Source organism: Oreochromis aureus, linkage group 3 (genome assembly GCF_013358895.1).
Source record: "Oreochromis aureus strain Israel breed Guangdong linkage group 3, ZZ_aureus, whole genome shotgun sequence".
In the NCBI taxonomy this organism is placed as follows: Eukaryota; Metazoa; Chordata; class Actinopteri; order Cichliformes; family Cichlidae; genus Oreochromis; species Oreochromis aureus.
In genome coordinates, this window is record NC_052944.1 from 93180919 (window position 1) to 93313131 (window position 132213).

At 42.3% G+C, this 132213-nt stretch overlaps 2 protein-coding genes and 1 long non-coding RNA gene across 3 annotated transcripts; 1 reads left to right on the forward strand and 2 right to left on the reverse strand.

Annotated features, from left to right (window-relative positions):
• Positions 1-50804: 50804 nt before the first annotated feature.
• Positions 50805-56836, reverse strand: LOC120438476. Its single transcript, XM_039608877.1, has 7 exons — positions 56708-56836; positions 53699-53792; positions 53187-53323; positions 52603-52894; positions 52316-52486; positions 51847-52002; positions 50805-51750 (listed from the first exon to the last, which is right to left on the reverse strand). Exons 3-7 carry the CDS (start codon positions 53249-53251, stop codon positions 51574-51576), a joined length of 861 nt encoding a protein of 286 aa, XP_039464811.1. The 5' UTR covers positions 53252-53323; positions 53699-53792; positions 56708-56836; the 3' UTR covers positions 50805-51573.
• Positions 56837-73925: 17089 nt separating this feature from the next.
• Positions 73926-104206, reverse strand: LOC120434693 (butyrophilin subfamily 1 member A1-like). The gene is made up of 6 exons (XM_039602969.1): positions 104188-104206; positions 103500-103850; positions 102030-102359; positions 76823-76921; positions 75771-76096; positions 73926-74159 (listed from the first exon to the last, which is right to left on the reverse strand). Exons 1-5 carry the CDS (start codon positions 104204-104206, stop codon positions 75801-75803), a joined length of 1095 nt encoding a protein of 364 aa, XP_039458903.1. The 3' UTR covers positions 73926-74159; positions 75771-75800.
• A 20442-nt stretch (positions 104207-124648) lies between these two features.
• Positions 124649-126911, forward strand: LOC120438505. The gene is made up of 3 exons (XR_005611957.1): positions 124649-126175; positions 126257-126539; positions 126714-126911. It is a non-coding gene; the product is annotated as an uncharacterized LOC120438505 (long non-coding RNA).
• Positions 126912-132213: the final 5302 nt, after the last annotated feature.

Consider the following 132213-nt stretch of genomic DNA (forward strand, 5'->3'; position numbering starts at 1 on the left):
CATGTGACACTTTGATGCAGCCATGAATCTGACTGATTTCTTTCCATTTTCAAAGGTTGATGCATCAGTTAAAGTCCTTAAAAAGCTCAGAAATAAAGAGAAAGGTTGGTTAAAGCAAAGAGAGGCACTGGCAGCATTTAAGACACTAAACAAGAGAAACAGATCAGAGAACATCAGACTGAATAAGTGGAATAAAGTGAAACAGAGAACTAACGCTCCCTAAGAATGGAGCTGTCAGAGGAAGAGAGCAGCAAACTGAAAGTCTCTGTTAGCTGCAGAGCTCTGAAACTTCACACAGCTTTGGATGATAACATGGAGAAAGGATGTGGAGATTTTCACAGCTCTGCTAGAAATCATCTTCTAGTTATTGTGACTCAGATATGACTGATTATAGAGCGAGGACCAAAGAAGGTTTTACTGAGATTTGAACTGACTTAGCTTAGCCTGTGTTTTAGCCACATGCTAAACAAACACATGTTCAGAAACTAGAAGATGTTACCTTTCAGATGAAGTCTCACACATGAACTTTGCTCCTACAGTTCATCTGCTGAAGCTTTTACATTTGGCTGGAAATCAAATAAAAACCAAAACAGCCACAAACATCAGACATGCTAACACTGTAACATTATTGGATGGAGCCACTGAGACTGAACCACCATCATGAGTCTGACCTCTGACCTTTGACCTGTATCTACAGCACTGACCTCTGACTTTCAGCTCCACTTGTTTCTCCATCAGCATGTTTCCCTCCCTGCTGTAGGCGGTGCAGGTGTAGGTGGAGTTGTCTCCATCTGTGGGGTATTTCAGGGTCAGACTGAGGTCTCCAGGTTCCAGGACCTTCCTCTTCATCTTCGTTCGGTCTCTGTAATCCTCATGTTGTTCTTCAGGCTGGTCAGAGCCGTTCTCATACACGTGGACCTTCCTGTTGTTTGCATCCTTCCACTCCACTTTAGCATCTTTAGGCAGACAAACTGTGGTTTTGCAGATCAGCTGGACAGACTCCACCCCTGAATCCACCCCCACCCAGGGGACTGAGAGGACAACAAAGCACAACATGAGCTGTAGTGAAGGTTACTAATGTTCTCCTTATGACCTGTTACAGTGGACTTATTCCTGCGCTTGTCCTGTTAGACCTCAGTGTAGACACAACATTTTACTACAAAAACTAGAACACACCAGAGTTATTAAAGGAAATTCACTGTAGTGGTGTGAATCATATCTGATAGATTCCAGTTTGTTCATGTAAATGAGGAATTTCCTTCAGGCACAAAAATTATTTATAGATTTGTATCATTACCATGCAGATGATGCACATTTGATTTTTACCATTAACACCAGTTAAATCAGTTACAGGCGTGTCTTAAAGAAAAAAGGCCTGGATGACCTCTAATTTGCTGTTTTATAAATGGACGTAACCTTCTACAAATAAAAAAGGCCAAATCGGAGTTCTGGTTTAAACAAAAACACTCAAAATCCTAATGATCCTAAAAAATTGTGGAAAGGAATAAAATTTTATTACGGGGCTATAACCACCAAGATGCCAGATTTTGTTTTAAAAGCCTTGTGTACTTTACTGAAAAATGTAACATTTTAAACTGCTTTATACATTTTGTTTCTTCGTGGTCTTTATTTGAATGTTTACATCAGATCTCAAACAGCTTAATGCACAGGAGGCTCTCTGTAACCACTCAAACTCAGTCTGTGCTTCAGGCCTTCAGCTTTTCTCCTCTGAGTGTCCTGGAGGTCCACAGGACCTAAAATCTGTTGGATCCAAATAAATCTGCAGGACTAAATCAACTTGATCCTTATTTTCATAATAGCAGAACTGTTAACTTATATTTTTATTTCAGCATTTGAACAGTGAGATCTCTGAAATATGTAAATCTGTCCATGTTCTCCCTTTGAAAAGAGACGATCCTTCAGATGTTCATAACTACAGGCCTAAATCTAAATTGTGTGTTTAGTAAAAGTTTACAAAAATCTTATTAGTGAACAACTGAAAAATGTTCTGGACAAAAATTAAACTCTTTCCCAACATCAGTCAGGATTCAGAAAATTAAACAGTACAAAACTGGTGCTGTTAAAGTGGTGAACGACATCTTTGATTCAATGGACTGAAAAAATAATGAGCTGTTCTTTGTCTTGGCTTGTCGAAGGTTTTTCACACAGTTGTCATTTTAATAAACAGACTAAACAATATTGGTCTCTCTGTAAATACTGTAAGTCTCTTTTTAACTCATCAGTTAGAACACAGTACTTTATGTTATAAACACTGTTCTTTTCTCTATAAATAAATAAACTCCATCTTTATGCGGATTGTTTATCTCCTCCAGTCTTACAAACCTGTGAATTTCTGTAGTCTCTGATGTTGTTCAGTCCTATTTAACTGAAGTTGGTGTTAAATGCAGAGAAATCCAAGATCATGTTATTGTCACACGGCAAAGAGTTGTTATCTACGTTTCCTAAGGTCAAAACCATTCAAGGGATTGAAGATAATAAATGTTCACATCATATAAGTATCTAGGTATCATTATAGATCAGTATTTTTCATTTAAAGCTCACACTGTAAAGATTGTGTCCAAGCTGAAACCTAAAGTAAGTTTCTATTTTGGGAATTAATCTCTCCAAGTGTAGCAGTTGGTAAAATGTTAGTATTTGACCACTAGGCGGAGCTCTTGTAATGATAATGTAAATTAACACATTTTATTTTGTATGTTTTATTTTTGTGTTGAGCATGTTAACATTTTCCTTTTTTGCATACCAGATTGGTGTAAAGTTAATTTGATACATGGAAAATAACCCGTTAATTTTGTAAGTATAAGGTAAGGGCAGAGGTCACTTCCTGTTTTAGGAAGGTCAGAGAAGCTGCTTATGGTGACGGTCTAGCCGTGTAAAAGTCAAGCTAAGAAAGAAGAAATAAGTCCTAAGTTCCTATACACCGGTTTGTCTACTTGCAGGCCAAAGTGGTATGTTTGTTTATATTTTGTGAATTTTATACTGCAATATGTTTAATGCTGAAATATAATTTTCTTACATTTTCTTGTACATTTGTATTCACCAGTTCTACGGTGTACCTGTGTGCGTTAAAGAAGCACAGTAAACATCAGTAAAGAAGAAGAACTCTCGTGTCTCTCGTGTATGTGTACAAGCCGGCATAGTAGAACACTTCACTGCCCCGGAGAAGGCAACGAGATGGTTGGACCGAAGCTATTAGCAAGAGACGCTACTAGCAAGAGACGCTACTAGCAAGAGAAGTATCAAATGTTCCAGCAAATGCATTGAATAAGTAAAGAAGCAAGCTAACAAGTGAAAGATAATCAAGCAAGCACAAAAGTCCGTGTCTTGGAAGTAACAGAAGCACTTGTAAATTGTTATCAAGCCTCAGTTCCATTTGAAATTCAAAGTGAAAATACTATTAAGACAACATGGCAGATGAAAATGAAGATGCAATACAGCCCACTGAAGAAGAAAGTGCTGATGATAATTTTCAGAATGATGAAAGTAAAGAGCAGACAAATGGAGAAGAAACTCCACAGTCCTCAGTATTTACTGAAGGGACACAGTCAGAAAGCTTGCGCAGAAGCCAGCGCACACGCACTCTCACTGAAAAGGGACAATCTTTACAAGAAGCCAAGTTAAATGATTTGACAAACAATTTTGAGCGAGTTTACAAGAAGTGGAAATACCAGATAAACTTACTTAAAAGAATGGTGAAGAGTAAAGACATTGAGTTAATACCTGAAGCTGTGAGTGTTATAGACGCTAGTATGACTGACATCTGTAACATTCATGATGAGATCAGAAAAATACAAAGTCCTGATATTGAAATGCGCAGAAGATGTGATGTGTGCATGGCTATCAGTGAAACTGCCAGAGCAAAGGCTCGGTGCCTTTTAGAAGAAGATGGTGATCCAAATAGTATACCCTGGCCTGATTGAGAGTCCGTGTTTGACAGCAGTTCATCCAGCGCTTCTTCAAGGATCACATATAAGTCAAGGTCTATCTCTGGGATGTCAAAGCAATCATCTCTGGTCACACTACAACAAAGACAAGAAGCTGCAGCTGAAGTAGCAGCTACGGAAGAAGTCATTAAAATAATGAAAACACAGCATCAGTGTGAGGAGGAAATCAGAGAACTTGAAGTTGAGGATGCAAGGAAAAGAGCTCAATTTCTAACTGAGAGCACCTCAATAAAGACAAGGTTAGATGAAAAGAGAAAGGAAGTGGAACTGTTGAAAGAATTGCAAAAGCGTAATGCAGCACAAGCAAGACTGAAGGTGTATGCTGAAAGTGTGAACAGTGAGGATGAAGACAAATCTCCTGTTCATTCCCAAGTAAGACAAGATAGTTCCTTTAAGCAACCAAGCTTTCCAAATGTGAACTCGAAACCATTCATCCCCTCTCCAGTTAGAGTTCTGCAACAAACTGCACCTCTCCAAGCCTCTGTTCCTCAAACAGCAATTCGTAGTGCAAATGAAATGCCCTCCACTGATCTTGTAAGGATGCTTGCTGAAGCTATCACTGCAAACAGAATCCCAGTCCCAGAGCCTGCAGTCTTCACAGGTGATCCGCTGCAGTACAACGACTGGAAGTTGTCTTTTCAAACATTAGTTGACCGCAAGAATCTGCCAATTCAAGAAAAGCTCTTCTTCCTGAGAAAGTATGTTGGAGGTCCAGCGAAGAAGGCTATTGAAGGACATTTTCTGGTTGGAACAGACACCGCTTATCATGCTGCCTGGGAGATACTCAACGACAGGTTTGGAGATCCCTTTGTGATAGGCAAATCATATCGTGACAAGATTCAGTCATGGCCAAAAATTAACAACAAAGACACTAAAGATCTACGTGAGTTTGCAGATTTTCTAAGCAGTGTTGAGTCAGCTATACCTTATGTTCAAGGTTTACAAGTTTTGCATGACTGCGTGGAAAATCAGAGGATAGCTGCAAAGCTGCCTGATTGGCTAAGTGCACGATGGAACAGAGGGGTGACAGAGTTTCAAGATGAACACAAAATGTTCCCAGATTTTAGTCATTTTGTCAAATTCCTGAATAAAGAAGCAAGAATTGCATGTAATCCTATCACTTCTCTGCCTGCAATAAAGCCAAGTGAACAAGACAAGCATGCATTCAAAGACAAGTCCAAAAGAACCTACATGCTGAATGCTAAGGCGCTTAGTACAAGCTCTAGTGAAAGGACAAATGTCACATGTCTCTTTTGTAAGAAATCTGGTCACACGCTTCAGAAATGTCGCAAGATAATGGACAAGTCAGTTGAAGAGAGAGTAAAGTTTGTGCAGTCTGAAAAACTGTGCTTTGGTTGTCTCAAGACTGGTCACAACTCTAAGAACTGTACGTCCAGAAGTGTGTGTGACAAATGCCAAAAGCCTCACCCAACTTGTCTACATCAAGACAGAGAGAAAAGAGACAAGGAACAAAGAAAGAATAGCCAACAACAATCAAAGACTAACCAGGAAACAGAGGTTTCTGAAGTACAAGAGCAAGTATCTAACCAAGTTACATCCAACAGAGTTGTGCAACAAAAGTCAAAAGGTTGTACTTCCTCAGTTATCCCAGTTTATGTATCCACTGTGGATGAACCAGAGAATGAAAGGTTAGTGTATGCTTTGCTCGATACTCAAAGTGACACCACTTTCATCTTGAAAGACACAGCTCAGTCGCTCAACGCCATGTCAGAGCCAGTTAAACTCAAGATTTCCACTATAACGTCCAAAACAAAAATTGTTTCAAGCAGCAAGTTAAAGGACTTACAAGTAAGAGGCATTTACTCTGAAATGAGAATCAAACTACCAGCAAGCTATACCAGAGACTACATTCCTGCTAACAGATCACATATTCCCACAAACAAAACAGCAGAGAACTGGTCACATTTGAAACATTTATCAAAGGAGATGGCTCCCAAGCTTGACTGTGAAGTTGGACTACTGATCGGATATAACTGTCCTCAAGCATTGCTCCCTCTAGCGGTGGTCAGTGGTGATAGAGACCAGCCATTTGCACAAAAATCTCTGCTTGGCTGGAGCATCATTGGCTACAGCGACTCTGAAGGTGATTGTGAAGATGAAACAGGAGTAAGCCATCGTGTTATTGTTAGACAAGTCTTGCCAGCTGTAGAACCCGCTCACAAGCTCAAAACAGAAGTTCACTTTGTAAGCAGAAACAAAGTCAAAGAAATACTTACTCCAGCCGAGATACTTAATGTGCTAGAGATGGACTTTGTTGAAAAGAGTGTTGAAGAAGACTCAATGTCACAAGAAGATCTATTGTTTCTAGCCAAGGTAAAAGAAGGCATAAGACAAAAGCAAGATGGCCACTTTGAAATGCCACTACCCTTCAGACAAGAAAGACCTGACTTGCCAAACAACAAACTTTGTGCAGAACACAGACTGAAGTGTCTTGAAAGGCGTCTCAGAAAAGACGAACGCTACTACAAGGACTACGTGGCTTTCATGCAAGACATCATAAATAGAGGTGACGCAGAGAAAGTGCCAGAGGCTGAGCTAAATAATCAACCAGCATGGTACATTCCTCACCATGGCGTTTACCATCCGCAGAAGCCAAATAAGATCCGTGTTGTCTTTGATTGCTCTGCAAAGTTCCAGAATACATCGCTCAACGAGCATCTCCTGTCAGGACCTGACCTCACAAATACTCTTGTTGGAGTTCTGTGTCGTTTCAGGAAAGGACATGTAGCTGTCATGTGCGACGTGGAGCGCATGTTCCACCAGTTTCATGTTGCCCCAAAGGATCAAGATTACCTCCGATTCCTGTGGTGGGAGGATGGTAACATGGAAAAGTCCACATCAGTGTTTCGCATGAGAGTCCACTTGTTTGGTGCAGCATCTTCACCAGGATGTGCAAACTTTGGATTCAAGCATATCGCTGCGCAAGGTGAAAATAAGTTCAGTGAAGCCACGGTGAAGTTCATGCAACGCAACTTCTACGTGGACGACGGTTTGGTGAGTGTGGATTCAGTGCAAGAAGCTATTCAACTTGTAAAGGAAGCTAGAGAACTGTGTGCCACGGGTAAGCTGCACCTGCACAAGTTCATTAGCAACAGCAAGGAAGTGATTGCTGCGATCCCAAAGGAAGAATGTGTAGCAGGAGCAACTGATCTGGATCTGGCATTAGGAGAGCCAAAGATAGAAAGAGCCTTAGGGGTCCAATGGTGTGTAAGCTCAGACACCTTTCAATTCAGAGTGATTGTAAAGAATAACCCTTCACTAGAAGAGGAGCTCTCGACAGTGGCCTCAATATTCGACCCACTTGGATTCGTCGCTCTGTTCATTTTAGTTGGTAAGAAACTCCTCCAAAGAATGTGTCAGGAAAAGCTGGACTGGGACGAGCCGCTTCCAGAAGATCTCAAGCCTCAATGGGAAGCTTGGCTCAGAGACCTCCAGAACCTGTCCTCTATAAAGATATCACGTTGTTACGTCCCATCAACATTCGAACAAGTGAAGCAGTATGAGTTACACAGCTTTTCTGATGCCAGTGTAACCGGTTATGGTGTGTGCTCATACTTGAGAACAGTCGACCACTAACTGTAGAGTCTATCAACGACCCTGTAGGACTGGAGCCGTTGACACCCAACCACATTTTGACAATGAAATCAGCAGTGATCTCACCACCACCTGGAGAATTCGCTAAAGAAGATCTCTACCTCCAGAAAAGATGGAAATGAGTACAGTATTTGGCGAATGTATTTTGGACTAGGTGGAGAAAGGAATATCTGTTAAACCTGCAACAGAGAAGCAAATGGAATAAAAACAGAAGAAATGCAAAAATAAATGACATTGTGTTATTACAAGAAGACTGTCTTCCAAGAAATCAATGGAAACTCGCCAAAGTCGTGGAAGTCACTCCAGGAGCTGACGGCAGAGTCAGAAAAGTTAAGCTTCTCATCGGTGACTCTACTAGAGACAATAAGGGGAAGCACACAACTAAGACGATTTTAGAGAGACCCATACATAAGACTATACTTTTACTTGAAGCAGAGTAAAGACTAAACATAATGTTTATTGGTTAACCTTCACTAAGTTCATTGTTGGGTCAAATTCCTTTAGGATCACACATGCTGTTGCGATAGTGTGATGGTGGGAGTGTAGCAGTTGGTAAAATGTTAGTATTTGACCACTAGGCGGAGCTCTTGTAATGATAATGTAAATTAACACATTTTATTTTGTATGTTTTATTTTTGTGTTGAGCATGTTAACATTTTCCTTTTTTGCATACCAGATTGGTGTAAAGTTAATTTGATACATGGAAAATAACCCGTTAATTTTGTAAGTATAAGGTAAGGGCAGAGGTCACTTCCTGTTTTAGGAAGGTCAGAGAAGCTGCTTATGGTGACGGTCTAGCCGTGTAAAAGTCAAGCTAAGAAAGAAGAAATAAGTCCTAAGTTCCTATACACCGGTTTGTCTACTTGCAGGCCAAAGTGGTATGTTTGTTTATATTTTGTGAATTTTATACTGCAATATGTTTAATGCTGAAATATAATTTTCTTACATTTTCTTGTACATTTGTATTCACCAGTTCTACGGTGTACCTGTGTGCGTTAAAGAAGCACAGTAAACATCAGTAAAGAAGAAGAACTCTCGTGTCTCTCGTGTATGTGTACAAGCCGGCATACCAGGTGAGAAAAAACTTCATCTCTATAACCTTTTTTTTAATGTTTATTGGATTACAGTGATCTGCTTTTATGAATCCTGTCCCTAAAGAGGTTGGATACTGTCCATTATCGTGCTTTATGTGTTATTTCTGGATAGACCGTTCTCTGAATGCTGATGCTAAATGTCCATCTCTACAGATTTTCCTGTTTGTCCATCTTTGTATATCTGTAGATTTTCCTGTTTGTTTGTTTGGTTTTTATCTATAAATCCCTGTTTGGGCTGCTTTAAGTCATTTTTAAAGAAGTGAGAGAGCAGCTCTTTTAGTCAGCGTGATGCTCTTGTGTCATCTGTTATTTCACATCATTCACATTTTGTGTTCACTTGTCTGTGTGGAATATTGTATTTATCTCTTTACTTATATTGTCATGTGTTGTATTTGTTGTAATGTCTGCTGCCCTCTGCTGGTCTCTCTTGGACATAGATTTTAATCTCAGTGAGACTTTAATGTGGATAAATTGCAGATAATGAAAGACCAGCTTGTCCACATGCAGCCTCTGTGTCAGATCAATGCAGTGAAGCACACACACTGTTTAGTAAAGTCATGTTGTGGAGCTGTTTCACTGATCAATGACTGAGTCTGAAGGAGGTTTTCTGACTTCTGGAACAAACCTGGAAGTTTCTCTTCAGCTCTCTGTATCAGCTGTTTGTAACTCTCAACTCTTTCAGCTTCTGGAACAAGTTTGTGTGAGCCGCAGTCAAGGAGCCACCAGAGGACACCTGCTAACCATCGGCATTATGGGTAGTGTAGTAGGAGACATTCACCTGACATGAAATAGTGCCGGAAATAATATATGAGACCTCCAGAAACCACAAGAAGAACCAGGAGAACCAGGAGAGCTTTGGCCCAGGATGGAAACCGTTCTGTGGAGGAACACAAAGAACAACATGACCTTTGACCTCTGACTGAATGACTGTAATTAATTTAATGAATAAGCCATTACTTCAATCAAAGAGTCAACATGTTTATTCTGACAATGTTAAACTAATAAAGTTTTATCTGAGTGATGTCAGATGTGTCTACAGCAGGTGTTTATTGCTGGCCTTTGACCTGCAGCTGTACATCACTCCGACTCAGTTCACGCCCAAATTCTCTGACGGAGCAGGTGTAGGTGGCGCTGTCAGACAGTTGGAGGTTGGTCAGGTTCAGGCTGAGGTCTCCAGTTTCCAGAGCGTCAGTCTTCATGGATGTTCGGCCTCTGTAATGCTGGTTTTGATCTTTCAGTTCGTCTCCTTGAAGCTGACGCTGGTGGACGGTTGGAGGACTGAGGTCGGAGCGACTCCACACCACTGAGGGGTCAAACAGTTCCTCTGTGGGATACTCACAGGGCAGGATGAATGAGTCCCCCTCATACGACTCCACAGCTGAGGCATGCTGGGAACCTGAAGACACACAGACAGAGGCTCCATGAGTCACTTTGACGTAAAGATCAAGTTTAGACACATTTACAGAAGCCAGAGGAAGTGGAGGAACAAGCTGATGTGAGGCTTAAAAGTGATTAATACAAGATTAAAGTCAAGTCTGTATCTGAGGCTACGTTCACACTGCAGGCGAAAGCGCATCAAATCGGACTTTTTTGACCCTATGCGGCTCATATCCGATCACGGTATGACAGTGTGAACAGCACAAATCCGATATTTGTGCGATATTTTCAAATCCGATCTGGGTCACTTTCGTATGTGGTACTGAATCCGATACATATCTGATGTTTTAGAAAGCGACTGCTGTTTGAATGGTCATCTCGCATTAAATCCATCTTTTACGTCACTGACACAGCCTCACAAAGACACACAAAGCCAATTATCAGCGCCGGAGAAGACATCGTGAACGCTTCCTGGCCATCCCGTGTAGATGTTAGTGAAACTGTTGGGAAGACAACGTTGGAAAAACGTGAACATTTTATTTGTACTGTATAATCTGCAGATTCTGACAGAAATCTGCAACTATACTTTGAAGCACCGCTCCTCTAAAACAGCAATAAGGATAATTATTAGGCCATATGTAAATAACAAAATAACTTTATAACTTAAAGCAAAATTTGGAAATGTAAAGTCCGAAACAGTCAAACAGTATTGTTTGCTCTGGGTCTAAACAGAGCGCGTTGAGTGTGACGTCTTCTTTTGCACATGCGGGCCGCTTTGAGGGTTCACACAGGAGCGCGTTTGCTGTCAAATTTTATGTGTAGTGTGAACAAGCAGACAAAAAAAAATCGGATTTGATCCAAAAATCGGAATTGAGCATTAAGACCTGCAGTGTGAACGTAGCCTAATAGGCAACCAGTGGTGTAAGGAAGGAGCGATGAGGGCTCGTCTCTTTCGGTTAGTTAAAAATCTGTCAGCTGAGTTGTGGATGAGCTGGAGGAGGGACACTTGACTGAGAGCCGAGTAGAGAAAATTACAACAGTCCAAACATGATGAGATGATGGAGGACTGGAGGACTTTTTTAAGCCTGCTTCAGAAAAAAAATGTGTGATATACGTTTTATTTCTTAAAATGGACATGAAACACTAAACACATAAAGGCTAATTTACAGCACCGAGCCTTGAGGAACTCCACATGAGAGGGAGGATGAGGAGGATCCTCACATAACCACAGAAAAGGATCTGACTGATAACAAGGAGAGTAACCAGGAAGGATATCATGGTGGACCACATCAGATCCAGAACTGAGATCCAGAAGAATCAGCAGAGATCAGAGCTGTTTCTGTGCTGTGGGGAACAAACCTGAGAGATTTCTAGAAATATTTCTGCTGTTCATGTGAAGGATTGAAAGTCTGCTGCTTCTCAGTTAAAGTATAAGATAAAAATGAGCTCAGACAGGATCCAGGAGGTCTGATTACCTGGAATAAAACCCTGGGGTTGTTCATCTTTCTCTGCTGTGATCACTGAGCCATGGAGGACATTATATTTCTGATATTTCACCTTCAAAGGGGCGATGTCATCAAGGACAGATTTCCATGTACATATTGAAATGATCTAAGAGTTCCTGAGATCAGGGCTATGAGGGCAGAGACAGCTAAGAAGCTGCTGCTGACTTTGAGTTTAGACGCTGAGATGGATGCAGGTTTGTGAGCAGGAAACAGAAGCAGGGATGGAAGATAAGATCCTCGTGACCACAGACAAGAACATCAAGCATTTCAACATTATTCAGAGAGATGCCAGAGAACAGCACACACTCAGGTCCCTGCAGAGTTTCACCTGCAGATAAAAATGTTTGGTGTCCACCAAAGGAAAGTCAGCAGGACTGTGATTTTACAGCATTTTTATAAGTGCACTTTCATTTAAGCTTAAATACATTTGAGTTTGTCAAAGGGCCAAAATAACAGGAACACAAACAGACTGGTGTAAATTCAGCTCACACAGACTCTTTGTGTTCACTACATGCAGACCAGCTGTGCTCATATGTGCAGTTACAGCTCATTTAGAGGCAGGAATATCCTGCTATGTCCCTGTTAGGACCTGCTTCTTTGACTGCTCACCACTCAAACAGCTTCATGACATTAGCAGTAAGAGCAGATGTGGATCCACAGCAAACATGTATGTTGGTCACAATCAATGAAAGAAGCTCAGAAAGCTCTTCAGTAAAACCAGTGTTAGAAATGAAACACACAGCACAGATGGCTTCCGGTTTTGAAAACGCCACCATGATGGCAACGCTGTGAGTGAGCTCTTGAGGGAACCTACGAATATGAAAATCTAACCCCATCAAGACAACACATTTTTGCCCTGCGAGGTGAATAAAGAAGGAGGTGAGCAAAATACATCAAACCGATATTCTGAAGCAGCAAGAAAGTGGTGGGAAAACAAAGCCAGTTCCTAGGCTAATACGCTTCACTGCCTGCAGGGTGGTGACTAGGGATGGGTACCGGTGTCCGGTGCCATTCTGACATAAACGGTAGTAACCAGACCGAAAAGCAGCGCACATTTCGGTGCTTTATTTCGGTGCTTTTTTTTTTCCTGAGCCAATTCTAGCCAATCATTTTACGTTTCCAAGGATAGTAGGCGGGCCCAGGTACGTACGTTCTTTTAGAGCAGAGCTACAGATTAAAAATGCCCAAGGCGAAGCGATCGAAAGTCTGGCTGTACTTCACAGCAAAAGATGCAAACTCAGCAGCCTGCAACAAGTGCTTTAAGCTGATACTGTGATACTGTCAAAGGAGGTAACACCTCAAATCCGATGAAACACCTGGCAACGCATAGCGTTTTTTTTTAATGCCGAGAAATGTGCCGTGTTTGATAGCTTGCTGTGAGACCTCACACCGTGCACATCTACTGCGGGTGTGGTGCCTGTTATCGGACCCGGAGTTAGCAACATCCCCCAAAAACCCGAAGAGTAGAGTCCTGGCCCCTAGCCCTGTCAGTGTAGCAGAAATGATGACGGATGATGATGGCAGCAGCAGCCGTTCTCTGCGTGAGTAGCTTCATGTTGTTCGTGTGTAATTAACATTGAGTAGGCTAACCACGTTATTACATTAATGCATGTAAGGTGAACTAGCAAACACCGTCGTAGTTACATGCGGCTGTCTTCTTGTTTGATGGCAGATACTCCCTTCACCCTGGCCAAAAAGGCTCAAATGACCAAAGAAAAAGTGGAAAACAGCTAAACATGAGAGGTTTTTGGACAAAGTTTGTGTTTTTTCCATTGTTTAAGCACTGCTTCCAGCCAAGAGTGAGACCATATATGCCCTATAGCTGCAGAAAAGGCTAACATTGTTATCTTTTTACAAAAAAAAAAAAAAAAACAGCTGAACATGAGATGTTTTTGGACCAATTTTGTGTTCTCCATTCTTTAAGCACCGGTTTGAGCACCGTTTAAGCACCGGCACCGTTTCAAAAGTACCGGTTTGGCACCGGTATCGGATAAAACCTAAACGATACCCATCCCTAGTAGTGACACACTGAAGAACTGTTATTGTATAGTGGGATTTAATCACAGTGATTAATGGTTGAAATATGGCTGACTTGGCCACTGTTCTACAGGAAATAAAAATCTTTCGCCAAGAAATCAGTGGACAACTGGGGGAAATTAAGGAAGAAATCCTTAAGGTGAGCAACAGACTGCACGAGGCCGAGTAAAAAATTGAGAAAGCGGAAGAGAGGATTCAGAACACAGAGGATGCCACAATTGAAATAATAAAGCTGCAGATAAGGCTGGAGGATAAATTGATAGACCTAGAGAGCCGTACAAGAAGGGAGAACATACGTATTTATGGTGTTCCCGAGACAGCAGAACAGGACTTTACAACAAAGATTGAGTTTGTTGAGAAGTTGCTGCGGGATGGTGACACTTGTTGGAGATGTGGGGGAGATGGAGCTAACCATTTCCATATCTTTTGGGATTGCAAAGTTATTCGCCAGTATTGGTCTCTAATCCATGAACATCTACAAAATGTTTTTTCATTTGTTTTTCCTTTAACCGTTGAGACGATATTTTTGTGTAATGTACCAGTGGATAAATTGAATTCCAATGATAGAAGACTCTTGTATATCCAACTGGCTGCAAGTAAAAAGCCTCTTACGAGGAGATGGCTTAAGCCTGAACCACCAACGATGGAAGATTGGATACGTTCTATACAAGAGATCTATACGATGGAAAAATTGTCATTTTCTCTTAAACTTCAGAGGGATACCTTCTACAGAATATAGTCTACATGGACAGTGTTGGATTTGTATTGTTGGATTGTCATTTATGCTTAGAAATATCTACTCATATATGCTTAGAGTTGTGTAATCAATGTCATGTTGGTAGAGGTTCGATCCTTAGGAGTCTGCAAAGACTTTTGATCTTTTGACTTTTGTTTATTCCAGAGTGTTCTGGCATTCACACCCACATCCTGGGAGCATGGGAGAGGTTGTACCTTCACTTATTGTTTCATGGTAGGATAAACACATCTATTGGCGACTGTCAAGCCTTTGAGTCGCTGAGCAGCTGAATAGGGGAATAATGTTGACGCGCCCACTGTTCAAAACGTAAGTCAAAGTTAAAAACTCCTTTATTTGTTATCAAATCCTTAAAATCCGTAGAAAAACAGTGATCAAAAAACATTCTAAGCTTGAGCGGTCAGCAAAAGTCGACTTCCCCCATCACCCACTCATTCACAAAAAATTCCCTCGGGACGTGAACAGGTGATATATGTCTGTGAAGGTTCTCAGTCATCCAGGTCATCGTAGTCAAAGGAGTTTGCAAAGAAAAGCGTCTGGACTTCTTTAAGTTGCTTGAAGACGTTTCACCTCTCATCCGAGAAGCTTCTTCAGTTCTAAGGTCAAATGGTGGAGAGTCCCAGATTTAAACCCAGTGGGAGTATCCCCCCCCAAGGAGGGACAAAGGACCCCCTGGTGATCCTCTAATCACATGCGCCAAGGTGTGAAAGCGGGTGTGGGACCTAATCAGCCAGGGTTTCGGGTGAGCTCATTGTGAAACCTGGCCCCGCCTTGTCATGTGATTTCCTGAGGTCAGATGGCCCAGGATGTGAGTGGGCGTTAAGGCGTCTGGGGAGGGAACTCAAAACTGGATTATAGATGGCAGACAGTTGGTGTCGTAAACCACCGCCTCTGTTCAAAGATGGTCGCTCACAGTGGACATGGATGGCCTCTTTCACTCCTCTTTCAAACCATCTGTCCTCTCTGTCCAAAATGTGAACATTGGCATCCTCGAAAGAGTGACCTTTACCCTTAAGATGCAGATGGACTGCTGAGTCTTGTCCTGTGGAGGTGGCTCTTCTATGTTGTGCCATACGCTTGTGAAGTGGCTGTTTGGTCTCTCCAATGTAGAGGTCTGGGCATTCCTCGCTGCACTGTACAGCATACACCACATTGTTAAGTCTGTGTTTTGGAGTTTTGTCTTTCGGGTGAACCAGTTTGTGTCTGAGTGTGTTGCTGGGTCTGAAGTACACTGGGATGTCGTGCTTGGAGAAAACTCTCCTGAGTTTCTCTGATACACCGGCTACATAGGGGATGACAACATTGTTGCGTCTGTCTTTCTTATCCTCCCTCGCTGGTGTCTGATCTTCTATTCTGTGCCTCTTTGCTGACTTTATGAACGCCCAGTTAGGATAACCGCATGTATTAAGTGCTTCCTTTACATGTGTGTTAACACATGTAAAGGAAGCACAAAGAGCCATTTGGACCCGGTTTCCACGCAAAAGAAAACACTGGGAGCCGCAAATACTTTTTGACATCTAAAATGAAGATAACACTGTATATATTGTTTTTTACCTTTGTGCTTTGTGTGAACAACTAAGGTGTGCTGCTTATGAAATCCATGAAGCGCTACAGAGAAAATTACATTTTATTTATGTAATCAACACATTTTGAACTCTTAAAGAAATATAACAAAAGCAAAGACACCCAGCTGAACTAAAATGATCCATGTAGCAAACAAAAACTGTTGTCAGCCGCCTCCCTTATATCTCCTTTGGGCTTTTGGAGCCTTGACCTGACTTTTAAAAAATAATTGGTAAAAAAGCACTATGCTGCTGAAAAACTGAAAATAGATATTTGCAAAATTCTGCCTAAATATGTATTTTACCTGGTTAACGCGTGCGGCGGGGGCGTGGTCTGCAGCGCCGCTGCAGGGGAGGCAGACGCACCTGAGCGGCACCCACAATCACGTCTCGCCGCCTTAAAGTCTGTGCTCTCTCTGCTGTTGTTGTTGGTGGTGTGTGTCGGGCTGTGAGCTGCGAAGCTACAGCCGCCTGTATGCGTACAGCAACCGTGTTTTAAAAGTGGTCAATAAAGAGATGCTGAAAAGCGCGTTCATGCAAACATCGTCGAGTCTGCCGTGATTTGTTTACAATGAGACTTCTGCTCCTGAACCTCTGTGCACAGAGTCCGCAAATCGGTGCTCTACGAAGTCAGGTTACGCAGGACTGTAAGCTGTCATCTGTCAGGCGTGAACGGTGTTTGTCTTTAACATAGTTCACAGTGGAGAACAGCTGCTGACATAATGTGGATCCGAAGATCCATAATTGGCCTACTGGGGGTCGAAAGTCTCGATAAATGCACGGTGTTTCGCTTATATTGAGCGAGGAAAAAATAATAGAATATAAATTTTATATTTATCTTTCAATATCACAATAATCTTCCAATTTAGAACTACAAGTTTAAAAGAACTAACATAAATAAAATACACTTCAACTAAATACTTCTAATTTATTTTCCCAAACCACGCGGAGCCGCACTATAAGGACTAAAGAGCCGCATGCGGCTCCGGAGCCGCGGGTTGCCGACCCCTGGTTTAGATGAACTGCTGGACTTCCAGACCAGCAGCGGACGAGAGCAACTGGGGTCAAGCGAAGCAACGGCGTTTGTCCAGTTCTCTTCCGTGCACGAGAAACATGAAGAACTTTGCCTGCTTGGTGCTTTTTGCTGTGTAGTTGAATTGTCTTGAACGTTCCAGCGAATAGGTTAATGCTACAAACCTATCAGACAGAATATGTTAAGCCTGTGAGGTGTGATTTTTATGAACCACGCTTTTAATTTACATTGAAGCCCTGAGTATGATGCAAACTTACCTGCCCTGCTTCCTCCTTGCCCAAGTCTTATTTCTCTCCTTTCTTTTCTTTTTTCTCTCATATTTTTTTCTTTTTTTCTCTTTTTTCTTTTCAATTACAAGTTTAAAAATGTGAACGCAAAGACAGTGTAAAAATCCATACTACTGTTATGTTCAATTGCTTTCTCAATAAAGAGATAGTGATAAAAAAAAGATAAGAAACACACGCACAGCATGCTGGGTAATTACAAGGACTCCCATCAGGCACAGGGAGGCACGTCCCCCTAACTCAGGGGTGGGCAATCTCAGTCCACGAGGGCCGGTGTCCCTGCAGGTTTTAAATCTCACCTTGGGTCAACACACCTGAATCACATGATTAGTTCGTTACCAGGCCTCTGGAGAACTTCAAGACATGTTGAGGAGCTAATTTTGCCATTTAAATCAGCTGTGATGGTTCGAGGACACATCTAAAACCTGCAGGGACACCGGCCCTCGTGGACTGAGATTGCCCACCACTGCCCTAACTACTCATGCTGATTAACACAACGCACACATGTTACATGCACTTCTCTCCACGACCACTAGATGTCTCCACACTCTGTGCTGACTCCAATGAATGATCAGAGCTGCTGAGCCTGTTTGCAGACAGAGGAGGAGCTCCTGGTGATCCATGTGGGACTAAAAAGCTCTGATAACGTCCATCCAGCAGCTGATAACAGGGACATTTGGTGCCATGTCAGAGCTGCACAGTCAATCATCAGTTTGGCTCTTTAGTTTGAAGAGTTCAAAGCAGCAGCAGAGAATCTAAAGTGTGTCACACAGCACCAAGTTTCCTTTGGTCACATATGAAATGTGAGTCAGAGCTTCAGCTACACAACAACACACACACAGCAGCTGATTGTAACATGAGCTCATCTGAAAGCCACCAAGAAGAATCCAGTGATTTGAAAGTTGCTGCTTTGGATTGTTAGCTTGATCTGAATCAGAATCCAGTGTTTGATGGAAATCTCCTCCTGCTGCACTTCAACACATTAAAGAGAGAGATGATGATGAGAGCAGAGAGAGGAAGGTGTACTTACCGTGCAGGAGGATCACAAACACCACAAACATCTTCATGTTCCTGTCAAACTCAGAGACTCTTTAAAAGCCCTTCAGGACATCAGCTCACAGCAGCTCTCACTTTCCTCTGCTGATCATCTACTGACACTCTCACACTGCTCACACTGTCACAGAGTTCAGCTTCACACTTTGTTAAAGCACATCTGTGGAATGAAGTCCGGCCGGCCACAGATCACTTCTGAGGAAAGAGGAGGACGTCGGCTTTCCTCCTAGTTTCACACCCGAGCGCTCCGGTTGGAGGCAGCTGCTGCGGCCTCACCCTGACACGCACAAAGCTCCGCCTTCAGTCCTGACACTGAAACATCCACTGTAGCTACAATGATGCAGATGTGACCCTCAGCAGCTGGATTTCCTCTCCATAGATGTGTTTCCATGCAGATCATGGACATAAAGCAGCTCCAGGATGAAGAGTGTGAAAGAACTTCTTCCACTACAGGATTCATTACAGCACTGTGGCACTCCACAAACCCTCACACTGTCTCAATCCCTGTTTCCAGTTTGACTGAGAGAAGGCCTGAAGCTCAGCCAATCACAAGACAGGAAGTGATCAGCTGACACAGTGATTTGAAGCTGTCAGGGTGAGGCTGCTTCATGCAGGTGTGAAACTATGAGGAAGCTGAACGCCTCCTCTTTCCTCAGAAGTGATCTGTGGCAGTCTGCCATCATGTTTGGCTGCACACACTAAATGTGACTCACTGAAAGCAAAACTACACATACACAGGTGTGTGTCAGGTATTTTCTGTCAGGGACTGAAACTAATAAATATTTTCAGACACAGGAAGATTTTTGTGTTTTTAAATGATATCAAGTTTGGATTCAAACATTTGTAAAATACTTCATGTTATTTTTTATTTGTGTCTGGATTGAGGCACAAATGATTTCACACATTTGTAAATCTTAGTTTGTGCCTGATAAACACATAATACACAGCTGCAACCCAGAAAACACATTATATGCTGTGATAAATGCACTGCCCAAGTGTCCTCTCTCCCCACTGCCTTTCAGCAGCAAACAGGTCGTCAGAGGAGCCGATGTGATGATTAAGTTTAACATATATATAACAATATTGCCAAAGCACTTTCTCAGTAACTTATCTGTCTTTTACAACTGTGCTGCAAATAAAGAACTTTGTGTTCACAAGATTGGTAGTTAGTCATTTACAAATCAATATTGTCTGTATGGGCAGCAATTTAAAAAAAAAAAAAAAAGTGAACATATAAAACTGCGGTGTTAATCAATGTGACTGAAAACTCTCGGTGTGCCTAAGACAAAAAGGCGCACCAGTGCAACCATGACAAAAGTTAGTCTAGAGCCCTGTAATTAATTTACATAATGTGAGTAATAAAACTTCTCCTCTTCTCCAGAGTTGGGCAGTAAGTACTTAAGTACAATTTTAAGGTATCTGTACTTTACCTGAGTAGTTTTTTTCCTAACTACTTTTTACTCCCTACAAGTTTAAACACATATCTGAACTTTCTACTTCTTACATGTGTTGTGATTTTCCCAAGTGCATCATTACTGCTTTGGCTATAATGGTCATATTTTATTAGAAGTTTTTATTTTGAGTTATTACAATCAGAACAGAAAAGATCGTCTGAAGAAAAGAAAAAGAAAGAAATTGGTGAGGAAGTTTACAGAAGGAGAGGGAGAGAAAAAAAACACTGAGGATCTGTTCCAAACCTGCCCTGAAAAAAAAACCAAAACCCAAGCAGGGGCCTGACAGAGCCAGGGGGACCAGACCCCACCAAACAGCAATTAGCCAGTACACACCCAAGCACCAAGAACCACCATCTCACCAGAGGATGGGGGCACCAGCCACCAACAGAGAGTGTGGTGGGGAAATAGTGTCTATTTTGATAGTTTATTAGAGATTTCCATCATGAATTCATTGTGCAAACTGAGCACAAGTTAAAGACCAAACACAACTAAATGACATGTGTTTATCATACAAATATAAAAGGGTGTTATAATAATATGTGGCTTACACGCCTGTTAAAACCTGCCTGGTGACAGATGACACTGACAGTAATCTGTGCTTTGATTCAACCTGAGAGCTGATGATGATTGAACTGCAGATTTGATGCAGGAATATTTCCTGTTTGAACTCTTCAGGGACCCGTGTATTTCCTGAGCAAACACTCTTCTCCTCATGCTGCTGCTGTGCTGTCAGCTTTAAAATGCAACAATAAATATTTCTATTGATTTGCACAGGAAGCTTTTAAAAAGCAACAGAACAATGAAAGCAGCAGCAGCTCTGACTGTGTTCATACCAACTTAAATATGTCAAAGTCAGGTTTCTGTTTAAAACAGATCACTGAATATTTGAGTTACAAATACACAGATTTAACTACATTAACTTAACTGTGGTGTAAAAACTGGATTTATTGACTGCTATGTAGCAAACATAGAGCTCAGTTTAACAAACAGAGTAGAAAGGTCTGTATAAGAATGAAGCTGCTGATGCAGGACTGTACACATGTTCCTGTTTAGAGGCAAAGTCGCCCTCTACAATGTAGCAACAGGAAATAGAAATATAGTTTTATTTTCCTTCTTTTTCTTCTGGTTCAAGCTGAATATAATTAGAATAAAAAAGTTAGACTAAAGTTTGTACTCACATATACTGATATGATGTTATCATTATGTTAATACAGCACAAGGGTCAGTTAGCTTTGCACAAAAATACAAACATTGTTCAAATTTCCTGCTCTGACTTGGCCTCAGGATGTCTAGAAGCAAGAATCAAGCGCACCCAAAGGAAACAAGCGCACCAGTGGTCACGTGCTCAGCACACAGAGTGGGAATGACTGAAGGAGCTGCTGTAACGCAGCTATAATGCAGTTTTGTGTGACTGAGTGAGTTGATGAATCTGTAAGTGTTCTTACTTTGGCAGATTCATTAACATGATACTGATTATAATCTGGCTGTAATCTCCTGCAATGACTACAATCAGCGGGATGAGGAATAAAGGACTTTTCTATGGTTTCCTTTAACTGTTGCTAGCTCGCCATATTTATGCCTCACTATTAGCAACTTGTAAGACATGTGCTATTTAGCCAATTGTGGGTCTGCAGTGACCCCTTGTGGACATTGTGAGATATTGCTTGTGTTGAGTAGATGATGTGTTGTGATTGTTTTCCTAGTTATCTCTGACTCTACTAATTATAAAATTGCCCATTTCTGTTTCCAGAAAACCATGTTTATAGTCACACGTGCTGTTTACTATAAAACAAGAAGTTCAAGTTTGGCTGCACCGAATTCAGATTAAGCCTCACAAACATTTTCATGTAAACAATTCTTTTGTGGGACTTAATTAAAGACAATTAACAAACTCCTGGACTGCTGCAGTCTGTCTGACAGAAGACTGAGACCAGACTTGTGTCCCCAGTATAAATATATTTTACAAACATCCTTCAAAGAGCTACTTTTACTTTCTTATTTTAACTACATTTTAGAACCGGTACCTTTTTACTTTTACTTGAGTAAAGAAGTTGAATCAGTACTTTTACTTTTACTGGAGTATTTTTAATAGTAGTATTTGTAGTTGTACTTAAGTACTGAATGTCTGTACTTTGCCAACTCTCCTCATGTCCTGATGTGTTTACGTGTCCAAGCTGCACAGGTGAGTCTGACTCTGTGAGCTCAGCAGGATTCAGCCTGAAGCCTCTGCAGTGAGACAGCACCCTGACCCTCACACTCAGCTTTTTATTCTGCTTCTTATTACACTTAATGGTCTGTGTTTGATATGTGACTCACTTATATATTTCTTATTGTTTTAATCCACAGCTCAGACTGTTCTTTTAAATTAAACCAACTGTTTCCTCCTCTTGCTGTCAGTGTGGTTACTGAACATGAACTCTGATCTCTGAGTGAGAGCAGCACCGACTGAATACCAGGATAACAAACTGACATACTGTTTTATTTTTACATGTATTATTATTATTATTAGGGCTGTCAGCGTTAATGCATTAAAATGGGCTAATTTGCATCTGCATTAACTCATTAACATGAATTAGCCCATGTTAACGCACTACCCACTCGGAAAAGACCAAAGCAGACCCCTGGATGGGGCTCAGCCAGCAGGGGGGCTTCTGCACAAGCTTTAGACAAACTGCCCAAAATTCATTGACAGAGACATTTCAGGGATTTTGAGTCAGTCTGCGCTCAGATGGCTTAATTGTTAATTGCGTTAGTCATGATGATGGCGTTAACGCCTTAATGGGGCTTAAATGTGTTAACGCCGATTAACACTGACAGCCCTAATTATTATATTCTTTTTTTTTTTATTTTGAGATATTACTATCAGAACAGAAAAGACCGTCCGAAGAAAAGAAAAAGAAAGAAAGAAATTGGTGAGAAAGAAACACTGAGGCTCTGCTCCAAACCTGCTTATAACACACACTGAGCAGCACACAGGACTACATGATATGTTTAGAGGCAGCAGCCAACCAAGATAGTGTGTCTGTGAGTACGTGTGTGTGCACCTGTGTGTGTGAGCTTGTGTTCACAAGCTTTTATCATGTAACTGTCTAATAGTGGGTATGTGGAGCCATAGCCACCCCCCCCCTCCGGAGATGAAGCAGGCATGGAGGAGATGCAGGCCACAGACATCTAGATGCCCCCAGAGTACGAGAGTCCAAAGAGTCTCACCGCAGGTTCAATCGCACTACCTACTCAGAAAAGACCAAAGCAGACCCCTGGACGGGGGTCAGCCAGCAGACACTGTGCAGAAGCCCCAGACGACGTGCCCGCAGGCTCCACCGGCAGCTGGTTATGCCAGAGCAGACCACGCACCAGGCCCAGAGTCCTGAGACTCAAGGGTGCCTCACACACCCCAGCAGGGGCCCGACAGAGTAAAGGGGGCAAAGTCAAGGAGCCTGGGTGTTTAAAGCAAGAAGTCAAACACCTAGAATCCTGATCTCCATGAATGGAAAACAGAGAAATTTAATCAAGTGGAAGATCTTTCAGACTCATTGATCCAGCATATTTTTTGGATATAATCAGAACTATTAATCAGCATCATTTTGTATTTCTTTTGGAAAAGCAGACAAACACAAAAACATTATTATATTTTGAAAAATACTGACAGCCACCAGTGCTCCCCTCAGCCTCCCAGTAGATGCACCTGTGGTATAAATGTCTAAATCCTTCATCACCGTTGATCAGGTGCACCTGTGCTGTGTTTAGTGCGGAGAAACGGAGCTCAGAGGGCTGAATGAGCTCGGCTCAGACCGGAAACAGCGCAGACACGAGGCTACTTTAGCATGGTTAGCTAGCTCTGCCATACCGGAAGTGTCCAATCTGTGACTACAAAGTCCACAGTCTGTTAGTCTGGTCTGTTTCTAACCTTCCCTCATACTTTTACTATTAAAGCCTCATCATTAAATCTGTATTTCCAACACTGTGTGACTTTCCATGACGTCAGAGGCGCGAGCTGCACATGAGTGTAGCACTTCCGGTCACAGAGGACTGTCTGCGGAGCTGCTGCAGGTTAAACAGAGACTTTCTTACCGTTCATGAGGAGCAGGAACACCACCAGCGTCTTCATCCTCCTTTAAAAACAACTCAAACCGACACAAAGTCCCGTTAAATCCTCTGCTGACCCAACGAACCCACACCTGGACACACCTGCAGCTCCCAAACACGCCCACGCACAAAGTTTACTTTCTGTTTAACAGGAAGTCTCCGTGTGTGGCAGATATCAGATAATAAAATGTGTGTGAAGTAGATTTTAAATAAAACGTATAAATGTGCCACATGAACACAAACAGCTGGATCATTGTGGTCTGACAGGCCTGTTAAAGAAAGTCTGAGGCTCAGTGATGTTTGTGGGAATAGTTCATGGAGCTGTGATCACCTTCATGCAGGAAGTGAACTTTGTTATGGTCAAATTATAAAAGCGTTTCCATTTAAAATATGTTTTATAAAAATAAAACATTATTATAATTATTATGTTATTATAATTAAAGGCTTCAGCCTTCATAGTGGTGAGAGAGTTAAACTGAACACATCCTGTTAAAATATGATTCATGAGGCAGTAATAAGATCTGCCACAGATTAACCCTCAGCACCACCTCCAAGGTGACAGCCCCTCTAGGAGTGACATACCTGAGACTCTCCAGGTATCACATGAGAGCAGAAACATCTTCCAAGAACCAACAAAGATCCTTCTTTAAGGTTTTACTACGCTGTCACCGTCTTGAAGTCCAGGCTGGTGGAGCTTCTCTGGTTTTCCCAGCTGGAAATCTGACTTCCCACTTAAGCTGGAATGAAGCATGTGTGCTGCTGGTTCAATGACTGCTCATAGGCTCTGATACACAAACACAGGATCTACCACTAATCACATCTCACTCATAAAAAGCACATGACTACAATTTCATAGTTTTTATTATGTTTTTACTGATTAAACAGTAAAAGTAAATAAAAAATAATCAAAAAGCAGATGATGTCAACATCTCCCATTGTTACTACTTAAATGTTTATCAGAGTAAATTTTGAAGGATTCAACATAGACAATTAAAAAGAAATGTGAAAAAGTCACATTTGACTTCTTTTCTCATCAGTACATGAGCATTTATATCATAAATCACATTTATATTAGGTTATGTTTGATCCTGTATTACTGAAAACTATGACTTAAGTGAAAGTTAATGAAAATTGATGATATTACTCTTAATTTATTGAGGTTATTCCATAACTCACATAATGTTATTAATGACAGACTACTGATCATGTGACTCATCACATAACCAACATGTGAAACATGGCGTGGGTCATTACCATCACAGGTGTGACTTGCCTCAGCCTATCATGTGACCTGCTGAGGTCACCTGATTGTGAGTGGGTGTTGAGGCGTCTCGGAGGATCTCAGACTGCATTATAGATGGCAGACAGTTGGTGTTGTAAGCCCCGCCCTCTGTTCAAAGATGGTCGCTCACAGTCGACATAGATGCTTCTTTCACTCCTCTTTCAAACCATCTGTCTTCTCTATCCACAATGTGAACATCGGCATCCTCGAAAGAGTGACCTTTGACCTTTAGATGCAGATGGACCGTTGACTCTTGTCCCGTGGAGGTGGCTCTTCTATGTTGTGTGTTTATGACGTGGCTGTTTGGTCTCTCCTGTAATGTTTGCATGCCTCAAAAATTAATGACGACACCTTCAGTGTTTATCAGTTCCATTCTGTAATTCTCAGGCTTGCAGCAGCAACACAGTCTGCAGCGCTAACTTGTTCCTCTAACGTTTTTCGTTCTCTTTTTTTTAACTACTCCTTCCGCCTTACATTCGACCTTTCAAAATAAACATCACAATCACCTCCCTTTTTTTTTCTTAAACAAACTTAGGTACTCAGTGAGGTGAATTATTAATCTGAACCTATGACAAACAAGCCTGATAAAATTACTGAACGTTCTTATTACTTCAGTTTCTCCACACCTAAACATCAATTGAACAGCACTGCATTTGAGCAGATCTCTGACTAAACACTATAAACATTCAACACTAGAATACAGGTGTTAGATTCAGGCACATCAAACATGTTCACACTGCGTAACCTTCAACTGGTCACTCAGATGTTCAAGTCTTAGATCTGATGTAATCACACAGATGCATGGGTACGTTAGATCTGACTGGGTATCTGGGCTTGTCTGTTAAGGCGGGGTCGACATGCAGTCCAGGCGGGGCATCTTCAAGTCCATGTCATGTTTTCTTGAAGAATGATGCATCCCTGACAATCGAGTGTCCTTCCCTTGTAGCTGTAATTTCAGAACCCTTAACCTTGGTCACTTTGTAGGTTTTACATTGTATGGTGTGGATAATTTGCTGTGCTTGGGTTGGCGATGCAGCACTGTGTCACCCAGACTTAGTGAGTGTGGTTTAGCGTGACGGGTTGCATCTGCAGTCACCTTCATCTTGATCTTGGCACCGTCATCCTTTGCTCTCACTTCAGCATCTGAACACTTCCGTGGAGTGGTGTTAAAGAAGGGGAGTTTGGTGTATAGCTGGCGTTGAAACAATATTTCGGTTGGTGAGCTCGCCGTTGTGCTATGAGGTGTAGATCTGTACTCACAAAGAAAGATGTTTAGTTGCTGTTTCCATGGTGTGCCCTGTGTCTCGGCAACTCTCAGTGCTCTGGGTCCTCATAAATCTCTCAGCAATGGCATTCGCCTGAGGCCAACAAGGTGTGATTTTGCGATGATGAAATCCCAGGTAGTCTGCAAACTGTGAGAAAGCCTCACTGTTAAAAGGAGGACCATTATCAGTCTTTACTGTCCTTAGGATTCCAAACATGGAGAACACTTTGTCAATGACTGGAATAACAGAAGATGCTGATGTTGAGCGTACACTTTCAACAACTGGATAGCGAGAATACTCGTCTGTGATGACGAGCAGATATTCCCCCGTACGAAGCCGTCCATAAAAATCTGCACTGACACTGTGCCAGGGTGTTTCGGGTCATGGTGACATCTGCAGAGGGTCGGTGTGTGTGACAGGTGTGCTAGCTTGTGTTAGGAAATCAGTTTTACCCCGGTTCTTTTTTATTCCTCGGGCCTTTCAGAGATGGCACCGGACCCAGTAGTCATTTTTACAAAATCTTTATTCATCTCTTATTCATCTTCATTTAAGCATGCACTTCTAGAAGGGAAGACGAGGCCGGTGTCCCTCTGTAACAATCTTCACCCCTTTGTTAGTTCCAGCCAGCTTTATAGGAGCGACCCCATCATAAATCCCCCATGGTGTGCTGGAAACTCCGTATGTCTGTGTCTATGTGCACGAGCACATGAGTGCCTGTGTGTGCGCGTACCCGCGTGTCTATGTGAGTGCACGTGAGTGAGTGTGCATGTGGATGTGTGAGTGTATCAGTTAAAACACTGTGGGTGTGTGTCTCTTCCTAGGGGCCATAAATACCATCTCCCCTCCAGACCACAGTTACCAAGTTAAATGTTGAGACCCCCACACAGGTATCCTCTGGGGAATTTCCACTCAGCATTAACTCCTCTTTGTCTTACTTTCACAGTTCAACTGGGGAGGGTCTCCTAAGATCTACTCCTAAGTTCATGACACAGTCAGGCCTTTATTTATATCCAGGGCAGTGTCAGTGTCTCTACCATAATTCTACATTCTATCTTAACACATTTCTAAACTCTAAAATAAGCTAAACATTCCTACACTTGGCATGGCAGACAGTTTTGAACTGCAGATTCTGCTTTCTGATCGATCTCTGGGAACCAAACTTTGGTACGTAGCAGCGCTTTGGTCTTGACGATACCCTGGTGCCCATCGTGTGCCAGTTGTATTCTTGCTTGTAGGACAGTTGGAACAACTATCCTCGTGCCTCTGAGTATGAAGTCAGATGAGTCAGTTACTGTTAGTTCACTTTGAAATGTTTGGATGATTTCAAAACATCAGCATGCTGGGATTTATCTGTTAGATGCCCCGTGTTGTTCCTGATGTGACTGATGACTTCCTGCAGAACCTGGTCTTTCAGAGTTTCTGCTTTTATCTCTTGAAGTGTCATGGCTTTTGGGGTGGAGTGATAAGAGAAGAAATTGACATACTCTTCTGCAACCTTACATGCACGAGCACTTTCATTCTCCTGTGTTGGCGCTGGATGGCGTGACATAAAGTCAGCTGCATTATCAGCACCTTTCCTGTATTCCACTCTGAAGTTATATGGCTGAAGTCTCAGTCCCATCTTTCTATTCTGGCAGGTGGTTTCGATCTTGGGTTATTCCAGATGATTTCGAGTGCCTTGTGATTGGTCACCAGTGTGAATGAATGTCCATAAACATACAAATGGAAATGTTCACAGCTCCACACGATGGCGAGTGCTTCTTTCTCAGTTTGCAACTATCTCCTTTCCACATCACTCAGTGCTCTGCTTGCATATGCAATAATGTGCTTCATCCCTTTTTCATCTTCATCACGTTTTTCGTTCTCTTTTTTACTACTCCTTCCGCCTTACATTCGACCTTTCAAAATAAAATATCTGTAAACATCACATCTCCAATGTAGAGGTCTGAGCATTCCTGTACACTGTACAGCATACACTACATTGTTAAGTTTGTCTTTGGGATGAACCAGTTTGTGTCTGAGTGTGTTGCTGGGTCTGAAGTAAACTGGGATGTTGTGCTTGGAGACGACTCTCCTGAGTTTCTCTGATAAACCTGCTACATAAGGGATGATGTTGTTCTGTCTGTTGCTCCCTTCTCTGCTTGCTGTCTCAGACTCCTTCTGTTGTGTCTTCACTAGTTTCATAAAGGCCCAGTTTGGATAACCACATGTTTTAATGTTCCTTTTCTTTCTCTTCCACCTTAGAGGGAACGTTCCCTGTTGCCTTTAAGCTGTTATGACTGAAAACCTGCACAGACTTAGTAAAACTGTAAAACTTGTAATCTGTAGAGTAAATCATTTAAAGTGCCACCTTTTCACTGATTCTTTTATTTACAGACTATTTTAAAGGTAGCATTCTGCACGGCAGTGCAGTGGTTAGCACCGTTGCCTCCCAGCAAGAAGGTCTTGAGTTCAATTCCACCATCAGGCCGGAGCTTTTCTGTGTAGAGTTTGTGTGTTCTTCCAGTGTTTATGTGGGTTTAAAGCTTCAGACTCTAACGTGCAGCCATCACCTCAGAGATAAACAGCAGCACTAAGTTCGTTCAGCGTTAAATAATGATCAGATTAAAATGTTTGTTTACTGCTGTGTGCACTAAATCAGCAGATTGATGATTTTCTGCTTTAATCTCGTCTTATTTGTTACAGATTCTACATTTTAATTTCATCTTCTTCACAGATTTTAAATTATTTTATCATCATCATCTACTGACGTCTGATTGGAGCAGGCAGCAGGTACAGGGATCATTTCTGCAGGAGAAGAAGAGTCATGTAACCATCAGATCAGAGTCTGCCTTCATCCTCACACCTGCTGTGCTGCTGACACTGACAGCAGGCGCTCCTCCCTGTGAGTCTGAGAAGATGAAACTTTGAGGTTGTTCTTCAGAGCTCATGATGTTCAGTCTGTTTAATCAGCACTTTGAAGAGGTCCCTCCTCTTCCTCCTGTAGATGCAGCAGGTTCACTTCCTGTCTTGGGCTCTGGGATCACAGATTTATGGTTAAAGTAACAGGAAGTTAACGTGAGATAGTCACAGAAGATATAAACACTTCACTCTGAGACTCCAGATCATGTAATCTGATCCTAATGCTGGAGAAAAATGCCCACAGCACTGACCCACACCAACATCTGGGCTTCATGTTAAGCAGCTGTTACTTCTCAGTAATGTGACGAAATGTGTTATTCAATCAGTCATGAAATGTACAACAAAAATGACTTTGTCTTTTTTATGAATGGCTGAAATCAGAAATGCAGAGGCTAAAGGCTCCTCCTTTGGCTTCTATGTGATAAACTGTCTTCTCAGACAAAGCTGGAGGAACTTATTACAAACATGTGCAGCTAAGACGGCTGCACAAGGCCATATAACTTAAAGTCTGTTAACAACCGTCTCCATAGACCTCATTCTCCCCCATCAGTAAACACAGTGATATTCCAACCTGTTTATCAGAGGGTGGCATCTAACAATGTTTTGAAAAACGACAACAAAAGTAAAAAATTATAAATATTTTTTGTATAATTTTTCAGTTAACATCATAAAAACTTCCACTTACTCATCATGTAAAGACAGTAAGGAGACTTCTTAATTTGATTATCCTTTTTTTTTTTTTAACTTTCTAGCAGTAAAAATGAGGGGAGGAGTTTATGTTGATGGAAAAATACCTTCAGTCTTCTCTTCAAAGTCCTTCAGCAGAGAGGACGTTCTTGTTTCCTCTGATGTGAGTTTCAGAATGATACTGGCTTCCCATCTTCATAAAAACGATCCGTCTTTCCTCCTGTGAGCTTGACAAACTCCAAGTCCAGCTTACACAGAGGAGAAAAAAGTATTAACGTTTAAAATAAAGCATAAAATCCATGAAATGAGAAATAAAGCTGATTTGATTTTACATTCTGTCCACTCGGTAGCTGCATGGCTACAATCACACCTGACAGGATCACCTGGAAAGAAGGCTAAAACATTTCTGTTACCCACTTCCACACCAAAGTTGCCCACACAGTGAAACATTTCCATTTATTTGGAGAGATATTTACATACAAGTCCATGATTCCCTCATTTTAACTCTGATTTGGGTCCAATCAGACCCTGAGAAACATATTAGGTTTTTTAGCTGATGTTCAACTTTCCAAGAACCATTTTTCTTATTTTCTCTGTCTGCTGTTTGTTCTGTGTGTTCACATGTCTGCAGTTAGACTGTTTAAACGGGCCTATCAGAGCCTGTTGCCGGGCAGATTATTCATCCTGGAGCTGCAGCTGTGGAACAGCCACAGCAAAAGATGTTTGGTGTGACGGGCGCACCTGCAGACACACAACTATGAAGTGAGTGACCCCCGTGCAGCAACACTTTGATGCAGTATGAGTTGTGTTAGTTTCACACACACTGCACACACAAATATAATGACACACACTTCTTGTTCATATATCTCACTCATTCATTTGGACTTTGGTGAAATCCATTAGTTCTATTTGGAGCACATTTAGTGAGCTTTTGTACAACACAGTTAAATTCTGTCTTTGTCACATTTCTTTGTTTTCCTGCTGCTGAAGGCTCCATGTGACTGCTGAGGGCTGTTGGTAGTTCTATACAGGAAGTGCTGATTGGACCAAACCAAGCACAGCCCTCTCATTGGGGGCCAATGTTTGTGTTGTTGTTAGATGATTGTTGGTATTTGTGTTGCCCTCATGTCTCACACTGCTCTGATCAGCCAGTATTTAAGTCCTCTTTGTTTCTTGTGGGTCGGCTCACTTTGATTGTGTTGAGCAGTTAGTTTGGAGTGAAGTTGTTTGAGTTTAGTTCTGATCAGCTGACCTCTCTGAGGCCCCGTGTCACTTCCTGTTGGATATTTGTGCATTTCTGGCTAAATAAAAGCCACTTTTTCCCAAAATGGCCGCTGTGTTCTCACGTCTGAGCGGCTCGCTCCATCACACTCGCTCACGCCCCAAAACATGAATGTGATATAAGCGTGCCCTGAAAGCTGAATACAAACATATAGAAGGTCACAGCAGTGTGGAGAATATGAAAATGAGCTCAGACACAGTCAGAGATTCTTTTCTATGGATGTTTTTCAGGAGACGTTTGGTCCCTGCAGGAGTTTGAGGCTCAGACCTGAACAGTTCACCTCCTACCTGACGGACAGCGTGGGCTTCAGCTCACACACACCTGTACACAAAAAGATGGCGCCGGTGAGGTCGGCTGCCGTCACGACTGCTCCGACCACCTTTCTTTGTTTTTGTTTTTTTAAGTTAATTTTCAGCGTTCTTAAATCGTCAAATTCATCACCATTGGGTACATTAGGTATGACAGGGACACTCTTGTTTCTATTGGTATACAATGTACTCACAATTCGAAGTTTCTAACTCCGGATCCGAGCTGGCCGAGTGAGATCTTGAGGAGAACAAAGGGCGCCGAGCGCGGCGGCGGCCTCGAGGGAAACGAGCCGGCATCAGGAACAGGCTGAGAGCTCGTGCACACCGCACACCTCTGCCTAGCATCCTGCTCGCCAACGTCCAGTCACTGGAGAACAAGCTTGATGACCTCAGGGCCAGGATAAGGTTCCAGAGAGACATTCGGGACTGCAATCTCCTCTGCTTCACCGAGACATGGCTGAACCCAGCGGTGCCGGACCACGCCATCCAGCCGGCCGAGTTCTTCTCGGTTCACCGCATGGACAGGACGCGGGACTCGGGGAAGTCAAGGGGAGGCGGCGTGTGCTTAATGGTGAACAACAATTGGTGCAACAGTGCGAACGTTGTTCCTCTCACACGCTCCTGCACACCAAATCTGGAACTACTGTCCATCATGTGTCGTCCTTTTTATCTACCTCGAGAGTTTACATCGGTCATTATAAGTGCCGTTTATATTCCACCACAAGCGGACACGGACACTGCCTTATGCGAGCTGCATGAGGCTCTCACCCAGCACCAGACACAACACCGGGACGCCGCGCTTATTGTGATGGGGGACTTCAATAGTGCCAACCTCAAACGCGCAGCGCCGAACTTTCACCAACATATCACCTGCCCCACCAGAGGTGAAAGGACACTGGACCACTGCTACACTACGGTCAAGGACGGCTACAAGGCACAATCTCGCCCTCCGTTTGGCAAATCCGATCATGCCGCCATCTTCCTCATACCAAAATACAAACAAAGGCTGAAACAGGAAGTTCCGGTTCAGAGGAAGGTCGCGCGCTGGACGGACCAATCGGTGGCCGCGTTACAGGACGCACTCGACGACGCAGACTGGGACATGTTCAAACACAGTTCCGATGATGACGTCAACGTGTTTACGGAAGCGGTGGTGGGATTCATCGGGAAACTAGCGGATGATACCGTGGAGACAAAGACCATCACAACGTTTCCCAACCAGAAGCCGTGGGTGGATAAAACCATCCGCGACGCTCTGAGATCCCGCACCGCTGCCTACAACATGGGACTCACGACGGGGGACATGGACCCGTACAAAGCCGCGTCATATGACGTGCGGAAGGCGGTGAAAGAGGCGAAGCAGCGCTACGGGAGGAAACTGGAGTCACAACTCCAACAGAGTGACTCTAGGAGCCTGTGGCGGGGATTAAGGACAATAACGGACTATAAAGCTCCAACAACCGGTATGACGAACGCGGACGCGACTCTGGCAGACGAGCTGAACACTTTCTACGCTCGCTTCGAGGCTGCAGCTAAGGACTCCAACGATTCTAGCGCTAGCGGCGCTAACGGCTGCAGACAGGAAGATACTGCCAACACCGGAAACGTGCTCGTCATCTCCGAGCATGACGTGAGGAGAGCCTTCAAGAGAGTGAACACCAGGAAAGCAGCAGGACCAGACGGCATCCCAGGTCGTATCCTCAGAGACTGCGCAGACCAGCTAGCTCCTGTGTTCACTGAGATATTCAACATCTCTTTATCTCAGTCGGTGATCCCCACATGCTTCAAGGAGTGCATCATTGTTCCTGTCCCGAAGAAACCCCACCCTGCTTCTCTCAATGACTATCGCCCTGTAGCCCTAACCTCAGTAGTGATGAAGTGCTTTGAACGCCTGGTCAGAGACTTCATCATTTCTTCACTACCAGACACACTGGACCCACTACAGTTCGCTTACCGTCCAAATCGTTCCACAGACGATGCCATCTCTCATCTCCTCCACACATCACTCACTCACTTGGACACTAGAAGGGGGAATTATGTTAAAATGCTCTTCATTGACTACAGCTCTGCATTTAATACCATAATTCCCTCCACACTCACCACCAAACTGGAGCACCTGGGACTCAGCTCATCTATGTGTCAGTGGATCTACAACTTCCTAACTGGCAGACCACAGGCAGTAAGGATGGGCGGACATGTCTCAGCCTCCACCACTCTCAGCACTGGAGCCCCCCAGGGGTGTGTTCTGAGCCCTCTGCTGTACTCTTTGTACACATATGACTGTGTGGCCACTACCAGCTCCACCACCATCATTAAGTTTGCTGACGACACCGTCGTGGTGGGCCTGATCTCTGACAACAACGAGACGGCCTACTTGAAGGAGGTTAGGAATCTGGAGACCTGGTGCCAGAGAAACAACCTCCTTCTAAACGTCAGCAAAACAAAGGAGTTGATAGTGGACTTCAGCACTAAGCAGGTGAGGAACTACCAGACCCCTGTCATCAACAAGTGCCCAGTGGAGAGAGTGGACAGCTTCAAATACCTCGGAGTTCACATCACGCAGGACCTGTCATGGTCCTGTCACATCAGCACCGTGGTGAAAAAGGCCCGACAGCGTCTCTACCACCTCAGACGCTTGAGAGACTTCCGACTGCCCTCCAAGGTGCTCAGGAACTTTTACTCGTGCACCATAGAAAGCATCCTGACGGGAAACATCTTAACCTGGTTCGGGAACAGCACCATGCAGGACAGACGAGCTCTACAGAGGGTTGTGCGATCAGCTGAGCGCACCATCCGCTCCGAGCTCCCTGACCTGCACTCAATCTACAGCAGGCGGTGCTGGACCAAGGCCAGGAAGATCGTGAAGGACCTCAGCCATCCCAACAATGGACTGTTCTCTCTGTTGAGGTCAGGGAAGCGATTCCGCTCCCTGAGGACCAACACAGAGAGACTGAGGAGGAGCTTCTTCCCGCAGGCGATACGGTCTCTCAACCACACCACCACATAGTACTGACCCACACATATGATTCCTACACACACACTGGACAGTCTGGACTTTGTTTACACTTAATCACTTTAAGCATATTTGCACTGCACAAGACACTCACAATGTGGTTTGCACAACACTGGACATTATATTTCTTATATTTCTTCATTTCCATTTAATATTTGTACAGCTGCTGCTATTGTATATTGTATATATATTTATATTATATTTCCTCATACATTCTTATTATTTCCATACTGTTCATTTTGTTGCACAGTCACTTATTTTCAACTTTAATTCATATATATTTTATCTTATTCTTTCCCAGTTAAATTTACCCTTCATTCTAATTTGTATTGTATTGTGTATTTTGTTGTACAGATATTCTATTTTCAACTTTAATTCAGATATATGTTATCTTACTCTTTCCCAGTTAATTTTACCCTTCATTCTAATTTGTGGTGTACAGTTATTTTATTTTCAACTCTAATTCATATATATTCTATTTTATTCCTTCCTAGTTAAATTCACCCCTTTTAATTTTCATATTTATTTCCTATTTCATTCATAGCCTTTTCTTTTTTTTTCTTAGGTCACGAGCAGTTGTATAAGGCATTTCACTGCATATCGTACTGTGTATGACTGTGTATGTGACAAATAAAATTTGAATTTGAATTTGAATTTGAATTTACAGGTACACAGCACACAGCCTTAAAGACGGAGCTCACAGATCATCACTGGGATGAAGTGTGTGCTGACGTTCCTGATCAGGCATACAGTGTATCTGAAATCCATCCTGAGAATCACATCATAAACTCTGTCCTGTTAGGAAATGTTGCTTAAAGATGAGGAGAAAGAAAAGCTGTGGATGACTAAAGGTCTGCAGAGGACACGCAGGAAGAAAAATCCACTTTAGAAGCAGTTTTTACTGCAGAGAAGCAGAGACAGTGAAGGCAGCAGGATCCCTCCTTCATCAATGTTCACAAATATCAGAGAAATGATCTGTGAAACAATGTGATCTGTTTATTGATCAATAGAAATGATTGGATGAACAGCAGTGTGGTTGGAGGAGAAACAGAACTACAACTGATGCGGTGATGGAGATGGTTGGAGGAATAAGAGAAGCCGTTGAAAATGATGAGTGTTGTGTTGTTTTTCTATTGATCTACAGAAGCTTTGATCCCATCGATCACAGTCAGTTATTGACCACAGTGGAGAAGTGTGGGATCAGCTGTTTGGAAAACAGACAACAATGTGAGCAGATTAACGACACCGTGTCAGGATTTGGAGAGGTCACATGTGCCAGCCCAGGACCTCTGATTGGTCCACAGCTTCTACACTCACATGTGTGACTGTGTGGAGCTGTGGGGACGGACTTTAAAACTACAAAAAGATCAATACAGGTTATTAACGAGGCCGGGTTCTCTGATCACAGCGACCCTCTGTTTCTAAAGTCCCACATGATCACATTTATGATGTGGTTTCTTTTCAGATCATGCAAATAAAGTTTAAAGTCTGCGTGTCTCCAGACTGTGTCCACAGTGTTTCAGTGCAGCAGAGTAAATCTGATTCACTGACAGCTTTTTGTCCTTCACTGAACAAAAAGCTCCAACAGAGATGAAATGAAGATGTGTTTCTATTGTTGCTTCATGATGGAATAAAGCTGACAGCAATATAAAAATGGGACTTTTGGTTGTCAGTGATATTTGTGAGGGTCACATGTGTGAATGTTGTTGTTGTTTGGAGGCTCGGGCAGCTTTAATGAGAAGAATGGAGGCCAGGCATATATCAGCACTGCTGCTGCCTGAGCCTGTTCACTCCCTGCTTGGTGTCCACACTGTGGACTTTATATGTGCTGTTTATACTGTGTGTGTCAGAGCTGATGGCTTAATACACACAAATATACCACATAGTGGGAACCCACATTCTGTGCTGCACATTTCCAACAGTGCTGTTTGTGTGTCTGTGGAACAAAGTTTAGACAAAGGTTCAGTTTATGATGTGATTCCATATTAGATTCTTGATGAATGTGAGTTGTTGTTATTCAGCCTGGTTCTATGTGCCCATTTTTAACTTTGAACAGCTGCTCCTTGAAACATCTCTGCACGGCCCTGAGACAAAACAGCCACAGACACAGGGGCACGGTTTAGAAATCGACGTGTGTTTTTAACGTTTTAATGCAGAAGTGAATGGATAATATTGTGACTCTAGATTCAAACGTGCTCATGGCCATAAAACATAATAAAAAGGCTGATGAAGAAACTGTGCATCTGCTCTGTAACTACAGGTTAGTGCATCTGTACAGAGAACGAGTCAGACTGATCTTATTATTAAGTAGAAACAAATGTTAGTGCCATTAAAAACTGTCTCTAAGAGCTTCCACAGAGTTTTACGTCTTTGAGCTAAACTCACAAAACTCTTAATAATGTAGTCAGGTTGGTTCAACACATGCACGAAAATGCTGGAGATGCAGCTTCAAAGTGCAGAAAACAGTTTATTAAATGACAGCTTGGAGAAAGTGGAGAAGCTCAGACAAAACTAAGCAAAAAACAAATAAATAATAAATATAATAACAGAGCGCTGCTGGGGGGTTCAGCTGTAGACAAACAGAATCAGACCCTGTCACAGGCGGGGACACCGGGCTGTCGGGGTCCAAGCATTCGTGACCTTCCTGCTGGCAGCTTCAGCTACAGAAGCTCTGCAGGTTTCTGGTTACTACGTTTATCTGAGTCACTCTGACCGGACACTCTTCAACATCTCAAAGCTCTGCTCTGTGTCTCTTCCCAGGAGCCCATCGTGTACACTGTAAACCCAATTTGACCTTTGACCTATGAAGCATTACATACTGTGAGAACTATGACATATTGGACTGAATTTGTGCCTCAGTTATACCAAAGTATAGATTCAGCTATCCTTCAGCACACAAAGTAGATTAGATTAGGACAGGATGTTTTGAGCACAACACCCTGTTTGTTATCAGATGGATACTCAGTAGGTGAGGCCATAAATAAATGTCCTGTAGAGCTACTCTGTTGTAATCTTACAGCATTTATTAACTTTGAATACTCCGGTGTGAATTACTTTGTGGTCGGCTGTTCCAAAGTTTGTGAGTGGAGGATCTCTGAGTTTGGACTCGAGAGAAAGTCAGAAATAAAACATCCTTCAAATTTGTTTAGAGTGAGCTGCTCTTGTGTTCAGTTTTATTTAATAATGTTATGTGTGCAGAGCTCAGAATGAGCTGCAGTCTGCTGAAGCATGAATCTGAGGACAGTGAGAGGACTGAGCTCCATTCTTAGGTGTGAAACAAAGTCATCCTGCTCTGATTCTGCCATAAAGGTCTCACACAAGCTAAACTCTGCAAACACTGGTGTGAAAATGTTTGAGCCCTTTCTGATTTCCTGTTTAATGTATGTTTGCCACACTTCAGATCAAACACATTTAAATGTTAGACAAAGATGCAATTTATGTAATTACTATAGACTTCATGCATATATATTATTAAAATTTGGGATATAATGTTTGTATTGATGTACAACAACTTGAAATGCTCCCAAAAATGGCACTACAGCATGTATATATATAAAGATAAGCTCTGGCAGACTTGGTTCTATGGTAGGTCTTAAAGGGTTGAGCCATTCAGAGGTGGACTTGCTGCTGTGTTTGGATCATTGTCCTGCTGCAGAACCCAAGTGGTCTTCAGCTTGACGTCATGAACTGATGGCCGGACGTTCTCCTTCAGGATGTTTTGGTAGACGGCAGAATTCATGGTTCTGTTTACCACAGCGAGTCTTTGAGGTCCTGAGGCACCAAAACAGCCCCAGACCATCACTCTACCACCACCAAGTGTTACTGCTGGTCTGATGCTACTTTTCTGAAATGCTGTTACTTTTACACCAGATGTAATGGGACACACAGCTTCCACAAAGTTCAGCTTTTGTCTCCTCAGTCAAGATGTTTGTGGCAAATGTGAGACGAGCCTTTTTGTTCTTTTCTTTTTTTCTTTAATGTTGTTCTGGTTTTTTGTGACCTCCTGATGAGTCGTCAAAGAATCAAAGAATATAAGTTAAACCAGAATTACACAGACTGGGCCACAGACCCAGGACTGTGACAGCGGCATGATGTGTTGCTTTCTGAGATCTGTTACCGGTTTCAGTTTGTCAGTCAGCTTCTATTTAAGTGATTTCTTGATTCAGCAGGTCTGTCAGTAATCAGGCCGGAGTGTGTTTAGTGAAACTGAACTCAGCTTTCTAAAGAATGTGTTAATCAGTTAATTCATGATTTAACAAGATGGACAATTAGTTTTTTACACAGCACCAGGCTTGGATGACTTTTCTCTCTTAATCAATGAAATCATCATTTATTTATTTGACACCACTGTATCATCCATGGAGACACTCACCACCTTCTTTATCTTCTGCATCTTTAACCTCCAGTACAACAAACAGACAACACAGCATGGTCATCATCTTCCTGCTGGTCATGAAGCTACAGTGTCAGACTTTGTGGGTTAATGTCTGTGTTGATGGAAACAAAGGAGACACAAAGTTGTGCAGCGAGGTAGGAAACACTGGGGATGCTCTGATCATCCTGTAACTGCTCCTCTTTATTACATCATGAATTAACTGTAATTAAACACATATTTAGAAAGCTGAGTTCAGTCTCAGCAGCCACACTCAGGCCTGATCACTGCAGACCTGCTGAATCATGAGATCACTTAGACACAACCTGTGTGACAAAGTGAAGCAAGGCACTGTTTCAGCTTTGCTGTGGGGAGAGGGAGGTTAGCTGAAGGGTTGCCTGTTACACCAGGTCATAGTGCAGCTTTCTGTTCTGTTCTATTAAATGACCAGATAACACAAATTACTCAACAGGTGGGACAGACCATTAGGGATCAGTTAAAGGGGGAAGAAAGAAAGGGATGACAGGGGCACACAAGCTCAGAGCAGTGTGAACCTGCCACCCAGTGAGCCCACTGACCCCAACCTGACCCAGCAGAGTTTGTTGATAGGTTTATAGCATAAACCTATTCGCTGGAACGTTCAGGACAATTTGCTACACAGCAGAAACAAGACACAAGTAGGCAAAGTTCTTTGTAGTACTCATGCATGAGGGAGGCCTGCCTGGAGCCAAGTGTCGTTCCACCCACTTGACCTCCGTCAGACTCTCAGCCAGGTTCCCCATAGCACTCCTTTTATTGTGGTTACATGAATATGCATAGGTTCATTAACATATAACATCTTACATAGGTATACATGTGGACAAAGAATACCTTGTGTGTGTGTGTGTGTATGTGTGTGTGTGTGTGTGTGTGTGTGTGTATATGTGTGGGGTCAAGATATGACCCCGCGAAGACTCCCCAAAGCTGGTGCCAGGAGTCTAGCGGTACATCTGAACAAAAGGCCCTTACACTCAAACAGATATACGTGTGTTTGCTATACCATATATCAGAAAGAGAAGATACGACCTCTCCTAGGAGGTGTGCGATCTATGCCAGAACACTCTGAAGAGGAGTGAACACACTCCCCTCTTCATGCTACCCAGAGTTGTTACAGACCTCCTGGGATGAGACATTCTTTCAATATGCCATCAACTATATACTTCTAAACACAAATGATTACATATTTCTTAATACTAATGACCATAATAAAATATAAACCCAACATCACCACCCTGTATTGTTATTTTATAAGGCTATATGGCGTATATATATATCTTCAGCTCTACACCACTTGTCAACATTTTCAGTGCAGGCTTCATTCATACACACACATTAGCCTTAGCATCCATGTCACTCTGCTGCAACAGTATGTAGTTGGTAAAAGTGTTAGCAATCATTTTATTCACCATCGATCTTACACATGGCAAAATGCAACCTGTAAACAAGCAAAACAACGCCAACAATGTAAGAATGGGAGTCAAAAACTTTAAGAACATATTCCACCATGGTCGAGATGTCAACCAGGCTATCCAGCCTTGTGACGCGTCTCCTCCTGATATGTGGTCCGCCACATATTTCTGCAGAGCAGTTAAGTTCTGCAATGCTTCATAGATGTCTCCTCCAGTCGTGTATCCATCCGGGATAAACGTACAACATGTCTCTCCAATCAGCTTACACACTCCTCCTTGTGATGCTGTTATCAAGTCCAGGGTCAGCCTGTTCTGCAGAACCATCGTTCTGATGGCCTTTTGCTCCTCTGCTAAGGCTGTTCCCAGCTTCTTAGTGAGATTAATGTGTCGCAGTAGGGCATACTGGTTGATCTCCACGTGATCCCGCACCTCTGCAACTCCGATGTTTGGGATCAGACTTTGGAAGAACTTAGCTCCTCCACCCCAAATGCGGAATTCCTGCGGCACTCCAGTGTCTACTGTCACTCCAAAAGAGTTTGGTGAGGCTATATCCACCTCACGCTTCCGTCGGTTGCTAGGGTGATGTTCAACTCTGTCCATGAAGAAGACATGATCCGATAACTTCACCAAGGCACATACTCCTCCCCATCCCTCAGGGAGTGATAGATATGCTTTATGTCCACACAGCAAGTACCAATCAGCCAACACTCTTGTTCCTTTACTGCTCGGCACTGTCCTCGCACAGCCTGTCCACTTCTGGCTCTTTGCTTTTACTGGTATTCTGTAAGCCAGGTTGCCCTTGCATTCGGTCCTCCTCAATGTCAAGTTCTCAGCACACTTCGCACTGGTCAAACATTTCATACACCTGCTCTCATTCTCTGGAGGGCAGTAGGTGTATATGTATCCACATAAGTGAAGCGGCAGCTCCCCCACTGACAGTGTTCCATTGTTCATCACACACACCGGTAGTTGAGCTGTGTTCAGCTTGTTCAGCAATATTATGTCTGGCAGCGGGTCTGACACTTGAGGCCAGGCCAATAAGTCAGTTTGTCCAGAACAATTCACGTTCAGAAGTGGCGACTTACTCCAGGTGATGTTCAGAGGTGTACTGTAGTTGGCCTTGGACCAGAGGACTCTGTTGCCAGGATGAGTTGCTAAGCCTAACAGACACCAACTTCTGTCCTCTGGTATGCTGTACGGCCAGAGTCCAGATGTATATGCGGACAACGGCATATGAGCACACACATAGCAGTCCGTCCTATTGTTCAAGTGAGCAGTTGTATTCATAAACTGCCACCAAAAGTTTGGAGAATAGCCATGAGGGTATTGGGTGTGGTTTCCTCGGACATACAAGGTCTCCACTGCTGACCATGACGACATCAAAGCCATTACACCCAGCAGGGTAGACAACACTTTTCCAGCCATTCTGATGAGTACCTGTGGCTCAGTTGGTTTCTTCACCGGATTGAGACGAGGGGCCCTGGAGGCTTTCCCTCCCCTTTGTACCCGGTCTTCCTGCCACTTACTCCGAGCTGGCCTGGATGTGTGTCACCCTTTTGCAGTGGCTTTGGTGTATCCAGGTGGGTCGCTCTGCGATCTTCACAGCTGTTGGTGTTGTCAGCAGAGCCTGGTACGGTCCGTCCCACCGTGGCTTCGACCAGCACGTCCTCTTTATGACCTTTATCAGCACCCAGTCTCCTGGCTTCAGACGTTCGTCCTGTACAGAAACAGAATCATCTGGCAGATTATTTGCACTCATGACTTCTTTGCTTTTCAGCATTTTAATCATCCAGTCTGCTAGTGTGTTTTCTTCTTCTGCTTTATCATTATCATTACAAAACACTGGAACTCTAAATGGCCTGCCATATATTATTTCAAAAGGCGTTAGACCATTATCAGTCGGCGTAATTCTCATATACATTTTCACCAGCTCAATGCAGTCTACCCATGTTCTGCCTGTTTCCTCCATTGTTTTCCTGAGTCTCAGTTTTACTGTGCCATTAGTCCTTTCAACCAGCCCTGCACTTTGTGGGTGGTATGAGCAGTGGTTTTTCAATGTTATCCCCAGATGTTGTGACATTTTCTCAATTACTTCATTCACAAAATGAGGACCATTGTCACTGTAAATAGTCTGGGGGATCCCATGCTCTGGGATCACATTTTTGCATATTGCCTTAGCCACTGAAATAGCATCTGCTTTCTTAGTGGGGACAATTTCTACCCACTTTGAGAACGGGCACACAATTACCAGGCAGTACCTGTAGTTGTTACAGTTAGACAACTCAATGAAATCCATATGGATTACTTCAAATGGGTAGCTGGGTCTGGGAAACCTTCCTCTTCTAGGTCTGAGGTTCCCCTGAGCATTATGTTTACAACATATTAAACATGCTTTACAAAAATGTTTTGAATAAGCATTGAATCCCAGTGTGAAAAACTGCCGTTCGACTGCTGCCACCATCCCGGCTGTGGAGACATGGCAAAGCCCATGGCTCAAAATTGCAGCAGTCCTATATAAGTTCTTAGGCAATATAGGTTTATCACAAAGATAGTAGACATCACCTCTCAGGCTCGCTCCTTTAGTGAGCCATAGTTGCTTCTCAGCTGAAGGTGAGTGTGACTGCATGTCTGCTAACACATCATGTGTAATGGGCATAGTTTGCTCCTGAGACGCCAGAATATGAACCCCGTGTGTTCCAAGGGCCGCTTCCTTTGCGATTTTATCTGCAAAGGCATTGCCTAGTACAATGGGGTCAGTGCCACGTGTGTGTGCTGCACATTTACAAACCGCAACTTTACTGGGCAGTAAGACTGCTTTCAACAGGTCCTGTAAAAGTGTTGCATGCTCCACAGGTTTCCCTGTCGAGGTTGTCATGCCTCGCCTTGACCACTGAGCGGCAAAGAAATGAAGTGTGGCATAGGCATATTGACTGACTGTATATATAGTCACTGCCTGCCCCTCAGCTGCTTTGCAGGCTTTTGTCAGAGCCACTATCTCAGCTGCTTGGGCAGACATGGAATGTGATAACTGCCCAGCACGGATGACCTGCACATCATCCACAACAGCAAAGCCCGTTTTAGTCTTTCCCTCTGCCGTTTGAAAACTTGAACCATCAACAAACCAAACCTTGCCCTCAGTGAGTGGTATGTCCGTTAAATCACCTCTAGGTTTACACTGTGTTTCCACATGCTCATGACACACATGTGGTGTACCCTCTTCCTCTGTGGGTAACAGTGTAGAGGGATTCAAAGTTGTACACCGCTTAATAGTTACGTGTGGCTGAGAGAGCAACAGTGACATTAAAGATAAGTGTCTTGCAGGTGACAAGAATGTCATTTTAGTCTGCAGCAATAAAACATCCACCTCATGTGGAACTAGCAGGGTCAAAGGGTGAAACAAAACAATTTCACCTGAACACTTTATGGCTTCAGCAGCTGCACACACAGATCGCACACAGTGAGGTAAGGCACAAGCCACTGGATCCAGCCTCTTAGAATAATAAGCTACTGGCTTCATTCTACCTCCACACTTTTGTGCTAACATGGACGTCATAAAATGCCCTTTACAGTCAACAGTTTGAACAAAAGGCTTGTTATAATCTGGAAGTCCTAGAACTGATGCTCCTGTCAGCATCTGTTTCAGCATGCACAGAGCTTGCTCCCCCTCAGGGGTCCAACTCAGACTTTCTGACATAGCTAAAGGTTTACTGTACATCATATCTAATAATGGCTGCGCAACTTCAGCGTAATGGGGGATCCATGATCGACAGAAATTTAACAAACCTAGGAATTGCATCATGTGTTTCTTTGTCACTGGCCTAGGTGCTGCCAAAATAGCTGTTTTCCTCTCTGGGTGTATGCTCTTCCCTGCTGCACTAAGCAGATGTCCTAAAAATTTCACTTCTGTCTTTACCCACTGTAGCTTTGAAAGTGAGGCCTTGTTACCTGTTTCAGCTAAGTGAGTTAGCAATGCCAATGAGACGTCTCTACAATTCTTCTCTGAATTGGAGGCAATTAAAATGTCATCGACATACACCAACATCTGTGAATGTGATGGAATCACAAAATCAGACAGACAATTTGTAATATTCTGTGTGAAAATTGTAGGACTATCACAAAAACCTTGCGGCAATCTGGTGTATGTGTAATTTTTGCCTTGATACGTAAAACCAAACCAGCCTTGTGAATTCTCATGCACTGGTATGGAAAAGAAAGCATTACTTAAATCTACCACAGTGAAGTGTGTCTTGTCTGGTTTGAGCTGATTTAACAAGGTGTGGGGGTCAGGGACGCATGGAGCTATACTCTCCACTGCTTGATTTACAGCTCTTAAGTCTTGAATCATGCGCCACGACTGTGAATCAGCCTTTCTAACTGGGAAGATGGGTGTGTTACATACTGCCTGTGGAGCTTCAACTAGTATCCCTGCTTTAATCATATCCTCTATTACTGGTTTAATGCCTTCCACTGCATCAGGCTTCAAGGGATATTGCTTCACTCTTGGCCTAAAAGACGTTTTGGGCTTTATTACTACTGGACTCGCTGTAGTCATCAACCCCACATCAGTCTTCCCAGTAGACCAGAGCTTCTCTGGGACCTGTTTAAGCTAAACCTTTACATGCCTCTGCACATTCAGATTCAGTCCATGGCCTGTAAACACAAATAACACGGCTTCGGTCACCTTCAACACCAAAATGAGGATTCGCAACCTCCACCATAGGAAAGGTATCTGCTGCATGGACAGGGTAGACAGGCATACCAGCTGCACTCGCCTCATCCCTTTTGCTTTTCTTCCTCCTCTCTGGCCTCTCTCTCCCTCTCTAATACTGCTCTACGCTGTTGGTCCCTTAACGTCAGCACCACTGAAGTAGACTGCACCATCTCATCTTCAGGTTTCACAGCTAACGCCTGATAAGCTGCTCTCTTTGCGTTCACTGCCTCCTTTCTTTTCTGCGCCTGCTCTAACCACAGTTTAGTGGATGCCAGTTGTAACTCCCTCTCCTGTTTCAATTTCCCTTTTGCACAAGCTGCCTTTACTGTCAACTGGTCTACTAACATTTGACATTGTCCTACAACCAGTTTACCTTCAAAATCATATTTCTTGCGCCAATGTCCTAAATACTTCGCGCTGCCGGGAGCAAATTTCATCATAAACTTCTCGTCTCCCTCTAACGCACTCTTGGTTGCTTGGGAACCCATAATAACAACAACAGCTGATGTCACAGACCACGTGTCTGCTCACACCCACTCACACAAACACACTCACAACCACAACAACAACGACAATACAAAATAGGCCTACAATTTTCCCCAGCCTGCGTGAACCCGCACGGCTGTTGCGCTCCTGGACTCGCGTGTACCCGCGCAGTCACTGAGCTACACCTGCCCGCGTCAAACCGCGCGGCCATGCAATTAAGGAGCCGTCGCTCTTTTTTTATAAGCCTGCGACTAACCGCACGGCTCACGTCCGCGTGAAACCCGCGCGACCGTGCTCGCGTGAACCCGCGCAGCTACAGTAATCTCTTTCGCACGGTTATAGAGTCGTTCTCTTTGAACTTACTTGGTGTTGCTTATTGCGTGTAGCATCAGTCCCGTCAGATCCTGTCAATCGTCATCCATCGAGGAGAAAAACAGACGGCTAATCCACCGGCCCGATGACGAATTCTCACGCCTCGGGGCTTTGCTGCAGGACCTCTATAAGTCCTGGCTGACGTCAGTCTTTCGGCGTGTCCCTTTTCCCCTCGGTGAATGTCGATTCCAAGGATCCGGCTCTCGAAGGACCAATTAATGATAGGTTTATAGCATAAACCTATTCGCTGGAACATTCAGGACAATTTGCTACACAGCAGAAACAAGACACAAGTAGGCAAAGTTCTTTGTAGTACTCATGCATGAGGGAGGCCTGCCTGGAGCCAAGTGTCGTTCCACCCACTTGACCTCCGTCAGACTCTCAGCCAGGTTCCCCATAGCACTCCTTTTATTGTGGTTACATGAATATGCATAGGTTCATTAACATATAACATCTTACATAGGTATACATGTGGACAAAGAATACCTTGTCTGTGTGTGTGTGTGTGTGTGTGTGTGTGTGTGTGTGTGTGTGTGTGTATATGTGTGGGTCAAGATATGACCCCGCCAAGACTCCCAAAGCTGGTGCCAGGAGTCTAGCGGTACATCTGAACAAAAGGCCCTTACACTCAAACAGATATACATATGTTGGCTATACTATATATCAGCAAGAGAAGATACGACCTCTCCTAGGAGGTGTGTGATCTATGCCAGTACACTCTGAAGAGGAGTGAACACACTCCCCTCTTCATGCTACACAGAGTTGTTACAGACCTCCTGGGATGAGACATTCTTTCAATATGCCATCAACTATATACTTCTAAACACAAATGATTACATATTTCTTAATACTAATGACCATAATAACATATAAACCCAACATTAGTCCTGCAGTCAGATGTGAGCGAGCCTCCAGTCTTCAGAGGAGTCAGACAAACATGGAGTCTGTGAGTGAGAGGAGTTAATGAGAATGTACTTCAAGAAGTAAGCCACACCTCTTCTGGAACAGTACCCAGCAATAATGTCCAACTTAGAGGGTGTTAAGGTTCAGATATTGAGGAGGAATCCAAAAATAACAACTGACCCGGCCTGGTGCAATTAGACGACATTTTAATGACTTACACATGTGGAGTCCAACAGTCCAATCAGTGTTGAACTAACTTACAATAGTCAGACAAAGGCTTTATAGGGTTGGGGGTGATACTGCTCCCCCCCCCTCTCAGACACAATACAGCATACGTCACTCCAAAACCACAAATATTCTGTCAACCCTTGACACAGTCCAGAGAACATCGTCTTCGGCTCGGTGCTTCCCCTCAGCTCGTCTTCGCTGTCGCTTATCTCTGGGACATCTGGTGTACTTCCTGGAACAGACTAACACGTACGCACCCCAACTTTGCAGTTATAGCAAAACATGATTAAACTCTTACCTATATAAATGAGTCTATCTAATATGTGTGTATGTATGTGTCAGCTTCTGCTGCCCTTTGTTTCACCTCTCAGCTCCCCAGCTAGACCTTGTAACCTTTCCACTAGACAGAAGGCCAGCACGTACACAACTGAAACTATGTGTGTGTGTGTGTCTCATCCTTAAATGCTCTCTCCTCTCACCCTTTGCACTTCTAACCTTTCACCAGAACAGAGGCTCATCCTTGAACTATATATGTAATATGTTGAGTAAATGTTTTAATCAAGAGCCTCTACTAAATAACCTGCTCTTAACTTGCACTTAGACTCTGCTTTCAGTTGCACTTTTGCAAAGCCTGTAACTTCAAAAACATGTAACTTCCTGTCTTTACACAGAGTATATTTCCTGTCCCTGCAGTCTACACAGAAACATTTAAGATTATAGGAGCATTGAAAAGCATTTAAAATTATAGATTCAACTCAACAGTTTAAAGTGGTTCTTCTTGGACTTGTAATAAAAGCTTAATTGGGTGCCAATATGTTTAAACATCTAAATGCAGTATCAATATTAATAATTAATGGAATAATAATAATGATCATAAAAATAGCAGCAAATAATAGCAGCATAATATTTTACCACTCCGGACAAGGGCAAAGCTAAGGACATTGTAAGGATAACTCCGGTAACTCTGTTGCTGACCTTTGACCTGCGGCTGAACGTCTCTCAGTATCAGTTCTTCTCTTTCATCACTGATGGAGAAGCTGCCTTTGCTGCTGTCAGTCGGTTGTGGTTTTCTCAGAGTGAAGCTGAAGTCTTCAGAGCATCAGACCTCATAGATGTGCACCTCCTTCTCATTTTATGTGGACAGATTTGGGATGAATGTCATTACGAGTCAGCATCACTGTGGGATTGTAGAAAACTGACTCAGAGGTTTTTACATCTGAAGTCTTCATTAGGTCTGTAATTTTTTAAATGTTACAAACTTTTTGGCTTTTTAAAACACTGGTATATTATTGTTTGTTTTATTATAAATGTGTTGTGTTGGATTCAAACCAGTGGAAACAGCTTTAAGAGAAGTGGGATTTAAAAATAAAATATATACACATGTTTAACATGTTACTCTGACCTCTTCTAAATAAAACTGTGTTATGATCCAGGAGTGAGTGGAACCAAATTCAAACCTGACACAGTTAAAAACAAACAAACCAACAGTTTATTAGGTTTCATGCAGACGTCCAAAGAGCACAAACATCTCCAGTGGAACAAAGTGAAAATCAAAATCAGAGAAAACAGAAGAGAAGCTTCAGAGTCCAGGAGTCGAAGCAGACGACCAACAGACAGGAAGTTAAAGAAATAAAAACTCAGAGGGGAGCAGAAACAGTTCAGGAGGGCATCCACAAGGTGGAGCCAAGAAGAGGAGCACTTCAGGAGAATGGACAGGCTGGTGAGGAAGTAGGCAGCAGTGGAGGCGAAGACCCTCCAGAGGTGTAGCACACAGCCAGCAGTGGAGGCGACGACCCTCCAGAGGTGTAGCACGCAGACAGCAGTGGAGGCGACGACCCTCCAGAGGTGTAGCACACAGCCAGCAGTGGAGGCGACGACCCTCCAGAGGTGTAGCACACAGCCAGCAGTGGAGGCGACGACCCTCCAGAGGTGTAGCACGCAGACAGCAGTGGAGGCGACGACCCTCCAGAGGTGTAGCACGCAGACAGCAGTGGAGGTGGAGACCCTTAGGAGGCCGAGGAGGAGGTCAGTGGGAGCAAAGCAGTATTCCAGCATCACTGCAGAAAAAGATAAGGGTGCAGCTTGTGTCACTCAAGAATGCGAGTTTGATTGATGACCTTTGACCTGACCTTTTGACCTTACCGGAAGTACTCCGGAAATGAGAAGCGTGATGAATCGAATCCAGATGCGTGACGAATTGCGTGCGGTGGGAAAAAAAAAGTCATGTTTGTCCAGAGAGGAATGGAGGGGGTCGTACCTGGGGCGCACGGTTGAGGAAGGTTCAGGGGCAACACAGCAGATTTCTGATGAGTCAGTGGAGATCAGAGCGCATACGGCTGATGACAGAATGATCGCAGCAGTTTAAACCCGCCTGTTTGCTTTTGTATGGATAAGAGTTGAACTCATAGTTTGAATTCTGTTGAATACACAGTTTAAATGTTTTAGTCTCTATTATTAGTTTCTATATTATGACGAAGATGGTGAGCAGAGATCTCGATAACCATTTTCACCTACAAATGTAACCATTTTTTGGTAAAGACTGAGGGCTATTTTTTTCTTTTTACAATTGTGGATTTAGATTTATTTTACTTTCTTATAATAACCTTATTACAGACACAATAAAATGAGATTTGAACCTTTAAGATTATCTGTCTATCCTAAAGCTTGTAACCTAGCAAAGTATTGATGTCGGTGCAAAGAATTTCTATTTCATACACGCACAGGTCATCGACTCATCTCTTTGTACGTGTAAAATAATCTTGAGTAAAAAAAGCACTGCACACATATTCAGAACTCGGTGCTATTTAGCGTCCCAAATAAGTTTATTAAACAATTTCACCCTTGATGAGGTATTTTGGTTTTGTGCAGCCGCCTGTTAGACTGAGGTGAAGTGAGGGGAAAGAGTTTTTCTTCATTTTTTAGAGCTATTTTTACAACAAGGAAGTGGATTTTCTCATTAGCAGAAACGCTCAACAATAGACAGAAAAACACAACCCTAAAAGAAAATTAGCGTGAGATTAAGGGAAATGGCTTTTTTTACGCACACCGCGGGTCAAGAAGGAGTCAGACAACTGTCAATAGGATCATCCCGGTCAATTACCTCCGAGTCTCCTGACGCACAGCCCGCAAGGTTTGGGTGTGATAGGAGGGAGAGCTCGGAATGCTTCAACTTCCTCTGTCGGGTACCAGCGTATAAGAAAAAACCCACAGAAGTTATTATTTTTTAAAAGAGAGAGAGAGAGCGGATCAAACTTTTCTACAACACGTTATACAACTCCAGGTTGGGAGGGGCGATGTAGCATGGACCGGTTGAATGACTACATTGGATGGAAGCATGACTGGAAGCCTGGCTGGGATTTTCCCTTTGACCTCTTTCCTGCTCCATGATCAACCTCCAAACATTAAATGTTTCCTCAATATTGCTGTAATGTAACAACAAAGTTAGTTTAAGATGAGACACGGGTCCAATCCCAAAACATTCCTTACACATTCCCACAGACTTGAATTGTCACCGAATCAGCATCTGTGGGACAAATAAGCTTTAGGGACTGACTTGGTTTTAGAACCGGCCTTAAGAGGCCTTTAGAGGCATTACAGTTCTTTGACACTTGGATGTCGGCTTAATTTTGACCCAAAGAGAAATTTGATAACAGTTAAAAAAACAAAAACTGTTTAGTTGTGGTGAACAGTCACCACTTACCTCAACTTTGATGTTTTTTTCTCAGCCGTTTATTGTGAAAAGAAATAATTCATGTTACAAGGACAGATATGGACACTTTCAACATGATGCACAATGCAGAGTACATGAATGAGAAGCAGCGTCTCTCTATACACAGCAAAAAGACCAGTGTTTAATAAACTCCCACAGAGTCATTTTCAACACTTTTTCAGGGTTTATAGCTCCACACTCTTTACAGTGAAATCAACATTTTTGAAATAGTTAAAATATTTAACACTGTGCCAGAGTTCATATTCTCAAAACAGAGTTAAAATAACACTTTAGAGACTGGATAAGTGACTCTGCTGAGATACAATCTTTAACCTTCTGGTTAGTGTTGGCTTCACTCCCTATAGTGTCAGACTTTCTACACTGGAAAGTGTTCAAATTAAACTCTGAGAAAGAATTACATTGCACAAAAAACATTTTCCCAAAAGGACATTCATTTTGTCTTCAAAGATGTTTGAATGAAGGCACAATGTGCACTCTCTCATCTGAAACATCGTGTGACCTTTGCATATCAAAGGTTTATAAAACTTTAGATCTGACATTTTCACTATGCATCTCTCCTCAGTATGTACAACTCTGAATGCATATAGATGGTTATCAAAACACTCTGTAAACAACTTGTTGCCCATAAAAAAATGTCATCTTCAACCAAAAGTAAATCACTTATTTGGCAAAAGACAGGCAGGTCTTCTTCCACTGCACTGCAAATAACAAGTCCAGCTTTATATTATCTTGGGACAAATTAAACACAAAATGTGCTTTGAAAAGTTCATCAAATGCCCCGAGTGAGTGGCTGCCTGGCATGGAATGAGATGCTCATCCATGGTGATGTAGAAGGTGCCAGTCTTGCTCTTCTGATGCCCGACAGTGAGGAGGTTTGGTTGTCGACCTTGTTGATTGCAGAGATGCTCTTCCAGACTGCAGCATGACTGCGGTTGACATAAGGAAACTGAAAATCATTCACAGAAATCTAAATACAGAAAAATAAATGTAGAAGAGATTGTTCAAAGACTTTCATATTATTGAAATTTTGTGATATAATTACCTTATGAAAGACTACAAGTCTCTGTCTTGCATCACTTGCACTGATTTTTGGAGACCTTTGTCCTCCTGGTGGTGGAAGGAGATGTAACAACACCAACAGTGATGCCATTTCTTGTTCAAAGGCTGAAGATGAAAAGATTTCATCAAATGTACTGATCTGTTTTACGATGAAAACAGGGGAAAGTTAAGAGACTTATGAGTCTTCCATCTATTGTTGAAAGTTATCACAAAGTAGATCAATTTTTAGAGATACACAAGAAGAAAAATAATCTATAGGATTATTGGTTCAGGATCATCAAACAAAACAGACAATGCTTTGTTTGACTTTATATTACATTCTATGAGCAAAACTAGAAAAAGTTGACAAAGATTTAATTTGTATAAATTTAAATGTTAAAAAACACAGAAACAAATTATATTTGCCCCTGAATGCAGCTTTAACCTTTAATATATAAAAAAATACAACTCACTTGTAGAATCATCTTGATGATTTTCTGGATGACCTTCTGCTGACTGAAGTGAAGCAACTCTGGTGTTGATGTGAGCTTCTTAGCCTCTTTTATGACATTTGGCCTGAAGAACGTTTTCCATTTCTGAAGCAACCTGTCATCATTGAATAGGAGAGTGAAGTCTTGCTCCACCTTTAAGAAAGAAAATTGTATTTGAAACAACTGCTAGCTCCAAATTCCAAACCATTAAAAAATGAATTCTGTCCTTTTGGATCCAGGAATCTTGGAAAAGTGGACAGGATACCAACGCTTCTGCTTGGGTCATTAACAAGCCTCTGACGGTGCTGAAAGGTCTCCTTCATCTTCTGGAGAATCACACAGTTGTCTGTAGTATGGTTGAGCAAAGACATGGCCTCCTTGCAAGCATCCCCATCAAGCTGGTGTTTAACATTCACAGTCCTTTGGAGATTTGGGCCACCTGAAGAACTGTCTGTCAACCTATTAGGTGGTGTTGGAGATCCACGACGAATCTTTCTTTGGACAGTTTTCAGACGCCAAGAAATGTATCCTGCACCACTTGCTGCATCAAAGAAGTGCATCCTGGATAAGTGAAAACACAGAATATCTTGTCAGATTTAGTTCATAGCAAAATATCAAATAATTTTTATGTCCATCATTAAACAATTTTGTGTTGTATAAATAAATATTGACTATTATATAGCCTTTGTCTGCATATGGATACTTGAGCGAGGGGAACAGCATCACAAACTCCTCTCTGACTGCTTTTGGGGGAAGGTGGCTGAGAGAAGATGTTCAGTTTTTTAAATTTAGACAATTAGTATGCATTTATTTAACACAAGTATAAAGAACACAACATACACTGAATACATACCCATGACTATCAATCATGTGAGCCACAAGTATGTTAACCATTTGTCGCCTTGTGGCATCCTTCATGGTGTTTGTTGCTTGGTATTCCTGTATCACTTCATCACCACCAGACTTGCTTCTTAAGACACTTTCAATTAACTATTAAAAATGAAAACACAAACAAAAAGAGAAAAATGAACATTGAGAATAAAAATACTGGCAATAAGGAACCTTTCTATAAACTTGAGAGGAAACAACAAAGAACGAGAGTCATTCGATTGTTCGTCTCTTGCATGAGACCTCATCTAAGATTATAGTTGAAGCACGTGAGCTGAAGCTTGAGTTGGAGTCAGACAACTCAGAAGCAGAAGACAGGTCAGAAAACACTAAAGAAAAAGAAAACCTCAAATCATTCGTTCAATTGAAGTTCTTTATTATACAACACCACTGCTAAAAGATGTTCCTACAATATGTATTAAAATATTATTTTGAACATATTCTTTATCCAAGATAAAGTAGAAATAACCTGCACACCTTTTACATTAAATTGCAGAAAGTCGTACTGTCCTTCATCCTCATTCAGCTTCACATACTTCAGTTGTTGATTATAACCTGGACCAACATTTCTCTGAAAAATGCAAGATTACAATTTTAAGAGGACACAATAAAACCCACCCTCAGTCATTCATGTACTACAGTGGCTTGCAAAAGTATTCGGCCCCCTTGAACTTTTCCACATTTTGTCACATTACAGCCACAAACATGAATCAATTTTATTGGAATTCCACGTGAAAGACCAATACAAAGTGGTGTACACGTGAGAAGTGGAACGAAACTCATACATGATTCCAAACATTTTTTACAAATAAATAACTGAAAAGTGGGGTGTGAGTCATTATTCAGCCCCCTAAACTCTGCCAGTCAATTCACAACGTTGAAGCTTTTCCAGCTCTTTAACATGGCTGTAGGGAGCTCTGCCCGAAGTCTGAAGCCCAGGGTTTAGACATGACCCACACAGAGTAGAGACCAGTCAGGAATCAGATTATAATATCCACTCTAGAGCGAACAAAGGCAGCTGTCTACTAACCAAAGAAATCTACAGACGGAGGTTAAGTGTGCATCATTTCTATACAGTCAAAGTCAATAGAAAATGATGTTAAAATGATGATGAAGTGAGTGAACCAGGCCACACAGAAATCTGATCCCAAACACTGATTCAGGTAGATTATAATAAACTGATAATACAGATATATTTCTCCTTCTAATCCACAAATAGAAAGTACTTCATGTGTTGGTCTGTGGGGCATCTCTGATCTCTAGTGTCAAACAAAACCCTCCATTTGAATTTCATTTTGAAGAAGAACACAAAGCTGTAGAGACACAAATCTGCTGAGTCGGCGGGTAATAAGGGAAGATTTTCTCCGTGTGAGCCGACGGGTTTGAACCCACCGTCAGGCCTTTCTGTGAGAAGTCTGCATGTTCTCCCCACGTCTGCGTGGATTATTTGCTGAGTCTAAATGTGCCAATGCTCGTCTGTCTCCATGTGTTAGGCCACCTGTGGATCACTTCCTAGTTAAAGGAAGACTCTTCTTAAATCTCTTGTTGTGAGAAGCAGCCCAGACCCACTGATGCACATGGGCACTCAGTCATGTATCAGAGTGGGTAATAAGGTGGAATAAGAAACCAGCAGTAAAACCCTGCATGAACAGACATCTGCTCCAAGGACAGAGACACGTTTTCAACAATGTATTAGCTGTTATTGGTTTATGCATGCAGCTGCAACAGATGTTGTACAATGGTCATGATGGAACTGGAGCTGGACTTGACCCACTCAAGGTCACTGCAGAGAATCACTGGAGGAACTTCTTTCACAAACTTCTGCATTCAAGCAGATCCATCAAATATACAGGCTCCTTTTTACCAGCATGTTATAGAATAACTGTGGTCGGCCTGAAAAATAACTATGAACTCATTATTGATTTAAATGCAGACTCCCATTCTGCTTTTACAACATCTAATTATTGTCCACATGAACTGGACTGAATGTGATTGGTGTGAGTAGTTGGAACTGTGACATCAATGGTGTCTCTGCCTCCTCTCTTAAACACAGTTAGTCTCTTTAATTCTGACTGAAACTGAAGTCAAGTAAACACAACTACACATCTTTGTATAGAAAGCTCACACAGTCACTTTCACTTTAGAATGAAAGAGTAAACTGAATGAATGTGTCGGCTTTATAATGTGCATGTTTCTCACAGAGGGGACAAAAGCCACACAGGTCAGGTTTCACAGAGATACAGGATGGAGCTGAATCCCAAACTAGTTCAAAGCTCTGACATCAAGTTATGAAGAGCAACATGTTTCCTTGCTCCTCTGTCCCGGAGTGCAGTCTGTACCTCTATCCTGGAGGATCCTTGTGGCCTTTGGGACACACTCAGAATCCAGAATGACTCCACCTGAAATGAAGCTCAAAGGGAAAAAACCAAAACTGCAAATCCTTTCATGAGTCTGCAGTTGTTCATTTTGGATTTAATTCATGATTTGTTTTTATAAAATCAAATGTAAAGATGATGCCTGCTAATGGGCGAGGACGTGCTGTCTAGTGCAGCATTACTGTAGCTGCCTACATGCCTGGAAGCTCAGTTTACTGTCTGCCTTTAATCCACAGGAATCAAACGATTCCAGGGAGATGCTGATTTACAGATGAACACAAAGCTGCGTCCAATCTGCTGATGCTGATGTAAAACCACGTCAGGTGGAGTTTCATGTGTGAGTTCAGTGTGTGGGCTGATTATGGTCTGTGGGCTGGCACGGCTTGGATGAGGAGGGAGGACATAGAAGACAATTAGAGAAGAACATGGGGGGAGCGTCACGTTTAGTTCAAATAAACGGTTGAACATTGAGCAGCTGAACAATGAATCATTGATGTCACACATTTGTTACTGTGGTTGGAGCTGTTTTTTGCAGGCTAACAAATATTGCTGTAAATGCACTCGTGTCTTCAGCACTCGCAGAAAGAAGGTGTGCAGATTTAGCCGCAGGCAGCCATGACGTGATGTGCATCAGACAAACTGCAATGACAGCAAATCTTGAACTTCCACTAGAAAAGGTCTCTATAAGCTGCTGGGAGGAGTTTTACCAAATGAACTCAGCAGAATGTCTCATGACTGGAATCTGCTCCAAGGTTAATAAAGATCAACTCTTTGTTTTTGCTGTTTGTGTTTCTGTAAGTGGACGAGCTGTTTGGTTTGTGTTATGGTTTCTTTCAGTCCATGTCACAGATCCAGACACTGCACATCCCGCTGACTTCACTGAGCTACATGAGTTTGCTTATTTTACTTTTGTTATAGAACATTTTTGCTCAGCTATCATATCTGGCCTCCTCCCTTTGGTCCTTCCCATGAGCTGTCAGATATCAGGATGTTTCTATAAAACCAATTCCTGTAGAAATGACATCATTACTGTGGGAATATTGTCAAATATTCCAGCACGACTGGATTCACAGAGGAACACGAGGAGGAACTTTGTTTGCTGTGAACTCACCAGAACAGGAAACTGATGACATCCATGAGCTGCTGTAATCCTGAGAGCTGATTTCAAAAAGCGTGAAATGTCCCCGACGCTCAGACCTGACGGGTCTGTGGACTGTTTGAAGGAAGCATGGACTGTGATGTTCTCCTCACTGAAGCAGATTCCCAAACTCATATGGACACAGAACACAACCATGATGTCAGCGTGACCCAGGTCTCATTGCTGAGTGACATTTCCTACTGTTTAATGGTCAGTGAACACGCCACGGTGATGTTGATGTGGGCGTGGCAGCCACACACTGCAGCTGTGGATTTTCCTCTGTGTGCTGGAACTTTGTTTCAAAGTAGTTATGATGAGTTTATAAAATGTGTGTGAGTGAAACTGATGAGTGTAATGTGCTGTCAGAGTGAGGAGTCACTTTGAAGCTGTGTCCAGGAGTTATTGTGATCACACAAACTCCTCTGGTGAGTTGGTCTGATGCACATTCATGGTTAGTGCTGCCCTGTTATACCTCAGTAACACAACTGCTGTGATGTTCACTGTCAGCCATCCTGTAACGTATGAGTGAGATTATTAGTAGATTATTAGCTCTCTGCCAGCAGATTAGAGGCTAAGCAGGCCTGAGCACTACAGCTGGCTGTGAGTACAGATGTGTAACAGCTGCATGTGAACTTAAACATCATCAGATATTTGAAACCAACCGTTTCTGCCACAACAGAAAAATACATTTTCTTTGCTGGATTTGATTTGTTTCTAAATCTCTGTCAGCTCCAGATATCAGTGATCGGTCTCATTGATTACTGATAATCGTCCACATCAGTCCGTCTTTATTTTTTAAGGCTGCTGATATTATGATAAAGAAGCTCAAAGACTTACTGACACACAGAGGCAGCTGTCACAGCTGTTTGAAAACCTGAGTTTGTGGAAGAACTTTGCAGAAACAAAACACAGCTCAGTCTTGGATTCAGATTTTGACTTCAAAGCGACACTTTCATCGGGAAGTTGAAACGAGACGTGTTTAATAAACTGGCACATTTCTTTCTCCTGTTTTTACAAAGCTCTCATTTTGGTGACGCCATCAAAGAAAACACACCTTTCACTTCCACCCAGTTCTTTTGGGCTCTGACTATTTCCTGGATCCTTTTCATGGACTTAAAGTGGCCACGTTGTGTAACACGGATCCTTTCAGCTCCTTCTGGAGATGATTCCAGGAAAAAGATGGAGCTCATTGAAAAGACTCTGAGCACAAACATTAAAATCCTGTGAGAGCGAAGCCTGAACTGATTCTGCTTTTTCCCTCATGAATGTTCACAGATAAGAGGAGAGATTCAGAGAGGAACCAACCAATGTGAAAGTGAGAGACAGACGGAGACAGCAAGGAAGGAAAGTGAAAGGTTTCCAGGATCAGACGAGTTCAGGTGGATTCATAAAGAGAGATCAGCAATAAAAGGAATGAAGTGTTTCCTCAGCTGGAGGCAGAACCAGCAGCTGGACTGTTTCCCCACAGCTGGACTCACAGGTGAGACACCTGCAGCTTTACTGACACCCAGTGGACGCAGCAGGAAACTGCAGCAGCTCAGACAGTAATTCAAGTGTTTATTCAGGGCTGCTGTGGCTCATTAAAAACTCTGAAATTCAAATAAATGAAGGTCTTCAAATGTCTCATATTTCCACAGAATCATTAAATGGAAGATTTTTCAGACTGGAAGGAAAAATGAAGCCAAGAAGAATTTTTTCAGTCAGTTTTTAAAGTTTCACTCGCTCAGCGTCTCTCCTCTTATCACCGCTGATCAGACACATTTATTTATTTGAAGATGCAGTTAGCGGCTGACACGCTGATGATGCTCAGTAGATCTGATCTTTGTATCTGGATTTATTTGACAGGGACAGTGTTCATGTTCATGGACATCAGGATAAAAACAGAAGATGGAAACCTGCCAGATTTGAGCTAAACTGCTCATTTCCATGTGTAGTCCCTGGGCAGGTCACATGACTCTATCCAACATACAAAGACACACAGACACACAAGAAAAGCCAGAGAAACAAAGACAAATCCAAACAATCCATCATACTGAGTTAAAGTGATCACAGGTCTGCTTTGTTGGAGATGAGCCTTCAAAGTGGAACATGTGGACTGTTCCTTTATTACTACCACTGAAGGCCACGCCCCTCTGGTCATGTGATCATGTGGTTTGTAGGAACGCTCCTCTTCCTCAGAGGATCCAGCTGTGCTTCCTCTCCTCTCTCCTCCACCTGTTACAGTGAGGGAACGTCCTCCATGATGGAGGAGCTGCTGGAAAGTGCTGAGAGTTTCCTCCAGAGTGAGACCTCTGTCACAGTTCAGAGGATCTACGGCAGCAGAGACCTTCATGGACACTAAAAGTCTCAAACACACAACAACAACATCACACTGACTCCACTCTGACATCACTGATCAATAATCAAAGAACACACAGATCAAACTGATTGATCAGCCATCAGAGGAGTCGGATCAATGGAGCTGCTTCTGTTCCTGATGTCCCCTGTTTGATCCTGGACCTGAACTCTCCCTGCAGAGGAGACACAAGACAGTCAGACACACACACACACACACACACACACACACACACACACACACACACACATACACGCACGCACAATCAAACAAACCTTTGACGTTGAGCTGCACTGTTTTGAATCTAACCCGTCCGTTCCTCCTCACATCACATTCATATCTCCCACTGTCTCTCTCTGTGGGGTATTTCAGGGTCAGACTGAGGTCTCCAGTTTTCAGCAGGTCTTCATTCATCTTCGTTCGGTCTCTGTAAACCTGGTGCTGTTCTTCAGGCTGGTCAGAGCCGTTCTCATACACGTGGACCTTCCTGTATTCAGGTTCTTTATGTACCCACTCCACTCCAGCATCTTCAGGCAGGTTTTGTGTGGTTTTGAAGGGCAGCTGGACAGACTCCGCCCCTCCTCCACCTCCACCTGACAGACTGAGAGGACAACAAACACAACATGAGCTGTACAAAGTGTGATTGGTGTTGACAGAGCAGCATCATGTGACTCTTGTTCTGCACTAAATGAAGCGATGGAGTGGCGCCTCCTTCAGGCAGAGAAACAGCTCATGGAGAGAAATAATTATTAGAGCAAAAACAAGAGTGGAGCTGCAAATAAGGCCGAGAGGAACGCTGCAGAAAACTGTTCATGTGTGAATTCATCCCTTCATAGATTTATTTGAGCACTAAAATCAGAGCTGCTTCTATTTCTAATATGACAGCTGTACATTAGAGCTGGAACACTTTAAATGTGAGCCATAAAACATGATACTCTACAAGTGCATTCAGCTCTGACACTGTCACATCATGAAGGAGACGTGGAAATCACTTTGTTACACAAATCAAAGTCAAATCAATTCTATTGATGGAATATTGTGTGATCAATAGACTGATCAGTTTCTAATCTGTCATCTATCAGCTGGAAATCCAGCAGTGTCAAACAGACTTGGCAGCAGATTAGGACCAAACACAAACACATTGAGACTTTCTTCATCAGCAGTTGCAGGTAAATTGCAGCAACAATGCGACTCAGACAGTTTCTCTATAACTGCAGGGCTTCCTGCGCGCTGCTGTTAGTCAGATACGGATCAACAGGTTGTGGATAGAAAGCAGATTCCTTCAGCAGAGGATCCATATCACACTTGAAGCATGTCGTCGGAAACAATCAGTGAAAATGGGACACTTTGAGCCAATTTGAGCCTCAAACTCTGAACATAACCTGCTGCAGACCAGCTGATGTGTTCAGTTACCATGGTGAGGAATTTCACAATAAAGGAGGCGTGACGCTCTGTCTTTTCCCGCCCGACGCTCTGGGACATTTTAGACAAGTTTCCTGGCAGAATACGATCCCGTCCGGAGGCCGACACCATCCTTATCCACATGGGCACAAACCGGATTCCAACCAGCGCCCCACTTCCTCAAACTGGACTTTGTGTGTCTTTGTGAGGCTGTGAAACAAGCCCACCGTAGTGTTTAGATCTGCGGCCCCACTCCCACCTGTGGCCGTGGGCGTTTGGGCGGCTGCTCGGCCTCCACACCTGGCTCTCCTGTGTGTGACTCCCACAGCCTGGGCTTTAGAGACAACTTCAATGTTTTCTGGGACAGGAGGCATCTTTCTGCAGCAGATGGGCTCCACTTCAACCAATCAGGAGCCAGATCCTCTCTGCTAACATATCATATGGAGTCCAGCGTGCAGGAAACACTCCATCAAGTACCTGTCCACACCTGCCCACACCTGCTGACCGCTCCGTCACTGACTGACGTCCCCCAGGTCCTAGTCCCTATCATCTCAGTTCCACTCTAAACACTAATACATGTTAGTGTACACAATATCTGATCTTCTTTTCTGCCAGTCTCTGTGGAGGAGCTTTGAAGGACTGTGGCACAACTGAAACGCTCATCAAGCTGTGTAGATATGATTCCTCCAAAGTTCCTGAGTGAAGTTTGGGATGTCCCTGCCCCTCGGCTGCTTCCAATAATGAACACTTGTCTGTCCTCTGGCTGTGTCCCAGAATACTTAAAGACAGCCTGGAGATGAACTGGATTTTTTCATTTTTCTTAGTTTGTTTCATATATGGTACAGCAGTAATTCATTTCCTATACTTCCTTTCAATTATTTAAAAGTAACACTGTTTCTATGCATGAAAAGAAGCAGGAAGAAGAATAAATTCTTATTGACACCTGCCCCCTATCTGTGATAGTAGAAGTAGGCACTTACAACCGAAAATACACTCTGACACTATTCTGCACCAGAGATGGGCAGTAACACGTGACTGTAATCCGATTACTTCACTCATTACTTGAAAAAAGTAAAGGATTACCATTGCAAAAAAGGTAATTAGAGTACTATTACTTTCTTGTAAGCACGCTGCGTTACTGCATTACTAAAACTGTAATTTTTTTGCGAGAGTGTCTCATGACAATGACGTAAGCGAGTGCGAAGTTCGTGGCAACAGCTGTGTGCAGTTCAACAATGGATAATATATGAGTGCGGGAGAGAGTATGAGCGTGCAGCGTTTAAAGCGTAGAAGTACTGACCTTATTTTGAGTTTGATTCCATAAAAATGACAAAAACATTAGCGTCCGCTGTTCATTGCGTGGGAGGAAAACTTCTTTTTACAGCGACAAAACCCCTAAACTTCCGAGCAAGCACAGCTACCAGGGAATGGGAAATTCACAGAGAAACCCGCGGATTCTTCCACTCACCGCTGTGGCACACCTGCCACAGGGCAAACGTCCGCCTGCTATGCAGGTGAAAATAGAGCAACAGGGTTTGCTTACAGAAAGACTGTAGCACTTGAGGTGTGTGTGTGTCGGTGAGAGTGCGTGTGGGCCCACAATATTTTTTGACTATTTTGTTTCTGTTGAGGTAAATATTGTTTAACAAACTTTTTAAATTTTATTTATTTTCTTTTGTGTTGTTGTCTCAATCGGACAGCCAACACCTCCTCCCAGCCCCCCCGCCCCAATGGCCAGCAGAGAACGGGGGTGTGTGAAGACCCCATACTTCCCTCCTCCTGCTCATGTGTAGTGTTGCTGCGTGTTGTTCTAAAGTGCATTTAAAACAAGGGAGGGAGATGGTGCTGCTGCCAGAGAGCAGCAGGTGTTAGCACGGCCCCCTCCCGAGAACCCTCAATGTCTACATGGATTTAAAATTGAGAGGTGGGCACTGGCACCAGATGTACGGCCACCCTCAAGGCCCTATATGTGTATCTATCTATCTATCTATCTATCTATATAGATATGTATATATATATATATATATATATATGTATATATGTTATGAGAGTGTGAGTAATGTGGATGTCTAAGCACAGGTGGGGGCGCCAAGCCCCACAGGACCCGGGGAGCCCACCCTACCCCACCGCAGAGGAAACTGTACCCACCCCAACATTCAATCATCTCCAGACTACACAAGACAGTAGACACCCTGGTTAAGTTTATTCTACACCTCTCCTATGTCTCTCCCCCACCTGCAGAGTGGACTCCTGCAAGGATGGAACAACCTTCCTGCCAGTTGAAGAGCCCCCAGTTAGGCCGATGGACCAGAGGCCCCTGCGCCAGGGCTGAGCCCCGTGCACCCACCCGCCCACAACCTCGGCAACACACAGACGAGGACCCGAAGCCCCCAAGGCCCAGCCAGAGCCCTAGCACGGAGGCGGCACCCCCCAACCCCAAGTCACCACACCTGCCCCGGATCCACTCAGGGGCAGCCAGGCTACCAGGCCAGTAACCTACGTCTGCCAGCACAGAAACTCCCCCAGCCCTGCTGCACACAGCCACAGGGAGAACACCCTCTAAGATCAACCAGAGCCACTATCCAGGTTATGACCACAACCCCCGATATAGTGTTGCTATGCAGGGGAAGTTTTTTACTCACAAGAAACTCCACTACCTGGCGCGCTAATGTTTGTTGCTCCTCCACTGGGGTCTCATCTCTGCCAGACTTCACACCAATCCCAGTCTCAGTGACTCTCGCGAAGCTCCTGTGTTTGGTTTCCAAACCGGTAATAATCATGTCCTCCAGTCGTGCATGCTGTTCTAAATCATCAACTCTCCTTTCTAAGAGCTGGATTGTTTTATCCTTTTCCTTAATCAAGCTTTTTAATTCTTTCATTTGGTTCATTAAAGTCATTAAGATTCCTTGTTGCTTAACTAGTCTTTTAACGTCTGTTGACAGCGAGTTAAGTGACAACTTAACTTTGGCTGGAGCCAAGATGACACAGAGAGCCTTTGGTCCATGAGATCTATCTAGGAGACATCAGTAATATCAGGTTTGTGTAAGCCGTCCTGTAGAACGCTTACATACAGCTGCTTCTGTCTCTGATCTCTGAGTATCTCTCAGCTTCAGGTGGGACTCCACACAGGTGTTGGATGGTTGACATGTGACAACATCCAAATGACTGGATCAAAGTGTTTGAATGATCTCAGCAGCTTTTAAACTATTGATATTTATACATTTACACTGATTTGGACTAAACTCAAATCATGCCAGAGGCTTTTATTTTGAAGTGAGGATCATTTAAACTCCATTTTTAATCGTCTTAGTCTGTTCATTTAAACACACAGTTGCTCCGCCTGACATCTTTTGCTTTTAAATTAAAACGTTAACGAATTTAAATTATTTGAATGAACTGAAAATAGATTCAAACTAAATGCTTTTAGAGAATAAACCCTACATGACCGCTGACCTGTATCTACAGCACTGACCTCTGACTTTCAGCTCCACTTGTTCCTTCAGCAGGATGTTTCGCTCCCTGCTGTAGACGGTGCAGGTGTAGGTCCAGTTGTCCCAGTCTGTGGGGTATTTGAGGGTCAGACTGAGGTCTCCAGTTTTCAGCAGGTCTTCATTCATCTTCGTTCGGTCTCTGAAAACCTGGTGCTGTTTGTGACGCTGGTCAGAGCCGTTCTCATACACGTGGACCTTTGCATTGTTATCCTTCCACTCCACTTTAGCATCTTCAGGCAGGTGAAGTGTGGTTTTGAGGGGCAGTAGGACAGACTCCACCCCGAATCCACCTCCACCTGGGGACTGAGAGGACAACAAAACACAACATGAGCTTGGATGGAGACATTTGTGTTGACTCTAACAGGCTGAATGCTGCTGCTTCACCGGGAGCTCACTGTTAGATAGAAAGTGATTTCCACATCAAACTTAGTAACTTACACAGCTCAAATGTCACATATGTGCTAACACATTTAGCAGGCTTACATGCTAACCCTACTTTTTAACCATATTGGAACACTTCAAATTAATCACACACGAGTATTTCCTCCCTTTAAATGCCCTTTACTTGTCATTAACTCTAATGCTGCTAACGTTAGCAAAGAGAGCATGAGATAGTCTGAAGCTCTGTGGGGTTTGCTCGTGAACTATACATGCTGCTTTCAAGTGCAGAGCAACAAACTATTTGAACTGATCCAACTTTATTAACACAGACAAAGATTTGTGGATCAGCTGCTGTTTGCTGGTATAGATATAATCCAGCTGATGTGGGAGAACTACATGTGGGACTTTAATGCTTCTTCTTCTTCTTTTGTCCCTAGCTGGTGGTTGGCAGCGAATCGAAGCCAATACGTTGCTGTGTGTGCCATAGGGCTTCCATCTTGATCAACAATGCACTTCCAGGCCTTGTGGTCTCTTGCCTTCACCTTCGCTTGCTCGAGAGTAAGACATTGTTGTTTAAGATTTTCTTCAATTTGCTTGATCCAAGTCTTCTTGGGCGCATCACGCTTGATTCTCCAGTGGGCGGGTGCTCAAAGACACTCAAAGAATCTTACTCAAACAGTGGATTTGGAAGACCTCGAGGTCATTGAGGTTGTATTTGAGGATAACCCAGACCTCGGACCCATAGAGTAGAATGGAAAGGGCAACACCAGTGTACGGTACAGGTGGATTTTGGTAGTGAGGGTGACATTTGTCGCCTTCCAGACGCACCATCAGAGGGAGGTGAAAGCTGCCCGCGCTCGACCAATTGTTGAGTGTATTTCTGCTGTTGATGCCACTTTCCTTTCTTGGACCATAGAGCCGAGATATTTGAATTCTCGCACTTGTTTGATTTCCACGCCTTCGAGATGCACGGTGGCTGGCAACCCATTAGTACTAAGGAATTTGGTCTTCTCTGCACTGGTCTTGAGACCATATGGTTGAGCAAACTGGGCGACATCGTGTAGCATATCCATAACCTCTGCATCATTTTCGGCAAAGGTGGCACTGTCATCTGTGAACATCAAGTCGGTTGCAGATCATCAGTGTACTGGACAACATGGTGGCCATTGAAGGTCCTGTGCATGATTGCATCAATCACAATGTTGTCGAGCAGAGGGGATACTACATCACCTTGCCCGAAGCCAGTCTTTATTTTGAATTCTTCAAATAAGTCATTTTGTATGCACACAAAGCTGGTCGAGCCATGATAATGATATGTTCTGCTTCCAACATTCTCCACAGGGCAGTCAGATCGATGTAATTGAAAGCAGACTTGAAGTCAATAAAGGCAATCACTGTCTACATCAAGCCTTTCGCTCAATCAACTGGCGAACAACGAAGATCTGATAACAGCATCCACGCCCAGGTCGAAAGCTGGCTTGCTCTTCTCTGCTTGACTGCTCATGATGCTTTTGTAGGTGTGAATGAATGATTTTCATTAAGACCTTAGCAGTGATGGAAAGGAGTCTAAAACCATAATAGTCCTTGTACTCTCGGATGTTACCTTTCTTGTGAAGTGGGATGACAATGGCCTTCTTCCACCTTTTCAGTATCTCATCTGTTCTCCAGATCTGTTGAATTAGTCCAAGAAGTCGAGAAAGGACTATGTGTCCTCCAGTTTTAATTGCTTCCGCATTGACTTGGTCCAGCATCATTTCCGGCAAAGATGGCATGCATAGCAAAGATGGCATGCATAGTCATGGACTGCATGTTTAACTTCTTCAATTGCCGAGTCGGCATCTGACATTTGCGCAGGGGGGGGGGGGAGGTCGATTTTGGGAGGCACTGCAGTTGGGCCTTGCAGCGTGTCATGATTTCAGACATCCAAGAATTCCTTCCAGCGATGCAGGCGTTCAGTTGCAGAGCGCACGAAGGTATCTTCAACTTTCTTGATGTTGTCATTTGTGGACATCATTTTGCTGCTTAGATGACACAACGAGCAGTAAAGTGTGAGGTAGTCATGTCTCGACGATGCCACTTCCAGGTCTTCAGCCACTTTGGTCCCAGTGAGCTTTCCGGCCCTCAAGATCATCCTTTGTACTTCTCAATTGAGCAGGCAGTTACGCTCAAGGTCTACCAGTTTTGCTTGCTTGTGCTCTGCTACCAGATCGAGACATTCATCAGATATCCATAACTGGGTGTGGTGCCGAGTTGGGGGACAGAGTGGGCGGCACTTTCAAAGATAGCCTTGGCTCTTTTTGCTCTTCTTTATCCACATTGTCTGAATCAGCCAGCCCGGCACAACAATTCAGCAAAGCAAATTGGAATTCTTGGCGACATCCATCATCTGTGAGCTGTTTCCAGCTAAGGCAGGGCAGCTTGGATGGCGTCTGCTTCATGTGCCCGAGTTTCAGTTGTAGTCGAGCGTGAACGAGGTAATGATCGAAGCCACAGTCTCGCCCCTCATTGCACGAACATCTTAAATGGGTGGTCGGTATCTGGCATTTATTAGCACATAGTCTAGCATCGTTGAGTCCTTTCCACTAGGATTTCTCCAGGTGAGCTGGTGTTTAATGGGGTGCTTGAAGATGGTATTTCCCATGACCATTTTCTTGGTCGCAGCAAAGGACAAAAGACAGTCCATTGTCATTGATCTCTCCATGGCCTGAATGCCCCAAGGTAGCCTCCCAGCCAAGTCGTTCAGATCCAACATGGGTGTTCAGATCACCCGCAATAATGATGAGGTCGATCTTTGAAGTTGTGTCAAGGTCAAGGTCAAGTTTATTTATATAGCACATTTCAAACAGCCAATGCTGCACAAAGTGCTTAACAATATAAAATGGCATTAAAGAGCAACAATGTAATACAATAATAACAGTATAAAACATTAATAGGACAATAAAAGAATCAAAACAATAACTAAAACTATTTAAAATAGTTTTGCTTGGGTGTGTGAAAAGTCAGGGCATACAAATGTCTTTAATAATGATTTAAGTTGCTCAAGTGTTTGTGCAGATCTAATATTTAGGGGAAGACTATTCCAAAGTCTGGGACCTGCCATAGAGAAGGCTATCACCACAAGATTTGAGATAAGTCCGCGGGATGGACAGCATTAATTTTGAGGTAGACCTCGTGGTTTTTCCTGGAGCATAAGCAGAGAGGAGCTCAGACAGGTAAGGAGGCGCTTGGGCGTTAAGTGACTTAAAAACAAAAAGTAAAAGTTTAAATTGGATCATGTAGGAGACAGGAAGCCAATGTAAAGACGCTAAAACTGGGGTTATATGCTTTCTCAGTTTGGTACCAGTTAGCAGGCAAGCAGCTGCATTTTGGACCATCTGAAGACGATGGATGGTGGCCTGATCTGACCGTAATGCAATGAATTGCAGTAGTCCAATCTGCAAGTAAGGAAAATGTGAATAACACATTCAAAGACGTTAGCCGGCTTTACCTTGGCTAGCTGCCTTAACTAAACGAAGAAGGACTGGACTACTGCACTCAGGCTGTAGTGCAGTAGTCCAGAAGCGAGGCTGCCATATCGCAGCCTCGCTTCTGTCAGTCTGCCCCAGGGCAGCTGTGGCTACAACCGTAGCTTGCCTCCACCAGTGTATGAATGTGAGTGTGAATGAATAATGGCATTGTAAAGCGCTTTGGGTGCCTTGAAAAGCGCTATATAAATCCAATCCATTATCATTATTATTATTACCTGCTTATTCAATTTAAAAGAACCATCAATGAAGACAACAATGTTTTTTACATGTGTTTTACAATAGGAGGAAAGGGGGGCCCAGAGTGCTATCGATGTCATTAAAGTTGCCATAAATGACTTTTCATTTAGCTTTAAAAAAAAATGTAATGACAACCACTGTTTGACGCAGTCAAGGCAGCGTAATAAGAGCTGGGGATGGTCCAACCCAGCCTTTAAAGGTAGATAAATCTGCAATCATTAGCAAAACAGTGAAATGAAATGCTGTACTGTGAGAAGATGGAACCCAATGGCGACTAGAATGCGAACAGGGCAGGACCCAAAATGGAGCCTTGAGGTACACCGTATTTAAGAGGGGCTATTTTGGCGTTATGGGGGCCCATATTGACACGAAAAGACCTTTCTGACAAGTAGGACTGAAACCACTGTAGGGTAGATCCTTTTAGGCCAGCATGAAATTCTAGCCGTGATAACAGGATGTCATAGTCGACCGTATCAAAAGCTGCTGACAGATCCAACAATAAAAGGGCAGCAGGGCTGCCAGAGTCCAGAGTTTAAAAAAATATCGTTAAAAATCCTTAAAAGCACTGTCTCAGTGCTATGAAGAGATTTAAAACCAGATTGAAAGTTTTCAGAGATCATATTAAAATCAAGGTGGGCATGCAACTGTAAATAGACCACTTTCTCCAAAACTATAGACAGAAAAGGAAGCTTTGAGATTGGCCTGTAATTGGACAGAACAGATGGGTCGAGGTTAGTTTTTTTAAAGAAGAGGCTGAACTAAAGCTTGTTTAAAGCATGATGGGACGCAGCCTGTAGTAAGGTCCTCAACACTTTTACAGTTGGAGTTCATTATTCCAGAATCCATAAAGGCAGCAGAAAAAGCGAGTGCTTTTAGAGCATTAAGCGCTCGCATTTTGCGCGCTGGGGCGCACAGCTTATCTACCGAGCAGCACAGCGTTTGAGTAAACAACACAGGAAAATGATCGGAGATGTGCAACTCAGATATTTCCGTGATACACACATCCAGCCCATGGGAAAGCACCAAGTCCAGTGTGTGACCTTTTTCATGCGCGGTTAAAAGAGTCAATAATATTTAAAAAGTCCTTGACCAAAAGTTTAGAGTCACAGCATACATGGATGTTAAAATCACCAAGGATTAAAAAACAATTAAAATTAAGAACTATTCCAGCCATAAAACCTGAAAACTCTTTGATAAAATCCTTATTAAACTTGGGAGCAGAGGTGGGACCAAGTCATTGTTTTGCAAGTCTCAAGTAAGTCTCAAGTCTTTATCCTCAAGTCACAAGTCAAGTCTCAAGTAAAGTCAAGCAAGTCAGAGTCAAGTCGTAAGTCAAGACAGACAACTTTCAAGTCAAGTCCCAAGTCCGAAACTTTGAATTTCAAGTCCTTTCAAGTCTTTTTTTTAACCCTCTGGGGTCCTGGGTATAATTGGCCGTTCTTGACTACTTTTGATTTTACCTCTATATTTCACCTTTAAAATAAGTTTTTCTTGCCTTGTTTGGTATCATTATTTTCAGCACAACCTCAAATATCTGAAATTTGAGTTATTTTTTCATTTTGGTATACTATATTAGCACAGTTGATCTAAATTCAGACAAAAAATTCAGAATCCGAGTAGAAAAAAGTTATATTTTTTTACATGTTTAACGAATCATTTTCATAACTTGAAATGCAAATAGAAATTGTACATTTCTAAAAATTATGCACAAGTTTTGCAAACAACAAAGTTATCTGGTACTATTTACCTAAAAATGCAGCCAAGGCCTCAGGCGTTCTTTATATAACCATTTAAATCTATTTACAGAACAATCAGGTGTGCTGCATCAAATAAGAAGGCACACAAATTATTTGTGCCAGTCCAAAACATGTAGTTTGTGTTCAGTATAAGACAGAGGAGAACACCACAGGCCTAAACCCTGCAGGTCTGACAACTGGAGGTGCAACAGTCCAGTTTTCTATGTGGAGACAGCGTTTACCCTGGAATCTGCCTTTGACAGCTTTTTAGATCAAATATGAAATTCAGCAGTCTAACTGACACACAATACACAACAATAACTACACAACAAACTAACAACAAACACGCTAAACGTCACTAATGTCTCACATATGAAAACTCTCTCTCTGTCTTTCTTTCGCTCGCCCGCTTTCCGTCATGGTGTTGCTCCTAAAAACTTCCCTTCTCCTAAACAACCAAATGTCACATGTTGCCTTATCATTTTTTGATTGGCTGACATGGTAAACTCTAACACCAATAGGGAAGGGGTGTTTTCTTTTTTCTTTTCACTTTCACTGCAAGTGGAGCGCGTATGCTAGGCTGTCTGTAGAAAACGCCGTTTTGTCTAGCATCCCTGTTGAGAATAACCTTTGCAAATAAACAACAGCTAATAATATAAGATCAAAGTATTTTATTTGATGTATTGACATAAATGACAGAAGAAAAAGGCCATGTATAGCAGGACTACTCAATTACACACTAAGGTGGGCCAGATTTTCTAACCAAAAAAAAATTTCCCAGGCTCAGACATGCAAAAGTTAAACACGACCATACACTAATTGCAAATTAAACACAGTGATTTTGAATTGTGATGTGATGGTAAAATAAATATTTGTCAGTCTAAACTGGGTTAAATCTACGGGTTAATGATGGGAGGAGACGGAGAGAGACTGAGTACAGCTACAGAACCCACTTTCTGAAACGGACCCTGCTCACCATTCACCGACAATTCTGAGCTAACAAGTTGCATGTTATTCTTGGATGCGCTTGCAGGACCGGATTTAAAATAGCATGACAAACATATCATACCTGTTAAAGCCAAACAGTATCATCAACGTAGCCGAAGAACATTTGCTAATAAGATGAAGTTAGCTAAGTCAGCTATTTCATCGTAGCAAAAAAAAAAAAAAAAACCCACCTACCGTTCTTTATGCAACTTCAAATGTCGGACAAAGTTGGAAGTTGTTCCATCTCCGTCTGTGATTCTCTTCTTGCATGTTTTGCATATTGCATTTCGTTTTTTGTTGACTACTTCGTAGTTTATGTACCCGAAAGAAATTACTCTTGGGAGCATTTTTGGCTCGAGCGTTTTTGTTCTTGTTTTTTTCAAATCTGGTTAATTTGATTGGCTGTGCTACAGCCCACGCTCACATACATACGGAGTGTGGTAAGAATGAATGAATGAATAAAGTGAATTAATGGTCCGCAGTTTTTATATAATATGTATGTTAAATTTTAGATTTGGGTAAAAGATCAAGTCTTTTCAAGTAAACAGGTTCAAGTCCAATTCAAGTCCCAAGTCACTGGTGTAAAAGTCCAAGTCGAGTCACAAGTCTTACAACCTTTTTTAAAATCAAGTCTAAAGTCATAAAATTAATGACTCGAGTCTGACTCGAGTCCAAGTCATGTGACTCGAGTCCACACCTCTGCTTGGGAGGACAGTATATAAGGGTATACAACAAAGGCACAGGAACAAAGGCGCAGCAGAGTTTAGGTGTAACTCAAACAGCTGGAATTCAAAACTAGAAAATGAATTGTGCTGTAATGTTTGATGGCAATGAAATCGAGCATTGAACACGGTGGCTAAGCCTCCCCCTCTACCAGAGGACCGAGGGAGGCTGAAGAATGAGAAGTTAGGAGGAACCAGTTCCGAAAAAGCTACAAACTCACTGGGTTTGGCTCATTCACAGCCATGTTTCTGTCAAAAACAGAAAGTCCAGGTGTTGTGACTTCAGGAAGTCGTTTAATACAAATGTCTTGTTTGCTAAAGATCTTACATTTAGTAGAGCCATTTGAAGTGTGTAGATCCTAACATCAGATGTTCCAGCTCGGTTAAGTGTGCGAAGGTTTCTCTGGTCCACACTCCATCCACGGGTCCGAGGCCACTTAGGAATAGAATGCTGAGAGCGGCGGATCAATTGTCATGGGAGCTCCAGGGACAACAGGCAGGATCCATCTAAAGATGCACTCTGCTCTCTAGTAGTTCCACGGCATTTTGGGATAGAATAGAGAAGGATAAGGCTAGCAAAAGCCAAAGCAAAGCTAGCAGAGTTGACGGACGTGTGTCGCCGTGCATACTGCTGTCGCCATCATGTCCAAGATGAGCCACAGACTGTTATAGAAGTTGTCCTTGACCACATCCAAGCTGGTCTCTGTTGACCCATGGCAGAGATGGTGTGCGTCGTAATTGTTTTGTTAATGGTGAGGGTGGCAAGGCGTTCTGAGATGGGTTGGAAGGCGAGGACGCTGGTAGAAACTCTGTGGTAAACCATGAAGCAGACCCCTGCTTCTCACTATAATAGAGTGTCATCAGATCGTTGGTGAAAGAGGGCTTGAAGCTGGTAGCACCTGATCCCATTAGATGAAGTTCAGACAAAGCTGCAGTTTTACACCACTAGATCTCTTGGACGATGATCTCTTTCTGGTGGTGTCCCATGCGGACATTCCATACACCGATGTTGATCGCCACTTTTGGTGAAATTCGAATTGGCCTTGGCCAGTAGTCCACTTCTCACCAGCATCCTGGGTCCCCAATGCTGTCGCATCGGTTGCCCTGGATGTGGGATCTTGAACGTGCGACATTGATCGATTTGGATCCATACAGTTTCATGCCCCATTTCCCCAGACACCTGGTTCTGGTCCCTTCGGCAGGGCAACCACCCTCCTCCTTTTGCAGCCGGCTTGGGACCATCCTTGGCGGAGTTGACACTTTGATGCAGTTATGAATCGTTCTGATTCCTTTCCATTTTCAAAGGCTGATGCATCAGTTAAAATTCTTAAAAACCTTATAAATAGAGAAAGGTTGGTTAAAACAAAGAGAGGCACTGGCAGCATTTAAGACACTAAACAAGAGAAACAGATCAGAGAACATCAGACTGAATAAGTGGAATAAAGTGAAACAGAGAACTAACGCTCCCTAAGAATGGAGCTGTCAGAGGAAGAGAGCAGCAAACTGAAAGTCTCTGTTAGCTGCAGAGCTCTGAAACTTCACACAGCTTTGGATGATAACATGGAGAAAGGATGTGGAGATTTTCACAGTTCTGCTAGAAATCATCTTCTAGTTATTGTGACTCAGATATGACTGATTATAGATGAGGACCAATGTCAATGGGAAATTGTACTTAGTAGTCAGTATAATCTTTTAATAATATAAGTTTACTTATGGTAGAATACTGCATGTAGTCATTTGTGTTTAGAAGTATATAGTAGATGGCATATTGAAAGAATGTCTCATCCTAGGAGGTCTGTGTAGCATGAAGAGGGAGGTGCGTTCACTCCTCTTCAGAGTGCTCTGGCTTTCACACCCACACCCACATCCTGGGAGCATGGGAAAGGGTATACCTTCTTTTATTGTTTTATGACAGGATAGACGTATCTATGTCTGTTTTACTCTAAGTGCCTTTTGACAAACAAAGAAGGTTTTTACTCATATTTGAACTGACTTAGCTTAGCCTGTGTTTTAGCCACATGCTAAACAAACACATGTTCAGAAACTAGAAGATGTTACCTTTCAGATGAAGTCTCACACATGAACTTTGCTCCTACAGTTCATCTGCTGAAGCTTTTACATTTGGCTGGAAATCAAATAAAAACCAAAACAGCCACAAACATCAGACATGCTAACACTGTAACATTATTGGATGGAGCCCACTGAGACTGAACCACCATCATGAGTCTGACCTCTGACCTTTGACCTGTATCTACAGCACTGACCTCTGACAGTGAGCAGCACTTGTTTCTTCAGCAGGATGTTTCCCTCCCTGCTGTAGATGGTGCAGGTGTAGGTGCAGTTGTCTCCATCTGTGGGGTATTTCAGGGTCAGACTGAGGTCTCCAGTTTTCGGCAGGTCATCATTCATCTTCGTTCGGTCTCTGTAAGCCTGGTGCTGTTCTTCAGGCTGGTCAGAGCCGTTCTCATACACGTGGACCTTCCTGTTGTGTGGTATACTGAGGATCGTGTAATTGTCCATCCACTCCACTTTAGCGTCTTCAGGCAGGTGAAGTGTGGTGTTGAAGGGCAGCTGGACTCCACCCCTGAATCCACCTCCACCTGGGGGACTGAGAGGACAACAAAGCACAACGTGAGCTTGGATGGAGACATTTGTGTTGACTCTAACAGGCTGAATGCTGCTGCTTCACTGGGAGCTCACTGTTAGATAGAAAGTGGTCAGTGTGAAGAGGAGACGCAGCAGAAAGATGAAGACTGACAGGAAGAAAGCAGTGAACAGACTGTTGGAGCTGCTGTTAGTGGGACAGGACTTTATTCAGTCTCTGAGGACCAGATTTGACTTGATGAAGCAGAGAAACACAGTCTGAGTGTTTCTGTCACACTCACTTCATCACACAGCTCAGTTTGACAACATTTGGAAGAATTTGATAGAAGCCTTCCTTTAGTAAAAGCACCAATAAAACACCATGAAAACACCTCACTACACACAAAACTGCAGTACTGGCAAATTGTACATAAAGTCTGAAAAGTCAAAGTACTTATTGTGCAGAAAAATGTTCCCATCAGTGTCTATGGATCAATATTACTGCTGCACATGTTTAAGGCTGAGCTCATTTCAAATCCTTTCTATTGTGTTGAATCTGCAGTAATGCATCATATTCTATAAAATCATATGTTTGTAGTGGCTGTCCTGTGAGGACCACGTATCTCTAAATAAACAGCTGTTAATGAGCTCACAAACACAGGCCTACAGCTGGATTTGAAAAAAGTCCATTCAATAGAAAATCAACAATCACAGCTGGATTCAAAGGCTTGAGCTCTGTGTGACATGGTTACCTGTCAGTATCTACAGGGGATTCAAATATGAAGGAAACATGAAGGTGGTGCATTAGAAAAACTGCTGCTTTCAAGTGCAGAGCAACAAACTATTTGAACTGATCCAACTTTATTAACACAGACAAAGATTTGTGGATCAGCTGCTGTTTGCTGCTATAGATATAATCCAGCTGATGTGGGAGAACTACATGTGACACTTTGATGCAGCCATGAATCTGACTGATTTCTTTCCAGTTTCAAAGGTTGATGCATCAGTTAAAGTCCTTAAAAGCTCAGAAATAAAGAGAAAGGTTGGTTAAAGCAAAGAGAGGCACTGGCAGCATTTAAGACACTAAACAAGAGAAACAGATCAGAGAACATCAGACTGAATAAGTGGAATAAAGTGAAACAGAGAACTAACGCTCCCTAAGAATGGAGCTGTCAGAGGAAGAGAGCAGCAAACTGAAAGTCTCTGTTAGCTGCAGAGCTCTGAAACTTCACACAGCTTTGGATGATAACATGGAGAAAAGGATGTGGAGATTTTCACAGTTCTGCTAGAAATCATCTTCTAGTTATTGACTCAGATATGACTGATTATAGACGAGGACCAAAGAAGGTTTTTACTGAGATTTGAACTGACTTAGCTTAGCCTGTGTTTTAGCCACATGCTAAACAAACACATGTTCAGAAACTAGAAGATGTTACCTTTCAGATGAAGTCTCACACATGAACTTTGCTCCTACAGTTCATCTGCTGAAGCTTTTACATTTGGCTGGAAATCAAATAAAACCAAAACAGCCACAAACATCAGACATGCTAACACTGTAACATTATTGGATGGAGCCCACTGAGACTGAACCACCATCACTGACCTCTGACCTTTGACCTGTATCTACAGCACTGACCTCTGACTTTCAGCTCCACTTGTTTCTCCATCAGGACGTTTCCTCCCTGCTGTAGACGGTGCAGGTGTAGGTGGAGTTGTCTCCATCTGTGGGGTATTTCAGGGTCAGACTGAGGTCTCCAGGTTCCAGGACCTTCCTCTTCATCTTCGTTCGGGCTTTATAATCCTCATGTTGTTCTTCAGGCTGGTCAGAGCCGTTCTCATACACGTGGACCTTCCTGTTGTTTGCATCCTTCCACTCCACTTTAGCATCTCTAGGCAGACAAACTGTGGTTTTGCAGATCAGCTGGACAGACTCCACCCCTGAATCCAACCCCACCCAGGGGACTGACAGGACACAAAGCACAACATGAGCTATAGTGAAAGTTACTAATGTTCTCCTTATGACCTGTTACAGTGGACTTGTCCTTGTACTGTGTCCTTGTCCTGTTAGACCTCAGTGTAGACCACAACATTTTACTGCAAACACTAGAACACACCAGAGTTATTAAGGTGAATTCACTGCAGTGGGTTAAACCCCTACTGATAGATTCCAGTTTGTGAGGAGTTTTCTTCACATAGAAAACTTAGGCATGGACTTCCACAGAAATGTCACCATTACTGCTGACATTATACTTGGTTTTCTACAACGTAATGTAAAGTTATTATATATTATTCATGTTTCTGTTCAGTTGTATTGGTTGTTTTCATTGTAACTTCTGCTGCTCTCCGCTGGTCTCTCTTGTAAAAGAGACTTAAATCCCAGTGAGACTTTTACGTGCATAAATAAAGTACACCTGCAGCCTCTGTGTCAGATCAATGCAGTGAAGCACACACACTGTTTAGTAAAGTCATGTTGTGGAGCTGTTTCACTGATCAATGACTGAGTCTGAAGGAGGTTTTCTGACTTCTGGAACAAACCTGGAAGTTTCTCTTCAGCTCTCTGTATCAGCTGTTTGTAACTCTCAACTCTTTCAGCTTCTGGAACAAGTTTGTGTGAGCCGCAGTCAAGGAGCCACCAGAGGACACCTGCTAACCATCGGCATTATGGGTAGTGTAGTAGGAGACACTCACCTGACATGAAATAGTGCCGGAAATAATATAGAAGACCTCCAGAAATCACAAGAAGAACCAGGAGAACCAGGAGAGCTGTGGCCCAGGATGGAAATGGTTCTGTGGAGAAACATAAAACAATAACATGACTGCTGAACATTGACCTCATTTTCCTCCACTAACACCTGGTGTTTTTCTACATCTCTGACCTTTGACCTGCAGCACTACTTTCTGTCTCAGGATGTCTTTGTCCCTGTAGATGGTGCAGATGTATCCTCCACTGTCTCTCTTTTTGGGGTACTTCAGGGTCAGACTGAGGTCTCCAGTTCTCAGCAGGTCTTCATTCATCTTTGTTCGGTCTCTGTAAAAACTGTCCTGGTTACTTTTGTTTGGATACACATGAACCACCATCAGTTCAGGGTCAGAGTGAGTCCACTCCACTCTGGTGTCCTGAGGCAGGTCAGCTGTAGTTTTGCAGGGCAGAATGACAGACTCTGAGCCTTCCTCCACCTCCACCTCCACCTGGTGGTCTGAGAGGACAATAAACCACAGTATCAGGTGTAGAAGCAGCAGCAGTCACACTGATGGTAACTGAAGCACAGCTGAGTATCTACACAGCAAATCTCTGGAGTTAAATATCCTGGAGTTAGGCATGAAAGTGCGCAAGAGTTACATTCCGGGATGTATGCATAAGTAAAATATAAAGTTGACTAACTAGAACTACATGTGTTTTCTGTATGTTATGCTGATTTGGAGATAGCCGCTAGGTTAATGCTGATCAAAAGTTAGCTAACTAACTTATCTTACTGTATTTTAAGATACACATTTCACGTTGTCAATGAAAATGTTTATTTCTATTTCTTATTTTTAACACTAACGTTTAATTTAACGTTAGCTAACTACAGTAATATTCTGTTTAGACTCATGGTAATGGCCGTATTTAACCAAAGAGAGGTGCAGCCTGCATTGATGAGATGTTGAGGTACCATTAACATCAGTTAGTTAGTCCTGCTGCACACTGAGATATGCACACAACCCTGTCTCCAGAACTGAAAAGACAAGGACACAGCAAACATGCGGTCACATTGTCTGCTAAACCTAGCCTAGCTAAATAGATTTTAAGCAATATTTAGTGCGGGCAGGCTAACTCTATGTAAGAAAGTGTTTATTGATTAAGTTATACACAGTTCACATAAAGTTACCATAAACAACCTCTTCTTCTTGTGTTGTGTTTCATATTAGTAAAGGTATTTTTTTCCATGGGTGGCCAAGATGTTGATAAAAGTAAAACACAGAGAGACAAAGAAATATGTCAAATTGGAAGAAGTCAGGTTCACAGACTTTGTGAGAGCAGGTAAGTTATGGTTCTTACTAATGTTGTTATTAACTGAGTGATGATTTTACTTCAGTGCAGCAGAAGTTTCTCATACCAGAAAATGCCTCACTGAAAGTCACAGATGAGCAGGGTATAGAGGTGGATGAGGATGTCTTTCCTGAACTTGCAGCAGTCAAAGAGGTGTGTTTTGTCATACAGGTGAAGGTAAGTAAATATATGCTCTGATAGATTTTGAAGGATTTGATTTGTACAGTTACTCTTAAATAAATATTTTTAATTTGTCTAATATCCTGTGGTAACAATCAGAAAATGCTGCTTTCATGGCTCAACAGTAAGTTGGATTTATCACATGCATTTCAGACATCCTGGAAACAGAATCATCCAAGAAGCTGTGTGACTGCTCAGACCTAACACACTATGTGACACTCACACCTTGTGGTATGTAAATTGTATATTACCATAATAAAATACAAAATAACCATCTGTTCTCCTGGGAGAAAGTATAATTTAATCAAAGCGTGCAATTTACTGGCCCTATGTGCGTAAATGGTATCTTTGTTGTGTTGTGTTTTTGATTATATACCTTATATTCTAATATTTTTATTTGTCACCCTCAGATTTGACTGTCCTGAAGCAACATGTGGAAGAGCCCTCCTCTCCAAGTCTAACAGATACATTGTCTGTCTCAACCACCAGCAGTCAGAGCAGAAGTGATGCCGGACTTCAAACGGTTCAGCCTCTATTGGACAGCATACATGAAAGAAATGTAGATACAGTACTTAACTGACTCATACTTGACTCTTTAGTTGCCACTGAGCTATAGTCAAAATCTCTACTGTTGGCCAAATTCATATTGTTTCTATCTATAGCCCTATAAGTGTAAAAACTATAATCTCTATCAAAAAAGGAAAGTTTGGAGTCTAACCTTAGAAATAGAGAGGGTGTCTGGGATCTTTTGCTTTTACTCTTGAATGGTTTCATAAAATATTCACTGGATCTTTCTCTGGGACAGCCAGTCCACTGAAAAAGATGCTTTCTATTTAGTTTTTTTTTTTTTTTTTTTTTTACAAATGTCTCTCAAATGAGTAAATGCTTTGTTTGTGTATAATGAACTTACAGGAAAGTCTAGTCTATCGAAACTATTTCAAGTGTTTCTGTCAGGCAGCAGCTGTCTGAGATGATGGTTGATAAATGTAACAGATAAAAACTTAAGCAGAACAATATCAAAATATAAACATCAGTCCTACAGTTTTATGCCATTAACTCTGCAGTCCCCTCTCTGTTACCTGAACCCCGCTATGATTTACACTACATATCCTAACACAGCAGTTATTAACCTGAGAGTCTCAGTGACATCAGGACCAGCTGGATGAAACATGATGAACCATCTCTGCTCTGTCTGCGTTTCATAGCAGCTCCTCCAGTCTGAGTCTGTACAACATCAGGACACTTCCTGCTGCTCTGTGAGCTGCAGTTAGAGAGCTCATGTTCTCCACTGTGTGTAAATGTTGTGAGTGTAAACCTCCACATGCAGTAAAGACTCCAGCTGTTGTAGCAGTGAGATCCTGTTTCCACTGAGGTTAGCTCTGAGCTACATGTTGCTGCTGGTTTCTTCAGGTTAGTCACAACAATTTACAAAACGTTCCCTTCAGTTTGAACTCTTACTCTGATATGTCACATAGATAACAGGCTCATGTGGAGTCTCTAACCCACCCAGAGTTCTGACTGACCTTTGACCTGCAGCTGTACATCTCTCAGTCTCCATTTTCCTCTCCCATCACTGATGGAGCAGGTGTAGTTGCCACTGTCAGTCTTTGTTGGTTTTCTCAGAGTGAGGCTGAAGTCTGAAGTGTCCAGAGCATCAGACCTCATTGATGTGCGCCCGCTGTAATGCTGGTTTTGTCCTGTAAGATCATCTCTTCCTTCTTGTCGATGCGTGGACAGATTTGGGATGAAGATCAGAGCGAGTCCACATCACTGTGGGCTCTTCAGGTATGAAACCTGAGTGCAGACAGGGCAGCTGGACAGATCTTTCCCCCTCATTCACCTCCACAACCACAGCCAGGGCATGCTGGGAAACTATAAGAACAAACAAACAGAAACACAAATTCACTGCATGCTGTGTGTTTGTCTCATTTATCAGCAGGACACAGAGACCAGTTTTACAGTCAGACATTCAAATTTAATGTATTTATTTATTAAATCTGAACATTTAATCTGTGAAGACCTGGAAGATTACTTTTATCTCTCTCGCTCGCATCACCCTGTCTGGGTGGAGCTCATCATGGGCTCCAGCCTTTGGTCCATGCACCTGCAGATAATTACTAACCTGTGGTTCATCACTCTGTTTGCTGGCCACTTCATAAGGCAGTGGCTCTGAATTACTCGTTGCTGGACTATTGAGTAACACATGTTAGTGTAATCCCGGCTCTGCAAACTTCTGTGTGCCTTCGTGCATCTTCTTGCAGTGACTTCTCTTTTGTACATAGAATCCCTGGGCCCGTCTTTTAATACTGAATCTCGGAACCCTGAGCGTGAGTGTTTGCAGTTTGGCATGGCGTGTGCAAGTGTGAAGATCCTGTTTTCCCTAATCTCCCGTGGATCCCTGGAACCCTGGCCTTTCCCCACATGTGTATTGAGCACCTGGCGTTGTAAATAAAGAACTGTTTAACTGGGATTCTCTGTCTGCACTTGAGTCTGTCCCCCCCTGCCGTGACATAACCTCTCAAAACGTAGACATCTTCTTTGTCACTAATACTTGGCTCCAACTAGGCCACTCCCGCCTCTGTTCAAACAGAGGCTTTGAACAGAGGCGGTGGTTTACGACACCAACTGTCTGCCATCTATAATCCAGTTTTGAGATCCCTCCCCAGACGCCTTAACGCCCACTCACATCCTGGGCCATCTGACCTCAGGAAATCACATGATAGGGTGGGGCCAGGTTTCACAATGAGCTCACCTGAAACCCTGGCTGATTAGGACCCACACCCACTTTCACACCTTGGCTCATGTGATTAGAGGATCATCAGGGGTCCTTTGTCCCTCTTTGGGGGGATACTCCCACTGGGTTTAAATCTGGGACTCTCGGCCATTTGACCTTAGAACTGAAGAAGCTTCTCGGATGAGAGGTGAAACGTCTTCAAGCAACTTAAAGAAGTCCAGACGCTTTTCTTTCCAAGCTCCTTAGACTATGTGCATTGAAGGACATATCCTGGTCAAAAATCACTCCAAGGTTCCTCACAGTGTTACTGGAGGCCAAGGTAATGTCATTCAGAGTAAGAATCTGGTTAGATACCATATTTCTAAGATTTTTAGGATAGAGTACAAAAACCTCAGATTTCTCTGAATGTAGAATCAGAAAATTAGAAGCCATCCAGCTCTTCATGTCTATGGGCAGCCTCAGTCCAGCTCATCAGCCCAAAAGTGTGTTCGCACACTGGGGAAAATTCCCAGTGTGACATCCAGCATTTAACATTAGATCAACATAAGATCAGAATCAGCACAGATCAGAGCTGTTTCTGTGCTGTAGGGAACAAACCTGAGAGAGACTTCTAGAAATATTTCTGCTGTATATATGTGGGATTAACTGAGAAGCCGCAGACTTTTCAAAGTTTGAGATAAAAACAGGAGGTGTGAAGTTTGTCTAAGATTAACTCAGACAGGAGGATCCAGGAGGCTTTATCACCTGGAATAAAACTCTGGGGTTCTTCATCTTTCTCCTAGTTCCTCTCAGCTCTTCTGCTTTGTGTTTTTATATCTCTGCTGTGATCACTGAGCCATGGAGGGCATTATATTTCTGATGTTTCACCTTCAAAGGGGCGATGCCATCAAGAACAGATTTCTATGTACATATTGAAATGATCTAAGAGTCCCTGAGATCAGGGCTCTGAGGGCAGAGACAGCTAAGAAGCTGCTGCTGACTTTGAGTTTAGACGCTGAGATGGATGCAGGTTTGTGAGCAGGAAACAGAAGCAGGGATGGAAGAAAAGATCCTCGTGATCACAGACAAGAACATCAAGCATTTCAACATTATTCAGAGCCAGAGAACAGCACACGCTCAGGTCACTGCAGAGTTTCACCTGCAGATAAAAATGTTTGGTGTCCACCAAAGGAAAATCAGCAGGACTGTGATTTTACAGCATTTTTATAAGTGCACTTTTATTTAAGCTTAAATACATTTGAGTTTGTCAAACGGCCAAAATAACAGGAACACAAACAGACTGGTGTAAATTCAGCTCACACAGACTCTGTGTTCACTACATGCAGACCAGCTGTGCTCATATGTGCAGTTACAGCTCATTTAGAGGCAGGAATATCCTGCTATGTCCCTGTTAGGACCTGCTTCTTTGACTGCTCACCACTCAAACAGCTTCATGACATTAGCAGTAAGAGCAGATGTGGATCCACAGCAAACATGTATGTTGGTCACAATCAATGAAAGAAGCTCAGAAAGCTCTTCAGTAAAACCAGTGTTAGAAATGAAACACACAGCACAGCATGCTGGGTAATTACAAGGACTCCCATCAGGCACAGGGAGGCACGTCCCCCTAACTACTCATGCTGATTAACACAACACACACATGTTACATGCACTTCTCTCCACGACCACTAGATGTCTCCACACTCTGTGCTGACTCCAATGAATGATCAGAGCTGCTGAGCCTGTTTGCAGACAGAGGAGGAGCTCCTGGTGATCCGTGTGGGACTAAAAAGCTCTGATAACGTCCATCCAGCAGCTGATAACAGGGACATTTGGTGCCATGTCAGAGCTGCACAGTCAATCATCAGTTTGGCTCTTTAGTTTGAAGAGTTCAAAGCAGCAGCAGAGAATCTAAAGTGTGTCACACAGCACCAAGTTTCCTTTGGTCACATATGAAATGTGAGTCAGAGCTTCAGCTACACAACAACACACACACAGCAGCTGATTGTAACATGAGCTCATCTGAAAGCCACCAAGAAGAATCCAGTGATTTGAAAGTTGCTGCTTTGGATTGTTAGTTTGATCTGAATCAGAATCCAGTGTTTGATGGAAATCTGCTCCTGCTGCACTTCAACACATTAAAGAGAGAGAGATGATGATGAGAGCAGAGAGAGGAAGGTGTACTTACCGTGCAGGAGGATCACAAACACCACAAACATCTTCATGTTCCTGTCAAACTCAGAGACTCTTTAAAAGCCCTTCAGGACATCAGCTCACAGCAGCTCTCACTTTCCTCTGCTGATCATCTACTGACACTCTCACACTGCTCACACTGTCACAGCTCAGAGTTCAGCTTCACACTTTGTTAAAGCACATCTGTGGAATGAAGTCCGGCCGGCCACAGATCACTTCTGAGAAAAGAGGAGGACGTTCAGTCATTTGAAGGTGTATAAGTGCATACGTGGGATTCTTCTTCATGCTGACATAAAGTAGACCAACCAGGTGTGAAGCTATGAGGAAGCTGAACACCTCCTCTGTCCTCAGAAGTGATCTGTGGCAGTCTGCCATCATGTTTGGCTGAAAGCTGACAGAGACAAACTCTGATTGTGTTTGTGCTGCTCACACTTTACTGGAACACACTCAGCTGTGAGCTGTGCTTAGATTTAGTGTCAGGAACAGAAAATATTGGAGAAAATCAGTGAGTGAAACAACACGACTGACATGACAGCAGGAAGAAGTGAGGCCTTAAAGACGGAGCTAACAGATCATCACTGGGATGAAGTGTGTGCTGACGTTCCTGATCAGGCATACAGTGTATCTGAAATCCATCCTGAGAATCACATCATAAACTCTGTCCTGTTAGGAAATGTTGCTTAAAGATGAGGAGAAAGAAAAGCTGTGGATGACTAAAGGTCTGCAGAGGACACGCAGGAAGAAAAATCCACTTTAGAAGCAGTTTTTACTGCAGAGAAGCAGAGACAGTGAAGGCAGCAGGATCCCTCCTTCATCAATGTTCACAAATATCAGAGAAATGATCTGTGAAACAATGTGATCTGTTTATTGATCAATTGAAATGATTGGATGAGCAGCAGTGTGGTTGGAGGAGAAACAGAACTACGACTGATGCAGTGATGGAGACGGTTGGAGGAATATGAGAAGCTGTTGAAAATGATGAGTGTTGTGTTGTTTTTCTATTGATCTACAGAAAACTTTGATCCCATCGATCACAGTCAGTTATTGACCACAGTGGAGAAGTGTGGGATCAGCTGTGTGGAAAACAGACAACAATGTGAGCAGATTAACGACACTATGTCAGGATTTAGAGAGGTCACATGTGCTAGCCCGGGACCTCTGATTGGTCCACAGCTTTTTCTACTTTATATTCATGATGTTTGTGATGTTGCTGGTTTGTTCACATGTGTTATTTCTGCAGATGATCCAAACTGATTTAATTGTGTGATAAATTTACAGGATCTGTTGTTGCTGTTGCAGGAAGCTGGAAGTCCTTAAAATGTGTCTGATGTTAACAAACTGTCCCTTAATATGAAGAAAACCACATTTATGATTTTTATACATCAAAAAGAAACTGAAGGAAAAATGTGAAACATTCAAACTGAAAGAGTTTATTTATTTCAGCTGCTGTGATTGATCACAGGTTACCATGGAAACATTAAAGTGGTTATTGAGTGAGTATAAATCAGAGGATGTATTAAACTATAAGGCCTGCAGATCATTTACTGCTCACTTCTACTTCCTCACATGTGTGACTGTGTGGAGCTGTGGGGACTTTAAAACTACAAAAAGATCAATACAGGTTATTAACGAGGCCGGGTTCTCTGATCACAGCGATCCTCTGGTTCTAAAGTCCCACATGATCACATTTATGATGTGGTTTCTTTTCAAATCATGCAAAAAAAAGTTTAAAGTCTGCGTGTCTCCAGACTGTGTCCACAGTGTTTCAGTGCAGCAGAGTAAATCTGATTCACCGACAGCTTTTTGTCCTTTCACTGAACAAAAAGCTCCAACAGAGATGAAATGAAGACGTGTTTCTATTGTTGCTTCATGATGGAATAATGCTGACAGCAATATAAAAATGGGACTTTTGGTTGTCAGTGATATTTGTGAGGGTCACATGTGTGAATGTTGTTGTTGTTTGGAGGCTCGGGCAGCTTTCCAAGCTCCTCAGACTAATATGGGCTGTAGTTTTTCTTCCATTTCTTCATTCTCTGCTGTCATCGGATCAAACTCACCTAGCCTCTGCATCCCTCTGCCCTTTCACTGTCTCCCTTTTCTTGCTATCACAGGGCTGCCCGACACTCACGCAGATGCTTTGGGCATCTGTTCCTCATGTCAGCAGGCTGGCCTCTAGACCTGGTCGGGATCTTCCAGACCCTTCTTCAGTTTCTCACCCTTCTCTGTGCTCATGCTTGCTATGCTTACCTGTGCCATGCATCACCTTTAACGCTCATGTTCTTTTCCCTGTAGACCAGAACTCTGCTGTGGTGACATCACTTCCTTTCTTTGGGGTCCTGCTCTAATCCTCGTCACAGCTGGGTTCAGTTCTGCTGAGACGGGCCATCGGAGTCTGTCCGACCGGTGGCACTGATGTCACATCTTATGAAGACTCTTCCTCAACCTCCTCCGACCACAGGTACAACATGCCCAGGACCCACTACAGTTCGCATACAAGGGCGGGTGTCGGAGTGGAGGATGCCATCCTGTACCTCCTGCATAGAGCCCACTCACGCCTGGATGGGGAAAGACACGGTCAGGATCCTGTTTCTTGACTTTTCCAGTGCCTTTAATACCATCCGGCCCTGTATGCTCCAGGAAAAACTGAACAGGATGCAGGTGGACCCCTGCCTGGTGGCTTGGATCTCCGACTACCTCACTGACAGACCACAGTACGTCAGGCTGAAGGACATCACGTCTGACACTGTGGTCAGCAGCACAGGAGCACCACAGGGAACTGTGCTGTCCCCTCTTCTCTTCACCCTGTACACCTCTGACTTCTGTTACAACTCCGAATTATGCCATATTCAGAAGTTTGCAGATGATACAGCCATCATGGGGTGTATCTGGGATAATCAGGAAGAGGAGTACAGCAGTCTGGTGAGGAACTTTGTCACATGGAGTCACACAAACCACCTGCAACTCAACACCACAAAGACCAAGGAACTGGTTGTGGACTTGGGAGGTACAGAGCAGGTCCACTGCCGGTTCAGATAGAGGGGAGGAGGTGGAGGTGGTCAACAAGTACAAGTACCTCGGGCTGTGGGTGGACAACAAACTGGACTGGTCATGCAACACAGAGCACCTGTATAAAAAGCCCAAAGCCGACTGTACTTCCTCAGGAGGCTGAGGTCTTTAACATCTGCAGGAAGCTCCTGAGGATGTTTTACCAGTCAGTGGTTGGAGTACTTTTCTATGCTGTGGTGTGCTGGGGGCAGCAGCACAGCAAGAAGGACTCATCCAGGCTGGAAAAACTGATCAGGAAGGCTAGCTCTGTGGTCGGCATGAAGCTGGACACTCTGGTGACAGTGGCAGAGAAAAGGACACTAAAAAACTGCTGGACATTATGGACAATTCTGGGCATCCTCTGCACACGGCCATAAACAACCAGAAGAGTCTGTTCAGTGACAGGTTGCTTCTCCCAAAGACAAGAACCAACAGACTTAAAAACTCCTTTGTCCCACACGCCATCAGACTGTTTAACTCCTCTCTGGAGGGGAGAGGAGGAGAGAGACAGGAGGACAAAGGAGGGGGAACAACTAAGCTGTAGTGCCTTTTCATTTCACTGTGCAATACTTTTGTTAATACTCAACGGTGCAATAGACTTCAATACTTGAAATGTGCAATTCCCTTGTGTTCTTATTCCTATTTATTCTATTTATCCCCTTCGTATATTTTATTTAAATATGTCTCTGTATTTATATATGTGTGTATATATAATATTCTGCTCATGTTCTGTAACTTCTGTCGGTGCTGTGCTTTTGGAAACCGAATTTCCCAGAGGAACCCACCCGAGGGATTAATAAAGTTTTATCTTATCTTATCTCTTATCTTATCTTATATTCTGCTCATCAATAACTCATCTTCATTCTTTCTGTTGATCTGTCCTTCCTGAAACGACTCCACCCTGATGACTCCACCTGTGGCTCAGCAGGTAGAGCAGGTCGTCTGCTGACTCCTCCCACTGGCATGTCAGTCTCGTACCAGAAGAAGCTTTGAAACCAAAACTTAAAAATGTTGAGCAACAAGTGTCACAGCTTTTGAATTTATCAACTTCTTTAAAACATTTGGGCAACCGTCGAGCTTTAAGTTGCATTTAGTCGACACAAAGTTCCCACATTGACAAACATGAGGTCGATGACCCCCTATGAGCAAACACTTAACTTAATCATTCAGACGTTTAAGTTAGTTTAAGTGGTTTACTTCTCTTCATAATGTTTAATGAATCTTAATGTTTCTGTTTGAGCTCCAGTTGGCACAGCTCTCTCTCTTCTATTCACAATATGAGCTCAGATTGTTCCAGTAACTGTTCTCCTCTCACAGTGAGTTAACCTGACATAGTGTTACAGTGTGGACGCCCCACAAACTAAACACACACACACACACACACACACACACACACACACACACGTGATGGCAGTGAACATTTCTGAATCCCAACCATAAGACAACAAACAATAAAGTAAACACAGTGATGACATCAGCAGGTCCACACAGACTGACGTGTCCTGTACATGTTCCATATTTATACTGATCACTGATGTTTAATGACTCACGTGACGCTCTGACAGGAACAAAGAATGTAGAAATGTTAACCTTTAATGAACCCTGAGAAACAGTGAATCCACTGATGTTTGACACAGAGTGGGTGTGTTCAGTATGAGATGAGTCCGGCAGCACTGAGGGTCCACAGATGGGAGAGGCTGTCCTTTAAGGAGGTTTGACATGTGACAAATTTGTCTTTATGGTTTATACTAAAGAACAAACTGTACTAACTCATAGATTTGACCTGAGGAAGAGTCGACTTTAACCCCAAACTTTATTAAACTAACCTAAATCTAGCCGAGTAGTTCTGCTGCCTGAACCTTACCAAAGTGTAACTGAAACACATTAAAATAATAAACTGACTCTGACTTCTGTGAGTGTTTGAAGAAAACGTCTGTGTTTCACAAAGCTGAGAGGTCAGCGGTCCCCCACAGGCTCTCTGCGATGGTCTGATCAGCTTCAGTCCAACACTAAGAGTCTGTTACTGGAGCTCTGTGGTTCTCAGCACGTTTCTCCCAGTCCAACAAACCTTTGTGGACGGCCTTAAATGCATCCCTGTAGCAGGGCGAGGGCGCCCTCTGCTGGTGGACATCAGTGCTCACATAAAGACATTCAGCTGCTTCAGCAGCTTCAGTGAAGACTTATTTTTAAATGTGTGTGACATCACACACAACCTGGAACACTGCTGCTGCATTCAGAGACCGTGGGAAACATGGGACTTTCTTTTCAATGTAATGTTTCAGAACACTGTATTTTAGATTTGCTATGCTGAAAGTCCAGATTCCAAACAAGCTCACACACCAACGCAGGACGCTGAGAAAACTCCATTATATCTCATAAAAGGTATAAAAAATCAACTCACACAAGAAGGGCCACTTTGTCACGGTCCAGAGCAGGATGACTCCGTGTTTGTGTGTTTTTATAAGTTTGCTTCGTTTCAGGTAGTTTCTGGTTTATTTTGGTGCTTTCTAGTCTTTAGATTTTGTTTCTCTGCCTCTCTTCTGTCCCTTGTGTTACGTCTCGCTCTTGTCTTTGATGTTTGTGTATTTCCTGTTTTACTTTGACAATCCCGTGTCCTGTGTTAGTGCATCCTGTTTTGCTTCCTCTCGGTCTTGTCATGTGTGATTAGTCCCAGCTGTGTGCTGTGCAGTTCAACATCACACTAATCCAGAGAAACACCAACGTACTAAGAAACACAAAGCTGTGACACTTTAAGCGTTCCAGCTGAACAGCAAACATAAAATCACAGTCTGCTGTTTGAAGGGCGACAACAGTTGAGAGCGTTGCTGCCTGAATGACAAACACTGAGGTGAAAGAAGATGGCAGTCAGAAAGTAATGGATATTGTTTGCAGCAGATGATTTTCTGAGTATTTTATTAGTAATACTTGGTGTTGTGAATGGTTTCCAGCTCTCTAATAGTTTTTCTTAGAATACTGTTCGATGTCAGTGGAGCTAAAAGTAGAAACATTGTTTGCTACTATTCAACATTCAGGGAACGAGTGAACATTTCCTCAATGACTTCAACTCTTCTCCCACCTCCTCTCCATTGAAAAAAACATGGTAAACTTGTGATATGCTAACTTTAAGTTGCAGAATTTTACCTTTCTTATTTAGTTTTGACTGACAGTTTTATTAGTAATACATGCTTTGAATAATTCTTATATTTGTACAGTAGTACCTAATCACAGTGGACAACACATGTTTGCATGGCAGTGTACGTTGTCACATAAACCTTGAGACCAACACACTTCAGACCCCCTGGCATGTCTGCTTGCTGGTGCAAAATGTGCATTCTCCAACCTGACTGCTGGCTGGTGAAGTTAGTCACAAAGAGGGTCATCCACCAAAAACCTCCATGTGACTGCTCTGATGGACTGAAGGTTGTCCTGATTGGCTGTAGCTTGCATGGGAGACACCAACGTGCCTGTAAACACTCACTGAGGATTAGTGAATCTGTGGAAAGTGCCTTTAGAGTAAAAGTTGAAGCTGAAGCACGTTGGTTGCAGAGGTAAAGCCCAGCTTTTACTTTGAAAGTGAAGCTCTGTGTCTCTCGTTTGGATTGCACTTTCTCATGTTGTTGATTTTGCAGGTAAACTTCTATGCAGACTGTGGGCAACTGCAGCAATCTGCCACATGTTCTAGGCCCATGTGTCTGGGACATAACTAAAGCTGGATTTACATCTTTGTGTCCCTTCATGTACCTGTTAGATGAGACAAAGAAAAATGCCAGTTCAGCACCACAAACCTGTGGAGATGGATCGTCCTGCAGTCCTTTAATAAGACAGTAGAGTGTAACCTCTGTGCTGCTGAATGGCAGCTGGTTGAAACGTCAGCTTGAATAAGAAGAACAAATGTGAATTTGTTTACTTCAAAAAGCTCTTTGTCTGTTAGGATTTCTGTCTTTTCCTGACAGGGAAGAAGTTAAGGACAAACAAAAAGCAGCAGCTTGAAAAAGCTTCACCTCCTTTAGAAGCTCTTCTACATATTTTTCCAGGAATCATATTATAATATCCACTCTAGAGCGAACAAAGGCAGGTGTCTACTAACCAAAGAAATCTACAGACGGAGGTTAAGTGTGCATCATTTCTATACAGTCAAAGTCAATAGAAAATGATGTTAAAATGATGATGAAGTGAGTGAACCAGGCCACACAGAAATCTGATCCCAAACACTGATTCAGGTAGATTATAATAAACTGATAATACAGATATATTTCTCCTTCTAATCCACAAATAGAAAGTACTTCATGTGTTGGTCTGTGGGGCATCTCTGATCTCTAGTGTCAAACAAAACCCTCCATTTGAATTTCATTTTGAAATACTTTGTCTGAATCATTCAGTATCTGAATGATTTCTCACATGTTATCTCACCATGTAAACCACAGCAGCCACTGGGGACATTTACACACTTCTTCTTACAACCAGCAGATTTTACAAACACAATTTATTAGAAAACATGTTTTACCTTTGACTGGTACATAAATATGAACATTTCACAGGTTAATGTTGGGAAAACGAGACAGAACACCATCACAGACTTTTGATATAATATTAACAGAAACAGGTCTTTGTAAAAAAGTTCATCTGGATTTGAACATAGTTTCATACGTCGGGAATATCAGGCTGAAGTTTTCTGTATTTAAGTGTTAACATGTATGAAACCAGTCTGATGACTTTTAAAGAAAGTGTCTCGTGTAGAGCTGCAACGATTCATCGAGTAATTCCAATAATTCGATTATAAAATTCTTTGCTTCCATGTTTCACAGACCTCCAATAGAAACGTGTTTATGAGCAGCGTGTGAATAAAAGTCTGAGCACATTAAGCCCACACAGCCTCCAGTGTTAAACACAAACACTGATAACAGCAGCAGTGATGATGATGTCACAGTTTAACGTGGAGGCGGAGTCTGTTTACACAGAGAGGCGGAGTCTGTTTACACACTAAAATAATGGATAGCTGCAGGCCTGGTCTCGTGTGTGAGAAGCTGTAAATCAAATATCTTCTACCTGCAAAATTCCTTCAGTTTTATTTCTACAGCACACAGACAATCACTTGTTGATGCAGCGTGGTCCAGCTGGGAGTAAGGAGGTAGGAAAGCTGAGCCAGTGTTCCCGCTTTAAAGAAGGCACCTTCAGCCAATCACTGACTCCACCCACAACTCAGCATAGTGACAAATACTCAGTACAGGCTAAACAGCACCACCCTCAGGCCAACATGGAGAAAAACATTCCCACTGAAACAAGACAAATGATGATCTGGGCTCCAAACATTCATATCCAACACATGTAAAGCCTTCAAACGTCATCTGCTAATGTTTCTGTTTATTCTATGATTATTTTAAAATGAGCTCACAGCCACCTGTCGTCCTGCTGAGCTCCACCAAGGGGCCACTTTAAGGACCTGTCAGATAATCTTATTAGTCAATCATTATCTTATCATTTTACAATTCTCTTTAAACTTTCAGCAACAGCCGTTTAACTTCAGTGATCCTCAGAATGTCTTTGATATCCAGGAGTTTTACCCACGTCCAGTGAAAAATGACAATCTGGACAAATGAAAAAATCCACACTTTTTCTTCTTTGAGTCAGTTCCTGAAGAGGGTCTTATATCTGCCAGACTCCCAGAAACTCAGTGTGTTCAAGAGTGAGCTGACAGTCAGAGTCCCTTCAGTCTCAGCGTGATCCAACCATATTAGTGTGAACAGCATCACAGAGGATTCAGCTGCTTTAAATGGGACAGTGTGAGTAAATAACAGGGACTAGAAAGAGAGAGCAGAGTTCTCCTCAGTAACACCAGGATACCTGACCCCTGAGTCTTGCTTCCCGCCTCCATCATTTAGTGACGGCCTTCTCTACCATGTCTGTGCCGAGCGCTTTGGTCAGGGCCAAACCTTGTGTAACCATGGCAACTACAACATGACAGCATCCAGAGAGAAACTTGTGAGCCCACGACTACATTAGATGTTTGCTCTGCTGAATCCAGCCAGCCCCTACCTGGCTTTAGTCATATGGGATAAAACGGTGGGGCCAGAGGTGGAAGTAACAAAGTACAAATACTCTGTTACTGTACTTAAGTAGGATTTACAGGTATCTGTACTTTCTACTCCTTACATGTTCAAACAGGCTGGTTACTTTAGGTTTAACACATTTGAGGGGAGTTATTATTTCATCAGTGCGAGCCTTCAAACATCAAAGTGATTTGAGCCTAAACAGAAACACATGAAAGGAAATCCTGTTCATTTATTAACAGTGTTGGGAAGGTTACTTTTAAAATGTATTCCATTACAGAATACAGAATACATGCCCCAAAATGTATTCTGTAACGTATTCCGTTACTTTACTCAATGAGAGTAACGTATTCTGAATACTTTGGATTACTTAATATATTATCGTGCTGTTTACAACTACGTGAATGTACTATTGCAGTGATTTATTACTGATACTGAAGGTCCGCGACTCCGAACCGTAGTAAAGGGACCTCTGGCTAATACGGTGGGTTCCGTGTCGGGCTGGTAGCCGAAAACTAGCTTTACTTTGTTGTCTGGGTCAACTTTGCTTGCCAGAGACAGAGAGAGCGTTGAAAGGCTGCTCCAACGGAACTTTTTTTTCCCGGAGGAAAACACGAACACAGTGTACAGTTGAGTCTTAATAGCTTACTTACAAATGGGCTCGTCAGGCACTCTTCTTGGCTGCAGTGGTTATTATTATATTTACATGCTTCCAGCTCCCGTTTTTGCTCCCAGCTCCCGACTTTTCCTTTCTCTCCTCCCTCGCTCAGAGACACATAACGTGTATGGCAGGCCATTCTCGCTGCAGCACGGAGTACACTGCCCATGATGCTACATTCTTTAGGGCCATGCCTGTAGCATTCTGCCTATTAGCTTAGCACAACAACAACAACAAAAAGCGCTCTCTCACCCAGGAAACACGCAGAGAGAGCGTCGTCACCCTGTAACCATGGCAACCGTAACGCTGCCGCCTGGAACAACATTACGTAGCTGTCAAACAAACCCAAACAGTCCTGACCAGCGACAATATGAAACAGGAAAGTACCGCCGTGTAATCCATTTATTTCAACAAAGTAACTGTATTCTGAATACCACCTTTTTAAACGGTAACTGTAACGGAATACAGTTACTCATATTTTGTATTCTAAATACGTAACGGCGGTACATGTATTCCGTTACTCCCCAACACTGTTTATTAATCACATAAAAAGAGACCAAAGAGTCAAACTGTGAGTCACAGTCAGGGCTTAAAGTGGGCCATGTTTTTATTGATATGTTTTGGGACAACAGCTGAACTACTGCAGGTGTCTGTAAGTTGTGTTAGCGCTACTTTAGCATCTAGCTAGCCCTGCTGAAGAGGAGCGAGCATAAAGGGAGGAACGTTTTTGAAGTGTCAGCTAATTTCAAATGCAGCGTTTCTATCAGCTCAACAAACATCAGCAAACACACAAACTGTTTGTGTGCAGTTTGTCTCACAGTGTGTTGCAGCTAAAGGTCCAGCTGCTGTATTTCACAGGAGAGAAAAGAAAGAAAAGAAAAGCTGCTGTAGGAGAGGAACCCAAGCTTTGGCATCGCTCTGAAAACTATCGCTGATCCTTTTACTCGCTGGCTTTCAAATAAAAGCTGAAATGATATTTGTGGCGTTTGCAGGATCTAATCAATCACACAGGATCAGGGGATAAGACAGCAGAGCAGCTGATTTTACACCTGAAGATAAAACTGTAATATTAGAAACATATGAAGATATTACACACACAATACAGACTGCAGCTCAGACAGCTGCTGGAGACAGATGTGTGTGTGTGTGTGTGTGTGTGTGAGTACTTTAACTTCTTTATTTCATACAGACAGTTTCAGCATTTGTTCTGCTTTCTCTGCTTTTATTTGAATGTAACAGAAAAACACGACTAGAATTTACACAAACGTGTTTACAGGCTGACTTCAATGTGTTTCTACACATGCTTGTCCTCTGGTCATGTGATCATGTGGTTTGTAGGAGCACTCTTCTTCCTCAGAGGGTCCACCTGTGCTTCCTCTCCTCTCTGGCGTTATTTTTGTGCCACTATTCTGAGAGCACGTAAAAAACATTTGCAGGTGCAAGTGTTGCATTTTGAGCAGAAATTTATTTTGAGCAAAGAAAAGCTAAATTTGAGTGAACAAAATTCATTGCTGCGTGCAAAAAATGTATTTCAGTGTTTGCTATTATCCACACACACACACACAATAGCAGCCCCTCTCGCTCAGTTTTTGCATTTGCGCTTGCTCGCAATGTGTTGCTTGTGCTCTAAACATTTCTGCCCGTGCGCGCTCAACTCTTTCTGTACACCGTTAGTGCCACAAAACCAGCCAATCACAGATTTGGATGCAAAATAATCTAATTGGCTGGTTTGGTCTGCAATCAGCTCGAAATGACGAAATGCAATATCCCAGAATCCATTTCATCCAAAACTCAAACGAGGCAGTGGCGGAGCAACACAGAGTGGCGGAGTTTGAAATATTACTCTTTCTGGGTTACAAAATAAACTTTTAAGATATTTTCTTGCGAGAATGTTGATGTGTAAACTTCAAATATCTGCTCGATTTATCAAGACATCACAATTATGTTTGTTTATTTGTTTTGTAACGGTATAAACAATGAAAGGTGGTGGATTAGCCAATTGGTCATGATCAACTCTGGGCTGGACCAATTACAATACATCCGTATTGAGAGGAAAAGGAACGCGATTCGTCCCGGACTTCAGCTAGAATGAAAAAAAGACACAAAGCTGGAGTTATTGTGTTTTTGCTGCACAACTGCCTCTTCTCATTCTCTCCCCTCCCTCCCTGTTGCTACTTCAATCATGAAACTGATCTTTTCTGCCACAAGTCCCGACTCTCTTGTTTATTTATCGCTCACTTTGCGCCAGAAAGAGGAAACCAGCGGATGTCACGCTAAACAACAACAGCAGCACGTTCAAGCTTGATCAGCTGTTGTTAGAATTTATCTAGTATATCATATAAATATAAATTTATTTAATATTACTTTCTAGTATCAGCTGATGTTTGCTGGAGCCACAGCTGTAAAAGCTGCTGGTCATGATATCGGTTTGGATATGTGGTGAGAGGGAAACATGTAGGTGATACAAATCATACATATATACCAACAAGACAGTGTACATCACTGTCACAACGGCGTTGTTTTAGTTCAAAGGGTTTATGATTTTCCTATAATACCTGGTGGTGTAGTCGGATGATTTTTTGTCAGCCTTATATATTATGTTTAACCCGAGTGACCACCGGTCAGCTGGTGGGTAACAGGTATCTCCAAAACGTTTAGACCACTTATGCAAATATGTGATGTCTTGATAAATCGAGCAGATATTTGAAGTTTACACAGCAACATTCTCGCATGAAAATATCTTAAAACTTTATTTTGTGACCCAGAAAGAGTAATATTTCAAACTTCGCCACTCTGTGTTGCTCCGCCACTGCCTCGTTTGAGTTTTGGATGAAATGGATTCTGGGATATTGCATTTCGTCATTTCGAGCTGATTGGAGACCAAAACAGCCAATCAGATTATTTTGCATCCAAGTCTGTGATTGGCTGGTTTTGTGGCACTAACGGTGTACAGAAAGAGTTGAGCGCGCACGGGCAGAAATGTTTAGAGCGCAAGCAACACATTGCGAGCGAGCGCAAATGCAAAAACTGAGCGAGAGGGGCTGCTATTGTGTGTGTGTATATGGATAAGCGCAAACACTGAAATACATTTTTTGCACGCAGCAATGAATTTTGTTCACTCAAATTTAGCTTTTCTTTGCTCAAAATAAATTTCTGCTCAAAATGCAACACTTGCACCTGCAAATGTTTTTTACGTGCTCTCAGAATAGTGGCACAAAAATAACGCCATACTCCTCCACCTGTTACAGTGAGGGAACGTCCTCCATGATGGAGGAGCTGCTGGAAAGTGCTGAGAGTTTCCTCCAGAGTGAGACCTCTGTCACAGTTCAGAGGATCTACGGCAGCAGAGACCTTCATGGACACTAAAAGTCTCAAACACACAACAACAACATCACACTGACTCCACTCTGACATCACTGATCAATAATCAAAGAACACACAGATCAAACTGATTGATCAGCCATCAGAGGAGTCGGATCAATGGAGCTGCTTCTGTTCCTGATGTCCCCTGTTTGATCCTGGACCTGAACTCTCCCTGCAGAGGAGACACAAGACAGTCAGACACACACAAACACACACACACACACACAGAGTCAGACAGTCAGACACACACACACACACACACACACCTCTGACTCTGAGCAGCACTCTTTTGTATCTCTTGATCTCGCTGTAGACTCTACATCTGTATTCTCCACTGTCTCTCTCTGTGGGGTGTTTCAGGGTCAGACTGAGGTCTCCAGTTTTCAGCAGGTCTTCATTCATCTTTGTTCTGTCTCTGTAAACCTGGTGCTGTTCTTCAGGCTGATCAGTGGTGTCCTGATACACGTGGACCATCATCACTGGTTTAGGCTCTTTGCGTTTCCACACCACTTTAGCCTCCTCAGGTAGGTTTTGCGTGGTTTTGAAGGGCAGCTGGACAGACTCCGCCCCCTCCTCCACCTCCACCTGACAATCTGAGATAATAACAAACATAATATGAGCTTTACAGACAGCAGCAGCAGATTTTTATAGTTGTAGAGAGCGCTAACGAACTGAAGCAGATCAGAGCAAGAGGTAACAAAATGAAAGTTAAAGCAGCTTTTAAAGCTGTTAGAGACAATTAGAGTGAATTCAATTAAATTGAATGAATCCAAATCAGCTCCACTGAAAGCTGCTGCTGATCACATGATCTCAGATGAGTTACTTGCTCCAAATGAACTGAATCACTGAGTTGATTTGCTCCATCAGTCATGTTGAACATGCAGGATTTGCAGGATGAAGAAAACAGGACAAAACTTCAGTCTCTGAGAACAGAACAAAAGCTACTTTCAAATTCCCCATGTTCTCTCACCGATTTGATGATCTAGTTTTCTCCTGGAGGTCAAAGTTCAGCAGCTTTTGTTTACTGAAATAGAACTTCTCGTATTACACTCTGACACAGAAGGAGCTTTCAGACCAAACAGTTCTGCAGAGCTTGTCTATCAACTACAGAGTTCAGCTGGGTTGAACTTTGACCGCTGTGTCATGTGATGTACACATACACACAAAATAGAAAAAACCAGTTCAATCACTTAGTGAACAAAAACATGGAAGACATAATTTTGGGATGATGGTTCTACTTAAATTTTTGGTACTCAAAAAGTTAATTGAATACCTCAGTTGTACCTTCCTTTCACTAGTAGAGATAGTGCCAGCGCTTTATTTTTTTAAGGATTTAATTTAGTTCAATTCAGTTTTATTTACACAGCTCCAAATCACAACAACAGTCGCCTCAGGGTGCTTTATATTTTTAAGGTAGACCCTACAATAATAGTAAGTAAGTAAAGTTTATTTATATAGCACCTTTCACAGACATGTGCAAAGTGCTTTACGAGAAAGGTAAGAAAGACTGTGTGCCTCCCAGAGCACTCTGGCATGCACACACAACTTGGGGTCATGAGAGAGGTCATACTTACTGATTTATGGTATAGGAGGACACCTACTGTGTATCTGTTTAAGTATAAGAGCCCTTTGTTTAGGTGGACCGCTGGACTCCTGGCACCAGCTTTGGGAGTCTTCACAGGGTCACATCTTGACCCCCCCACCACCACCACCACCACCACACACACACACACACACACACGCACGCCTATGCGTACACACACTGGTACTCTTTGTTCACATGTACACCTATATAAAATGTCATATGTTAATGAACTTATGCATAGTCATGTAACCACAATAAAGAGCAGTGTTACGAGAGAGCAGACGAGAGCGACTGGGGTCACGCGAAGGAACGGCACTTGTCATAGTTCTCTCCCTCGTGCACGAGATCAAAGAGCTCTGCTTGGTGTTCAATGCTTTTTGCTGTTGTCTCGTTCCAGCGGTGGGTCTGTGACAGACAGACCCCACAATAAGAAACTTCAGGAAACTGCCGTATTATCTGGCCTAAAGGAAGAATGTATATTAAAAACAGAATAGGTGCCAGCATGGAGCCCTGAGGAACTCCACACAACAGCTCTGTACATTCCAACATGATCTGATTTGCAGACACACTAAAACTCAGATACAGTGGCTTGCAAAAGTATTTGGCCCCCTTGACCTTTTCCACATTTTGTCACATTACAGCCACAAACATGAATCAATTTTATTGGAATTCCACGTGAAAGACCAATACAAAGTGGTGTACACGTGAGAAGTGGAACGAAAATCATACATGATTCCAAACATTTTTTACAAATAAATAACGTTAAAGGGATTGTTGGCTCAACAGAGATCTGACTGTTTGTCAGCCTGGCTACAGTGCTGAAGAGAAACCTGGGGTTGTTCTTATTTTCTTCAATCAGTGACGAATAGTAAGATGTTCTGGCTTTGCGGAGGGCTTTCTTATAAAGCAACAAACTATTTCTCCAGGCTAAATGATGATCTTCTAAATTTGTGACACGCCATTTCCTCTCCAGCTTACGAGTTATCTGCTTTAGGATAGGTGTTTGAGAATTATACCACGGAGTCAGGGACTTCTGATTTGAGGCCTTAGTTTTCACAGGAGCTACAGTATCCAGAGTCGCATGCGTAGTGAGGAGGTAAAATTATTAACAAGATAATCGACCTCTGTTGGAGTAGCGTTCAGATAGCTGCTCTGCTCTATGTTGGTACAGGGCATTGAAGATGATAACAGTGGGTGGATTATATTCTTAAACTTAGTTACAGCACTTTCAGAAAGACATCTACTTTGATAAAGTCTACTCTCCACTGCTGTGTAATCAATTATTGTAAATGTAAATGTTATCAGGAAATGATCAGACAGCAGAGGGTTTTCAGGAAACACTGTTAAATGTTCAGTTTCTATGCCATATGTTAAAACAAGATCTAGAGTGTGATTAAAGTGGTGGGTGGGTTCTTTTACATTTTGAGAGAAGCCAATTGAGTCTAATAACAAATTAAATGCGATGTTGAGGCTGTCATTTTAGCATCTACATGGATGTTAAAATCACCCACAATAATTATTTTATCTGAGCTGAGCACTAAATCAGATAAAAGTCTGAGAAATCAGAGAGAAACTCTGTGTAAGGCCCAGGTGGACGATAGATAATAACAAGTAAGACTGGTTTCTGAGTTTTACAGCTGGGGTGGACGAGGCTAAGCATCAGGCTTTCAAATGAATTAAAAGTCTGTCTTGGTCTTTCGTTAATTAATAGGCTGGTGTGAAAAATTGCAGCCACACCGCCCCCTCGGCCTGTGCTTCGAGGTTTCTGGTAGTTAGAATGACTCGGGGTGTTGATTCATTTAAACTAACATACTCATCCTGCTGCAACCAGGTTTCTGTAAGGCAGAGTAAATCGATTTGTTGATCAATTATTAAATCATGTACTAACAGAGACTTGGAGGAGAGAGACCTAATATTTAATAATCCACATTTCACTGTTTTACTCTTTGGTTCAGATGTGGATACTGTATTGTTCTTTCTTTGTGATTTTTATGTTTAAGTTGTTTATTGCTGGGTTTTAGTTTGTTTTTGTCTGTTTGGGAGCTGACACAGTCTCAATGGAGATGGGTTTTTGGGGGTAGCAGGAGGAGAGAAGCTGCAGAGAGGCGTGTAAGACTGCAACTCTGCTTCCTGGTCCCAACTCTGGATAGTCAGATTTTGGGGGGTTTAATAAATTGGTCCATATTTCTAGAAATGAGAGCTGCTCCATCCAAAGTGGGATGGATGCCGTCTCTCCTAACAAGACCAGGTTTCCTCCAGAAGGTTTGACAATTATCTATGAAGCCCACATCGTTTTATAGACACCACTCAGACAGCCAGCAATTTAAGGAGAACATGCGGCTAAACATGTCAAGGATGAAAGAGAAGGCACAGACACATCAATTACATGCAGAGCAGGAACAAAGTTTGGGCCATTCTCCCCAGCTAGTGATCTGCAAGGCACATGCCACTTCCTATGTGAAAGGCCTTTAGTTTCAGCTGTCCTGTGAGGACCACGTATCTCTAAATAAACAGCTGTTAATGAGCTCACAAACACAGGCCTACAGCTGGATTTGAAAAAGTCCATTCAATAGAAAATCAACAATCACAGCTGGATTCAAAGGCTTGAGCTCTGTGTGACATGGTTACCTGTCAGTATCTACAGGGGATTCAAATATGAAGGAAACATGAAGGTGGTGCATTAGAAAACTGCTACTTCAACTTTGTGCATTCAGCCAAGCAAGTGATTTCTTACAGATGTGCTGTGATGTGCTACTGAGCCTCCACCTGTTCAACTTCCTGTTTTATTAAAGCGCACATGGCAGGAGCTGACGTCTCCTCTCCATCATGAAGGCTCTCTTTGCTAATGTGCTAAAGGAGTTATTCAAAGCTAGCCTGTAGCTCAGCCTGTAGAACATGTGTCAATGTAGCAGAGCGAAGGCCCAACAGCAGCAGCCTGGCTTTAGTAACAGCCCTTTGTTCTATGTCCCCTCAGTCTTTCTTCCTGCTTTCCTGTCTCTGGCTCACTGTACTATCCAAAAAGACCAAACATCTTTAACCTGACAGTCACCTGTTTAAGCTGCTTCAAAGAGCTTTCACGTTTTGGACACAAATATGAGCCCTTAAACTTTTCTTAGCATGAGCTACACATGCTTCCATCTGTTAGATTCTCCACATCAACAAACGTATTAACGTACAGACCTACAACATTGCACTTGTGCTAACACTGCTGGCAGGCTAACATGCTAACCCTGATTAGCAAAATTACCATGACATTTATGTCTGTGATGATTGCACTGAAGGAAGGGACGGGCTTTAATCTGATTGATAATGAGTCAAACATTATGATGAGCCTGATCTATATTTGGGGCACTGACCTCTGACATGGAGCAGCACTTTTTTTGCATCAGGATGTTTCCCTCCCTGCTGTAGACGGTGCAGGTGTAGGTGTAGTTGTCTCCATCTGTGGGGTATTTCATGGTCAGACTGAGGTCTCCAGTTTTCAGCAGGTTTCTCTTCATATTTGTTCGGCTTTGAAAAATCTGGTGCTGTTCTTGAGTCTGGTCAGAGCCGTTTTGATACACGTGGACTGTCCCATAACTGTTTCTCCACTCCACTTTAGCATCTTCAGGTATGTGAACTGTGGTTTTGCAGGGCAGCTGGACAGACTTCACCCCCTCCTCCACCTCCACCTTGTAAACTGAGAGGTCAGCAGAACATAACATGAGCTGTAAAGACATCAACTGCACTTCTGGAACAAACCTGGAAGTTTCTCTTCAGCTCTCTGTATTTGCTGTTCGCAACTCTCAACTCTTTCAGCTTCTGGAACATTTTTTTTGTGAGCCACAGTCAAGGAGCCACCAGAGGACACCTGCTAACCATCAGCATTACGGGTAGCGTAGTAGGAGACACTCACCTGACATGAAATACTGTCGGAAATGAAATAAAAGACCTCCAGAAACCACAAGAAGAACCAGGAGAACCAAGAGAGCTGTGGCCCAGGATGGAAATGGTTCTGTGGTGAAAGATAAAAAAGAAATTATCTCTGAATTCTGACCTTAATTTGGAGCAGTGATCTTTGACCTGTATCTATAGCACTGACCTTTGACCTGCAGCACTACTTTCTGTCTCAGGATGTCTTTGTCCCTGTAGATGGTGCAGATGTATTCTCCGCTGTCTCTCTCTGTGGGGTATTTCAGGGTCAGACTGAGGTCTCCAGTTTTCAGCAGGTCTTCATTCATCCTTGTTCTGTCTCTATAAACACCATCCTGGTTCTTAATGTGGTCACCGTTTGAATACACATGGACCAATAGAAGTTCCAAGTCAGAGCGAGTCCACTCCACTCTGGTGTCCTCGGGCAGGTCGGGTTTTGTTTTGCAGGGCAGGAGGACGGACTCTGAGCCTTCCTCCACCTTTACCTCCACCTGCTGGTCTGAGAGGACAATAAACCACACTTTGTATGTTATAACTTCGCCCTTCTCTGCCGCTAGCTGACGGACCAACAACAGAAAGGTCAAGGGTGGCCCACGGACCGGTTGTACCACATACTTTGTACACTGTCTCAATTAACAACATAGCTCTTTGGAGATACACTGGTAGTCTGTGACTGTGTGCACTGCAACCATGCTACCCTCACTGAATCAGAATTCCTACATAACTGTGAAATACATTTGTTGACACATCAAGAGAGCAGGAAAGGTGACTAAGCAGAAGTTTTAAGACTACGGTTGGTAATGTTAAAAAGATTCAAAATTGAAATGTCAACATATCAGAATACAGTCTTGCATATGATTGCTTTATTGGCATCAAGGTTGTATTACCCAGCTGTTCCCAGTTCAGGTCTTCCATCTTCATGGAATCCCATTTGCTATTGTGCTAGCTGTGTCTCTAATCAAACCTCTGTAACTTTGCTCTGCTTCACTTCAGCAGCATCAGGTAATGTTCATATGTTGATTCATGGTTTTCTAGTATTTTTGATCTACTGCAGAATATTTTAAAGGTGGTTATCTGCTATAAAAAGCCAGGCTAGGAAAATCTCATTCATATTTTTCTGTTTTATCCTCAGTTACTTTGACACAAAGGTATTTGCTGTTATACTTGCACCTCTGAAGTGTTTATTTTGATACTTACATAGTACTTACACTGAGTTTGTGATTGCAGAGAAATAGTCAGTTCACTTTTGGCATGTAATTTTCCAGCAGGAACCTCCAGAAAACCCCAGGGGGTTTCTGGATTTCTGTGAAACTAAGGAGTTATGGACTTAAATCACTGCACTCACTGCCTTTGCCTTGTGAACTGTGTTTGCATAAATGAATTAGAGATTTGCATTAACAAGCAGTTGAAAAGGTGCACTTAACAAACTGACTATCTATAGCTAGGATTAAACCACTGACCTTGGTGGATAATTAAGTCTACCTCCTAAACCACAGCCTGTCCCCACATGTATGTGTGTTTCTCAGTCTCCAGTCCCCTGAAGCCTGAGAGTTACTGTACAGCTTGTATATATAACTCAAGCAAAATATGAGCAGGCAGTTTTTTTTTTTAAACTAATCAGTCAGGGTTAATTGCTGACCTTTGACCTCAAGCTGTATATCCATCCATCTCAGCTCTTCTCTTATATCAGCTAAGGAGCAGGTGTAGTTGCCGCTGTCAGTCAGTTCTGGGTTTCTCAGAGTGAGGCTGAAGTCTCCAGTGTCCAGAGCATCAGGCCTCATTGATGTGCGCCCTCTGTAATGCTGGTTTTGCTCTCCAAGATCATCTCCTCCTTCTCGTTGTAAGTGGACAGATTTGGGATTGAGATCATAGCGAGTCCACATCACAATGGGATTTATCTCAGGTATAATACCGGAGTACTGGCAGGGCAGCAGGACAGACTCTACCCCCTTGTTAACCTCTAACAACATAGTCAGATCATGCTGGGAAACTGGGAGAACACACAAAGAGAAACTGAAATTAACTGCATGTTTCTAACTTTATTGCCCACATGGTGAAGTGCAGGTCGCATTATCTTAAGGAACCAGAAAGACAACTTTTACAGTCAGCCTTGCCATGAAAAGGTAGATTTAATCAGTGGTAAAAGAAAAAAAAAATTAATCTGCTTTTAAAAATTAGTAAAAAGGCTGGGGAGACCTGTAAAAGCAAAAACGTATTTGGTGGGTAAACTATTTCTCTAGAAGAAAATTAAATAGAATAAAACAAATTTTCTAGTCTGTAGAGGTCTGTGCAACCCCCCATCCATATCTCCCCAGACCATCACTGACCCACCACAAAGCCGGTCATGGCTTGATTCTTTATATGGTCCAGTCACAAAGTAAATGTCCTTTTCTCATTACTTCTAGATTACAATCATAATCAATAAATGTGTAACCTCTTTTGGGTTTTTTGGGGGTTTTTTTTGCGCCTGTCCCGTTTGGCTCTTTTGCCATCAGAATTATTGTCTAAAGGCGAAGAAAGATGCCCAACAGATTTACTTTACCAAATGGACCATCCCAGCCTTGCCGTAATGGTCCATTTGATTCACCTTTTATTGTTTATTTTATTTTCATTTGCTGAATACGGGACAGACTTGACTGGGAGAAAGAAAGGGGAGAAAGAAAGAGGGAAAGAAAAACAGCTGAGAAGAGGGACGGGGAAAAAGGGTAAAAAACAAAAACCAACAGAGCAAGCAGACAAAAAAAATACATATATCGATCACCTGGATCACCTGTTGAGAAAGAAAAAAGAAAACAAGCAGAAGAAAACGAGAGTAATAGAATAAACAACATCACAGCGATATATGGGAATATGGCAGTAAATACTAAATGTTAAACATTATTGTGCAGCACGTAAGATCGACAGCGCACAGTGTGCTTTGAGATAGGAGCTAAAAAGGGTGTAGTTTGTGTGTGTGATCACCCGTGTGTACACCTGTGAGCATGAACGCGCTTGTTTGTTTGTTTGTTTGTTTTTTTAAAGGTTCCTTCATGTAATGATCTGCTAGAGGGTGTGGGGGGCCACTGCCCCGTCCTCCAGGGCATGAAGCAGGTATGGAGGAGATCGAAACTCCAGACATCCAGAGGCCCCCAGAACACAAGAGACCAAGGAAGACCAACAGAGGGGCAGCCGCGCCACTATCCCAGAAAGAGCTGAGGAGAGTCCCAGATGAGGCGTCACTCAGCAGCCGCGGAGCAGAAGCCAGGGGGGGGTTGCAGTGACGTGCCCGTGGGCTCCGCCGGCAGCCAGCTGTGCCTGAGTGACCGAGCCCCGGGCCGAGAGGCCGAGGGCACCCCATCCCTGAAGTGGCCCGAGCGAGCCCCAGGCTCCAGGCCCCGATAAGCAGCCGCCAAGGAGTGAGCCGGTGTGTACCTGGGCGCCCACCCCCGGACACAAAGAACCACCAACGCGCCGATGTCTGAGGGCGTCTGCCACCGGCAGGGGAAGTGGTGGGAGGAGATAGGCCTCCAAACCTGACATACGGACACAGACATACAGGCACACACAGATACAAACATCCATTCCCACCCTCATGCTCTCATAAGCAATTACTCCACACTCAACCAACGTGGAGACAGACATAAAGAGACGCTGTACACACAATCACACTCCCCAAGCGTACTCTAAGAACCGGGTCTAGGTACCCTTGCCCCTGTGTAACCTCAACAATCTGTCTGTGAAGGTTCTCAGTCATCCAGGTCATTGTAGTCTCAGGAGCTTGGAAAGAAAAGTGTCTGGACCTTTTGAAGTTGCTTGAACACGTGCATTTCTCATCCGAGAAGCTTCTTCAGTTCTAGGGTCAAATCATGGAGAGCCCCAGATTTAAGCCCTGTGGGAGTGTCCCCCCCAAGATGGACCCCCTCATGATCCTCTACCTAATCACATAAGCCAAGGTGTGAAGACGGGTGTAGGTCACAATCAGAAACTATGTCGGCTTTCCTCCTAGTTTCACACCCGAGCGCTTCGGTTGGAGGCGGCTGCTGCAGCCTCACCCTGACACACACAAAGCTCCACCTTCAGTCCTGACCAGTGTTGGTCAAGTTACTTGAAAAAAGTAATCAGTAACTAATTACAGATTACTTCCCCCCAAAAGTAATCCCATTACTTTACTGATTACTTATTTTCAAAAGTAATTAATTACTTAGTTACTTTTTAAAAACACGATTTACAACCTGAATAGGTGATAAAGCGATAATCTTTCAGCCCAATTCTACTTTTTCTGCATAATCCATCATACAAAATGTAGTCAAATGGAAAAGTCTCTTTTTAAAACTTTAAACTTTAAATCTTTTAACTTTATGCGTCAAGCAAAAACTTAATTATATGCAACATTCTCTGACTGGAAGAAATTTGTTTAACATTTAAACCTATTTTCTGCACATTCCAGCACATAAAATAAAATAGTTTTTTGTGTTTACACTCACTCTTTCAAATAGATGCAAGTAAAACACAGCAGAAAATAAATAAAATCAAAGACTAGCGGTCCTGTTGCTCTATTTTCACCTATAAAGCAGGAGTGGGGTAGGCGGAGTTTTACCCTGGTGCAGGTGTGCCGCGGCGGTCAGTGGAAGAATCCGCGAGTTTCTCTGTGAATTTCCCATTACGTCGTAGCGCACTCGCTGCTTGCTTGGAAGTTTAGGGGTTTTTCGCTGTAAAAGAAGTTTTCTTCCACGCACAACGGACACTAATGTTTTTGTCACTTTTTATGGAATCAAACTCAAAATAAGGTCAGTACTTCCACGCTTTAAACGCTGCATGCTACACTCTGTCCCGCACTCGATATATTATCCATTGTTGATCTGCAGACAGCTGTTGTCACGAACATCGCACTTGCTTACGTCACTGTCATGAGACATTCTCGCAAAAAATCACGGTTTTAGTAACGCAGTTACGCAGCGTGCTTACGGGAAAGTAAGGGTAATCTAATTACCATTTTTGCAATAGTAATCCCTTACTTTACTCGTTACTTGAAAAAAGTAATCAGATTACAGTAATGCATTACAAGTAACGCATTACTGCCCATCTCTGGTCCTGACACTGAAACATCCACTGTAGCTACAATGATGCAGATGTGACCCTCAGCAGCTGGATTTCCTCTCCATAGATGTGTTTCCATGCAGATCATGGACATAAAGCAGCTCCAGGATGAAGAGTGTGAAAGAACTTCTTCCACTACAGCAGGGGTAGGCAACCTTTCTGATGGCGAGTGCCATCTAAAATTTCCTCAGAGGTCAGTGTGCCATATGATTGCATTAGCAATAAATTTAATAACGCTCTATATTAACAGTTACACACTATATAGAACCACTTTATAGAATTATATTTGTTCACAGATGTTGGCAGCTATCAGCAAATAGTTATCAGCTATTTCGAAACAAAAAAGACACTTTTTATCAATAACAAGAACTCCATGACAGCAAATGAACTGTACAACAGAAAATACAAATGCTATTTATGGTCTCCTCACAACAATGATAAGTAAAATAAACTGGGCCAATATGGCATGTTTGTTAATACAGGGATACACATGTTAATGTGATCTCAGGTCTCCCACTCAGAGACACAGGTCTCCGAGCGGCTAAGCGAGGACACTCTTCATGTGAGAGAAAATCTGCTCACACAGATATGTAGACCCAAATACTGTCAATAAGGCCTCTGCAATGTTCTGAAGACAGTTAAACTTGTCAGGTAGTGATGTCCAGCAGGTGAAAATGCAGCTCCATGAACACGCACAGCTGTGGATTCCAGCTGCTTCGATGTCGCATTAACTGGCATTAACTCAGCCAGTTAATGCGAGACAAATCTAGCTGCTCATTAAAGATTTCTGGTTTGATCAGAAAATAAAACATTGGTCCATACACCTGAAATCCCCAAAACCGCATTGTGTCTCGAGTCTAAAGATGTATCCGTGTATCTCCGTGGTGCTGATGCTGTGCTGAGCGGAAAGCTCCTGAAGTGTCAGAATGTGGAAAGCTAACAACGTCCCCCCTCAAACAAGAGAGACGGGACTTGCGCCAGAAAAGCCGATCAGCTGATCATTGATCAGTTTCATGATTGAAGTAGTAACAGGAGAGAGAGAGGGGGAGAGAATGAGAGAAGAAGAGGCAGCTGTGCAGCGTAACGACAGATTAACTCCAGCTTTGTGTCTTTTTCCATTGTAGCTGAAGTCCAGGACAAACTGCGTTCCTTTTAAGCTCAATACGAAACGCGTAATATTTTCTCTGAATACGAGACGATTCCGTCAAAGGAATTTGCAAAGAAAAGCATCTGGACTTCTTTAAGTTGCTTGAAGACGTTTCACCTCTCATCCGAGAAGCTTCTTCAGTTCTAAGGTCAAATGGCCGAGAGTCCCAGATTTAAACCCAGTGGGAGTATCCCCCCAAGGAGGGACAAAGGACCCCCTGGTGATCCTCTAATCACATGAGCCAAGGTGTGAAAACGGGTGTGGGACCTAATCAGCCAGGGTTTCGGGTGAGCTCATTGTGAAACCTGGCCCCACCTTGTCATGTGAATTCCTGAGGTCAGATGGCCCAGGATGTGAGTGGGCGTTAAGGCGTCTGGGGAGGGAACTCAAAACTGGATTATAGATGGCAGACAGTTGGTGTCGTAAACCACCGCCTCTGTTCAAAGATGGTCGCTCACAGTGGACATAGATGGCCTCTTTCACTCCTCTTTCAAACCATCTGTCCTCTCTGTCCAAAATGTGAACATTGGCATCCTCGAAAGAGTGACCTTTATCCTTAAGATGCAGATGGACTGCTGAGTCTTGTCCTGTGGAGGTGGCTCTTCTATGTTCCGATTCCGTCTTTTTACGGGACGGTTGGCAACTCTACTAACTAACCTTATGAATAAAATAAAGTTCGCTACAACAATGCTGATGAAAACTCCGTCAAAGTTCACTCTGACGTCCCTGTCTTTGTAAATGGAGGGACAGTAACTGTGTGTGTGTATGTACGTGTGTAAAAACTGCAGATAGTCAGATTAACAGCAACAGTATTTTGTGTATATCCACCATTGTGGAAATTAATCTCATGTAAACAATAACGTGGCGCACAGCGTCACGTCGAAAAAGGCGCACACCTTTGACGTTGCGTGACTAAATCTCTGTTTTCCTCGTCAACACGTAAAAGCAAAAAATGAGTTTTTAAAAATCTCAGTTTTCAGTGATCGAAAACGCCGTTTATGTGTGGACGAAAGGTGCAAACATAGAAAAATCTGCGTTTTCAAAGATACCCGTGTACGTGTGGACGCAGCCTAAATGTGAGCTCACTGAAAGCTGACAGAGTCTCAAAACTACACGTGCACAGGTGTGTATCAGGTGACTCATGTTGGTGTATTTAATGTTAAGTTTGGATGAACATGTTTGTAAATCTTAGTTTGTGTCCACTGATCACATCATACACAGCTGTAACCCTCAGGAGGCAAAACTCATTCAGGTTAATACTGTAATGTTACATTATTAGTGTTTATTGATTACATAGATTCATAGTAACTGATGACAATTCTAACAACTAATTCATTTACATAATGTGAGGAATAAAAACTTCTCTTCTCCAGAGTTGGGCAGTAAGTACTTAAGTACAATTTTAAGGTATCTGTACTTTACCTGAGTAGTTTTTTTTTCTAACTACTTTTTACTCCCTACAAGTTTAAATACATATCTGAACTTTCTACTTCTTACATGTGTTGTGATTTTCCCAAGTGCATCATTACTGCTTTTGCTATAATGGTCATATTTTATTAGAAATTTATTAGAAGTTTTTATTTTGAGATATTAGAATCAGAACACAAAAGAAAAAGAAGAAAGAAAAAAACTGGGGATCTGCTCCAAACCTGCTTAAAAAACAAACAAACAAACAAAAAGCAATCACACACACACACAACAAAACCAGACAACAGAGAAACCGCAGCCATGGTGCTGAAGTCACAGGGGGCCTCGGTGAGGAGCCTGCAGAATCTCAGCCGGCTGTGGCAGACCAGAGCGCGCCACGGGCCCAGAGATCTGAGACCCAAGGGCCCCCTCACCCCCAAGCACGGGCCTGATAGAGCCAGGGGGCCAGGCCCCACCAAGTAAATGGTAAATGGCCTGTATTTATATAGCGCTTTACTAGTCCCTAAGGACCCCAAAGCGCTTTACATATCCAGTCATCCACCCATTCACACACTGGTGATGGCAAGCTACATTGTAGCCACAGCCACCCTGGGGCGCACTGACCAAGCAGCCATTAGCTAGAACACCCAAGCACCAAGACCCACCAACGCACCAGAGGATGGGGGTACCAGCCACAGACAGAGTGTGTTGGGGGGAAAATAGTGTCTATTTTGATAGTTTATTAGAGATTTCCATCATGAATTCATTGTGGAAACTGAGCACAAGTTAAAGACCAAACACAACTAAATGACATGTGTTTATCATACAAATATAAAAGGGTGTTATAATAATATGTGGCTTACACGCCTGTTAAAACCTGCCTGGTGACAGATGACACTGACAGTAATCTGTGCTTTGATTCAACCTGAGAGCTGCTGATGATTGAACTGCAGATTTAATGCAGGAATATTTCCTGTTTGAACTCTTCAGGGACCCGTGTATTTCCTGAGCAAACACTCTTCATGCTGCTGCTGTGCTGTCAGCTTTAAAATGCAACAATAAATATTTCTATTGATTTGCACAGAAAGCTTTTAAAAAGCAACAGAACAATAAAAGCAGCAGCAGCTCTGACTGTGTTCATACCAACTTAAATATGTCAAAGTCAGGTTTCTGTTTAAAACAGATCACTGAATATTTGAGTTACAAATACACAGATTTAACTACATTAACTTAACTGTGGTATAAAAACTGGATTTATTGACTGCTATGTAGCAAACATAGAGCTCAGTTTAACAAACAGAGTAGAAAGGTCTGTATAAGAATGAAGCTGCTGATGCAGGACTGTACACATGTTCCTGTTTAGAGGCAAAGTCGCCCTCTACAATGTAGCAACAGGAAATAGAAATATAGTTTTATTTTCCTTCTTTTTCTTCTGGTTCAAGCCGAAAACAATTAGAATAAAAGAGTTAGACTAAAGTTTGTACTCACATATACTGATATGATTTTATCATTATGTTAATACAGCACAAGGGTCAGTTAGCTTTGCACAAAAATAGAAACATTGTTCAAATTTCCTGCTCTGACTCGGCCTCAGGATGTCTAGAAGCAAGAATCAAGCGCACCCAAAGGAAACAAGCGCACCAGTGGTCACGTGCTCAGCACACAGAGTGGGAATGACTGAAGGAGCTGCTGTAACGCAGCTATGATGCAGTTTTGTGTGACTGAGTGAGTTGATGAATCTGTAAGTGTTCTTACTTTGGCAGATTCATTAACATGATACTGATTATAATCTGGCTGTAATCTCCTGCAATGACTACAATCAGCGGGATGAGGAATAAAGGACTTTTCTATGGTTTCCTTTAACTGTTGCTAGCTTGCCATATTTATGCCTCACTATTAGCAACTTGTAAGACGTGCTATTTAGCCAATTGTGGGTCTGCAGTGACCCCTTGTGGACATTGTGAGATATTGCTTGTGTTGAGTAGATGATGTGTTGTGATTGTTTTCCTAGTTATCTCTGACTCTACTAATTATAAAATTGCCCATTTCTGTTTCCAGAAAACCATGTTTATAGTCACACGTGCTGTTTACTATAAAACAAGAAGTTCAAGTTTGGCTGCACTGAATTCAGATTAAGCCTCACAAACATTTTCATTTAAACAATTCTTTTGTGGGACTTAATTAAAGACAATTAACAAACTCCTGGACTGCTGCAGTCTTTCTGACAGAAGACTGAGACCAGACTTGTGTCCCCAGTATAAATATATTTTACAAACATCCTTCAAAGAGCTACTTTTTACTTTCTTATTTTAAGTACATTTCAGAGCCTGTACTTTTTTACTTTTACTTGAGTAAAGAAGTTGAATCAGTACTTTTACTTTTACTGGAGTATTTTTAATAATAGTATTTGTAGTTGTACTTAAGTACTGAATGTCTGTACTTTGCCAACTCTCCTCATGTCCTGATGTGTTTACCTGTCCAAGCTGCACAGGTGAGTCTGACTCTGTGAGCTCAGCAGGATTCAGCCTGAAGCCTCTGCAGTGAGACAGCACCCTGACCCTCACACTCAGCTTTTTATTCTGCTTCTTATTACACTTAATGGTCTGTGTTTGATATGTGACTCACTTATATATTTCTTATTGTTTTAATCCACAGCTCAGACTGTTCTTTTAAATTAAACCAATTGTTTCCTCCTCTTGCTGTCAGTGTGGTTACTGAACATGAACTCTGATCTCTGAGTGAGAGCAGCACAGACTGAATACCAGGATAACAAACTGACATACTGTTTCGTTTGGTTTTTAAATGTATTATTATTAGGGCTGTCAGCATTAACATATTAAAACGGGCTAATTCTGTCTGCGTTAACTCGTTAACACGAATTAGCCCACGTTAATGCACTAGCCACTCAGCAAAGACCAAAGCAGACCCCTGAATGGGGCTCAGCCAGCAGGGGGGCTTCTGCAAAATGGACATTTCAGGGATTTTGAGTCAGTCTGCACTCCAGATGGGTTAACTGTTAATCCAGTGATTCTTGAGATGAGGGACAAAACATGTCCGCCAGATAAAACCCAATTTTGGGGTTAAAAATATGCATACAAGTTTTAACCCAACTGACTAAAAGAGAAACCAAGGCAATGTTTATACAACTAAAGTATGATTTTGCATATTTTATACCTATATATTTATTTTAAATGGTACAATACATTACCAGTACCTTAAAACTCCATTGTCCAGAAGCAGGTGTGATAATATTAAAATACAGAAAAAAAATTAAAAGTAATGTAAAATTAAACATCATGGGTCTCGTCACTAAGTATTTAAGTCAATACCTTATATAATATCAAAATATGCAATTGAAAATGTATTTTTACACATTTTTTAAGTGATTAAAATCGTGTCCAGAGTTTTTGTCAACACCATCAGATTTTTTTTTTAAGTACAAAAAAATCAGGAATTATTCTGGGTAGCTTACACTCTGAGGACCCCTTTAGCACTTCCTGTTTGATACACATGCCATGAGGTCACTGCTGTGATATTTTTTTAATTTTTATTTCATTTATGGCATACCTTTCTGATAAAACTCTGTGTTACAACCATAGTGCGTCAACATCAAAGTCAATGAAATGCAAGATTTCATAATTATTTTTTGGAAAAAGAGCTTAATTTAGGTAGATTGTAGAAGCCATAAGCAAATGATGAAAAACAAGATGGCTTCTGTCAGAAAAACATGTGTTATGAGAGAAAGTAGGATATTTTGTCAACACCATCAGATGTCAACACCATCAGGATTTTTGTCTGACGGTGTTGACCCTTTTTCTAATGGTGTTGACAAATGCCACAAAAGTGTGCTATTCACCATTTATATTAAGTTATTTTTATTAAAATTTCAGTCATATTACTTCCTGTGTATTTTACTGATATTTCTGCTTTACAGATGTGTCGAATATTTGCCTCATCTTGAATCTCATTGTTTATGTATACATTATTAATCCTGTAGGAAAATGCTTAGTCCTCTGCATTTAACCCATTCACTCAGTGATGCAGTGGGCAGCTACAAATCCAGGATAGCCGCTGTTCGTTGGATTTGAACGCCCAACCTTCCGATTGTGTGGCACCTACTGAGCTATCTCTGCCCCGAGAGCTGGTCTTTAAGTGATGATGTATGAATGCTGCTTCCGCGTCCAAACTACTCTGTGTTTATTAAGCCTGTTGTGCTATTAAAATGTTTTAATGGTTTTTATCTTGTTCTGTTTAATCTGAACAAGCCCCTAAAAACAGTCAGTGGTCACTGTTGGCCTAACCATCAGAAACCCTTGCATTAACTTTTATCAAGTAGAAGTAGTAAAAGCTAGTGATAATCCTCCAGCTTCACTGTGTTTATATTATGCTAACATAGCTGTGCCACTAGTGATCACCTAGCACATCATTATATGATGCTAGTCCAACTTCAGTAACTCTACAAAAGTCACTGCTGTTTAGTTTTCTGTCTTCATTTATGTCGGAATGTAGGTGGAAACTAGCGAGCTAACTTCTAACTCAGGCACACTGATCATTTTATTAAAAATGAAAGAATTTAGACAGTTTATAACTCTCAGTTCCTTTGACTTTGAGAGAATTTACATTTGCATTTCAAGTTATAAATATCATTCACTAAACATATTTGTCGTTTTTACAGAAAAAACAACAACTGTTTCCAACTGGGATTTTATGTTTTTGTGTGATTTCAGATCAATGTGTTAATACAGTATGTCCATGAGAAAAAAGGGAGTTTTACAATTTATATTCATTGCTAATTGTTACTAGGCTCAAAGTGTTATTTCTAGCTTGTTTTAGCAAACAACACTGTCATTTGCAAAACTGGTGTGGCTCTAGGGGTGGCAAGAGATCCGCCTAAAGTTTCAAAGATACATCTGTGAATCTGAATGAGGTGTGTTGTAAAAAACACTTTGAGTGCTCAAATAGAAAAGCTACATAAATGACAGTCCATTTACTATAGTGGTGCTTGTATAGATATTGACTGATCATTGTGGACCCCTAAACCACAACTTCCAAGGCTGATTCATTTATTTTTTGTGCCTGCCTGTAATGTTCATGTTTTCACTTTGTGATGCAGAAATTCTATATTTGTATGTTTTCTCTGCTGTATTTTAATCTGCTGTAAAGTCTTTTTACTCTGCTGGAGCTGCAGCTATAATAACACCCACCAAGGATACCTACCAAAACAATAATTCTTATAACAAACTAAATTCATGCCTCCTTCATTGGCTACACATCAATATATATGCATGAAACACCTCACTTCATGTGGACACACTGAAGGCCTGAATACAGAAAGCCCATGTCTCCAACCTTCCTTTCATATCAAAAATCCTTGAAAGAGTAGTTGTCAAACAGCTAACAGATCATCTGCAGAGGAATGGCTTATTTGAAGAGTTTCAGTCAGGTTTCAGAGCTCATCACAGCACAGAAACAGCTTTAGTGAAGGTTACAAATGATCTTTTTATGGCCTCTGACAGTGGACTCATCTCTGTGCTTGTCCTGCTAGACCTCAGTGCAGCGTTCAATACTGTCGACCATAATAATCTATTAGCGCGATTAGAGCACGCTGTAGGTATTACAGGTACTGCACTGCAGTGGTTTGTATCATATCTATCTAATAGACTCCAATTTGTTCATGTAAATGGAGAGTCCTCTCCACACACTAAGGTCAATTATAGCGTTCCACAGGGTTCGGTGCTAGGACAAATGCTGTTTACATTATACATGCTTCCCTTAGGCAGCATCATTAGAAGACATAGCATAAATTTTCACTGCTATGCAGATGACACGCAGCTCTATCTATCCATGAAGCCAGGTAACACACACCAGTTAGTTAAACTGCAGGAATGTCTTAAAGACATAAAGACCTGGATGGCCGCTAACTTTCTGCTTCTTAATTCAGATAAAACTGAGGTTATTGTACTCGGCCCTGAAAATCTTAGAAATATGGTATCTAAGCAGATTCTTACTCTGGATGGCATTACCTTGGCCTCCAGTAATGCTGTGAGGAACCTTGGAGTCATTTCTGACCAGGACATGTCCTTCAACGCACATATTAAACAAATATGTAAGACTGCTTTCTTCCATTTGCGCAACATCTCTAAAATTAGAAATATCCTGTCTCAGAGTGATGCTGAAAAACTAGTTCATGCATTTATTACTTCCAGGCTGGACTACTGTAATTCTTTATTATCAGGATGTCCTAAAAACTCGCTGAAAAGCCTTCAGCTGATCCAAAATGCTGCAGCAAGAGTACTGACAGGGACTAGAAAGAGAGAGCAGATTTCTCCTGTTTTGGCTTCCCTTCATTGGCTTCCTGTTAAATCCAGAATTGAATTCAAAATCCTGCTCCTCACATACAAGGTGTTAAATAATCAGGCCCCATCTTATCTTAATGACCTTGTAGTACCATATCACCCTATTAGAGCACTTCGCTCTCACTCTGCAGGGCTACTTGTTGTCCCTAGAGTATTTAAAAGTAGAATGGGAGGCAGAGCCTTCAGTTTTCAGGCCCCTCTTCTGTGGAACCAGCTTCCAGTTTGGATTCGGGAGACAGACACTATCTCTACTTTCAAGATTAGGCTTAAAACTTTCCTTTTTGCTAAAGCATATAGTTAGGGCTGGACCAGGTGACCCTGAATCCTCCCTTAGTTATGCTGCAATAGACGTAGGCTGCCGGGGATTCCCATGATGCATTGAGTTTTTCCTTTCCAGTCACCTTTCTCACTCACTATGTGTTAATAGACCTCTCTGCATCGAATCATATCTGTTATTAATCTCTGTCTCTCTTCCACTGCATGTCTTTATCCTGTTTTCCTTCTTTCACCCCAACCGGTCACAGCAGAGGCCCCGCCCCTCCCTGAGCCTGGTTCTGCCGGAGGTTTCTTCCTGTTAAAAGGGAGTTTTTCCTTCCCACTGTCGCCAAAGTGCTTGCTCATATGGGGTCATATGATTGTTGGGTTTTTCTCTGTATCTACGGTACAATAAAAAGCGCCCTCAGGCGACTTTTGTTGTGATTTGGTGCTATATAAATAAAATTGAATTGAACTGAATTAAATTGAATGTTACAGTTATCTCTGACTTTGGTTTTAGGGTTTTGTTAAACCAACTAACACAAAGGAAGCTGTGTTGACCTCCATCTGTAGTGCAGCCCCCAGACTCTGTCTGTGAAGTGCTGCAGCAGTATTTAGTGCAAAGAAACAGGCATAGTCAAGTCCTCCTTTGAGGAGTTTTTCCAGTCAGGAGGCTGAACCACCTCAGCTGCCTCCTTTAAATGTAGAGTATTTGCAGCTCTACTGTGAGCCCCTCAGGAATAACCTGCCTCCTGCCTCTGAGGGAGAGCCCAACCACCCTTCAGAGGAAGCTCTTTTCTGCTGTATGAGCAGGCTCACTCTTTTAGTCCCTGTCCAGAGCTTGAGGCCATGAGGAACATAGACTGGCTAACGAATCGGCAGCTTTGCTTACATGCTCAGTTCCATCTTCACCACAACAGATCATCACAGCTGTGGGTTCTGGTGAGCCTGACTACATCTGGCTAATATCTCTCAGCATCACACACTAGTTCAGGCTCCTTCCTCATCAGACAGGTGACTCTCCCTGTTCCTATAGCCAAATTTGTCAACTGGGAATTGGACCACCAGGAGCTCCCCCCTGACCACAACCCAATCCACAAAGCACCCAAATCCTACAGCCATTAATAACTGAGTAATCGATCAGTTATTCCATTAATTAATTGAATAATCAGATGTAAAATGCTTTTGTCTGATTAATAAAAAATAATAAATCGTCAAAAGAGAAGAAACACAAGTCATTCAGAATGAACTGGTTTCTATTTTAGAAATTGCAATATTTTAAAGTTGAACTAAAACAACATCTGTCCAAAAACCAAACTAAACCCATCGTTATATTTACATGTTTATGAGTTTTAAAGAAAACATCTTCTTAAATGCAAAAATAAATACAAATAAATACAATGTACAATAAAGTGTACATGTGACCTAAACTAAGGCAAAGCTTTACTCTGTAAATGTAAAGTAGCTCTTACTTCTCTGTTACTTCTGTCTTGAACAGAAGCCTCTCTTGACTCTCACAGGGCACACATCATTACATTTGACAAAAATGGAATCATCCATGCCATTCCAGTGCATTAATTTAAATCATCACACACAAACCACACAGTGAGATTATCTGCCTTAAACTGTGGTGTGAGTGCAGATTGATCTGCATTCAGTTTCTTACCATTTATGAGGAGCAGGATCATCAGCAACATCTTCATCCTCCTGTAAAAACCTCAAACAAACACAAAGTCCTTTAAATCTGCTGCTGACTGAACAAAGAAACAAACACTCTCCAGCTGTAAGCACACAAAGAAAAGGTCACCTTTGTTTTTAAGAGGAAGTCAGCCATGTGACTGCCCACTGTGAAAAATCCTCTTTACAGCCCACAACTTCCACCTCAGTGCTGACACAAGATTCATCAGCAGACTGACATGTATTAAATGTCATTTGAGCAAAGAACAATAAAAAAGTGTTCCCATGCTTTTTTTTTTCCTATCCCGTTTGGTTCTTTAGCCATCAAAACTGTTGTCTGAAGGCCAACAAAAATACCCAACGGATTTACTTTACCAACTTGGATCATCACGGCCTTGCCGTCCTTTTGATCGATGTGTGTGGCTGTCCAGCCTTGGACACCCACACACTGACACCTTGAGGCATCAGCCACCTGTCAGGGAGTGTGGTGAGGAGAGATGGGCCTCCATACCTTGGAGGGCCTGAGATGTTCCCAGAGAGGTGGAGTCTAAGACCCGACCTGACCTGTAGACACAGACGAACACAATTATCCCCCTAAGCATACTCTATATTCCAGGTCCAGGTGCCCTTCTTTTCTTCCTCTGCTTCCTCTCTGTGTCTTCTTCCCTCACTCTTTCATCTCAGGTGTCTGGCTTGATCTCCAGTTTTCCTGGGCTCTGGCTAGTGCAGCTGTTTGTCATCAGCTTCTTCTTCTTCATTATATTGTTTATTGGTGGTTGGCATGGCTGGACTGGACTGTCCGGTGGGCCAATGTTTGTTTTTTGTTTTTTGTAACAGTATAAAAAATGAAAGGTGGTGAATTGGCCATGTGTCATGATCAACTCTGGGCTGGACCAATTAAAGGCGAGGAGGTCAGATGCACACTCTCCCTTTCTTGGGCAACGGCTCTGAAAGCAATCTTATCACAAACAGAAGAAAATGGTGTTGAGGTGAAAGGGATTTGTCCCGTACTTCAGCTAGAATGAAAAAAAGACACAAAGCGGGAGTTATTCTGTGTCTTTACGCTTCGCAGCTGCCTCTTCTTCTCTCATTCTCTCCCCCTCCCTCTCCTGTTCCTGTCTCACTACCAGGTGACTGTTGTTGTAATTTGGTATATACAGATAAAAGTGAATTGAAACTTCTTCTGTACAGCTTACTAGGGGTCCTTTGTGTGGACTTTTGTTCATCTGTAGAAGGTAGCATGGATTGTTCTCAAGCAGGCTTACATCACAGAACACAAAACATGTGGACTGTTTTTTCTCTGCTAGCAGTTCCAGACTAACAGCAGATGATTTAACCAATAACTAATATCACTCTCAATTTCAAACAGTGTTTAGATGGTGTTGAATGTCTATGTTCTGCTGATCTTTGAACATCTGGTGTGAAACTGAGCTGCAGTCTGGACCCATAGGGCGACTCAGACAACTGATGGAAGTTTGAAGAGGTTTTTTAAAGGTGGAATGAAGAATCAGACCTGTACGTGACATACGAGGCAGGAGTTTGTGTTGGAGAGGAGATGTTAACAATGTCAACGTGAGACTTACAGTTTGATTTGTGACACAGAGGCCTTCCTTGTTTTCTTGAACGGGCGATTTAGAGGGGCAGCGGGCAGGTGGAGTTACAGCAAGGAATTATAAGTGTGTTTGAGGTCGACCTGCTGTGCATTTCCTGTCCACAGGTCTACAAAGAGCTGCACTTCCTGCCTGGTTCAGACATTCAACTTGTTGCTTTGTTTCTCAGATGTTGGCTCCACGGTCTCTGTTGCTGTGCAGCTGATGTCATGCAGCAATACAGCTGCTGAACCCAGGTTGTGACCCAGGTTTCATTGGTGTGTGACATTTACAATTGTTTAATGGTCACTGAACATACCACTGTGCTGTCTGTGTGACATTGAGCATGGCAGCCACATAATGCTGTTCTGGGTTATTCTACATGTGTTTTTCTGTCAAGATGAGGAGCTCACTGTTTGTGTGTCCTACTGTGCTGTGAAGTTTGATATGTTTGAAATGAGTTATGATGAGTTTATAAAAATGTGTCAGAGTGAAACTGATCAGTCTAATGTTCTTATAGGATGGGTGTGGTCTCTGGCTCCGCTGCAGTGGAGGGGTGGTGCAGCGGGCTCCAGGGCCAGGTGGAGGAAATTAGGCTGACGAACTGTCTCCCTTTTTATTGACGCTGTGGACTGGCGGAGAAGTGTGTGTCTGTGTGTGTGAGGGGACAGCTGGAACCTGCCAGGTGAAACAGGAAGCTCGGTGGTCGAGTTGCTGATGAGGAGCATCTTGGCTGTACAAAATCTATACAATAAAGACAATTTAACTGTGATCGAACACTGTGTGGGTCCATGATGTTCACAGTGCTATTAGAGTGAGAAGTCACTGTGAAGCTGAGAGAAGTTATTTGTTTTAACACAAACTCCTCTGGTGAGTTAACAATTATGCACATTCATTTTTAGTGCTGCCCTGTTATACCTCAGTAACACAACTGCTCTGATGTTTACTGTCAGTCATTCTATCATGCATGAGTGAGATTATTATTAGCGTTCTGCCAGTAGATTAGAAGCTAAGCAGGCCTGACCACCACACTAAGATGATGACGGGTGTGAGGACAAGTTTAGAGTTCCTGTAATCGTGCCTGAGAGAAATGTCTTCTATACATTTCTAAATACATTTGTTATAGGGCTTTGGAGCGTGATGTCACGGGAGGTGGGCCACGCCCCCTTCCGCCATGACAGTAGGCTAGACACAGGATACAGCTTCAGCTATGGTTCGTGTTGTGTTGTCAGTTGCAACGTTTGATCACACGATCGTGAAGGCAAGAGGCTGGATAATGGGCTCTCTTTTCATCATTTTCCATCCTGGAGGCAACGTGAGGGATCCCATGTATCCGATATTACTAAACAAAGACGTCAGGCTTGCATTGCAGCAGTGAGACGAGCGGATATCGAGTTCTGTGCAATCCCCAGCTTTTTGTTGGTTTGGTCTCTGCATCTTCTTTCCGGTGAGTTCTAAATTAATTCATATCACTATTAAAATGCTTTTAGTGTTATTTTCAATGTGCTGAGGTCATAGATAATGAGATAAAACATGCTAATGTGTGATGCGGCAGAACCACGTCATGTCATCATGTCGACTGAGTAGCTTATGATTTAGCATTATTGCAGGCAAACCAGCATATGAAATGGATGTAACAAATCCAGACTGGGCACCAACACTGCTCATGGGCCTCTAAAAACATACTAAATTGCTCTCATTGTACACTAATCCGCACATAACTTCCAGATGAATCACACACCTGTCATTGGAATATTGGTGTACATTTACCTTATGTGTATGCACTAATTTTATCTTACAGGCTTTTGTTATGCAGCTGCAGAGTCTGAAGGTGTGCCCCGTGCAGAAGTGATCGATGAAGATCTGACAGAAGACCAACAACAAAATCACAATGTCATGGAGGCAGTGGACAGCAGTTGTGTTGGACAAGTGGAGGTTGAGGTACCAGCTGCAAATGTGGACAGTGGTGATCGGACAGACAGCATCACGGAAGCTAAAGGGCAGACGAAGTATTGTGTGTGCAATGAACAGGGCAGAGCAGAAATAAACACAACACTGCTTGATAAGATTGTTAAGGTTTGCTGTGTTTTGGTGAATATGTGCCCCAGTGTGGTTGTCAAACCAGCGCCAAATGAAACTTTCTCTTGTTGAGTATTCATAAAGTTGTTGTGTTGCATGTGTAGTTCATTATAAATAATTGTACTTTGTGTGAAGTAGTTTCAATAAAACAGAAAAGAATAGTATACATGTTTTGTTTTTTTTTATTCTTGATCTGTTCACAAGTACATAAAAATGAAATGCAAACTATTTACATGGCAACACACAGCTGGCATCAATCTTGAACCACAAAATGAAACACAGGCTATTTAGAGCAGCACGTTGTTTGGAGAAGTATTTCCCAACAAGTTCAGGAAGACACACTTTAAGAAAGAAGTCTTGTGCTTGCTTTAAACGTGGTTCCCAGAAATCCACATCAGGGAAGATGCGTATCACAGCAAGGTCTCTCTGTGTCCACACAACGAGGTCACAGTGGTTGGCACCAGTAACAAAGATTTGTGTTTGTACCTGACAGTAGTGTATCCAGTAATGGTGACAAATCCTCCAGCGTTGCAATAGGAATCTGCCTTTTTTGCGATCGCCTCCTTTTGCCTCTCAAAGGCAAAAGGAGGGTGTGTTTATGTTTTCATCAAGACCACGTTTTTGGGCAGCTGCTGAGGAGAAGTCAATGTTATGTGCAACCTCGGGCTGTATCTTGCTCATATTTCCGGGCAATACCCAATATGCTGGCTCGTCTGTTACAGTTCTGGTGCCTCTGATACGCACTGTAGCCTCGACTTTAAACAAAAGAGCAGCGACATGGGTGCAGGTCTCTGCAACTCCGGCCATGCATGTGCAGTGAGCAGCCTCAACCCTCCCATTGGTGCTCACAATGACCCATAGCTGTAATGCAGTTTCATTCAGTCGTTGTTAGTGCAGTACCTGAAACACACAAAAACCACTTTTAATAAAAGGTCTGTAATGAACCAAGGCTAATATAGATGGGTTGGCTGTACGTGCAAATCAAAAACTGTAACAAGGAAGTTGTTTAGAAAGTTATCATGTTCAAACCGACTTACCTTTGTCTTAACGACAACGTACAGTTGTCGCAGCGTGGAGGCATAAAGATGGACAAAACTTGCACCCAGCCGTTCGTGAATTGGATGTGGGCCTCCAGGGATTTATCATTCTTAAACTGGTTTGCTGTGTATGCGCTGACTCCACAGACAAGGTATGCGAAGATCGGGATAGGACAAAGGCGGTAGGTCGTCTGGGTTTCCACTCCGCTTCCTTATTTCATACGGGTCCACATTACCGATGCACGCAATTTTTTCAAAGTACCGTCTCTTGGCGTCTGGGCGCAATCGGTCGCGATACAGCCCTTTGTCTTTTGCGCTGATTTTGAGCATGGTTCTGGCAGTCCCGATTCCAACACTCCAACACTGTGCGCTTGTTTTGCTTTCTAGCCTACTGACATGGCGCCGCGATCCCACAATGCACTGCGGCGTGACGTCAACTCCAAAGCCCTATTTTGAGTATCTTGTCCTATCAGGAGAATCTGTGTGGGATCATCTTCGTCTGGTGACTTCACTGATCCTTTCTTTGTGGTGAATGGTCATCGCTCCAGGCGGAATGCTCGTGTGCAGAAGCTACTGCTAATCTCCTTTAAGAATCTTACTCCTGATGAGACACAGGTGTTCAGCGGTCGGGACCTCCACCCATTACAGCTTGGTGTAAGTACAGATGTGTTACAGCAGCATGAAGACTTAAAGACGATCAGTTATTCAGAACGAAGCAGAGCTTGAAACGTTTCTGCCTAAACATGTTTTTAGACAGAAAAATAAAGTTTTCTTTGCTGGATTTGATTTTTTTCTAAATCTATATCAGCTCCAGATATCGGTGATTGGTCTCATTGATCCTATTTTTTAAGGCCATCGCATCCTGTGTCTTTAGACACAATCTTTGTGGTGTGTCAGCCGGTTGTGAAATTCTTGATTTTTGTAACTTTGTAACAGACACGGCCGTCACAGCTGGGCTATCGAGGGCATCGAGCATACAATGGTGTCGGTTTTTAAACATGTTATTGATCTCATGATACAGAAGCTCAGAGACTTCCAGATACACCGAGGGAGATGGTACAACTGTTAATCTGAAAACCTGAGTTTGTGGAAAGAAGAAACAAACAGTCCACAGTCTTGGCTTCAGGTTTTGACTTCTTTTCCTCTTTATCACCATGTTTGACATGATGTTGTGCGAGTGACGACACCTATGGTTTAGAACACAGGTGTCGAACTCCAGGCCTCGAGGGCTGGTGTCCTGCAGGTTTTAAATGTGTCCTTGATCCAACACAGCTGATTTAAATGGCTAAACTACCGCCCCAACATGTCTTGAAGTTCTCCAGAAGCCTGGTAATGAACTTATTATTTGAATCAGGCGAGTTGAACCAGGGTGATATCTAAAACCTGCAGAACACCGGCCCTCGAGGCCTGGAGTTCGACACCCTTGGTTTAGAAGAATACTGCAGCGGCTTAATGGCAGGTATAAAAGACTGCAGAGCGACCACTGCAGAGGTTGTGCTGGAAGCTCTCAGATCTGTAAGCAGATCGCATATTTCAGAGCTGCATGTTATGTGACTGTTGGTCTCAGCCCACTCAGTCAGAGTTTCTCAGTCAGTGAAGACCTAACAGTCATTTAATCTGGACTATTTTTATTTATTTATTTTTTTGATTAGCATTCAAATATCTCAATGAATACAGAATAAAGATCTACCACAAAGCAAGAAAGCATGAGATAAGGCTAATCAAGAAGAAGCTGAAGCACATGCTTATAATCAGAATCAGAATCAGAATCAGAAAGGGTTTTATTGCCAAATGTTGAGCAGGTTTACAACATTAGGAAATTGCTGCGGTACTTAGTGTGAACATACTGTCATATAATGCTTAAATAGACATAAAAATAAGAATTAAAAGTGCTAAGTAGTTAGATATATACATGAATCCCAACCCTTTTAGCAAGAGATCGTTTAGCATGCAGCTCATGTACATAGGGCTCGAAGCAAAAGAGTAAAACAAAAAAAACCAAAGAAACAAAGAATCGGTTCAAGCAGACACTTTCATCTGGTTGGATGTTGAAAAGAGACTGTTACATTTTTTTCTCCTGTTTTTAAAAAGCTCTCATTTTGGTGACATTATTAAAGAAAACACACTTCACTTCCAACCAGGGCTTTTGGGGTCGGACTATTTCCTGGATACTGTCAAATGTAACAAGGATCCTTTCAGCTCCTTCTGGAGATGATTCAGAGAGAAACCAACCAATGTGAAAGTGAGAGACAGACGGAGACAGCAAGGAAGGAAAGTGAAAGGTTTCCAGGATCAGACGAGTTCAGGTGGATTCATAAAGAGAGATCAGCAATAAAAGGAATGAAGTGTTTCCTCAGCTGGAGGCAGAACCAGCAGCTGGACTGTTTCCCCACAGCTGGACTCACAGGTGAGACACCTGCAGCTTTACTGACACCCAGTGGACGCAGCAGGAAACTGCAGCAGCTCAGACAGTAATTCAAGTGTTTATTCAGGGCTGCTGTGGCTCATTAAAAACTCTGAAATTCAAATAAATGAAGGTCTTCAAATGTCTCATATTTCCACAGAATCATTAAATGGAAGATTTTTCAGACTGGAAGGAAAAATGAAGCCAAGAAGAATTTTTTCAGTCAGTTTTTAAAGTTTCACTCGCTCAGCGTCTCTCCTCTTATCACCGCTGATCAGACACATTTATTTATTTGAAGATGCAGTTAGCGGCTGACACGCTGATGATGCTCAGTAGATCTGATCTTTGTATCTGGATTTATTTGACAGGGACAGTGTTCATGTTCATGGACATCAGGATAAAAACAGAAGATGGAAACCTGCCAGATTTGAGCTAAACTGCTCATTTCCATGTGTAGTCCCTGGGCAGGTCACATGACTCTATCCAACATACAAAGACACACAGACACACAAGAAAAGCCAGAGAAACAAAGACAAATCCAAACAATCCATCATACTGAGTTACAGTTTTTTACAGACGCTAGGACACATTTCTCAATACGTAGGTCACTTTTGCAAAACTCCTCACACAGTGAGCACAACAGAAGTCTATGTGGGCTAAACTGAGGATCAGTTATCATTGTTTTGGCACAAAATGCATTCAATGACTACATCTCTCAAATTTCATGAATTATTTTCTCACTCAGACACAACAACTGCCAAAAATCTTTGTACGTACAGGACATTTTGCATGTACTTACATACTGTTTGCAAAACTGTTAAACTTACGGTCAAAACAATAACATAATGCAAAACTGAATAAGACAGCAAAATTCAACAGCAATATTTTATTGAAACATATTTTAAATCTAAAAATGCAGTTTAACCAGCCACAGCTGATTCTCATTGTAGATGAACATCTACACAGGTGTTACTCCTTCAATTTCATTACAAAAGGAGACAACTGCTGAATAGGTTTGTTTTGTGATGTAAACATGGACCCAGCCAGAAATGGAGAAGTGGCTGAAAGAGGAAGAAGAGTGGCTGGGAGGGGGCGAGGAATACGTATGCGTGGTGGAAGAAGAATAAGAGGAAGATCAAGAGCTGTAGTCTCAGATGAGATCAGAGCTACTGTAATTGATCATGTAGTAAATCATGGTCACTCAATGAGAGGCTGGTCAGAGAGTGCAGCCAAATCTGCAACGCTCTACAGTGGCATCTATTGTTGGAGTTTTCCGGCAAACCAACAGGTAACTTGTATTCTGCAAGGGCATTTGCACATTTCAGAAGTAAATAAGCTTTTGTGTAATTGTTGTTGCATTTCTGCTTAGGACTCAACGGTTACCTCACACAGGAGGGAGAGGACGGATGTTCACTGATGTGCAGGAAACTGCCATTGTTGATATGGTCATCAGAAACAATGGGATAAAACTCACTGAAATTAGACACAGAGTCTTGGCAGACAACGTTACTTTCGCAAATATTCACAGTGTAAGCATAACAACAATTTCTAGAGTCCTGAAAAAACATCAGGTCAGGATGAAACAGTTGTACACTGTGCCTTTTGAGAGGAACTCTGAACATGTCAAGCAACTCAGGAACCAGTATGTCCAGGTAAGATCACAATAAAATACAGATCTGTTTTTGAACAAAACCAAACACACACAAAGACAATTTTACAAATTTACTACTGTAACAGCTTATGTTGCCTTGTGGATTTATGTTAGAGAGTCATGGAGATTGAAGGCAGGCAAACACATCACATTTTCATCTTTGTGGATGAGGCAGGTTTCAACTTGGCCAAAGCACGGCGACGAGGGAGGAATGTGATTGGGAAGAGAGCCACAGTGAATGTCCCGGGCCAGAGGGGTGCCAACATCACAATGTGCGCAGCAATATCCACTGATGGACTGCTGTTACACAGACCACTGATTGGACCATACAACACTGAACGGCTCCTTGCGTTCCTGCATGATCTCTATGGAAGGGTTGTGTTAGGTGAGGAAAGGGATGCGGAGAGAAGGAATTAGAGATGGCACGATACCACTTTTTTATGTCCGATACCGATATCATAAATTTGGATATCTGCCGATACCGATATGAATCCGATATAGTGTGTTTTTTAATCAATGAAACTGTTTTTTTAATATCTTGCTGCATTTTGTATAAGTTCATACTCAAGTTTAAATAAACAACAACACTAAAGCTATTCTGTTATACCTGTATGTAAAAAATACACTGCACCCAAAATATTTCATAGTTCAGCAACACTGATCAATCTAATAAACTTAAACCTACTCCATCCTCCCTATTCTGGTATTTTAAAGAGTACTTAGCAGAAATATTAAGCAACCTAACTAATAGGGTTGCAAACTCCCACACTGTAAAATATAACTTGTTGTTTCAACTTAAAAATATCAGGTACAGGGCTGCCTTAAAATTTTAAGTTAAGTCAAGAAATAGAGTTTGTTCTTATAACACAACCAATTGTTATCTTAATGAAAAATCACATGTTGTCTAAACTTTCATCTTAGTTTAGTTGACTGAGATTTGTTAGTCAGTTCAACTCCTTTAATTGTCATTTTTACTTGGGAAAACCCTTTCAGCTAAATTAAAATAATCTATTGTTTAAACTCTTGTCCTAGTTCAGTTGACTTGGGTTTTTAGTTAATTCAAATACTTTAGTAGTTCTTTTAACTTAGGAATCTATTTTAGCTTAACTAACATAATCTGTTAGCTAAGTTGATTTAAGTTTATTAATTACCTGAGCTCCTTAAGGTAGCTGAGTGAACTTGTAAATCAGTTTCATTTTAATTATCAGAGTTGATTGACTGGATGTAAAGAAAAATGTGTATTAAACATCTTAAGTTTTGTTTTGTTTTTTTAGCTTTCTAACATCCATTTCAGCAAAACTACCTGTTAGGTTTATCTTAGATCTCAGGTTTAAATATCTACATTCCTTTAAATTAATTTTCTGTTGTTTACAGAAAAAAAAAAAAACCCACAGATTCCATTAAAGTCTATCTGATCATTTCATACAGAAAGTTTGTTTTAAGAACATGACAAGACAATTACTCATGAGCACCCAACATTCACCATTTATTGTGCCATCTTAGTCATCTGAGAAACAGAAAAATCAGTGACGTAGCTCATCAGGCTCACAATCCATCAAAACTCAAAGGCTGCTCCTGTGAAACAATAAATTTGAACTTGGTCTTGAGCCCAGTTTGGGTGAAGATTAAATTCTGACCAATACTCTAGGAGCAGTAGTGATTCTTGTGAAGTAACAACATAAAGTCTGCATTAATGTAATGTATCAACGGGACACTTGCTATTTTAGAAAAGTTATTCTTTACATTTACAAAATTTTTAAACTTCATTGTGCTCAGTCACACCTGTTAGCATAAAACTTGAAATATTAAAATAGTACAAAACCTTTGATAAGTGACAGTAAAGATCAGTTTATAACAACTAAGACATCAAACTCTTGTATTTGTCTTCGTTTACAATTGCAACAAATTCCACAGAACCAATATCTCTGAAAATGAGTGCATGCTTCTGAAACATTTGATAATATGAATATTTCAGAAACATCAGTTTGAGTCTGCTCAATTGCAAAACAAAGGAAAAACTACTGACTTGCATGAGATAAGCATCTGTAGAGTCCACCATTATATTGTTGTTCACATAAGTTTCTTAAACCATGAACAAATGAGTAATTGTCTAATCTGGAATGTAAAGTGTAGTCATTTAGTGACATACAAAAGTGAGAATGAGAACTTGCAAGAATAAAAAAAAAAACAGTAAAATAAAAACTGTCCTTAACACTAAGGCAATTGTATGCTGTGAGCATACAATTACAGTTCTGCATGGCTTTCTGCAAGAGTCTGTTTCTTAGACCATGCACTAGTGAGATGCACTGCCTTCCACCAATGTTCATTAGGATGTTCTGAATGACTTCAAAGATGTCCTTAAGTTCCTTTGGATAGTCTATGTTGAGGGCAAAAGAAGGCCCATCAGCATGGAAATGGCACTTGAGACATCCCTCAGATTAGACAGGATTACTGCCGCCTCAGGGACGACCAACACATCGATGATGTCTTCTTCTTTCACCATCACAATGCCAACTTTCATCCTCTTAGAAAACGTGTCTTCAATACCTGTCGGCTATAAAAGGGTTCAAAGACAAAAAAAAAAAAAAAAAAATTACACAATTACAATTACACAATATCCCTTGTGCTTAAGAATTCATGTCTTTCCAAAGAAGAGCCATACTGATGCTTTGGATGATGGTGATTGGCTTTGGGTAACACTTATTAGTTGTTAAAGTTTTTCAGAATGAGATATGCACCCCCATGTTACAAATCCATTTCTTGCTTTAAACAAAGACCATGTTCATAAATAACTGAGCATGTCTTCAATTGCAGAATTCAAACAAAATTTTCAATTTAAATGGTAAATGGCCTGTATTTGTATAGCGCTTTACTAGTCCCCTAAGGACTCAGTAGTGCTTTACACATTCAGTCATTCACACACATGGGTGGATGACTGAATCGTGGCTGAAGAGTTGACAGTTCGTCTTATAATTGGAAGGTTGCGGTTCGAGCCCCGGCTCTGACAGTTTCAGTCGTTGTGTCCTTGGGCAAGACACTTCACCTGTTGCCTACTGGTGGTGGTCAGAGGGCCCGGTGGTGCCAGTGTCCGGCAGCCTCGCCTCTGTCAGGGCGCCTCAGGGCGCCTGTGGCTACAATGTAGCTTGCCATCACCAGTGTGTGAATTTAAATCTACGTATGCTAAATATTGGCTGTGCTCTAAACCAAATCTGGCTGAGAATACATGAAATGTGCAAACTGCAGCTACACTACAGGATCAGATTATGGCTAAATAGACAATGCTTCTTTAATCAGTTTATTGATTAAAGTTTATTTTTCCTCCTATATTAACAGCATGAAAAAAGAGCATATAGACATGGCTGAACAGGTTGCATAATTGGCACTGAATATCAACATCCACCTTTACCCAGCTGCCCAATGACTCTCGGCCAGTAACCTTTAATTGCTTACCCAGTCTACACAGTCTCTTTCCAGGGTCCAGGACATTTCACCAAAGTATTGCCCCCACAGCTGTAGCAGCCACTGCAGCCCCTTAAATATCCTAATATCTCTGCCATTACAATATACAATGTGAGAAATCAAACGTAAAGCTGAAGTGAACAGTACAGCAGCGAAATGTCAAAGACCCTGGTGAAGACATGAATAAACACAAGACACTAATAATCTCAATGCTAGCTTGCCAGTTAGTTTCTCTGAAACCCAGACCAAATCCAGTGTCAAAGATCTTGTAATAATACATTTGGTGAGGAAAAAGTACACATGTTATCATGTGGCATCTATTGTTTCATAGATGCCACATGTTTCATTTAAATCCACTGTGGTGCTGTCATTATTAAATTTACTAAAAGAAACAATGCTAACCTTCACAGTCTTGAAAGTGTGTGAGGGCTCTTCCTTTAGAAAATGAGGCCCTCTGTCCTCTTCCTTTGTGTAGGGCTCTGGTCAAAGAAGTCAAAAGAAAACAAAAACACTTTTTAAACAGTGTTTATGAAGCATGTAGACACCTCCAAATTCACAGCTTTTTGATACATAATTCCATCAATATATGATTATCATTGGAGATTTTGAATCAGGCTTATCAGGACATTCAAGTAGAATATGATATCCAACCTACCACCAATATACACAGATTCTGTAAAAGTTACCACACTAAATGTCCAGTTGTGAAATATGATGACAGACTTTACTTATCAGCTTTCTTTCAATGAGTTCATCAGTTGAACTGGATAACCTAAAACTTAAACAAAGGATTAGATTTCGCAGTTGAACACTTACATCATCTCCGAAGCATCTTATGAGCCTAGTTAGCCCTCCTATGCCGCTCTTGATTTTGTACAGCTCCACGAACCTCTCCATAATGGTCAAGCACAGCAAAAAGGAACCCTTTCAGGTCAACAGATGTAAGACGGGCAAATTCTGCTTCAACCTGAGCAATAGAAGAAGAGGGTGGGGAGTACAGGCAGAATAAAAAAAAAAGATTCTTTGAGACCCAAATTTAAGCAAACAGTCATCTGAGGCCCATTAGAGAAAACACAAACACACAAAAGCAAACAAACAAAAGATGCACTTTACCTGCCGTTCAGCAAACAAGGAAGTTCAGAGAACAATAAGCTCTGTCTTGAAATCTTTTAAAGTAGAATGATTGTGAAAATGACTTATGTGATGTAAAACTTTAGTAAACATGCGATTAAAAGAACACTGAGTAAAAGGACAAGTAACAATTTCCTTATTCCTCAGATGTTTACCTTGATGAGCAATACTGTTTTAGTCCAACTGCCTCATTAAAGTTACACAACAGGCTTTTTACATTAAAGCCAGCAAGTCCATTACATACTCCTTTTAGATCTGAAATACTGTGCAGATTCTGTGTATATGTAGTGGACAGCAATTTACCCAAAAGAGCGCAAAGTTTGCAAGTCCACCTCATTTAAATGACAAAGACAGATGTGATCATCTAGACCTGTGAAAATAAATTAATGACAAACTTGCAGTTATGGACGTTATTACAACCACAAGAACCTAAACAGTCTGCTCCATTGCTTTTGTTAATGAATCATTTGTTGGTAACACGTCTGAATATTTAGTTTATGCCACCTGCATGTGATCATCAATAGTGCCATATTACTTCTTAAGAAGTACCCTGACACTACAATCTTTATATCATTTGTTCTATAGAGCTATTAAATTACAATATAATCTGAGGTGTTTCCAGTATGACAAAATGCACAAATTGTAAGTTACCATTTGACTCCACTGACAAAAATAAATCCCCAGCATCAAGTTTGGCTTCACAGACCTAAAATAAGTAAAATAAAAATATATGTTATAATTATATTGTTTTTGCCATTTATTCATGTTTGCTAATTTTCTGACATATAAACAATGTTAGTTTTGTTACAATACAGAGAATGCAGTTTAATTAAAAGGTAAATTATGCAAAAAAAAAAAACTTCTGCAGTATACCATGCCAAAAACCAGTGTCTCTGATGCCAGTTATTTTATCACTACAGCTCTTTTAGTATGGAAACTCACACAATCTAGTCATACTGATCACAAGAGTTCAAAAATAAGTCAAAATAGTGAGCTGTTGTTAAGCATAAAGCATTTCAGGGTAACAAATAACTGCACAATAGAATTAAAGCAAAAATTAAACACACTGGAGGACTATCTGATAA

Bases quoted from the DNA above. Each gene is read 5' to 3' on its own strand.
- LOC120438476 (XM_039608877.1), bottom strand. From the start codon at position 53,251: ATGAAGGATGCCACAAGGCGACAAATGGTTAACATACTTGTGGCTCAC. The intron at 52,895-53,186 runs GTATGTATTCAG...TCACTTATCCAG, and splicing joins CACATGATTGATAGTCATGG to GATGCACTTCTTTGATGCAG. The intron at 51,751-51,846 runs GTAATTATATCA...AATGATTTTCAG, and splicing joins GACTTGTAGTCTTTCATAAG to TTTCCTTATGTCAACCGCAG.
- LOC120434693 (XM_039602969.1), bottom strand. The intron at 102,360-103,499 runs GTCAGCAATTAA...TTGTCCTCTCAG, and splicing joins TATACAGCTTGAGGTCAAAG to ACCAGCAGGTGGAGGTAAAG. The intron at 76,097-76,822 runs GTGAGTGTCTCC...GTGTCCTGTCAG, and splicing joins CCGGCACTATTTCATGTCAG to TCCCCTGGGTGGGGTTGGAT.